The sequence below is a fragment of the Amblyomma mixtum genome, chromosome 2, assembly GCF_055824585.1.
Source record: "Amblyomma mixtum isolate Tamu chromosome 2, ASM5582458v1, whole genome shotgun sequence".
NCBI lineage: Eukaryota > Metazoa > Arthropoda > Arachnida > Ixodida > Ixodidae > Amblyomma > Amblyomma mixtum.
The window spans coordinates 207,769,534-207,890,523 of NC_143013.1; the positions used below are offsets into that span (position 1 = coordinate 207,769,534).

Genomic DNA, 120,990 nt, shown 5'->3' on the forward strand with positions numbered 1-120,990 from the left:
TATACATATTAGCGCTTTTTTAAATGCTCGACAACTTGGCGTGTGCAGCTATGTGCTGAGCGAGCGAGGCATGGCACCAAGTTATCAAACCGAGCGGACAATTTTGGACGATCACTGCCGACAGGACGCATGCGAACGCGGTTTCTGCGTACTATTCGCCTCTGTCACGCCGAGCCGCCTCTGTTTTGACGGCACTGCTGTTCACTGTGATCGTTCTAAAGTGAAAAATCATGCGGCGCCGTGAGGTATTCCGGGTTTTTATCTTACGACGCATGCCAATGCGTCCCGAACTACAAACCTTGCACTTGGCGCAGTGAAACGGTTCTGTGTGACCATTCCACGAATTCCGCGTGTTCTCTCTATTGCTTGCACGGATATGACATGGAGAGTTTGAATCTGCGAAGAATATGTGCACGCCACATAAGGAAAGGTATTAAAGATGCAATATAACTTCATGCAAGCGATGGGGAGTACAATGCGGAAAGCCTACGCATCTAAATATTTTCACATAACAAGGACTTCTAATTTCAGTAGTCCCGTATTGATGGTTCACAAGGAAACGTTGATGCACATTCGCGATGTCCATGTAGCAAGTGAGAACTCGCCCACTTGCACTCCTTGGGGTCGACGTTTCGCCTTCTTTCGCGATTACGAGCCGCGGCTGCTAGGTAAGTGCTCTTAGATGCCTGGTGAACAACTACAAGAGTGCACTTGTCTAAAACGTTCGAATGGCGCTCTCTGTTGAGCACTGAGGACAATTTCTGCTGCCTGCCAGGCCCAATGCAGCTAGATGAGGAGTTAAACTCCTCATCCCTGAGAATGGTCATACGCGATGACGTCAAGTTTATAGCCCTAGGACACTCATAAAGCGAACAAGTGCATCCTCCGGTGCGCCGTCCAAGAGCTTTAGACAGGTGTGTGGACGACTGCAAAAAACCTAGAGAGAAAAATGTACGGAAGTGGACACTTCATATTTGGCATTGGCTTGTGCTCTGCGACAAGCGTTTCTTTATTCGCAGCAATTTGCTAAAGCGAGGCTCAAAGAAATGATATTGTAATTTTAGCGCGAGCCTGATAAAAAACCTTCACTTACTGTGAATTTATTTCAGAAGTGAGAAATAATTACTTCCGGCTACACGGTGGCACGACGCGGTTCATACAGCGAGAAGCTCTCGAAGGGATCTAAGCTATGGCTGTTGTTGGGTTATTGCGTTATACGAGCATCGTGTATGCAGATAGTAAAAGCCCGGTCATTCCAGTAAGCAAGAGCCACTTTTCCTTTCTTCTTTTTTGGACAAATAATGACGTCTAACAGAACGAATAGTAAATGCAAGTGGCTTCTTTCTCTTTTTCCCTCTTTTTTATTCCTATTCTCCACCTCACGAAGCGACCTTGTACGCTGACGGTTATCCCGCGTGGTCTCACTTATAAAGCTTCTCGGTGTAAACGTATCTATTAAAGCGATCTAACCTGCACAGAGTGAGCACCTCCATGTGCTAATCTACCTCCGGGTCTAATCCATGTATTTTGCGCAGCATCAGTCAAGCCAAATGCGAAGTGTCCCCAGGCCGACATTTCCGCTATGGATGAAGCGCTCTTTGCAAACATCGTATAGAATATAGTGCTTCTTTGCTCTCAAGGTAATTTTGAAAACTCTGAGGCGTAGATAGCGTAGATATGGCAGCAAATCAGTAATTACGCAGCTTTAGCTGTGTTCATTATGGCTTGAAATGATCTGAAAACAAAGCTAACCACTTGATTGAACAGGTTCAGTCTTAAAGTTCATAAATGGTTTTTCGATCAGATGCCATTCCACAGCCAAGGATTCCATGGTCGTTTCGTTTTGTAGCATACGACTGTAGAGTGAGCAATGTTCCTCGTAAGTACTGTAAGTCGAATAGCAACTGTGGCTCCAGGGTGTCGCTTCATGCGGCAATACCCAACACGTTTTATTTATTTGTTTATTTATTTATTTATGCAAATACCTCACAGGTTCCACACTTGGAACATTGTGTGAGGGGAGGGGTTACAATATTTAGCAGAAAAAAGATGGTACAAAGTGCAAAAAACAAAAGTAAACAATATTAAATACATTGGATTGCAAACAATTATTACACCGTACTTGAAGAAAACCGTAATATATTGACACAGAGAAAAAAAACAGCAAACAAACAACGGCACTGCATGGATTTGACTACACATACGAACACAATTTATGTTACAATATCATGGATGCATGAAGGTGGTCAATTCGTTTTTGAACATTAATGGGTCACGTATGGTAGCAATGCAATCCGGAAGGCCATTCCAACACTTGATAGCACGTGGCAAAGCAGAAGAATTAAACGCGAGTGTTCGGCCGAATAGACGTTGGAAGCTAAGATTATTATGTAGGCGACGTGAAGTGCGCATTGGGCGTGTCAGTGGCAGTGTGGACGCGTGAGGACTGTATATCAGTTTCTGTAGTAAGCAAAGAAATGCGATATCCCTACGTGTCTGTAAACTTGTTAGCGATAAAGATAACTTGACGCTTGTTACGCTGGAATGACGGTTGTAGTCGTGAGAAATAAAACGCGCTGCACGGTTCTGAATTGCTTCGAGGGAATGAATTAAATAAGCCTGATGTGGTGACCAGATAGCTGATGCATATTCTAGTTGGGGACGGACAAATGTTAAGTATGCTAGCTTGCGGGTAGAAACAGGTGCGCTATGAAGATTTCTTTTCAGGTAGCCAAGCGTGCGCGATGCTTTGGCAATTATGTATTGAATATGTTCCGCTCAAGAAAGATTAGAAGTCAGATAAACGCCAAGGTATTTATAGGAAGACGTGCGGGATAGCGTGACACTGTTAAGGGAATAAGTGAATAGCGAGTTTGACTGCTTCCGGCTAACTGTCATGATTTTACATTTGTCAGTATTAAGTGTCATTTGCCAAGATGTGCACCAGTTAGTTACGCATTCAAAGTCCTGCTGAAGAATTGCATGGTCAGTGGTTGAGCGGATTTGGCGATAAATTATGCAGTCATCGGCGAACAGTAGGACTGATGATGTAAGATGCGATGGCAGGTCATTTATGAAAATTGAAAATAATAAGGGACCGAGAACACTTCCCTGAGGGACCCCAGAAGTGACGTCACTAAGGGGTGATGAAAAGTTGTTTGTTACCGTGAACTGCTTTCGAAAAGATATGAAGTTCCGGATCCAGGAGACAGTTAGCGAGTCTAAATTAAGCGACGATATTTTAGCTATAAGGCGACAATGGGCAACACGGTCAAACGCACTGGAAAAGTCAATGAATATGCAGTCAGTCTGGTAGTTTTCATCCATGTTCTTGAATAAATCACTAGTAAGTTCAATTAGTTGTGTATCACAGGAAAACCCTTTTCTGAATCCGTGCTGGCGTGGGAAAAAGAAATCGTTGTTCTCGAGATGGCTCGCGATGTTAGATGCAACGATGTGTTCAAGTAACTTACATGGAATACTCGTTAGTGATATGGGGCTGTGTCCATGAGCGTGTCCATGTGTCCGCAGGTCCATGAGCGCCTAAAGCAACACAAAAATTTAGAGGCAAAGAAGGATGCTGCAGTGAACATGCTCCTAGAATTGAACCCCGACATGCTGCCACGCAGAAAGGACATCACTACGGTCCTGAGCACCTTCCTCGAGCTACGCAAGGCAGCGATGAATTATCGCCCCAAAACTAAGTTCGACGGCGACATAACGCTCATCAAAGCATCCATGCCGCTTTTCTCCGCCACTCATCTGCCTCCTGACTACGGTGCTTCAGATGTAAGCGTTTAATTTTTCTGCTCAAGCATTATTACTTAACTGCGCAGAGACAAGCTGTTAAGAGAGAGCGCGTTGGCTAAAGTATACTCATACAGAAATTCGTTAGAAAGGTGTCGTTATTTTTTCGACCCAGTTGAACGTCCAGAAGAACGCCTTCATGTTTCCATGCGACGTCTGTTTTGTAATGGAAGTGTCACTCGATGCTTTAATTTTTCGAAAAAGAATAGCTCAAATGTCACCAATTGAGAACCTTTACTGTTCCGCAACGCCCAGTCGCAGAGCAAGATTTGCACTCTGAAAAAAAAAACTTGCCCTTAAACCGAGTTGAATAAACTACTATACCTTCACATCAAGAGGGTTGTATGTTTTTGCCGAGGGCAGCACGCTTAGCACAGGTGTTACATGAGATGTGTACCGCGATTCTTCCCCTCTGAAAGTTATATTCCTACCGAAATAAACGGTAAAAGTTATAACGTAAAGGGTCATAGACTTTTGGATTCAGGAGCTGCGATGGGCGCATTTCCAGTCTGCACATGCGAGCTGCACCCAGTATGCCGTCACCATTTTCGAGTAGAACCATAGAGCTCGAGTGCCCGGTGACGGCAACTTTGAAGATTGTGGGAATCCTGGCTTTCGCCGTCGCCTTTGCGCGGCTAGCCGGCCTCCCGCGTTGTTTCTCCTCTTTCCCTTGCTCCCGCCTCAGGCGGTGGAGAGGCGGCTGGGTGACTAATCACTGTCATTTAGCCACAGCTCCGCCCCGGCTCCCCAAGGGCCTTTGCCATTGGCGCCTTTTGGCGGGAATTCGGGACCCCGCTTTGGGCGGCCGCGCGCCGCGCGACCGTCCGAGCGGGGCCCAGAGAGAGAGATCCCTCCGAGACAGCGTAAGGTGCGTACGTTACTGTTTGTCCGTGCCGGCCCTTGGCCGCTCGGACCAGTGCTTACTCGAGCTCGCCCGCACGTGTCCTCTGACCTGCAGCGGCTCGAGCCTGTCCAGCGGGGTCCAGCGACCTCCGACAGGCGTACCTTGTGTTGATTGCCCACTCTCTCTCGCAACCGGCCCAACGGTCGACACGAGAGAGAGATCACAGCACTGCCGCGGGGACATTCTCCTGCAGCGGCGTGTTAGCGGCGCGCATTGCTCTAGTCGCTTCGTGCGCGCAGCGGAGCCTTGCTCCTCGCGCGCCCCCGGGACGGGTGACTATTGAGTGTTTGTGTACCTGCTGAAGGACGACGTGAATAAACGTCTCCTTTGTGAACTTGGAGGCCTATTTCTTTGCGGCGAATCGCTCTCCTCCCAGCGGAGGTTGAGTGCGCTGCATCGGTGTCCCAGTGGTGTGTGGTGACGGCTGATCGGGGCCCTTGGCTCGCGCGAAGCTCGAACCCGCGGTGGGTGGTGGCCTGTGTCCACTTAGGAACCCACAACTGGCGCCCAACGTGCTAAGTCATTGGCGCTTACGCCTTTGATGGCACATTAACCGAGCAGGTCGCCTTGACGATCACGCTTGCGCACCGTGTCTAACACCCCCAGCGGGGCACTCGGCAGCTACATGTCGGCTCCCTACGGAGTTGTAGCGTCGTTTTATCCGCTGGCTGCTGTTCCTTCGAATAGCTAGACACCGTGGTTGGCCGCGGCCCCCAGTGGGGTTCACGGCGAGACAACCCAAAATGTCGACCACACGGCTCCCATTGGAGCTGTATCGGAAGCACCCTGCGGTGCATCCGCTGGTCGCATGCCTCAGCTGTGCAAGCTTTCCGCCCAGTGCGAAAGCAGTTCGTGTCACGCTGCCGCAACCGGCAGTTTCGAACAGCAGCAGCCGTGCCCCGCGAGCAGTCAATTCTGCTCTGGGAACGGCGAGGCGCTGGCCCGGTTCCCTGTGGAAACCACGCCGCTCATCGAACTAGGAGCCTTGCCTCCCTCGTTCGTGCAGCCCACCCAAGCCTCCACTGAGGCAGGGGTGCAGTGCGCTTAGTTGGCTGATGCGGCTCCGCGAGCCTGCGGGTCGGCTGGCGCGCTGGGCTCTCCTGATACAGCATTACGACTTTTCCGTGCAGTGTCGAAAGGGGAGCACAAACGTGGTAGCTGACGCGCTATCCCGTGCCCCACTCGCCAGCGGCGCCTTGACGCCTGTAGGCGGAGGGGGCGAAACAGCGGACGAGCCGCCGGGCGGCAAGGAGGGGGAACCCGCAAACGGGTTAACCCATTCCGCTAACCAGGCGAGCAGCGCTTCGCAAAGCGGACGAGAGGCAAAGCTCTTCGTGAGCGCCTCGGAGGTGCCGACGCGAACGGAAATTTTGGCTGCAAACCTGAGTGGGGACGAGACCATGCTCCCCTCTGGGATGACTGGAATCGTTTTCAGCCGTAAGAGCTACTGAAAGCCCAGCAAAATGACCCCTTTTGTCGCGAGGTGAGCGACGGTCTCAGGGAGACGGAGCGCCGTGACGCTACTTGTATTGTAGCGGGCGCAGGGGGGCAGAAGCCAGCGTGTGTCGCGGCGAACCCCGGGGAGTCATATTTGCTGGACCATGACGGGCTCGTGCTGAAATAATAGCCACCGATGACGAGTCCATCGACCCGTTGAAGGTGGTTATCCCCAAAAGTCTAAGAGGCGCACTTTTGCGATTCTCTCATGACGAACCACTGGCCGGTCATCTGAGTGGCTGCAAAGTTTTTGCAAAACTGAGTCAATCGGTGACGTGGCCCGGCATGAAGCGTGACATTTTCCGCTATTGCCGTTCCTGCCATGTCTGTCAAGCGGTGAAGTCACGGGGCGGCAAGCCGCCTGGAATGATCAAACCGATTGACAGTGCGTCCGTGGCAGATGACCACCTGCGATTTGATGGGGCCTTTCCCCAGGAGCAAGCAGGGGTTCATAGACCTGAAGGCCTACGCGTCACGGTCTGACGAGCTTGCGCCGGTACCCATTGGTATCATAGGCAAGCGCAAAGGCACAACTGGTGCTGCGGAACGCAAGCGTACGGAGCACCGGTACAATCTGAGGCGACGGTCACCGGTGTGATTTATGCCGGACGGCGGACTTTTCCGCAACCGAAGGCACGCAGCCTCAGCTAGCTGGCGAGCTTTCTCGTCAGGCCCTACCCAGGTGAAGCACGGTGTGTTATTTTTTGTTGTTTTGGCAGCATGCTCAGTTCCAGCCTTGTGTGTTTATCTATTTATTTATTTGTTTTGTTTTAGTCAGTTTCTAGCCACTTTCGTTTCCCCGCTTGTTCGTCTGTTTTCGTTCTAACGTAACAGACTTGTACATCGGCAAACTTCAGCCAGCTCGTGCTTGCTCTTATCTTCAAGAAGAAAACGATGGGTGTCGTTTGTACAGCGCGCCTTTTCTCATTTCCGGCCCGACTGTGGGTGGTTGGCTCGTTAAGGAGCCGTGTGTCGCGGTGCGAGTTTTGTGCGGCCCGTATGGACGGGAAGTTGGCGGGGCGTTTGGGGCGATGGGTTGCGATGGGGGGCGGAAAGTGCACCCTTTGACCCTCGCCGCGGCGCCTCTGGACGCTTCTGATGAGGGGATCGTTGTCGCCGACCAGCGTCCGCGCACGTGCCGGTGTATGCGTGTTTGTGGCTGTGGCTGTGTGCGCGCGTAACCATGAGCCAAGGCGACGCCTGTGAGTTGTGCCGTTGTGTCCTTCTGCGTGAGCGCGAGGATGAGAAGGACCCCTCGCTGTGGACAAGGTTACACATCTGGACGCCGCCGAACGTCCTCGCCCGTTTCAGCCGGCGTGAAAGGGGTGCACTAACTTTCTTGTGCCCGAACGTGATGTCGTGTCCAAGGGCGCGAGGTCAGTGCTCTACCGCGGCCCCGTCGTCATCAACGCACCATACATCAACGGAAAGAAGACCGCCATCAGTCGTCGGCCCTCCCAACCCGTTCAACTTGAAGTCTGCGAGCGGTGAGTCGCCGACCGGCCCACAGGGCCGCGCCATCGAACTTTGAGGCTGGCATCCACCTGTAACATAGCTGTACAGTTGTATTCACATCTTCTTGTGTACCGTGTATATAATCTGCAAGCTGTTTTGATTTACTGAAGCGTATGTCAGTGTTTGCCTTGTTTTTTTCCCTTCGTTTTCTTACGTTGTTGTGGCTGGAACTGAAGTGTATCTAGTTTTTTTTGTGTATTGATTTCTTTATTTTGGAACTGAAGTGTATCTAGTTTTTTTTGTGTATTGATTTCTTTATTTTGGAACTGAAGTGTAGCTTATTTTTTTTTGTGTATTGATTTCTTTATTTTGGCCGCGTGCTTTGCCGATGGGTAGGAGGGCATTTAAGGAGAGGGGGATGTGGGAATCCTGGCTTTCGCCGTCGCCTTTGCGCGGCTAGCCGGCCTCCCGCGTTGTTTCTCCTCTTTCCCTTGCTCCCGCCTCAGGCGGTGGAGAGGCGGCTGGGTGACTAATCACTGTCATTTAGCCACAGCTCCGCCCCGGCTCCCCAAGGGCCTTTGCCATTGGCGCCTTTTGGCGGGAATTCGGGACCCCGCTTTGGGCGGCCGCGCGCCGCGCGACCGTCCGAGCGGGGCCCAGAGAGAGAGATCCCTCCGAGACAGCGTAAGGTGCGTACGTTACTGTTTGTCCGTGCCGGCCCTTGGCCGCTCGGACCAGTGCTTACTCGAGCTCGCCCGCACGTGTCCTCTGACCTGCAGCGGCTCGAGCCTGTCCAGCGGGGTCCAGCGACCTCCGACAGGCGTACCTTGTGTTGATTGCCCACTCTCTCTCGCAACCGGCCCAACGGTCGACACGAGAGAGAGATCACAGCACTGCCGCGGGGACATTCTCCTGCAGCGGCGTGTTAGCGGCGCGCATTGCTCTAGTCGCTTCGTGCGCGCAGCGGAGCCTTGCTCCTCGCGCGCCCCCGGGACGGGTGACTATTGAGTGTTTGTGTACCTGCTGAAGGACGACGTGAATAAACGTCTCCTTTGTGAACTTGGAGGCCTATTTCTTTGCGGCGAATCGCTCTCCTCCCAGCGGAGGTTGAGTGCGCTGCATCGGTGTCCCAGTGGTGTGTGGTGACGGCTGATCGGGGCCCTTGGCTCGCGCGAAGCTCGAACCCGCGGTGGGTGGTGGCCTTTGTCCACGTAGAAACCCACAAGATAGAATAAGTGCATCCGTTTATGTTTTCGCTCTGATGTAATGTTAGATCGAGTTTAGGCTTAATAATTTCGCTGATTTAGCCTGCAATTTAGAAAGTCTCCTGCAAGTACGCCACACGTGTTTGTAACGACCAAAAATATAGAACTCAAATTTAACCGTGAAGCGGCCCCATGTCCGGTTCGCGCATTGTAATGTTAACCTATAGATATACTTGAAGCATTTTCGTGCGTCTTGTCAGCTCGACTTACCAGACAACAGTGCACCGTGAAAGAGTTCAGAGGAGGCTTTTAAATGCACATCATTCTGCATGCGGATTTCAAAGCTTTGGCCCCATGTCTCTCTTTGCACGATTGACCTCTCAATTAGCCTTCTGCAGACCAAATGTGCTGACACTGCATTTTTCCGCAACCACCTTTCTTCTCTTTACATCACTACGTGCGCATCTGAACCGAAGCAATTACACTTGAGTTCGCGCTTTCATCTCATGGCATTTAAAAGATTACCCGTATTTTTTTTTCAGAAACTGACAAGCAGCTTGAGAGGGGAATAGAGTCAGTAAATTAGTATAGTGTTGTAGTTTGTAACTAAGCGTTTCCATTATATTGTTATGCGCCTTCCTTATTAGGCAAGAGTTCGTCCGTTGTGAAAGGAGGCAACATGTCTTGCTTTTTAGCTTTGAGCCCCGGCAAAGCTTGCTGTTGTGGCCAATGATGGTCGTTGAAGCGAGTCCAGTTGAAAGGATACGATGGTAACATACGCGTCTGGGCTAACGCTGCACCCGTGAATGTTGCCCATGCAGCTTGTTTATTCTTCAGGGAGACCAGCTCGGTAAATGAGTTTATTGGTGCGATACACAAAAGAAATTCCCGCTTCGCACTGCACATTATTTGTTATGCTGCAAAGGCGCACTCGGGTGAATGACTTTGATGAATGGTTCACCATTTTTATTGCGGCTTCACTGTGTGCCTTTCGTGTTGGCGCTTTGTATTAGTGTGTTATGTGCATAGCTCTTCGGTGTGCGTTTTCTGTTTCACTACTTTCAGCACTGCGAAGGGAAAGTTGACATCAAGGTCGTGGATGGGTCTCATGAAAGCTTTATCGTTGGACAAAGTTCGCAGGAATGCGCCTCTATCATCAGTAACCTGGTTCAGCGGTGGAATTAGTTGTGCCTGTGTGGGGTATTGTTAAGTTTAAATCTAGACTTCGGAAATAAAGAGTTCTCACTCCTTTCCAAGTCTTTTCTTTGCCTTTGCTTGCTCGTAGGAAACTCCTCTCTGACTGAGCTTCACATTCTCCCGTTTTACCATTGATTCTTGTCCATTTCCTAGCGACCGTTCCTTCGTGCATAGAGCGGTCCTGCCTGACACCAGAACAATATCACTTCTTAAGTTAGGACCATTGCCAGAATACGGGACAGTGCCCAGGCATTGGCACTTAGCTTAATGGCCTTTGACGTTCTGTACTGTTCTGCAGCCACTCGGTTACTCTTTTTATTACGCCACGGATGATGTCAACGGGATATTTGTTAATGTTGAAAGCACGCGCCACGTGATGTTAGCCACGGGAACTAGAAGTGGTTGTCAAGAATCTGGTAGTGATTACCGTAAGTCTTTTTTATAGCTTCATAAGATCACGTTAAAAATTATTTCTTTTTTCATACACGGATAAAAGTGAGGAACTTGAACTCTGGAAAACAAATGAATGCATTCACTAGTGAAAACAACCTGTTAGACACCGGGTGTATGTATGTAAGCGGTGTATGTAGTGGTATGTAATAATAATATTAAGAGAAAGGAGAATACATTATTTATTTATGTTATGTTATGTTATGTTAGGTTTAATGGCACATAGGCAGCTAAGGCCATCATGCGCCAAACACAAGGTATAATAATTTCTGTGCGATTTAATAAAAATGTGAAAAGGTGATCAGTGGTGTAAAGGGCCTAAAAATTTACCTATCTACTAATAACAGAGAAAAAGAGATTTAAGGATTGCTAAAGGTAAAAGCTTTAAAAAGGTCAGGTAGCCTCAGCAGCCATCCTTGGCTGGGCGAGGATGTCGAGGAACCCGACCAATCAAATAAAAGCCTCAGCCCTTTCTTCACGAGTGAGGAAATGGCTGAGGGACATCATGTGAAGCTGTGGGTCATGATTTATATTTTGTTGAGAAAACCTGCTTCAGTTAAAAACTTAAAAACACAAGATATGTCCACAATTGCATTATCGCCTATGAGTAGCGCTGGGTGGAAAGGAATGGTTTGCGTGTAAAACAGAGAAAAGCACTTTTTCCTTAGTTTTTCGAGTTTATAACATGAAAATAAAATGTGGTTAACTGTAAGTTCACCTCCACATGCACAAACTGGTTTATCTTGTTTCGTGAGCAGAAAGTTGTGTGTAAGGTGCGTGTGACCTATGGGATGAAAATGGGATATATGGGACCGCTGAAGCCAACAGAGGGTTTGTAGAGCAGTGCCTATATATTCTATAGTCTTGCTCTTGTTATCATGAGAAGCTTGCTATGCTTCAGATTGATCTTGCGAATGTGTTTAGTCGTGCGCACCATTTGTTGCTGCTTTCTATTCTAGATTACGCCAATGCTGGACCACCCGCACTAAGAAAAGCTGTTTGAACGCAGGAAAGGGTTTGGTGGATCGGGCTTAAAGGGCGGGAGGAACAAGATGACGGCGGTGGTTGTTTTTAAGGGTGACTTAATCTTTTATGACGCACATATATCACCTTCCATAAATAGCTTTCCTTCCGTCGTCCTGGAAATTACCGTTGGCCGGTTTCCTCGTAACAACGAAGAAAGCCCTTGCAAGGACTGCTGTTGAAAGTACGCTATGAAAAAGTCTGTGCTATTTGACGTAAGATTGAGCAAGAACTGCCCGAATTTCCGGTACTGCTAACAGGACCCTAATTCGGCGTGTAGAGCACTGACCGGGCCGGGGAAAACCGCAGACAGAAGTGACACGGCGAGTGAACCAAGGAGTTTTTAAAGCAAAATCTTTACTGGCCTAGTCAAGCCAAGGTCATGGGCGCCGCAATTCGACCTTCAAGTGGAGGAGCAGCGGAGGTGTGGCAGTCACGTGACACACCAGGTTACTGACCGCAGCTGCAACCGCGCGCTACCGCCGTGCCGACTGCTGCCCTGGCAGTTGTGGTCACGTGACTATAACCGCATGACTCAGTTTCCTAGAAAAAGGAGCCGCATTAGCTTTGCAGTTATAGCTATAGACGCAGCGAGTCGGCCAAAGCCGTCTACGTCGTCAGGACGATTTTACTAAACCACGCTTAGCTGAGCTAAACTGCAACCATTTTTTGTGACTTGTTTCTTAATGCGAACTTCTACAAGCGGTCACTGGCAGTGGTCGCTACAGACGCGGTAAGGCTCTCAAGCTCGACCGGTAGTTGTCGGTCTCATATGGCGACTTATTTCTTGATTTTTCTAGATTTCACTGTTTGTAGAGGCTACGCGCCACGCTGAACGCCGCTGCCACCACTGCTGCGGCGATTCCAATCTTCGTTGCTGCCGGAGCGACAACTTCGTGCACGATTTCCTCTGCGCTGGGTAAGCACGGAGGCATCTTTATGCCCAGCTTGGTGAGCAGCATGGCCACCCACTTTTGGCAGTTGTTCTTTGTGACGTGGTAAGGACCGAGGCCGCGGAGGTCGCGTATGGCGGCCGCCACTCTGTTTTCAGGAACACGGTGCTTCCCAAGTGGTATCTGGATTACCGTAAGGATAAAAGAAAACGGTAAGATAGAAAGATCATGCATGTATTCCACAGCGGCAAAGTTAGAGCTTGCCTGTTACGTACAACGCATATCATGGGTCCTCGGTATACTGACCATCGAGGGTTCTTTGGGGGCAGCCTAACAACCGACCTCTGCTTTCCCCCACTAGAGCTTTTATTGCGAAAGCAATAGTACTCGCACTTTCAAGCCTTCCCGGCCTTCAAGCCTTTCAAGCGTGACCCGGCCGCAGTTACATTTGACCTTTAGTGGGGCGAATATGGGCGACCAACTCGTTCCTTCAGATAGCCCAGCTGCAGTTACGCCGCGCCGCGCACCTGTGGCGCTACTGCCGCTGTGACGTCATACGAGCTGTAGATTATGGGCGACCAACTCGCTCCTTCAGAGAGCCCGGCTGCAGTTACGGTGTGTGTTTGCCGCGCTGCACACCTGGGGCGCTACTGCCGCTGTGACGTCATACCAGCTGTAGATTATGTTTTCTTTCAGTCGCAACAACATCAAAAACAAAATATAAAAAAATTACCGAAGACGCTTTCAGTCGTCGCGCAGCGGCGGCCGGTAGCCACGCGTGGCCTGTAGACGCGCCGCACTGCGTTCCTTCAGTTGGAGGCGCTGCGCTTTTGCTTTCGCAACCTACCAGGCTTAACCAAAGCTAAGCCCCGCCAATTTTTTGGGGTATAGCCTGAAACTTTTCACATGGCTCGCGCTTATAGAATCGTGCAAATATTTAGTCCACGTGTTACAAAAAAGTGTCAAAATACGTACACTTGCCAAAAATATTCCGTACATTTCATATATTCTACGCGTACGGTTTCCGTGAGAGGTCAATGATAAGATAGAGCCCGTATGTATTTAGACCTTACCAGGATGTGTTACGCGCACAGTGTATTGCACATCATACGAACTGCATATAATGCAAAGCATGCGGAATTAGGGAAACCGCTATGACCAACGTTTCTCCAAAGTTGTCAGTCGCAGTCACATCGAATAGGTCAAGGCACAGTGCTCCACACAAGGCATACTTCTGGAAATAAAGCAATAACTACGCCGATCCTCCTAATACTTCCAACATAGCCTTTAACGTCTTTCGGTTCCGAAGAGATATAGTGGACTGCAATGGGCAACCGCGAGATCACAGCGCCCCGTTGTTTGCAATGCCGGCCTCGTAATTGGGGCAGTAGGACGGTGGTTGCGCTCCTAAGGAAGAAGCGTATGGGTGACGGGAACAAAGACGACAGGGCTGAACAATCTGTATCTTGTCCAGGTCAAAAGTAATTGCCGTGGACCGTAGCCTCTCTACGATAACCCTGAAGTGGCACAGGTGAGTACACTGCACGATGTATAGTGTATAGTATAGTAAGATGCACTATACTGCTACTATGCGATGTGTAAATACGATGTATTGTATGTATGGGAACGCATGCTGCCATTCCTCATCTCCCAGAAAACGGTTCATTAGGCGCTGTCCGCTTCCCATAATCATCATTACCATCAGCCTGACTGCGCCCACGGCAGAGCAACGGCTTCTCTATATCTCTCCACTCAACTCTGTCCTTTGCCAGCTGCGGCCAACGTATCCCCGCATATTTCTTAATTTAAACCGCCTCTAACTTTCTGCCACCCCTGCTACGCTTGCCTTCTCTTGGAATCTACTCCGTTACTCTTAAGGACCAACGGTCATCTTGTCTTCGCATTGCATTTCTCGCACTGAGCCATATATTCCTTCTAATTTCCACTGGCATGTCATTAACCCGCGTTTGTTCCCTCACCCACTCTGTCCGCTTCCGGGTCCTTAACGTTACACCTATAATATTTTATTGCATAGCTCGCTGCGCTGTCCTTAACTCAAGCTGAACCCTTTTTGTTAGCCTCCACGTCTCTGCCCGATAGGTGGGTATCCGTAAGATACAGCAGTTGTATACCTTCCTCTTTAGGAGCATCGGTAAACTGCCATTCATGATCTCAGATAGCCCGCCATATACGCTCCACACTATTCTTATTCATGTGCGCTTCTCCCACTTCACTTCTCCCAAACGTACACCCCTAAAGGAAGCCGAGCGCCAGGCCGGGGGACGCTTGTACCCTTTTGACCGGTGGGTGCCCGGCGGTGGGTTGGTTTCGTTGCCCCTTTGGCTTGCCCTTAAGTTTCTGCAGCAATGCCTCGGTTACGGCAGCCAAGACGTGGTCAGGGATCCCTGCTTTACGCAGTCTGTTCACCTCGCCCTGGAAGCTCTCCCGCGTCATGTGAGAGCACGACTTGAGGAGTGCTGATTCCATAGAAAGGGTGGCGACAGCCCTCTTAACAGTTTTGGATTCAGCCGAATCATACGGTAAAAAATCTTTCTTGGCCCTGGGCAGGTAGCACCAGCAAACACTTCCGTCCCCAAGCTTAATATTAAGGTTCAAAAACTGGAGGCGGTCCAGTTCAGGAAGCTCAAATGTGAAAGAGAGCCCCTTCCCATGTTGTGCGAACACGGTGTGCCACGGGAGTGGTCTACGAGATCCCCCTTACATGTGACAAGGTGTACGTCGGTCAGACTGGACGCTGCGTCACCGAGCGTGCCGGGGAACATAGAAGGCCTTTAGGGAACGCATCAGATTCGTTCGAAAACCTTCCCGCCCATTGCCGCTCTTGCATTGATGAAAATAAAAAAGCACTGTGCACCACGACTTGAACAGATTAAAATTCTAACCAGAAGTAAGGATAGATTAGCTCGCGAACTGGCAGAAGCCTTTTTTATCTAAAAGAGGGGTGGCATGTGCGTCAGCACCACTTCTATCTCCCTACGAGGAAGTGAGCACATATTGTTCAAAAATACGCGATTATGAGAAGTAATCGTCCGTGTGTGTGTGTGTTTTTTTCATGTGGGAAATGCGCATGCGTTCACCTTCTTCGGGCTTTATATATGCTACATGTGGCTTTCAATAAACTTAGTTGGAGTCAGCGCCCGTCCTGTTCGTCTTTCTGTGTGGTGTGTGTAAAATTTAGCGCTGTTTTTTTCTTTTCTGAACACAATGTCACACCAACTAGCCCAGCAAAAGGTACTGTTAAACAAAATACATAGCATCCATCAAAACTTCTTTTCGGGCTACTTGGCACATTTTGAATCTAAGAAGAATATCAGCGCTAAAGCATGCAACCATAGAATAAGAAGAAACAGTACACAAGCGCTGCTTCCTCTTGTGTCCTGTTCAGTCTTCATCTGTGGTTGCATGCTTCAGCACTGCTATTTTTCTTAGATACATTGTATTGAACATAAAAAACCCTCTGTGACAAGTAAAATCAAATTTCTGCTCGTCATGCTCGTCCATCTCAACCTGAAAATATCAGCGACTAGCATAGAGCATCGTAGACTACTTCGCTCCACCTAGATTACGCACTAAACAAGCAACGGTTGATAGAAAGTACGTAACCTCATTCAAACTGCGCTTGTCCACGCAAATCCTACACGTATCGTCTTTCTTTGGAACTAAGACTACACGGAAGACTCAGAGGCTGTTCGACCTCACAACAAAGCTCGTGTCGATAAGTTCGCCTAAGGCGCTTTCTTGTGTTTTTGTCGTAGCCAAGCAGACTGATCTAAAAATGCGTCAGCTGTGTCTGTCCTGTGCTTAACTTGAGTATTGAAGCCACGATGGTGCGTGAATGAAGCGTTGTATTCGTACAAGAACGATGCCAATCTTGCCTTTCCCCTCTCAGACACGCTGTTCATTTGCCACAATGGATTAGTTGCCCTTCCCTGCTCCGCAGAGCAGTTTTCTACCACTTCCCGGTGTCTGGCATCTCTCTCAGCCGCAATCATCAGATTGCATTCTACTTTCGGGTGGCGCGGGTGGCAGTTCACGCCATCCACCCGCTCGCGCCGTGTACGGAACCTGTATAGGCTACGATACCGCGGGCGCTTTCGCGAAAAGCTGCAACGTGTCTGTCGTACGCTCTCGATAGCCTCCAATGGTCATGTCCATCGCAATAGCTGTCCTAGCTAGAAAGTCTCATGCACGAACTACACCAAAGGATATATTGACGATGCATTGTCGCCTCACACGTCTTTCTCAGAGAACCACCATCCTAACTACACACACCACCTAACTGTGATGTGCCACTCGCGAGGCAAAAACTGGTATCGCACTCTCTGAAGCGAATTTTGTTTTCGCGACGCTGGCTTAACGCCTCGTCAAGAGGCAAAGAGGCGCTTCCTCCGGTAGCGAAACGATATAATATCTTTCTAGCTATTGTTAGTTCAATGAAATGCGCTATAATGTCAACGGAACTTCTAACGTGACATGCCAAAGGCGCAAGCAAAACTGGATGCTCTTGATACGTCGCACAGAATCGAAGGTCTATCACCGGTGGCTTCTGGGTTTCTCGACCATGTATGCTCCCGGTACGGAGTGCGGCCGCAGGCGCGGGCGAACTGCCCCGGTTGGTTGCACCGGTAGCAAAGGTTGCCCGGTCCAAGACGAGCGGGTCGCTGAGTTCTGCGTTCCGGTAGGAGATCTGGACCTCGCGGTGAGGACGGCGCAGATCGCATATGCTGCCTGGCGACGGCCTCGCTATCTGGCCGTGGTGTGCTTCGTTTTGCGTCAGCGTGTGTCGTTCACAACCTGTAGCTGAATTGGTCCAAAGCTGATAAGTTACCTCAGGAAAGGTTAAAACTGCTCAAAATACAAGAGCATTGGCAACGAGGAACTCTAAAAACACCCCGGGCTGCGTCCGGGGTGTGTCTTGTTGTGTTCCTTGTTCTTCGTTGCCCATGTCCTCGTCTTTTGCGCAGTTTTAACCTATCCAGAACTATGAACCAACCAGGCCGCAAGAACGTCTTAGAGTTAACTCCCAACCCTTTCAGACCTCCTGGTCATCAAACTGTGCCAACGCTTCAGCTCTAAACGGTCTTAGCCTGGAATTACATCTGTCATTCTACACATGCGTAAGTGAGCCTTGCGTGAAAGTGAAAGCGCATGCGTAAGTGTGCCGCCACTAGCTTTGGTCACGAAAGCGCAAGTTCATGGCTGGCAAAGCGCTTTTCCTTTTATTCATTTCTTCTTTCTTTTTCTTTCTTTCTATTTTCTTTTATTCCAAAGTGGGCTCGCCCTCCCTCACCCCTTCTTTGTAGTTTGGGTCTTCCTGAGCCTGATGAAAAATACAAGCCTTTCCGTGTCCTCACTCCAACTTCCAGCCCCTTAACGTTGCGATAACCTGTTCACATTGCTGACATTCGTGGGCGATAAACGAGTAATGCAATCCTGAGCGCTTCGCTTCGCCGAGACAATTTTGTATCTATCCTGTGAAGAATTCATAGTTTGATAATAGCGATGCGTATAGAAGTATAGGTGATCCTGACCCTATAGCCAGGTTCATACAAACATGTCTGTGCCTTGGGAAACTCTCGTGTCTACATAGATAAGGAGCCTAACTTTCGTGCGAAATGGCTCGTTTTATCTAGTGTTACCATTACCAGCTTGGGATGCCTTAACTGGAAGTTTCGTCAGGTCTTATCTGGCCTGGTGACGTCTCATACGGACTAGTGACGCCTTTCATACAGCCAATGGGCGCATTTCATGACCAACCACACATTTTGTCCCCATGGGGCTTCTAATGCTGTTGTATTAAAAAATCTCTTGTGTTGCGCGATATCAGTGCACCACGATGAACCCCAGGTTGTTAATCGGGACCCTTCAGAACGGCGTCTTTCACAGCCCACGCGCAGATGCGGCACGTTGAACCCCATAGTTCCCATACCGTAGCTCAGCTCCATACCACTTTTGCTCACCTTGTTCACGTGTATGGTTTCGAGCTTTTTGGCAGTCACCCAAGACGACCCGCCCACCAGTTCGCCTGAACTGGAGTCCCGGTTTGCGTCGCAGTAGAGCGCGTTCCCATCGTCGTAGATGAACGCCACTGCCCAGTGGCGGTACCAGGCAGAGTTCGACCGCGAGGAGACAGAGCCGGGCATTCGTGTGAGGAGCGAGTCCGCCACCGCCACACCGCTGTTCTCGATCGTTGGACAGATGAGGACCACGTCGCAGTCATCCGTGCAACTTCCCCGCCAGCTCTGGCACCGTCGGAAGACATTGAGAAACCTAAGCTGCGCAAAAGCACTGTCACACTCGTGTACGGCAGTAAACCAATAAAATATGGCCCCTCCCGCACCTATACAGTGTGTTTAGAGAATCTTGAGCACACTAAACGACTTCGTGAAGAGAATTGGAGAGTTTGGTATGCTGCGCAAGAATCGATCATAAATCATTGCTAATCGTTTACACAGCGTTTTGTCCCGACTCAGGCTGGTAATTTCTTTTTTTGTTTTTTGAAACGCAAGACTGATGCGGTCTCAGCGCTCCCATTATATTTTGAGCATGCCAAAAAAAAATCTTTCCCAGTGAAAAGCATTCCGCAAATCTCGGCATCGCTGAGTGCTACTTAAGTGAAATATAGTGCAGGGAAAATTTGCGCTAGATTACCAGCAAAGGCTAATAAAGGATAATTAAATACGCTTGAGCCATGCTGTGTAAGTAACAAAATTCAGAGTACGCTAGAGCAAACGTTGCCTTTCTTCTGAAATCTCTGCCTCTTTAATCCCTTCCTTAATACCTTCCTTAAAAGCACGGTCAGATTTTCACCGACGTTACGGGCATGCCGTGATCGCTCCCTTCCTTGTAGAATAGTTTACAGAACTATCAGATGCATGTTGCGACACTTCCACAGAAGTAGTTATGGTGCTCGGCTGCTGACCCAAAAGACGCTGGTTCGATCCCGGCCGCGGCGGCTAGAATTTCTTTGGAGGAGAAATTCTAGAGGCCCGTGTGGTGTGCGATCTCAGTGCACGTTAAAGAACCCCAGGTGGTCGAAATTTCCGGAGCCCTTCACTACGGCGTCTCTCATAGCCTAAGTCTCTTTGGGACGTTAAACCCCATAAACCAAACCCAACCAAACCAAACCAAATGTGTTAATGGCAACCTTTGTTGCATCATAGCGATAAGAAACGAAGACAAAGAAGACGAGGACAAGACAGACGCTATCTTTCAACTGAAGGTTTATTCACGCGGAAAAAAGAGATATGCACAAGCAGGAATACAGGAAAAAAGAAACGAAAGCAAGCTCACACAAGACTCTAATATTGGAATTCCGCTCTCATGTTGTGCGATAGAGGGAGTGCCAATCCACATGCCTCCGGCCTTATGAATGCAAAATGCCTCTGCTATCTCCCTGACTGTTCTGTTTATATGACGGAAGATGGGTTCACTTTTTTTCTAATATTGGATGACATTTGTGGTTTCTTGCAGTGCAAGCTGAGGTCGCTGGGTGGCTCCACCTGCTTTAGATCTCGCTTGTGTTCTAAGAGGCGCTTATTTAAACAACGGCCCGTTTGGCCGATATAGCTGCTACCACAGGAGATGGAAATCTTATAAACTGGGCTCATTGGGCATGGCACGATGAGCGACTAATGATTAATCGTGCAGTTCTTGTCATTTTTCGATTCTCCTCCCTGCTTGATGCGACGAACAGACTGGCGAATGGTGCCGAGCTTTCTTTAAGCCGAAATGACGACGTTGACGCCGTACTGGGTACCTGCTTTCTTGAGGCGATGCGAAATACAGTAAACATAAGGAATGGCTGCAAGATTTTTTCCTTTCCAACGCACCTGTCTGCTGATCAGGGCTATTTACACCTTTCTTGAGCTTCCCTCTCAACCTTTCGGATAGGCGTCCAATCGTGATATCGGGGTCCTATGCGAAACCACGCAAAGGACGCCTAAGTGAAAGGTTTTGTGTATGATGTTATGATGAGTATAATGAGGTTGTATGATGCTCACGTGCATGTCAGTAGCTTTTACCTCAGCGAATATCTTTTGTATTGCTTTATTTGCTATGACTTCAGACTGCTCTGAAGTCAAAATGGCGCAGAATAGTACTTCTCATCTACTACATGCCTTAGTTCTTTTTTTGTGCAATAGGGGTCCGCAGTGTGATAACTAAAAGGGGTCTTCATGTTCCTTTCTCACCCTAATTCTGCCATTCGAAGTGCTTCTCTTTCTCTCTCTTCGCCATACCTTCTCCCGTGTCCCTGTATTTGACCACGTCATACAGAACGTTGTCATATGGCTTTTACCGACTGTGTTTCGATCAAGCGCTCTCCGCAATGGCTCACTGCAGGCGGTGACAACTTTTTGGTGACGACGGGAAAGCTGTGCGAGCGGGGCGTCTCTAACTAGTGCTACTCCACCGAATAGTCCGACCTCCATGGCGTCAAGCGTAGGTTTGACTTCGATTTCCGTTTTTTACCACGATCAGGGGTATATACTTGGCACAGCACGTTTCGTTGAAAGAGCGGTTTCCAGTAATGCTGATATGAGCTTCATGCCACCTGCGCTGATGAGTTATAAAAAATTTCGAATGGGTTGTTAGCCGCGCACCCATCCCATTTAAACTCAGTGGTACTTGGTCCCGCTGCGACCCAGTATAATTAAAGAACTATAGGCACCTAATTCATGGATGGAATTGTTTTGTAATCGTTCGTAAGGCAATAGAATAAATCCAGCCTTCCTCAATACCTGGAATGATAACAAATGAGGAACAGCGATTATATTGCAGTTTTTGCATATCATGTGATCTAAACACCACTTTGACCTCACACAGGTGTCTAAACCGAAACCTAAATTGCATGAGAGCAAAATTACATTACAAATTATTTAGAGGTCGTAGGCGAATAGAGATTGGTGATCCACAAAGTGTCGTTCCGAGTTCGGCTCCAGAGAGACATTGCGTTCCTGTTCTAACCGGTTCGGAGCTCACCTTACCGGTTCTAACGGGTTCAGACAAAACAATTACGAAAGTACATCAGTTTTAGTCATCCTTATTATGCTGTTCACTTTTCTGTGTGGCATTGATATGTTAAATAAAAAATGCACTATAAGCTTACTGTTAGCTTAAGGTTAGGCGTGTTGAGTATCCCGGGCCGCGTCGGGTCCGCGTGACGCTGAGTAACGGCAGGATGAATGCGCAGCTGACAAAGGAAATAAATAAATGCCAGCTGACCCTGACTCAAAGCTCCTATTTAGGCGACCGAGTAGTGAGACATATTAGTAAGCCGGCCCGCTGCGAGCACCGCCTTGAAGCAAAAGTGATCTCAACGCGATACGCTCCATCTGCCGGCCGCAAAGGCAAAGACAATCGCAGACAGGCACCCGATCTTCCAGGTCGAAACGACTACTGACTCTCAATAGTTGAAGTCTAAGGCTACATTTACTTACAAAGCGCACCGACAATCGCTCGATCACTCAGTCGCACGTCCTCGATGCCACTCTTTTTACTGTTACAAGTTTAGGCCAGCCGTGCAGCTTGAGTTACTGATTTGCTTAAGCCAGCTCGAATGTGTGAAACTGTCATGCATATAGCATACGCGACCCAAGGCGGGCCTACTGCACGGTTTTGTCGTTTACAAACAAACGTGGGTGCCGATGGTGACCCTAGCCCCAAAGCGCTTCCGGTATTAACGACGCAGCGTTTGAAAAGTTTGGCGCCGGTGCTAACGAAGCGTGTCGAGCTGGATTTGCTAAGTCAGCGCGACATGCTAAGGATTCCGTGCAGTGTTTGATAAGGCGCCGGTGCAGGTGACGCGCCAGCTTTCTATGCTGCTCTTTTTCACTGCGGTAACTGCTTGCTTGAAAATCACGCCCTCTCCAAACAGGAAGTGTACTGGGGCTAAATAGCAATGTTGCTAGAGCAAAAAAACGTATGCATAGCATGCGTGGCCCAGCGAGAGCTGAGGTAGCCTCCAGCTGACTGAAACACATCTATGAAGCAGCTCAGCCCTTGCCCACTCTTCCGTGCCATACACCCTCTCGCAAATAACCAATGCCGGAGATACCTCCCTTTCCTCACGTTTCTGTTTTTGCGGCGACTTAGTAAAATTGAGAGTATCGGCATTCTTTGGCACGTTTTGCAACGTTTCTCTTTTTCTGGTTTTCGAATGTCTAATAGTTTATGGTTTTTCGGGGTTTAACGTCCCAAAGCGACTCAGGTTATGAGGGACGCCGTAGTGAAGGGCTCCGGAGATTTCGACCACCCGGGGGTTCTTTAACGTGCACTGGCATCGCACAGTACACGGGCCTCTAGAATTTTGTCTCCATCGAAATTCGACTGCCGCAGCCGGTATCTAAAACAACGTCTTCCGGGCCAGCAGACGAGCGTCATAAGCACTGAGCCACCGCGACGGCCATTGTCTAATGAAGCAACGCTTCATTAAAGGAAATGAAATGATATCTTTAAGGATCTTCTTGATATTTGATCATGTACATGTACGGCAAGAGTAAAATGAGCATGCTATTGCCTTTGAACATTTCTCACATGTTGCACAATTCGCATTGTTAAATGTGGTGGTATATTCTGGTAATGGACGTAAGTGCGCTTTCTCAAGGACAAACAATGTCTCTTCACTTCCTGTAAGTCAAGTGTCGAATTTTCCATTTCCAGTTTCGAATGAGAGAACCTGTACGCATTTTGACGCTTGTGCGTGTCTACAATCACTCACGGTGTACAACTTGCTACTTGCGCTAGCGCCAGGACCAGGTCTGTCGTTGAGCTCAGCTGGCCGAGCTGAGCTGAGCACATACAAAATTTAGGAATCAGTGGACGAGGGCCATGCCTTATACGTAGCCCTCTGCGTGTTATGCACTGATTGGTTTGGTTTGTTTTATGGGGTTTAACGTCCCAAAGCGACTAAGGCTATGAGAGACGCCGTAGTGGAGGGCTCCGGAAATTTCGACCACCTGGGGTTCTCTAACGTGCACTGACATTGCACAGTACACGGGCCTCTAGAATTTCTCCTCCAAAGAAATTCAGCCGCCGCGGCCGGAATCGAACCCGCGTCTTTCGGGTTGTCAAGCGCTTAGATGTGGCTCTTGTTTATTATATTTTGCTGTAAAGAGCAAAAGGTACTTTTCCTTTGAGCACAACATCACAATAGAGCAGTTAATACACTGATCTCGTGTTGCGACATCTGAAATCGAGATCAGTGTTGCGTCTTTTAACAAATACAGCTATAAGTGCCAAAGCAGCGCCTCACTTTTTCGCAACATTCCTCATTCAATATTCAGACAAGTAGCGATTGTTAGCAAAAATATTTTATTCGTAAGCGATTCGGTTCTAGCTAATCTATTCGCATTCGATTCGGATTGGATGAAGTACTGTTCGCAAACCCCTAGAATTTTGTAGCATAACTCACACAATATAACGAACAATCCTTAGGCCTTTCTTTATGCAAATAAAGCCTGGCTGAGAATTTGGCGGTAATGTGCGCGTTTCGAAACTAAATCAACTGTTCTAATTTTACTGCAAAGATATATTTTCTGTGAAGCCAGGGCAAGGCATTTTACATATTTCTCACTGGAGCAACAATGATGCTGGATGAACTTGGTGCCACCAGAGCTTCATCATCAGCGTGATAAAAAAAGTATAAATTTATATTATCCGAACCTGATCATTTAAATAATATTTAGATGTAAAGAGCTTGAAATTGATTCCCGAGTAGTCCAAAACAAGTTGCACTCGAAAGATATTCACAGCGTTTATTTTATCCAACTTCTGTTTTTGGCAAGAAAAATCGGAGAAGAATAAATGGTACGTTCCAAGAAATACCATAACTAAGAATTCCCTAATTTTTAACTACTGTTTTCAGCGGTGCGGGAATTTTTAGATTTAGCGAAAGACTGACGATATTGTGTGAGCGTCTATTTTGTTATTTACGATGTCAGTTACATTTTCTAGTAGGGCAAGAGGAAAGCCATGCTGCGCGTCAAGCAGGAGACCGTACTTCTCACGAAAAGCAATCGTATGTTTGCACAGCATTTCATCAAGTGCACATTTGATCCTCGTCATCATTATCATCACCATCAGCTTGCCCTGAGCAAAAACTAATACGTTTGGAATATACGGTGGGCAATTTAAATTGTATTTTAAACATATTTTGTATTCACGAATGCACTAGAAATATTTAGGAAATACGTTCCTGAAATTTCACGCTTGATATTCGAGATATATTCTTAAAACATGCCAAAATTACCTTACTTGAAGCATACTTCGAGCACTTTTCAAATATGGGGGAAAATATGTATGCAGTTTTGGCATCTTGTCAATGTATAAAAAGTGTACTTTCGTAAATATGAAATTAATCCATCCGAAGTACACTTCAATTCTAACAAACGGGCAGTCCTTTTAAACATATTTGTAGTACACTTCTAGCTGCTGTTGAACAGTCGAGGGCTCGAAATCGCGTTTCGGGTAATGGCATTTGCATGCTGTCAATGTATTTGAAGTGTACTTCCGTAAATGCGCAATTAATTCGTCCAAAGAGTACCTAAATTATAGCAAATTGGCAGTCCGCATTAGCATATTTCCAGCACACTTCAAGCTGCCGTTGAATAATCTAATGCTCAAAATCTAGTTTCGGGAAATCGCATTTTGGTGTTGGCAATGCATTTCTAGTGTACTTTCGTAAATACGTAATTAATCCGTCCAAAGTATATACTTAAATTCTAACAAATTGGCAGTCCGCGCAAACATATTTGCATTACACTTCAAGCTACCGTGGATTAATCTAGGGCTGGAAATGAAGTTTCGGGGAACAGTGAAAACTCTCCCTTTCCTGTCGTCCTGTCGTTCATGGTAACATCTAGCAGGAAGGTAATCACCACTTATTTACACTACGTGCGGAGAACGTGATAACATTATACCGGCAAAGGCGTCTTGGGTACTTCCTGTCCCGAATATGCCAGCGAAAAGGAGCACGACCGGCAAGGCCGACCCGCTCCCTTATACGCCCGTGTATCTGTTGGTTGACAGTTCGACTCCTGACCTACACCTGACGCAAGTTTCAACTAGCAATTCGATTCTAGATCGCTCCCAGATTCTAACGCGACCAGTGGGGCACTTGTGCGATAATTTGGGGGCCCACAGTGTTTGCGCAAAAAACGCCTCACCGGGCAAGGTAGTGCGTCGCTCTCGGTGGGTATATATAAGGCAAGCCAAGTATGGCAACCGGACAACTTCTTGCTTGCTGCGTGACTTTCGTCATGGTTTGGAGTGTGTAGGTATCTTTGCCGTTCCCATTCCGTCACGTGACCTTATAATCTGATACACCTCGTGATTGATGATAACTATGCGTGTACAGTTTTTAAGCCCAAGTAATTATATTTTCAATGTCGATTTTTCGCCTATTTCTAATGTATTTATTGTATATTTTTAGTATATATTTAATGCATTATAATTATGCTAAGCGCTCAAAAACGTACTTTTCACGTATTTTTACGAACGTTCAAAATATTATTCCTAGTATACTTAATAAGCATTCGTAGTGCAGCTTAAGCATAGGGACAAAAAATGCGGAATAAATATGAAGTTAATACAAAATGTTTGAAATGCATTTTTAGCAAATTCTCTTTTTCGCTAAGGGTGACTATGCCCACTGCAGGACAAAGGCCTCTGTCATATACCTTCAATTAACCCTCTCCAGTGCTAGCTGCGGCCAACTTATCGCCGCAAAACTCTCAATCTCATCCCCCCACCTTCCTCTGCTACGCTTGTCTTCTCTTGGAATCCACTCCGTTACTCTTAAGGACCATCGATTATCTTGCCTTCGCGTTGCATGCCCGGCCCAAGCCCATTTCAACCTCTTGATATCGAGTTGGGTGTCATTAACCCGCGTTTTAGAACGAACGCAGCTCTTAGGCGCCCGTTTCCGCGTTTCGCGGCGCCGCGCTCGCCGTTGCCGTGGCCGTGGCCGTTGTCCGTTGTAACCAGCAGTGGACACCCTTTAAGCTGTGAAAGCAACGGAGCGGGAACTTGGAAAAGAGAAAGTAAAAGCGCGACCTGCTCCCCTCCTTAGCAACCGGTACGCCAGCGGGGGCGCAGCTGTGCATAGCAACCGTGACTTCACACAGTAGCGGTAGAACGAGCGCGCGCGCGTCGGCGGTGGCAGCTACACCACCGCTCCTTCGCCAGACGTCTCGTTGTAGTCGACTGAGTGAGACGCATGGCTCCGAAGCCCACTGACTCCACGCCAAACGGTTCGGGGAATCGGAAATGGGTTGACAACAAGGGTTTCGCCCACTAGGATTTCCAGTTTCTTCGGTATTTTTTAAGGAAAGGAAATGCGCAGTATCTGTCTCACACATCTCGGTGGACACCTGAACCAGAGGGAAGGCGCATAACTGCCATCATGGTTCAGTGGACATCCCAATCGTGCTTTAATCTACTTGGCGGTAGTGACAGATGTGCGCTGCATGCTTTGACACTGACAAAGCTGTGCCAGAAGCCAGAAACGCTGCCACCTGCCAGGGTGGCAGGGTGGGTGGGGAATTTAATGCAGATATAAAGACAAGCGGGGATTTCTTACCACTTATGCGGGATAACATCCCGTTCCTCTCGCTCGTAACGGCTCCCGCAGCTGTGACAACCTCGCGAAATAGTTGCGCAGACCTCGTCTTTGAGAACCAGGCATTGGTGCAGCAAGTCGAGCATATATACATCTATTTCTCCGTCCACAAAGCTTCCTTCATGACAATCAAGAACTGTTAGTGAAGTGTTTCTTGAAGAAGGAATATGTGTGAAAAATAACGAGTTGTCTGTAATTGTACATACATGTCTTGCTCGAATTCTTTGCCTCAAACGATCGAAAAGCTGGAACAGCTGATGAGCTGCGCTGAAATTTCGCATTAGGAAGTAACGTAATCGTCCGCATTTTTTTTCTTCACCCACTCCGCCCGCTTCCAATCTCTTAATGTTACACCTATCATTTTTTTTCCATAGCTCGCTTCGTTGTCCTTAACTTAAGCTAAGCCCTCTTTGTTAGCCTCCAGGTTTCTGCCCCATAGGTGAGCCCTACCGGTAAGATACAGCTATTGTATACCTTTCTCTTGAGGGATATCTAGGGATATAGGGTAAACTGCCGTTCATGATCTGAGAGAACCTGCCATATGCGCTCCACCCCATTCTTAGTCTTCTAGTTATTTCCTTCTCGTTGTGCGGATCTGCCCTCGAGTCCCTGTTCTAAGTAGACATATTCCCTTACCACTTCCAGCGTCTCGCTACCAATCATAAACTGCTGCTACCTTATGAGACTGCTGAAAATTAGTTTTCTGCATTATAATATTTAGACGTACCGTTCAGCAAGTACATTTAAGACATGATAAATTAGTACTAAGTTTGCGAATGTTGTCGCGCTTTTTATTTCAATCTTTGTTTTTTCGTCTCTGAGACTCACTTTGCACGAGTTATGTCAGGAATAATAATATTCTTGTTATATCCGAAAGGAAAACTTTATCATAATAAAGTTAAAGGTTCATTTTTGGTTACAATTCATAAGATTTCTCACTGTAATATTCACTTAAGTAGGCGCGCCTCACACAAGAAAGCATGAAAGGACGTTCAATAGGTCTTCCTTTACGTCTGTAATGTATGCTGAATACACATTAGGAATGACTTTAGAGGCACGATCAGCCACGTGAAAACTATCATATCTTCCTTAACAGAAACAAAATATTCGTTAAACTCCTTAGTTTTCAAGCACAAGTTTTGTCGATCATCAAACGCAAGTTTTTTCGTCGTTTTTCACATTTCCCACATTCGTTCTTTCAAATCGAAATTCTATTGTTACCTTTTTTATCCCTGGTTTCTGGACGTTACTTATTTAATGATAACTTTCGGAAATTCTTGAAACGATATGTGAAATTAATACAGGTTGTTCATACACCTTCAGGTAGTTCTTTTTTTTTATTCGGGCAGTGTGCTATGAGGCATAAGTCAAGAAAGGGGGAATGAGATGCATAAGGTGGGTTAAGGAACTCCGGCTGTATTTACTGACCAAACTGTCTACGTTCTTATGATCAACAATAAAGTCAGTACCACAACAACTCGAAACATCGCTTCCAGTACAAGAAAAAGAGTTCAGGTAGAAAATAATGATCGGCACTTTTCACTCGGCGATACCGGCGATCTTCTTTCGACATCAAGTGCAGATCAGTAAATGATGAGTACAAGAACCTTTAAGTTTATTACTAAGATGCTCCTATCCGGTAATACCTCATATTTTATTTAGAATGCAAATGCGGAATTGGCACTCAGATAATCTAGTAGGCAGTCTCTATCCTGGAAGAAGAAATTATGATTAAGATCTCTTAATAATATAAGGTTTTATGTTCACCAAGTTGCACTGAAAAGTCCTCCAACATATCTTAAAAATGTGCATCTGTATGACTGGGGGAAATACACAGAAAAGATGGCAAAGCACATAGGACTTTCAATTGTAAGCAGGAGGTCTTCCACTCCAACCAGCAAGACCGATTTTCTGTTCCATAACCAAGGTGATGATGATGGATTTCAAAGGCGCAAGCGCAACTTGGCCGAATAGCGCTATGTCACAAGGTGTTTCAGTCTACTCAAGGTATGGTCTAAGAATTATTTTCAAGGCATTTCACTCCAGTAAAGCCGAGGACAAAGCTTGTTTTCTTTAGAAATCGGTGGGTACCTGATCGAACCTAGACCCTCCCGCGTACGAGACGAATGCTCAACCCACTACGCTATTGACGCGTCGACATAATCGGAATTACAATTCTAAATAGCGTTCATTGTTGCTTTCCTGCTAACGCGTCATAACTTAGGTTATTGCTCTCGCTGCATGTCAAAGTATGAGAGAAAAGTGTTACGCACCCTTTTTTGAAGAGCCCAGTGTCCCCGAACATTGCACTCAGTCAAGAGAACGGGCAACACACCTCGGACGGCAGGCGCCGAACGCAGTCTCTGCCGCGCCTGTGCATTCATGCGAGAATGCGGTTTTATGTTTCGCTGTGCCACGCTAACTGCCCCAGACTGCCAGCGTAAGCGCGCACACCTGAGCAGCGCTCTCTACTGCACTCCACTTACTGTGATTTTGCACACAGTCGCTCATTCCCGGGTAATGTAACACCGCGTACCATCGCTAAGCATGGGCTCGCCTTGGCCCATGCATGCAGCCTAGCAGCACCCTTTCTCCTCGGCCATATACTGAGAGATCAGATCATTTATTTATTTATTTATTTATTTATTTATTTATTTATTTATTTATTTATTTATTTATTTATTTATTTATTTATTTATTTATTTATTTGTGATACCCGCAGGGTGCAAAGTACATTTCAGAGGGGAAGGGCATTTGATAACAAGAAAAATAAACAAAGCACAATTCATAAAAAAAGTATAGAACAATATAGAACAACTGAGGCAAGATAAAAAGAAGTGAGCAAAATTAACTCGGAACAGATTAATAAAATAGTTTAAGAACAATACTAGTAGGTGGAGAACACAACACTGCAATAAAATACAAAAGCGATCATTATGTAATCAGAGTTGTAAGTATTCTTCTAAATCGAGTTGAATCAGTGATGCTAGTTAATGATGCAGGTAGGGAATTCCATTCTTTAGAGGTTAGCGGAAAATATGATTGCGCACATGTCCCTGTTTTACAATGAGGCTTCTTCTCACACATGTTAGGTGCAACTCGTTGCTGACTACGCACTTCTCTCGAACTGTGTAACTACCGCATAATCTGTCAAAAAAAATGCTTAAAATCCCGCATTCGGTGCCCAACTACGATTCAGTGCCCCATATTTTCTATATCGCGGTTTTGAGCACCTGTTTCCGGAATCATCGGGGAATTTTCAGGGCTGCGCTAATTTGTGGCTTTGGAGGTCAGTGCTTTACCTGTAGCGTGGACAGCAATACACGGCGGAGGCCGGAGATGCCGCAGCCGTAGGAGAGGGAAGTCACCGCTTCGCTAGCAGTGGCGAGAGAAGAAGGAAAATGGAGCTCCAATAGCAAAACAGATATCGGATACCACGGGTGAGGAGACGAGGAGGGACCGCCAGGACGTCCGCCTCATGAAACTGGACGCAGCTTTTGCGCTTCTTTGCGCAGCGAGTTATATGCTTCCCGCCGGTTGAATTTGACCGCACTTGCATGCACTTGTTTACCTGCTGCGCAGGACATTGAACCGCACTTCTCACACTTGTTTACCTGTAACACTGAAGATAGGCCGAACTCCGGCATGCAAGTTCTGCTGCGCAGTAGTCTGCTTGCTTTGGCGCCGCGGGATTAGAAAGCATACATTTCGTTGTCATTTCCTTCATCAAAACGTACCTTGGTAAACACAGCAACAGCTCTGCCATAAAAATCGAATTATTTCCTTCCTGAAACAAGCGCGCATCATCTGCGTGCCTTTGGGGGGACTAAAAACTGTAAGCCTACAGGATTTCTGCCACAGCTATGCTACCGCTCCCACAGAAGCGTGCAAGAAGGCATTTGCACGTGTCGAGTGATAGAGAAGTTACGTAATATAGTCGTTTCGCTCCTTGGCCTGCCTTCGCATCTTATTGTTTTTAAAGGGAAAGCTTTACTACTTGCGCTTTCAAGCCTTTGCCGTGACGCGGCGGTGCCACCATTGACCTTTCGCATGACCTCTGTGTGACGTCACGCCGAAAAGCTGGGCGACCATCTCGCGCCGTCTGGGAGTAGTGGCGGTGCCACCACCGGCGGCCTTAGATTAGATTGGATTAGATTAGATTAGATTAGATTAGATTACATTACATTACATTGGATTGGATTGGATTGGATTGGATTGGATTGTACCCGCGGTACTTTAGTGGAGCGGGCGAGGTTACTTTTAACCTCAATCTACTTTCTGTATAACCGATGTATCACCACAAGCACCACCACCAGCTACACTACCAGCTGAACCATGGCGTAGGTACGGATATTGCTTTCGCAATTACCGGCTTAACTAAGCTAAGCCACAGCGAATTTTTTGTGCTGGCATTCTATGCGCAGATAATGAACGGTCACAGCCGTGCAGCAGCCAAGCAAAGACTCTTCGCACTGTGCTATCAGCACAGTAATCTACTGCTGACGGCGAGAATTTGCTAGCAGCGACCCGAAGGAGAGACACGGTTGCAACAACAGCTTTTTGTTTTTTATTTTACTTTATTTGTAACATACTGCTGGCCTCTTTCGAGGCTGTTGCAGTAATAGGGACAGGTTGGTTTTCTTTTTTAGGTACGTCACAAAAAAAAAATCGCAAAGAAGGTTCCCCCAACTGAAATAACATGGTAAAAGGGATAATGACGCATTATTAAACAACACAAAATAAAGCGCAGTGTGCAAAAAGATTTCTTCAAAACAGCACGTGCAATGCTTGACTAAAAATTTTAGTTCAAGCAAACAATTATAACAGGTTACAAGGAAAACTGCTCAGAGATTCAGAGTTAACATTTCCAGGTAACAAATTCCATGCCCTAATCTCGCTTGCGGAAAAAATGAATAACGGAAGGTGCCAGTATTAAATTTATACTCTCTTAAATGTTGTGAGTGTTTCGTTCTGGTATTGCGTTTTGGTGAAGAAACTAAGTAGAGTTCAGAATTCGCCTTGTTTAAGAGTTCAGTTGGGAAGTAATTACGTTGACATTTCTTAAAAATAAACCTCACTGCTTTCCGCTGAACTCTCTCTAACTTATTTATGCATTTCTGTGTGTGCGGAAACCAACACAGGATGTTGTACTCGGGCACAGGAAGGATGAGAGAACAGTATACCAGTAGCTTGGTGTCTGGAGAGGCAGACGGTACTGATTGCTTAAGAGAAAAGAGTGCGGAGAGTGCTTTTGACGATATGTATGCTACATGTTTATCCCATTTAAGCTTAGAGGAGATGACAACACCGAGGTATTTGTATTTGTGCACTGATTTTAAAGGTTTATTTTCGACTTCATACGAGAACAAGAGCGGGTTCTTTTTTCTTGATACACTCATGCACTCTAATTCCTCGAGATTCAGGATCATCTGCCACTCTCAACACCATTTTCCTATTCGACCAACTGTATTCTTTAATATGATTTGATCGTCGGGCAAATTAATTTCTTTTTAAGTAATGCAATCGTCTGCGAACATTCGGACTGTTGCGGTAAGATTGAATGTTAGATCGTTGGTGTAAAGTGGACATAATATGGGTGCTAACGCCGTTCCTTCAGGTATACCAGACATTACTTTGACATGGTGCGATGCGTGGCCGTCATATTGCATGTACTGGCAGAGGTCTGAAAGATAATATTTTGTCCAGTTTGTAATTTTATTACAGCCAAGGATGAGTTGAAGGTAAAAAATTAATTTTGGGTGTTATACACGATCGAATGCTTTCGACAAATCAAGAAATAAGACATCAACCTGGCTGCGTTTGTCCAGTGCGGATGCGAGATCGTGGATTGTTTCCAGCAGTTGCGTTGTAGTCGATAGCCCTTTCCTAAAGCCGTGTTGACTAGAACACAGTAGATTATTTTCTTCAAGGAATCTTACTATGTGCTTAAGAATGATATGTTCAAATACCTTGGATGCAACACACGTGAGTGAAACAGGGCGGTAGTTACTTTTGTAGTGTCTCCAGATTTATGAACAGGAACAACCTTACCGATTTTCCAGTCTTTCGGCACTTCTGCGTTTTCTAGGCACGTCTAATAAACAACACGCAAATATTTCGATACCCACTCTGCGTATCTGTTGAGGAACGTATTCGGAATATTATCTGGGCCACTAGGTTTCTTCTAGTCAAGGTTGAAGGGAGGGTGAAATGGTTTTTTGACAATTCGAGGTTATTCGAGAATTCGAATTTATGAAGCTTCTTGGTAATGCGTGCTAAGTAGTTTTGCGCTAGCATTCAAAATGGCGACGCAATCACCGATTAAAACTATGACGATTTTCAGGCTTCTCCTCAATGCGTTGGAGAAGTGCGAGAAAACTCATGGTGACGGCATAACTGTCTACATTTCAGATGTCCACTGCCTTGGTCTACATCCTGCCACGCGTCTTCTGATGCCGCCAAACAATGCTTCATGAGCTTCACCTTTGACGGCATTCTTTTTCATCCTTAAAACAACCGCTTCTTCGCTGGAAACTTAGCGCCGCCGTACGTGACGTCATCACTGCGGCCTCTGCCTGTCGCTGTGCACTGCAGAGAAGCCTGAACACTGATATCCCTTTAGTCGGCGATTGCATCACCATTTCAGATCGTAGCTCAAAAAGATTTCGCATGCTTTACCTGCAAATTTCAAGAATTCGGCTCGGCTGAAATCACCGAATTCTAAAAACTCTAAAAGAGCAAAAATTCCTGATTCATTTATTGTTGGTTCGGGCAGGCCTATGCTAGTCACCTATTTGGGAATCTAGGCGAGGCACAGAATTGTCGTCAAGCATAAAAACCGATTGAAAATACTGATTGAAGTCATTATCTTTAAAGCCTCATGCGGAGGTACATGACTTTGTGTTTTCGATAGTTCAGATATCTCCAAAATTTTGGGGAGCGGTTTCGATAAGGTTGTGAGGGTAACATTTCTATATTTCTGTTTTGAAGTCCTAATTGTTTGCTTTAGATCATTTGAGAATTTGCGAATGTGTTCAGTGTAAGTTGTCGATGATTTACGTCGTTTAAGGTTCCTCAGTCGTGACAGGTTGCGCCTCATATGTATTATGTCCCGGGTTATCCAAGGATTAAACTTGCTTACAGTTTTTACACGTGTGGGAACATGAAGTGAGATGCAATGTTCCACTTTACGCTTAAACGTCAACCATAGGTCGTCACATGATACCGACGGATCGGCGTACATTGAGCAAAATCTGAATAAAAGTGATTAAAGACATCAGGAACGCCAACATCATCAGCATTTTTCCAGTCATATACTTGTGTTATTTTTTTCGCGCGTGCTGGGGCAATTAAGTACAACAAACAAATGGTGGCCCGGTGGTCAGACATACCATCAGGTATCTCATATGAATAGGCACCCTTAGTGAAACAGTTGTTTATAAAAGTTAAATCAAGAACACAGTGGCTTGTGTCTGTGACACGGGTAGGTTCCTGCAGAATTTGTTTGAGGCCGAAAGCATATGCGGCGTCAAGAAGCGCTGCGGCACTGGTTGATAATGGATCCTCTATCCAGAGTTTCCCATGCTATGTCTCGAAGATTAAACTCCCCTGTAAGAATAATATTTCTGAATTGGTTAAGGTGGCGCTGCGTGTATTCTGATAAAGACTGTATGGTATCTGCACTGCTATTTGGTGGACGATACATTCTCCTAATATAAATCGCTGCTTAATTTACAAGGATCTTACACCAAAGTGCCTCTGCGCTATCGACGTCCGATAAGGGCGTAGCGTATATGGCCTCCCTAATCAAAATCATGACGACACCGCCACGAGAATGCCTGTCTTTGCGCAAAATAAGATAGCCCGGTGGGAAGATATTGTGACGAAGACGACGAAGCTGGCAGTGGCGCGGTCCCTAGTGCCTAGAATACTGGCTAGTGTCTCGAGCGGAGGGGTCTCCGCATGGGAGGAGGTGGCAGCGCCAGCGCTGCCTTCCAATTTTCGCCGCCAGAGGGCGCTTCCTGTCGTAAAGGTGCTAGATTGCTGCAGTTGCCCAGCCAAGCCTTGTGTTGTGCACTGTGCTTAGCTTGCGTCTGCGCGTTTCTTTGGTTTTGTTTGCGCAGTGATTTGAGCAAATGAACTGAAAGTTGCAGCGACTAATTGTGCTTAAGTTGCTTCAGTTCAGTTGCCTTGCCAAAACTTGGTTGCCCCGAACACGAGGCAGCAACCAGGCTGTGGATTGTTGTTTTATGTTTTGCTAAGAATTACGTTTTATGTTAAAGGGCTAAACCAAGACAGAGAGGCACAAAGACAACGAAAAAAATTGTTGAAGTTCAGACACTGCAACTAGTTTGCTAATATCAATACAGTGTTTTCCTTTCTGTATATGTAAAGTACCTTGCTTAAATGGTATGGCTGTGTATTGTTTCTAGGCGCTTCTCTTTATAACTGTTGATGAACGGTCTCTCCAGCGACCAACTTCAGATATTTTGTTCAGTTAATAAATAATTCAGTGCCTTGCTTACTTTGTACAAACTTTTAGCAGTGACCAGTTACTTTTACCTGTTTATTAAGGCTGCGCTTTACAGTTCGCAGTATATTGTAGCCCTCTGTAGAAGAGAATCACTGATAGGATCACTTTTTTTGTTTTCGTTCTTGCCTTTTTTTCCCTTAAAAGATGGAACGAAAATTCGCAGACACCTGCATAAGAACTACTTCTGTATAAAGCGAGTTCTAACTTCCAAATGAAATGCAACGAGTCCTCTTCAGGCTGCATGTGTTCATTACATACGATCATCGCAAACAGATGCAATGTTGGGAAAGAGCCCCTGCGATTTTTTTTGCACATACACGACGGTATTAAATATTGTCTGACTGATATATCAAAATTCCAGTACGCGCGGTTGAACTGCAAAAAACATCGGCATAACATGTCCAGAAGTGTAGCACTGGACTGTAGAACTGAAATCCCTTGCAAAAGCTATGGATGCTATTTCCTAATACCAGTGTCACACGGACGCTTCCGATCGCTATCGATCCGTTTGGGGTGAAAATTTTTTTATCGCGATTTAAGAATGGTCGCCGCTGCGAGGTCCAGCCACCTGAATACTGCTGGTTGAGCATGACAGTGCGCGCAACAGCCTACGGTCGCGGTTGAGATGCGCGGATCGCAGTCGACTGAATTCGAATCGAGTAAAATCGTGATCGAAAGTTCCTATGTATCAGCAACGAATCCGGATCGGAGAGTTTTCGGGGATACTGTGGCCGCAGCTGTCAGCCTTCGGTGTTTGTTTCAAGTTGGTAAGCTGGGCCTCTCGCTGGATATTCGGCATTTAATTTACCTTTCTTTTTCACTTCAGGGGTTCTGTACAGTGACGCTGTACAGTGTACGGTGGAAAGAATAAAAATTTTACGGATTGGATCTGGTAGTAAATCGGTACAACCATAGTACGAGGGTAATCCCAAAAGTAAGGTCTCCAAAGGGCTGCGGCCGCAGGGAAACTATTTGCGTGGCTGCTCGCCATGCTGCTGTGTTCATTGTTCCCCGTCTTCCAAACCAGCCATGACTCAGCGCGAAAGGGATTGTCAGTCTTGGCACGGCAGCTATTTAAAATGGAGCTCCCGCTGGTCGCTACCACCAGGTGCGAAGTTCGCGCAGTGATTCGATTTCTGAACGCAAAAGGCATTACAGCAATCGAAATTTTTCGCCACCTGACGGAAGTGTATGGACAGTCGTGCGTGCGTGTTAAAAACGTCCGCAAGTGGTGTAGGGAGTTCGCAGCCGGTCGTACTGAAATTCACGAGGGAGAAAGAAGCGAGAGACCGTCAATTTCTGAAGAGACAGTCGCGGAGATCGAAGAAATGATGCGACAAGATCGCAGGATCACACTCGACGAACTCTGCATTTTAGTTCTTGGCGTTTCTAGAAGCACTATTCATAGGATTTTGAAAGCAAAGTTGAAATATCGGAAGGCGTGCGCAAGATGGGCTCCGCGAATGCCCACAGACGACCATCAACGGCAACGCGTTGGCTCCTCCCGCGAATTTCTTTGGTCTTATGGAGATGAAAAGGAGACCTTTTTGGATTTAGTTTTCACGGGAGACGAAATCTGGGCGTTGCACTCCACACCTGAGACCAAACAAGAATCACGTGAGTAGCGGCACTCCTCTTCGCCCAAGGCAAAGTCAGTCTGCCGGTCAGACGCTTCCTCAACGGCATGGCGGCGAGCTGGTATGACACAGGCACACAAAAACTGCCCCAGCATCTGCAAAAATGCATAGACCGCAACGAAGATTATGTAGAAAAGTAGAAGAATGGTCTGCCTTTTAAGTTATTTGTAAATTGCTTAAAACAAACATTTCTTTCGATTTATAAAAGAAGTGGAGACCTTAATTTTGGGACGACCCTCGTACTTGTACAACGCATCGTCGGTCTCGCGGCGCTATCTCGGTTGATGATTTTCTACGGACAGTGTTAGGCCATTGAGTTTATCTTCCGTCGAGAAAGGTTTTGAACAAAAGTGCTCTCAAAGCACGGAGAAAGATGGGCCGCGTAGCGAAAAGCGCCTGCCGTGGACGTCGGCCGTGAGTGCCTGGTCCGCACGCCCGGCCATGCCCCAGCCCGCCCGACCTGAACCGACCTCGCCGCACACCCCAGCCCCGTCCCCCGCCCGGACCACAAGACGCGACGACCCAAGACCCGACCGACCCGAGACCCGACCGACCCAAGACCCACACGTGAAGACACCGCCCCCCCCCCCCCCATCCCCCCTTCCCCTGCCGTCCGGTGCGTCCACGGACCTCGGCCGTCAGCTCCTGGCACCCTCCGGCCTGGATGCTTCGTGGACCGGGACTCATCCTTCGATCATCTCATCCACTGTGGCGGCCAGCACTTCACCACTTTCTCCTTTCCGTCCCAACATCCTCTGAAGCTCATCACCATTTTGAGCCTCTGTCACCGATCGGGACGATCGCTCGGTGGCCCCGGGAAATGTGACGAAGACGACGAAGCTGGCAGTGGCGCGGGACGGAGCCCTCGCGCTAGGCCAGCAGCCATTAAATCATCTCTTATCCATGGTTCATCACGCCTCATCCTTCGGCTGGCCACCACGTTACAATATTATTAAATATGTACGAGGACAGCCACGTATCAGTGATGGTTACTACATCTGGACGGCATTCAAGAAGAAATGTTTCTAGCTCTACTAATTTATTTACGGCATTCCTAGCGTTTAAGTTTGCTATGACTAGTCGTCAGAATCGATCCTTCCTCGGATGCTGCTGTGATCGAGAGTGTTTTTTGCTACGACTACTTTTTCTTCTTTCGTCGCATCCCACAACAGGTGACCATTAATTTTAGTTTTGCCGCACACGAGAAAAACTTTATCGTGCTTGTCTCGATTAGTGCTGCAGCTATCCCACAGCTTTTTTCTTATGTTGTGTACTCGCTGGGAAAAGCTTTCGCTGACCAAAACAAGAACCCTTTAGCTGTTACTCAATATCTTTGCTTTATCTCTGGAGGCGGGTAGTTTGAAGATGACAGGACGCGTTTTATTTTTCCTTCTTGCTCCCAAGCGATGTATTCTTTCAATCCCAGAGGTTGTCACGCCAACTTTGCCTTGAAGGATGCTATCAGTTATTTTTCTTCTTCTTCTTCTTCTTCACCTCTTTATAATGGCACATACCCACGTGGGGGGATTGGCCAAGGCTTTCGGTTGTCTCATCTTCATCTTCAGTTAAGCCATAAATGATTAAGTTCGACCGGCCGCTTCTGTTTTCAGAATCATCTACTTTACATTCCAGACTAATCAAGCTGTTTTGAAGGTGTGTCATTTTTTCCTCAGCATCCCTATCCCTCACCTCGAGATGCGCAAGTGTATCCAGTTTGTCATAGATGGCCTCCAAAAATTCATCCTTCTCTTTCGCTCTTGATATCTTTTATGTCAACAGCCATGCTTCGAATGTCAGTAAGGACCTCCTGCATGTTAGGGCCAGGGTTTCTTTTTACTTCTCCAGCAAGTAACAAAAGACGTTTCAAAGAAACCGCGTAGATCTCAAGAGTTAAACACTCCCGCAATGGGCACAGCAGCAACAGCAGAAACAAGTCGTTACTTCGGAAGCATTTGCCAAATCGTTTGCTCGCCTGGAGCAGAAAGACGAAAGGGTTGGTGACGCCCATGTTTGCTTCAGTGCCGCAAAGCCCCAATCAATCGAATTCCCCATACCACCTCTCACAGCAAGAAAGCACCTAAGAGCAGTAAAAGAAGTTCCCTGAGTTTCCGCCAAATCCCAGAGAAATCACTGACACCAATTTGTTGAACGCTGTTGCAAACATCAATTTATTTATTTATTTATTTGTTTGTTTGTTTGTTTGTTTGTTTGTTTGTTTGTTTGTTTGTTTGTTTGTTTGTTTGTTTGTTCAGAAAATACAGCAGGCTCTCGCAATGAGGTCGAGCAGGAGGCGGCTGAAAGAACAATGTTCAAAAAAAGCAGTGCATGAAAAAGCGAAACAAAATATCATGCACAACTTTATAGAACCGTCTCAAGTTACAGGCCCATCAAAATGCTAGGTAATTCTAAATTTACAGAATAAGAGAAAACAATCAAGAAAAATACAAAGTACAAGAATACAAACAGACGTCGATGAAAACAAAAGCGGCCATGATAGAATTATCTCAAAACAACAAATGCTGCTCAGTAGAGGGTCACAACTTTCTGAACTGATCTAAAGTCCGGGCAAAATTAGTATTTAAATGCGTTAATTATAGCTTATGAAAAAGAAGACGCCAAGCACTTCAAGAATTACAGACCGATCAGCCTACTGTCCGTTGCCTACAAGGTATTTACTAAGGTAATCGCTAACACAGTAATGACATCGATAGACTTCAATAAACCCAATTATCAGGCAGGCTATCGTAAAGGATACCCGACAATAAACCATATTCACACTATCAGCCAGGTGATGCAGAAATGCGCAGAACCTAACCAACCCCTATATATAACCTTCGTTAGATACGATAAAGCATTTGACTCAGTGGAAACCTCCGTAGTCATGCTGACGTTGCGGAAACAGGGTGCAGAACAGACTTATGTGAGAATACAGGAAGATATCTATAACAACTGCACAGCTACAATAGTCCTGAATAAAGCCAGCAATAAAACTCCAATAAGGAATGATGACAGGCAGGGGACCCGATCTCGCCAATGCTATTCATCTCCTGTTTGCAGGAGGTACCCCGAGGCCTGGATTGGAAACATTTGGTGATAAGAGTTAATGGAGACTACCTAAGGAATTTACGATTCGCTGATGCCATTGCCTTGCCAAGACAATCAGGTCATGAGCTGCAAAGCATGATCAGCGAGTTAGACAGGCAGAGCAGAGTGGTGGAGCTAAAGAATAACATGCAGAAAACCAAAGTAATGTTTAACAGTCTCGCAAGCAGGGTGTCGAACCGGAACCGAACCTGAACCCGAAACCGGAACCGAACCCGAATTTTTGCCCGGAACTGGAACCGAACCGAACCCAAATTTTTTTCGCCATCTTGGAACTGAACCCGAACCGGAACGATTCAAAGGAACCGTTCCGAACCGGTTCGGGACTCGGTTCAGCCGCACATTTTGTGCAACAGGGCATACTTTTTCTTTTTTTTTTAGACCAAATGGCATATGCCAGCGCGTAGATTTACCCAGCGAAAGCTGTCGGAGCTATGGAGGGCGAATATGGCATCCAGTCGAAATGGCATTCAGGTCAACAACAAAACTGAAAGATGTCTTTTGTGTAGGAAGAAAGCTAATTGGCGTTTCCGCAATGCGCTTTTGGTAATTCTGAAGTGTTTTACGCCAGATTAACGTGACATGTTGGATTTTATAGTATCCCCCTTTCACACGCTTACGTACAGCTTTAATCGAATTGTTAGCACTGCTTTAATTCGTAAAGCACTGAGTGAGAATGGTTTCCTTTTCTTTGTGTCGAGTACCATAAATACATGAAGCATAGGCGCAATGACCCAATCACGTTGTGAAACATTTGCTTTTTGAGGCATTCCTTGTCTCAGATAGGAGATAATGAATAAGACCCCTCACTATGGCTCAGTGGCTGTGCTGCTTGGCTGCTAATGCCAAGGTCGCGGGTTTGATACCGGTGGCGAGGTCGAATTTTGATAGCGACGAAATGCAAAAATGCGTATGTGTTGTGCGATGTGAGTGCACTCTGAGTAACCCCAGCTGGTCTACGCTAATCTGGAGTCCTCCACTACAGCGTTCCTGATAGACTCTGCGCCGCTTTGACGCGTTAGAACAGACATAATGCTATTATTACAAAACAAAGAAATATACATATGTGTTTTCTTTTTAAAGAATCCGAGCATTCTTTGTTGCACGCGACGGAAATAAGCAATGAAAGGCGGGAATGTAGCAGCGGTACGATACTTAGAAAAAAAAATAGTGATTCCACAAAGAGGCAATGCGGAAATACATGCGCCCGCTGAGATGTGAAAAACACATAGAAAGGTGCTACTGAAATAAAATGTTACTGCGATGAAGCGATTTTCTATTATGTCGATGCATTGAAATTGTTCTGCTTATATATAAAAAAAATGCCAATCGCTAGCGGGCGGCTTCGTCACGCTGTTCTCAGATTGCTGTATGTTGAATTCTCTGACGGGCGGCTTATATCTGCTTCTCTGCCGCACATGAGGGAAGCCAACAATAACCGAAACCAAGGAGCATAGGGGATGTACTTTTTTAAAAGCAATTTGTGTTGTTCATCAATAAGAGTTTAAAGAGTAATTATTTTTAACGATAATTGATTAAACTGAAAAAAAAAACATGCCGCCAATAGGATCCGAACCCTCGACCTCCGAATTTTGTTTTCAGTGCTCTACCAACTGAGCTACGGCGACGATTTTTTTCTTTATTGCATGGAAATAGTGCCGAAAAGGAAAATCGGAGTAAGTCCATACCTCAAAACACCATGCTGTGTAATAAGAGCCCACCATACCCCTGAAAATCCTCACCTCCCTAAACATCAGAAGTCTGAGAGGCACACCCATGCGTCTAGATACGGGAGCCAGCAAGGCGGCCCTTTCAGGGCAACATATTCTCCCCTCACGAAAGTGCACTGCTCACGGAACAAAGATTTCGATGACCGCGGTTATTCGGCGGCGGTCCATCATACGGCTTTTGAGACTAAACAGTCACAGCAACATATATATATATATATATATATATATATATATATATATATATATATATATATATAAATAGGTCACACGACATAACACAGTTTTTCTCCACTGGCAAAAAACGGGTACTAATCCGTGTGATTTCAATGTCCTTCTCAAGTGCACGTTCGCCGTAATTATGTCCCAGAAGAGCGTAGCATCATTGCACAGAATAAAACAATGGTCAGTGGTCCTTGGCGCATTGCGCAGGCGTCAATTTACCGTCCATGACACAAACACCTCCTCAGCATGAAGTAATGCCTTAAAAGGCAGCGTCGGTGTATGAAGTTCAGAGAAGAACGTTTTTGCAGCAGAAGAAATAAACGTACATTCGCTTAACAAGTTTTAAAGCACTGGTGTTAAGGAACTCCAGAAAAAGTTGCCGATACAACAGTACAGGAAACAAATACCCTGTAAGCATCTGAGTCGTCTGCCTTCTGGAGAGGCTATACAGGTAGTCTAAAGAAAAGCGCACAGTGAGGAAATTTAAGGTGTCCGCTATTTCCGCGCTGCGGCGACGACTGTCTAATCTTTTTGGCTTTCAGGGGTCCATTTATGTGTATTGCAACCAAACCATAAGAGTGTTCCCCAGCTCCACCCTCGTCAATAGTAGTGAACGTAATGTGTCTTCTTTTACCGAGAGTGCCAGGCGGAAGCTGTGCAAGAACCCTCGCTTCGGGTTGTTTGTGTCTGAGACGAGAGGCTTAAGGTTGGTTCACATGCAAGCGAATGGGCTACTGAGTGGCGCGTCCCAGCGAAAATTTCCAATTTTTCTAACCTCGCAGCTCACCACCGCGACAACTCAAAAACAAGTCTTTGCATCGCGGCGTCATGATTCGCTAGCGTTTTCGCGTTCTTTTGTCGAACGCTTTGCGACAGCACACGAGCAGCATTCACAGCATTCCACCTCAGGTAGATCGGCTGCAGATAGATGGGGCATTTTAGACCGCAGCTATTATGCGTCGTAGTCGGGGTAGCCGGCGTAACCGGTTGTCCAAGTAGCAGAGCGAATTAACGCCACCTGGAAGGTGGCTGCCACGGGAAGACCCCAAGAGTGGCTAGCTGCATAATACGCCACATGCCAGGTAGCGTGTGAAGAGTTGCGCTTAAACTTCTCATTACCGACAATTCCAACCGTCTGTCAATTTTTTGCAAGTGAGTGTGCCTGGATGTGCGCCGACCGAATTGTGCACGCGTGTGCATACACATGCTTAAGCGCACGCATGCATCGGCGCGCGCGCGCACGCATGCACGCACGCACACACCACGTAATTTTTTGAATTTTTGAGAAAGGAGACTAAACTGCTAACGCAGTAAAGAAACCAACTACAATACTCTAACCCTGAGTGGGAATCGAGCCAGTGGCGGCGGGCGCAACAGAGAAGCTTCGTTTACTGATGCCTTAGGCTACTGGGCCATCTTCGAGGATTCTTTTGATTGTTGCCGCATGGAATATCAGGAACCTCCCTGACCTCGTCTTGCCTTACTTGATTGGGTCGAATTCCGCGACCTCGGCATACGGCCTCATGCCACTTATGGGGGTTATTCTTGCAATAACGCTCAAAGGGCTAGAAGCAGTTGTCGCTCTCTAGCACCAGCGTGCCAGCCCTAGCAGTCAGAGCTGTGACCCCCAACCCGCGGTGCGGTAAGTCGCAACCACGGCGGGTTCGGGCCAGAGGGGACAAACACGAGTATGCTACTCGGAGGAGCGTTTATTGCTCCCGAGCAATACAATGCAGCAGCAACAATACAACCGCCGTAACGAGGGCGAGTGTTCCACTCGCGTACGGGGGTGAAAAACACAAAGGGCAGAACGCACGCAAAAATGTGGGGGAAGAAGGTTCCGCTCACCTCGCGTGGTTCCTCGCTCACGGCCCGCGGCGGTCAAGTCACACACGGTGGCCGGGCGATAAGGGCAGCGGTCTCCGTGGCAGATCTCTGATCCGTGCGTGTGCACGGCTCCCGCCAGAAGACGAGCGAGCCTCGGGAGAATCGCGTCTCCTCCCGGGCTGTGGAGAGGAGGTCTCTCCGTTGTAAGAGGGGAAAGAGGGAAAGTCTCCGCGGCGGGGAGCGAAAGGAAGCGGTGTTGTGAAGGTAAAGGATGCGCAATCAAAGGACGAACCACGAAGAAAGACACAGGGACACACACAAGCGCGGTTCGTCCTTTGATTGCGCATCCTTTACCTTCACAACATCATGTACCAACTAGGCCCTACCCAAGTTTTGTTGAAAGGAAGCGGGGGTGGCGAGAGTGCCCTCCCTCGCAAAACCTCCCGAACGGCGCGCGCATAGCATCGCGTGATAATTACGCGCGGCCGTTACAATGGGGCAGGGGATTCATGTGTATGCCCACATCCCCCTTCTCCTTAAAACTGCCCTACGGCCAAGAAGAGACCGCGTTCACCGAAGGGGTGTACCGAGTGGGGCCGGCGAAACGCCGTTTAACTTTAAAGACCAATAAAGAAAAGATTGAGCTCACAGCCAGCAGTGCCGTCGTCGAAAGCCGTGGACACCAGGGCAGGAAGGCAGTGTAGAAGACCGCCATGGACGACCGTGGAGCCCAGGGTTGAAGGGGGTCGATGACCGCAGGTCCCGTGAGTCGGCCAGGGCAGCTTTGCCGGGACGCGCGGGCGGCAGGCAGGCTCAGGGCAATTACGCACCGTGTCGTAGCGTACGGCAAGCTGGATGAACCGCTTGCTCTTGGCTCGCCCTCTTTTCCTCTCGTTGGGGGGTGACAAAGGCGCGCCGACCCATTTTCCCTCTGCCGCAGAGGACTTGCGAGGCGGGCCCAGCGGGGCACCAAGCTTTTCTTGCGGGCGAAGCCGCTGCCGCGGGGACAGGGGGACTCCAAGGCGGCCTTTCTGCTGCAGTTTTCGCCATGGTAGACACAGGCCCCAGTTTCTCCGAATTCTCGTTCGCTCGTCCCGCGGCCGACCGGAAGCTGTTCTTCTTCTGCGCAACTTGGTGGCGACAGCGGGCTCTTAACTCCGGAATGCGGCCGCCTTCCAAACGGCCTGGCCCTCGGTGTTCGAAGCAGCAACGGTCGTTGCGGCGTCCGCTGGCTCTCCTCCGGGCACGCTGTGAAGGCTGGCCTGCGGCTGCAAGGCTATCTTTTCTTTTTAGTTACATTACCAATTTACACATTTTTTTTGAGCTAGTCTAACCCCGCTCGGTCTTTTCCGACGAGAAAGCGTGTGCTTGCTCCGGAAGCCGTGCTGCGAAATATGGAAGGGGTGTTCCGTCCATATTAAGCAGGAGAAATTACTCCCTGCGCGTTGGTCAGAGTTGTTTCTGCCGTGGGCGCAAGTTGTAACGAGGCGCCGGGCTCTGTTGTCGAGCCTTGCGTCTCGGTGCGGCTGCCTGCTGGCGGGGGAGGGTGTTCTCCACAGGCCACTCGCTCCCTCTGTCAAAGTAGGGTTTGAGATCACAGACATGCACTGGCCCGCCGGTCGGTCTTAGCGTCAAGTCCGCCAGCCTGTAGACGAGAGAGGAAAGTTTCTCCCGAACTACATATGGTCCCGTCCATTTCGGCGCCAGAGAAGCAGAAAACCGCTTACTGGCATCGCTCAGAACGTGACTGCGCCTCAACACCAGGTCACCCGGTTTGTAGTGAACTTCCCGGTGAGAGCGGTCATACTGCGCTTTCTGCTGGGCCCGAGCAGTGCTCAGATTCCGGCGTGCTTTGTCCAAAGCCTCCGTCATCCTCGCGCGCAGCCCGGTCGCATAGTCAGCGCGTGCCGACCAAGCAATCGGGGTGTTGCTGCGAACCTGTAGAGTAAGTTCTAACGGGTTCGGCAGCTCCCTGCCAAGGTTGAGAGCGGCAGGTGTATGCCCAGTCGAGCGGTTCACGGTCGACCTGAGAGCAAACCCAATCTCGGGGAGACAGGTGTCCCAGTCGATGTGCGTCTCCGCAAATGCAACGAGCATGTGCTTGATGTTGCGGTTCACGCGTTCCGTGGGATTCGCCTGGGCGTGGTACGTGGTTGTTCTCCTGTGCTTAATGCCAAGGGCCGCACAGGAGTCCACGAAAAGTTTGGCAGTGAAGTACGATGCATTGTCCGTTATCAACTGCCCGGGGTAGCCGAATCGTGTGAACACCTCGATCAGCTTCCCCATGATTACGCGTGCCGTCAGCTTTCGAAGTGGGAACAGTTCCACCCATTTGCTGAAATGGTCTGTGACAACGAGCAGATATTGGTTTCCACTCGGAGTCCTGGGGTAAGGTCCCATGACGTCACAAGCCGCAATTTGCCAAGGACCCTGGCTATTGATCGGCTGCATGAGCCCAGGTGGGCGTCCACCACGTGGCTTGACCCTTTGGCACACGTCGCACGAGCGGGCGTAGCGTATCGCATCCCGCTTCATGCCAGGCCAGGTAGCGAAGCGGCACAACTTGAGGTAAGTCTTAGGGCCACTCGCATGCCCAGCGATGCACGTGTCATGAAAGTAGCGTAAAAGTGCTCCTCTCAACGTGCGTGGAATCACCACCTTGAAGGACTCGTGTGTATCCTTCTCGGAGGGGATATATCTCAGCAGGATGCCATCGGAGTCGAGCAGATAGGAATCCATCGCGCTCACAGCATTACCAGCTGCGTTCGAGCGCCCCGCACGGACAACAATACCAGTTGCCTCCATGTGCGCCGCGGCCGCGCCGCCCGGCTCCCTGAGCCCGTCGAACACTTTTCGACAAAATGGATCCTCCCGCTGTGCCTCCAACAGCTCCCTTCTGCTGAAAACGCTCACCACTGAACTGAGGCCTTCAAAGTGGTTTACGCTTTGGCCCTGGGAAGGCGGGGTGTCCCTTCCCTCGGGGCGTTGTGTGAGCTGCGCGGCAGTCGCGCTGCTCTGGCTGTCGGGCGCGGCGGAATGGGCAGTGTTGTTACTTCCCAAGCCGTCAACGGGCGCGCGCGAAAGTGCGTCCGCCACCACGTTGTTCTTGCCCCTCCTGTAGCGCACGGTAAAGTCGTAACGCTGGAGGAGTAGCGCCCATCGCGCTAGGTGTCCGGACGGCTCGCCTAGGCGTCTCAGCCAAGTGAGTGCCATGTGATCAGTCTCAATCACGAAAGCGACTCCATCGACATAGTAGTCGAACTTCCGCAGAGCGAAGATAATCGCGAGACATTCTTTTTCTGTCACGGAATAGTTTCTCTCTGCGGGAGTTAATGAGCGGCTGGCGAACGCCACCGGTCTCAGGCTACCTCCGTGCTCTTGAAGCAGGACTGCTCCTAAGCCCAGGTCACAAGCGTCCGTGTGGATCACAAATTCCCTGTTCAGGTCAGGCAGCCTTAGCTCTGTGGTTTCCGCGAGCGCGCAAGTGAGATGGCGTAGTGCCGCCTCTTGCTCGGGTCCCCAATGCCACTTCACACCTTTCCTTAACAGCGCTGTTAAGGGGGCTTGCAGAGCTGCGCAATCTGGGATAAACTGTCGATAAAAGTTCGCCAGCCCCAGAAAGCGTCTCAGTCCGCCTATATCTGCCGGCGACGGGAACTGCAAAATAGCCCGCAGCTTGTCTTCGCACGGCAGAAGGCGTCCTTTGTCTAGCGTAAACCCCAACAGTGTTATTCGGGTCGCCGCTATCTGGGTCTTGTTCGGGTTCAGAGTGATTCCCGCAGACCTCAGCCTTTCCAGTACATCCCTGAGATGGCGTTAGTGCTCATCAAAGGTTTCCGAATACACGACAATGTCATCCAGGTAAGCAAGAGCGTGGTGCCACCTTGCATCGCCTAGGACACGGTCCATCAGACGCTGGTACGTCGCGGGCGCGCCGACCAGGCCGAACGGCATTCGGGTAAACTGGAAAAGTCCCCTGTGACAAGTGAAGGCAGTTTTCTCTCGATCACTGGGGGTCATCTCCACCTGAAAGTATCCTCTGCTAGCATCGAGCGTAGTGAAGTACTTCGCTCCACCAACATTGGACACTATCGAGGGAATGCTCGGAAGTGGGTATGCGTCCTTCCGTGTCACCTCGTTCAGGCGTCGATAGTCCACACAAAGGCGGGTTGTTCCATCCTTTTTGGGCACCAGCACCACTGGAAACCCCCAGGGGCTGTTTGATCGTTCCACAACGCCTGTATCGAGAAGCTCGTCCAGTGCGTTATCGAGCGCTTTCCTCTTAGCCAAGCTGACTGGCCGAGGATTGCACTTCCATGGAACAGCGTCGCCTGTCTCAATTTTGTGCCTAACCAGCGTAGTGCAGCCAGGCCGCTCCGTGAATACGGCGTCGTACTCGTTTAGGAGCAGAGACAAACGCGCTGTTTCCTCCCCCGACAAGCTGTCTGAGTTGTCCAGCAGCGGGTGGGGAGGCCTGCATGCCGCCGCGGCACAGAGTGCAACCGCAGGGGGGACAGGGGGTCGCGCGGGAGGGGAGGGGTTCCCTTCCGCGCTTTTCCTCTCGACGCGGTCGACAGGCTGGTAGTTCAGCCGGGCCGAAGGCGTTTCGAGGCTCTTTTTCGGGCGATCGTTGCGTACGTCTGCGCGCGAAGCATCGGAAAGCGAATGTGCTTTCGACGCTTTTTGGGGTTGAACGAAAGGTTTCAGGGTGCCACATGCTCGCTCCCTATATCCTCCGTTGCAGACGTCAATAACAATGCCCGTCTTGGCGAGGAAGTCTCTACCAAGAATAATTGGAACCGATAGGCCGGGGAGGTGAGCGAAGCGCTGGCGCCTCACTCTTTTCTCCCACCGCACCACAAGCCGCGCGGCACCGCTCGCGTGTGCAATGCCGCTGGCTAATCGGAACGTGAGGTTGCTCGCTCGCAGTCGGAGTCCGTTCCGACGGAGATGCTCACATACCTCGTCGCCAAACAGGGATGCGCTCGCTCCTGTGTCTAGCAATGCCATGAACTTACGTTGTGCCACTGTAAGCTCAATAAGCGGTACTGGCGTGTCGCTGGGTGGTTCCAAACGACAAGCCAGCGGGGCTAGGAGTTCGTGTGACTCACTGAGCACCGCTGTTGACGCCGCCGGCTGCGAAGCGTTGCTTACCGGCGGCTGCGTTCGTTTCCCGAAAGCGCGTGCTCTCGGTTCACGGGGCGTCTGCACTCCCAGGCGTAGTGCCCTCGTTGGTTGCACCGGTAGCAGAGGGTATTCGGCCATTGCCGGGCGGGGCAGTTGTCGCCTCGCGCCGGCTGACCGTTCCTCCCTGCCGGGCGAACCGTCGCAGATGCCCTTTGGTCTAGCGTCCTCGGGTCGGCATGTCGGTCCCGATTCTGCATACCTTGGCCACGCGCAGCGTGTGCTGACCGCATAGCATACGTGTACGGGTCGAGAGCTCGGTCTGACAGTTCCCAACCGTTTCTCAATTGCCCGTCACTGAATGCAACCATTTCGGCTCCCCGGGAACGGTTTCGAAAAGTGTCTCCGTTCCAGGCGCATCGCGGCTCAAGTGCCTGCGACGCTGGCGGGGGTGGCCGATACGCGCGGGAGGCGAGTATGTCCGCCTGTATGCGCTTGGCTGCCGAGGCGAGTTCGTCCAAGTCCCTGAACGGTACGCCTCGTAGGTAGGCTGCGAAGGTAGGGTGCGCTTGTCGCGTAACACGCTCTACCTTCTCGCCGTTTGAAGCTGAGGGGTCTGCGAAACGATAGAGTTCGTCCATCGCCCTCACGTACTCAAGCAACGATTCGTCCGGATGCTGAGTACGCAGCTCCAACTCGCGCCGCAGACGACGGTCATAATCTGCGGGCAAGAACTCCTCGCGAAACCTCGCTCGGAACTCCTCCATTGTGCGAGACCGATAGCCAGTAAGGCGGAACCAACGGGCAGCCTGATCAGTCAGTGAGATTGGCACGACACGCGCCAGAATCTCGCCATCGGAAAGCCCTGTCGCCTGCTGGTAGGTCAGCATGCGCTCAAGGTACTCGTTGGCACTGACAAGATCGTGATAGCCGCCGTAGCTGGGAAGGTCCACCCTTAGCCTCGGACTCGCCGCTGGAGCGGGTGTTTGCAGGTTGTTCTGCACGATACCCGTGAGGCTCTCTATGAGGCGCAAGGCGTTGCGCAACACAGCCTCTTGGGCCTGGCCAGGTAGTTCTGGCTGAGGGCCCAGGTGGGATGAGCAAGATTGCACGTGTCGCGCCATGCTCTCCCTACCTGGCGGCATAGCGCTTGGCGAGAAGTGCCTAGCGTCGCCGCTCGGCTCAAACGATATAAGATCACAGGGGCTAGCGTCAGCCTCTGGGAACACACCTGCAGTAGTTGTTACTGCCGTGCCAAGATGTTGCTGCTGTGAAGCCGTATTGGACAACCACAGCAGGGACTGGATGTCAATCCCGCTCGCCGCCATGGCTAGTCTGTGTGTCGGCAGTCGCTCACACAGACACTCGGTTTGTCACACCTCTGGCCCCACGTTGGGCGCCAAGAATATGGGGGTTATTCTTGCAATAACGCTCAAAGGGCTAGAAGCAGTTGTCGCTCTCTAGCACCAGCGTGCCAGCCCTAGCAGTCAGAGCTGTGACCCCCAACCCGCGGTGCGGTAAGTCGCAACCACGGCGGGTTCGGGCCAGAGGGTACAAACACAAGTATGCTACTCGGAGGAGCGTTTATTGCTCCCGAGCAATACAATGCAGCAGCAACAATACAACCGCCGTAACGAGGGCGAGTGTTCCACTCGCGTACGGGGGTGAAAAACACAAAGGGCAGAACGCACGCAAAAATGTGGGGGAAGAAGGTTCCGCTCACCTCGCGTGGTTCCTCGCTCACGGCCCGCGGCGGTCAAGTCACACACGGTGGCCGGGCGATAAGGGCAGCGGTCTCCGTGGCAGATCTCTGATCCGTGCGTGTGCACGGCTCCCGCCAGAAGACGAGCGAGCCTCGGGAGAATCGCGTCTCCTCCCGGGCTGTGGAGAGGAGGTCTCTCCGTTGTAAGAGGGGAAAGAGGGAAAGTCTCCGCGGCGGGGAGCGAAAGGAAGCGGGGGTGGCGAGAGTGCCCTCCCTCGCAAAACCTCCCGAACGGCGCGCGCATAGCATCGCGTGATAATTACGCGCGGCCGTTACAATGGGGCAGGGGATTCATGTGTATCCCCACACACTATCACTCCCTTGCTCTGCCCGCACACAAAAATTCCTGAGGGCGCACACGTCAAGAAAGGGCGATCAGTCAGGAGGTTGAACTTTCGCAGCATATACGTTCTGAGCTAAAATGAACTGTTCTCTGAACAGTGACCTCACCGAAAGTGGCGATTGTTCGTGTTTATCAAGCATACAACTTCTTCACACGCTAAGCAGTCTTATTAACAGGAAAAGTTCACACGGAATTCCGGTGTCCTTCATTACTGGCATAAATCTTATAGCGTAAGGCATGACCTCAATGTCCTTTTTAAGAGACTGCTGAAGTGAGCTATGTCTCAAGCGAACGTAGCGTCACAAATAATTTCGTTGTTCAATAGTTCCTCCTTGCTTGCAGATGTAGCAATTCACTGATCATGGCGCAAACGTCCGTTTGGCTCGATGGCATGTCCTAACACGTAAGGTCGACGTTTGAAGTCTAAGAAAGGTTTTTGGGGCCTATTGAATGTACATCCTCTGAACTCGCCTTAATATAAGGTCGTCAAGAAAGGTTAGGTAAGGCTGCACGTAGAGGAAGTAATGACCGATCAGAACCTTTGTCAGCTGCCTTCTGGAGAAGCCGTACAGGTATTCTAAGGAAATGCGAATATTTAGGAAATCGAGTGCGTCACCACAAAATTCCTTCACGACTATGTACATAAAAGACAGATGAGCATTTAGTGACCTATTAAGCACAGCTGCCAGGAAGCGGTGGTTTTCGGTTTCAAAAAATAAAATTCATGAAACAGGTTACTGTGCAAAAACAGCACGAAAAATTAACCATACTGTATCAAGGTAGCATGAAATTCTGTCCACGCATGGGCTCCCTTTAAAAGCGCCCCAGAAAATTCACAAAAATTCTATGTAACGAATTTACGATCGTCCTGTTGCAATGCACCAATTTCAAAATTTTCACAGCTCAACGTCGCATCGAAGACGTCTGAAGTCTGTGTCCGTACAGACACGAAGTGCCCCCAACCAATGCAAGCCTGATTTTTTATGTCATTAGAGCAAGAGACGGAGACGACATCAGCATAGGCAAAAATCTTAATTTTACACTGTACTAGCGAGAAGCCATGATTAGCTGTGTTTTTGAAGAAACTGAGCTATAGGTGGTCGAGATATATAATGCGAGCTACAAAGGCGATGTAGAGCAGATGATGAAAATAAAATATTTTTGGTAAACTCTCTAGATGTATGCTGCAGGTGTGCCAGAGGAGGGGGGGGGGGGGGTGACTGGCAAGCCGCTTTTGGGGTGACAGAAAAATGTCTTGGCTGTATATACCTGCAAATACAAGGCAACTTCCGCTCAATGTGGGCGCATGCAGCGGTCCTGACGGCGCCCGCTTAAGCATTTTGCGCCGGAGGAATTCCTGATTGACACGAGCTTCAAGAGAGACCTATTACTAGCCTGACGGGGGCTCCGAAACTGCTGAAGCTAAAAGGTTTTGTAGATGAAAAATCCATGAGCTTTTCTTTTTATGTATCTCATCAGATACATAGCCTGTATACACTAATTCTGAGTTCATTTGATTTCGCGGCTCTTGCGTAAGTTTAAATCTTTATGCCGTGAACAGTGAAACATCTCGCATTGAGCAAATTTTGCAGTGCTGTTTTATATGCTGATATCACAAGAAGGAAAAGTAAACAGCAAAACAAGGTTGAATAAAAACTTACGTTCAGAATTTTTTACAGTCTGAACCCGTTTGAACCCGTTTGAACCGGTTCGACGCTATCCGGAGCGGTTCGAACCGGAACGGAATGTCGCTCTGGAGCCGAACCCAGAACTGAACCCGAAAGGCATGAACCCGAACCTGAACCGAACCCGAAAAAATTCCGGTTCGACACCCTGCTCGCAAGGGAACAGCAGTTCCCATTTGGTAGTGTGGTGCAGGAAGTGGCAAGGAAGTACGTCTACTTAGAGCAGGTAGTTGCCGCTGACCCGGAGCATGACAGGGAAATAACTAGAAGAATAAAAATGGGGTGGAGCGCATATGGCAGGTTCTCTGAGATCATGAATGGCAGTTTACCAATATCCCTCAAGAGAAACGCATATGACAGGTGTATCTTATCAGTACTCGCCTATTGAGTAGAAACGTGGAGGCTAACGGAAAGGGTTCAGCTAAATTTAAGGAAAAACTAAGCGAGCTATTGAAAGAAAAATTATAGGCGTAATGTTAAGAGACCGGAAGAGGGCAGTGGATTCTAAGAGAATAAGTCAAGCGTAGCAGGTGGTGGTAGAAAATAAAGGGGGCGGATAAGATAAAAAAGTTTGCGGGATACGGTGGCCGCAGCTGACAAAGGATAGGGTTAATTGGATAGGGGTGGGAGGGGCTTCCCAGTAGTGGGCGTAGTCAGGCTGATGATGATGATGGTGTTGGTGATAATAGAATTAAGCATTGAGAAGGATGATTTATTATTTGAAATGACGTAAGGGGCTTAAGGAAGGGATTTGAACTTATGGACAGCTAACGGTATTTTAGCAAGAAAAGCTGTTCTAATCCTTAAATATTTTTGCGAAGCCACTTTCTCTGAATCCCACCTACTTTCATGAGCTTAGTTGACACGTGAGTTAAACGAAACCTTACCTTGAAAAAATAATGCGTTCGTCTTTGCATTGTATCATCTTAGTGCTTCAATACCGAGTTTTAGAAAAGGCATGCGTTCGGAGTTAGGGGGTAAGGGAACAACGGGCCACCAGTGTGCCGGCGCAAAACAGTAACGCCCCTCTGGTTATTGTTCTGCGCATGCGCACGAGTATCCCCTATTGTCTTATCCCCCAAACCGCTATGATTCCCCTATTCTAAAGCTCTGTAACGGTTTGTTCACATTTACGATTCCATACAGTGCATGCGTACAATCTGGTGTTGGTTTTGCATAAAAATTCACCTAATGCTTTCGGTTCTGCATTCCAGTTTAAGTCCAAGGAAGCGTAGTTTGCGAAACGCTGGCGAAATTATGTTTGATATGTGTCTTCTCCCATTTCCCTCTCCGCCAGTACAGCCAGTGCTTGGACCTCAGGATGGAACTGAGGTCGCATGTTTTTGTGGATCCGCACTCTCGGTCCCAAGTTTCACTTCGTCGCCTCCAGAATAATATCCTGAATGCGGATAATGTAACAGAATAATATGATCTTGTGCTAGGAGGAAAACGCAGAACATTTAGCTTATGGTATGCTATGAAAGCGCGATTTGCATCGGACTAAATGTCTTGAGTAAATCCCTGTGATTACCAAACCGAGACCAAGCAGTTCTCTTCATCCAGGAGGTGAACCAGCTCAGCTCTGCTACATGAGTTATGGCGTGAACGCATTTCGGTGGGCTAAACACTGCTGCCAGTTGTAGCGCAGCAAGTGGCGTAGAATTCTTTCTGCAGCGTGGTCGTATTCATGTGACCGATAAGGTGGGGATGAGCCGCAATGCTTGGCCTCACTATCAGTGCTCTCAATGCACTAGCTCACTTCCCGTTCCAGGCCGCTACTGGCTGAGTGCGCGGGACACACTTTGGACGCCGACCGCGTGTTCCGGTCACGCTTCACTGTATTTTGCATCGCCTCAAGGAGTCTAACATTTTTAGACTTCCTGTCATGTGACGCTGCAACTACCTGCAATGGACTATTGGTCATCCTGAAATGTGCAACGGGTTCGCTTCAATGCGCTTGCTCACGCCTATCCTCGACGATGAAAAAGACTGAGAATTTTTCTTAATTATGATGATGGTCATTAAATCATTTTTACCTTAACTTAAAATTGACTGTCAGTCTCCCTATTCCGGAAGTGATATTGCAGCCACTGTTTCCCTTTCGGTCAGTTCCCGACAGGTGACGCTGATTGCTTGGACATAGGCCACCGCATGGGCAGCGGAGGAAAAAGAGAAAGATCGCAGTCCCGCTGCGGACCCCAAAGCGCGAGCGCAACAATACCGGCATTCGGTTTCTCGGACCCGCTCTGCTCAGACGTACTCTTCAGCCGCTCAGGCAGCTCCTTCCGCCTCGGGACCTTCCTTTAGAGGATCGACTTCTCCTTCAGGCCTTGGTGAGAGCCCGCTTTTCATTCACAACGTTTTCACGCAGGTTTAGCCTCGATAACGCTAGGGGATCGCGTTAGGGTTACGCTAACAGTTCTTGAAACGCAGCCTGGCGTACTTTAGCGCGAACGTGGAAAGAATTCATCGCATCATGTCGCTCCTTTGATGCATTTAGCGAGCTCTCCTCTTCGTAAAAGCTAGCGACTATCGCCGATATTTCAGTCTGGTTTAATCGACCCGACTTGCGTCATGTGGCATTGAGATGTGAGAGCCCAGGAGGCTTACGCAGGTCGGCTTTCGAAACAGTTCTTCCATTCAGCGGGAAATAATGTCGCACAGAGACCAACGATTCTGGATCTTACCGCAGCGAGTAAATTCTACGAATGACTACCTCAATCAGTTCACGCAACGACGTTAAGTCGGATATCAGTAGCCGTTTGTAGCTCCTGTGAAAGCCTCGGCCGTAGCTTAAAGCTGCGCAACAGCAAAGGATACTTTAACAGATAAAAGTGAGAGATGTTTTCAGTGGTGAAAATTGCCGCAACGTTTCCAATATTTATTTCTTCAGTCATATGCATTCACCTTTGAGCTATGATTACAGCAGTGTCATTCATAACACATGCGGACTACAGCGTTGATTTGAAAAACCTTGGCCCGTTTGTTAAGAATGTGTGAGCACTACTGTTAGCGTTTTGAAGCCCCTGGAATACTGGTACGTAGAGTGAGTGCAACGGAAGTAAAAAAGATACATGCGCCACTATTCACATCATATTGGCGTTGACGTCGTCATAACACGAGTCTGGCAGCAGTCCTGCCATGAAATGGAAGCTGGCAGTTAACATATTTCATGGCTGCTGCATGTCACCATATTTGAGCCAGTATAGACTACACAGGAATCGGTTGTTCTAAAATACCATGTTGCGGAAACCATCTTAATGGCCTTTCTCGCGAATATTACCAATAGTTGTACCTGTCAGCGCTCCCCAAACCCTTCACCCCCTGCCTCCTTTACGGGTCAAACTCCAAGGCCCATGGGGACGTCTTTTTGATAGCGCCTCCCTACTGTCCATCATGCCAACATTCTCGCTGATAGATACTGAACGCGTAAGAATGCGGCGTATTTCAACCTCAGCGCTAACACTTTTATACAAGGGAAGCCCCTTGAGCAGGTGTGAAGCCATACCTTAGGCGGTGAAAAGGAAACGTTCCAGAGCACTGAAGCGACACGCACTAAATAAATGTAAAAGCATGTGCTGCTGCAAAGATTAAGCGCCTCTTTTGTGCGCCTAGTGCTTCTTTGTCAGTCTTCCGTCACCTTGCCACTTGACTTTGGGATGAAGTCATCACTTTCACTTCTCACGTGACTTCAAAATTTTTTGCGCCATCCTGTAATATGCCTTTGGTATGATGTCATGACTGGTCGTCATCACCACATCCACCATCGCTGTCATCCTAAATCTCATTTGCCTTAATTCATTCTTCTTACTTCACATTAATTATCATGATTAGCATTCCTAATTAACGACATGACGTAATCAAACTTCATCACGGCACATTACATCACTAATTTATTACTCAATTATATTGCACTCACACAGAAGCGACTCAGGCTACGGCGTCCCTCATAGCCTGAGTCGCTTTGGGTGTTAAACCCCTATGCACCAAACCAACTACACATCCAAGTTTGACGTCATAGCGCAGACGCATTTTGTCCACTCACTGTGCCGGCACGTTTTGTCAACATGGCCTTGAGATTGGGCAATCTAATGTTTTCGCGTTAATAAAAGTACCCCGTCTGCACCGCCAACGAGGTGCTAAGTTAGGAGTAACTTACAATGGCATAGTCACCTCTCAGAAGTGCCGAACGGGAGAACTGTAATCGTACGATCATACGTCTGGTGCTAGTTATGCGGGCGTAAACACGGTACACTCCTTCTCATGAATACTCACGGCTCGTTTTGCGTTTTCGCAGACTCAAATCTCTAACAGCAAATACCATGGTTCCGACTCAAGGGTAAGTATACAGTTCCAACTGTCTGTTTTCTGACGCTGCACAAAAGTGAGGTCATTAGTTTGGTCGTTCTAAGGATGAAATAGCAATTTTTTAAAGAAAAGGACGGGGCAGCTGCTTCTGCCACATGGCAGATTTTATTGCGACAGCAGTAGAAGCTTCGTCGGCAAAAATGCGGTGATTGTCTTCGGTCACTTTATTCTTAATTCCTTAGATGGTTGTGACGACACGCACCACGTGAACAGCGGAGGCCCGCTGATCACGTGGTGCGTAAGTTCGTAAGGAATTACGTAAGTTCGGCAATTTTGTTGGTGGATATTTTCGACACCAGAGGGCGATTGTCTTCCATGAAAAGTGTTTTGCGCCCTTTAACCAAAAATTGCCATAACATTGCCGATTTTGTAGGTTTTTGGGAAATTAAGTTGGTGGTTAAAGGATTATAAACGGGTCTGGTCGGTGCAGCCTTAATGGTTCGCTGTCGCGGCAATCACATCCTTGATTCAGCTTATAAGGAACATTGCGTGTTTTGCTTTCCAGTCCGGCGCCACCTGGGCCAGGCTTCAAAGAGGAGTACGTATATCTAAATTGCATTTCTAAACTTTTCAAAACCTTCCGTCACCCTGGTATAGCGGTTAGTGGCTGTGACCCTCCACATCGCTCGGAAGCCACAGGTTCGGGACGACATGCGTACTGAGGGAAGAGAGAAGGATATGGCGTTTGCGCCGTCAAGATTGCGTCTGCCTACTCCCCAGCTTAGGTCTAGACAGCCAGCATACGCGACACGCCTGGAAAAGAAGAGCGCTCAGCGCCGCTTCAAGTTTCGTGATGTATATTCGCCGTTGTCCCTGTTCCAATCATCGCTGCAGCGCGACTATCGTGTGAGCAGAGCTGCCGCTGCAATCGTCGAAGCAAGCGAAGGTTGAGAGTTTATGGGGGTTTAACGTCCCAAAGGGACTGAGGCCATGAGGGACGCCGCAGAGGAGGCTCCCGGGCAATTTCAACCGCCTGGGGTTCTTTACGCGCATTGACATCGCACAGTACACCACCCTCTAGCATTTCGCCTCCACTGAAATGTCACCGAAGCGGCCGGCATCGAACCTGCATCTTTCGGGTCAGCAGCCGAGCACCAAAACCACTTACCCACAGCACAGGCTTCATTTGGGAAAGTGTTGAATCCATTTCATGGATGTTACGGGACACACAGCCAGCGACAAAAGTTTTCCCGAGCTTATTTCTCTCTCTCAAGTTTTCCCGCTTTCATCTGAGCTTCCCAGCCGAAGACATGGTGCCGCTGTTAAGCACGAGCTGACTGTTACACAATGAAGCTCATCTACTGCCCGAAAGATGACATAGGACACCGGAGCGATGCGATGGACGCGCATAGTTTTAAGCATGAAATGCTTTTAGCTCCCGTTGTCGGCAGTGTGGTGACGTCACGCCGAGACCGAGAGCCATCATCCGGGCACTGAATTCCAGTCATCCGGGCACTGAAATCCACTCATCCGGGCACTGAATTCCAGTGATCCGGGCACTGAATTCCAGTCATCCGGGCTCTGAAACGAGAACATCCGGGCACCGTACGAGACTTAACGAGATTTAACGAGACTCTCTAAGCCCTCCTACGCGACCGGCATGCAAGCGCCGGTTGGTCTCCAAATGAGACAAAAAATAACTGCTGCCAGTGCCTTCTCAATGTTTATCAAGATATCAATGGAGCTGTGGGTTTGATAATGCACGGAATTATAATTTCCGATTTCTAATAACGCGTGCAAAAAGCACATAAATGCCACGTTACACTTCGTTGTCATACGTGATCCGGGGGAGAAGCGCTGCGTTCAAAGGGCAAGGCATCGCGCCGAACGGGTGGTGGCGTTCCTCCCTTCCTTTACGGTGCGGTTCGGGTGTCCACCGAGATGGCAGAGAATTACTGCGCCATTTCCTTTCCTCAAAAAACCTTGCGTTCAAATGACAAGGCATCGCGCTGAACGGGTGGTGGCGTTCCTAGCCTATCGAATATACCAAAATTGCATACGGGATACGGACCCCGCACACCGTCACCTCATATGGGCCCCTGCTCATCAGGGGTTGGCAGGAAACGAGGCAGCAGACGCAGCCGCCCGCGCGCTCTCTCACCGGGCTGTTTTCTCCTCCCCACCTGATCAGGAACCCGATTTTAATCCGGTTTATACGTTCAAAAATATCGCAACCTACTTTCAAGATAGCCATCGCCTTTACCCTAGCCCATGTAAAGGCCTCAAGAAGGCGGATGAGCGGCTTCTTCTCCGCCTCTTCACCAATACATTGCTGTGCCCGGCAGCACTAAAACATTTTGACCCCTCCTTTAGCGGCAGCTGCCCGCACTGTGGTGCGGTGTCTTCGGACACCTATCACATGGTGTGGGCCTGCCCCTCCAACCCGGCCATTCCCCCTATCCCCAACCCAACCCGGGAGGACTGGGAGGCGACCCTGCTCGGCTGCCACGACTTACAGGCCCAACAAGCCTTGGTCGGGCGCGCCCGGGCGGCGGCTACCGCCACTGGGGTCCCAAACTAGGGACCTCCACCTAGTGTTTGTGAGGATCGGTCCCTTACGGGCCGATCCAAACACCTCCTGTTCTGAATAAATGTTTTCACCACCACCACCTCCCTTCCTGTACGGTGCGGTTCGGGTGTCCACCGAGATGACATTAGGCCCGTAAACATTTCATGCTTACTCTACTCTCGGTTACGGGAGGCGCAGAGATTTTTGGTTATAGTTAAGGTGTACAGCTGGCGTGGGCAGCACTTGCTTTCAAGTTCCTGTCGCGTCCCCTTTTTGAACTCCATGGTGGGTGGCTTGCACCATGACCGAAAAACTAAATTTTTTTTGAAACACTGGTTTAGTTTATCATGTACGGGTGTTTATATAGCGTCCCAAAGGAACTCAGGCTATGAGGGATGCCGTAGTGAAGGTCTCCGGAAATTTCGACCACCTAGGGTTCTTTAACGTGCACTGACATCGCACAGTACACGGGCCTCTAGTATTTCGTCTCCATCAAAATCCGACCACCGAATCGAGCGAAGGATTGTGTGCTACTTTACGAGCCAACTGTCTTCGGGAGGGAGCTGTCCTAAATTGAGATATTCTTTTCCTGCCATGCCTTTCACGCCTGCGCCCACTCTCAACTACGTGACAGCTTACAATTTTTCCCGTTCAGACTCATCAAAACCTAGGTGGCAGCGGGACCGGCCGCAAAACCTGGTGCTCGGTACAATAATAGCATTGCCGCCCACCCTCAACGGTGGTATTGCCGCAGCGCAATCTTTGCCACAATATTTTCCTTAAAAACCAAAGCAGACGAAAATCGGGCCTGTGTACCTGTCCACCCTCGCAACGGTCCAGCCGCCGAGGGTGTCGAAGTCCACGCAACTTAGTGTTTGTCAGTAGCCTGCGAATGACCTGAAGTACGCCACCAACACAGAGCCAAAATCTAATTCCAATGTGGCCCTGCCAGTGCCGTGCCCGTCGATCCTGCAGTTGCACGGCGCACAGTGGTGCTGAACCAGCAGCGGTTGCCCAGCGGCTTTGGGGGTCGGCTGCTCTTAAAGTCGTAGGTTCGATCCCGGCCGCAAGAACATATTTCGATGGCGAAGTACAAAAACGGCCATGTGCTGCGTGATGTCAGCGCTCGTTCAAGAGCCCCAGGTGATCTGAATTGATCTCGAGCCCTTCACTACGTCGTCCCTCGCATAGCCCATGTGTCGTTTCTCAATGGTAAACCTGCAGCCAACAATTTACAGTTTTTACACCGGTGCCGATAAAAATTGACAACTTTCCGTACAGCAACCGCACTGTCGTGAGAAAGATGGCCACTAATAAAAAAATTGGCAGCGGCTTAGCTGTGGTTAAGCCTGGATATCCAAGCGAAAAGATTCAGTTACGCTTGGTTTGACGTCATGGCAGTCGCAGTTCGCGCACAATGCACTGGGAGTACCACGATAACGGTGGAGGCGTTCGGCCGTCCACACACTGCCTGTACGGAGGAGGAGGAGACGTGCGTGTACTGAATACGGTGCTGTCTTAGAAGGTTGCTTTGGAGACATGTACTGTGGTGTCCGTTCCTTTCGGGTGTACACCAAGATATGAGAGACAGGCATTTCCTTTCCTTATAACCAATTTTCATTTCATTTCATTTTCCTTAAGGCTCTTACGGTGCGGTTCGAGTATCCACCGAGATATGAGAGAGACAGGCGTCGTTTCCGTTCCTTAAAACCAATTTTCTTTTCATTGTCCTTCCCTTACGGCGCGGTTCGGGTGTCCACCGAGATATGAGAGTTTCCGGGCGCACTGTATGTCTTTAATTTATTTTTTTATATCTCATATTTTATTTCTTTCATTTCTTTTTTATTCTCGTTTCTGTGCTTCTTTTTATTATTTTTTATTACGGAGACGGCGTCCACCTGCGCTGCGCGTGACGTCGCTCGGTTTCGCGCATGCGCAGAAGTGGCAAATGTGGCCTCCGGCTCACGCGAAGCGCGGTGTAGACTAGCCTAGTGAAGGTTTTCGCTTCAAAACCCTTGAGCAGTACTGACACAATGTAGGCTGCAGTCATTGCCCAGTGGTTTAGGCAACGTTTGGTTACTGCATTTGGAAGGTCAGTGGTTGTACAAACCAGAATACACAACTAAACAATGGTGGCTCAATGGTTTTGGTGTCCGGCTGCTGACTCGAAAGACGCGGGTTCGATGCCGGCCGTGGTTGTCCCATTTCGATGGATACACGGGCCTCCAGCATTTCACCTCCATGGAAATGCTAGAGGCCCATGCCCTATGCGATCTCAGTGCGCGTTAAAGAACTCCAGGTGGTCGAAATTGTCCCAAGACCGTCACTACGGCGTCTCTCATATCTTGAGTGGCTTTGGGTCGTCAAACCTCATAAGACAACAAAGAACCACCGACAATACCAATACCCGTACACGTGCGCACAACCTTATATCGCTTAGATGACCCTCCTGTTAGTCTTAGTAAACAATAAATCTACGTCAATGCACGTTAAAGAACCCCAGGAGGTCGAAATTTCCGGAGCCCTTCATTATGGCGTCTCTCATAGCCTCAGTCGCTTTGGGACGTTAAACCCCACAAACCATAAACCATAAACCAATAAATCTACGGTCATTAAGAACCGTCTTCTAAATGGAGTGACTGCTCTAGAAAAACAAACACAGAAGTGCACGGGACGTGCGCAGTTACCCCATTTTCAATACGAACATCCAACAACTAGCCCAGTTTGCCGCTGTAATACCTCAAGATCCAACAATATTCAGCTGAAAATTTCCTGAACCTGATTCAGCTTAAAGCGTCTGTCTCTCTTCTCTTCCTCTTTCGTATGCGCTGCACCGATATTGATAATTTTGCTCTCCCACGCGGCGAATGGCTGACAGCTGGGCCGGCGTTAAAGCGGTGCGCCAAAGAGACGAAATCCGGAGCTCTCTATTAATTAGGACGGCGAACTAGGCTAGTTGATACAGATGCATACTCAAGTTAAACCAGACCAAGTATTTTTCGCCCTGATTTAACTTTAGCATGACGTTTGTACTTGCCGCTTCTAGTGTCCTGCGGTCTCAGTTGTCAGTGCTATCTGTTGCATAACAAGGTTTAAAAAAAATTGCGCCGCATTAAATGCTGTAAACTTAAACAGTAAACAGTGTAAACAGTCTGAATTGAGTTCACACTCTTCAAACTACACGCCCCGACAAAGCGGATAATTCCACTGCATATCGCAATTTGTCCGCCGCAATCATATCTTACTTTCATTCGCGATGCATTGGGGGACAAAATTTATCTGCCGATAAGTCATTTGGAAGGTTGCGTGCCTGCCGCTCCTCGAACAAGTTATATTCCAATTCTAGTCGTTCCGACTTGTGAGGCAAACTCCGGCAATCGTTTCCCCGCAAAACATCTAGCCAACTTCTGCGGCCAACTGCCAGCCGGCAGGGTCCGCTACCAAGAACATGTTGGCCACTGCCGTTTTTGCAGCCGCAACATATGCCTATCGACTCGTGGCCAATCCGTTGCGAGCTGTCAGCCGTGGCTGCTTGCAAAGCTCAGTTTTTTAAGGCGTAAGCCTTTCTTGGTTCATGGGTGGTGTCGACGGAAGCTGTAGACGCAAGTTTATGTACGGAAGTTTGTTACGGAAGTTTGTGGACGGAAGTTGCCCGCGAATAGATGTCAATCATAAGTTGTATGGTACATAAAATGTTAAAGTTGATTAAACAACAGTTGATAAGCAACATATATGTAACGAGAAACAATAAGCAAAAACTAAAAAAATCAAGACCACCAAAAAAAATTAAAAAATAATGAACACTAGAAAAAGAAAAACTAAGAAAAATGGAGGTAGACAGAGTTGATAGGAAAGGCTTTCGCACTCCCGCTCTCAAGCAGACTTCAGCGCAATTCTGTAATGTTTTGTTGTCCTTTGTCGCAAGGACTCACATAGATGCACTGCTCTATATTTGCATGCACAGAAATGTACCTATTGTTAGTCTACTGCACGCTCTGGTTTCGAAACATTTCTTTTCGTGGCATCTGTGTTTCGGAAGAATCTGCAGCCGTAATGGTGGTGCGGCCGGGAGCTCTCCTTATGAGTGTGTTGTGGCGTAGCGTAAATTGGGCACTCAGTACGGCAGAGGTGTGGACGGCCTCTTGTAATTTGTTGAACACCGGCTCTTGCAGCAAGGGAAGACCAGGAGCCGTTGCACCGGCAGGGGGACACCTGTAAGTTCCATCTTCATCACCGTATCTTCATAAATAATTATCGAAAATTAACTTATATTCTCGTTTGAGAGCATACAATTATATTCCGAAATTGAAGGCCTTCAACATTGAAGGCAAGCCCACTTTTTTAAGTTTTATGAATCAGCACTGCGGTTAGAAATACTGAAATATATTTAGAAACAAAAGATACGCTTTTGTAAACGTGTTGAGTTGGCTAACGTACTCTTGGAAAATTACGACGCTGTGCCTGGTTTGTTCGCGAAAGTCACATCAACTGCTTCTAAACCTGAAAGTACACAATACTGCGTGCGTATTTGGTGCATCAAAAATGGAAGCGGCACCATTTTGTTAATGTACACTGCAGGAAACCGATCCCAGCGAGCTTACACAAGCATATTTTTGATACTCGATATTTCGTCCCACAATATCGATTAAAAAAATTAGGAACATGGTCTCGCTTTCTATGTAGAAATCCTTCAGTTTTAAAAGTAATTTTGTCCTAAAACCAAATAATAAAAAGTTGTTTTTTTTTTTGTTTAGCATTCGTCTTCTAGTCGAGGTATATAAAGTACATAATGTCCGCCTTGCTCTAAAATCCAACTGTACAGAGTACACCGATGGATATTTCAGTGTTTTTCGAACACAGATCCGTAAACGTTAACAAAAGATCATCCGGTATACTTGAACACCGGCGAAATTGCGACCTCTAGAAAAAAGTTCCCGAACCATTATACACATGACGTCTCTACAGAGGTTTTAACAGCTTACAGTTTGCTTGAGCGCATCAGGACAACCTTACACTTCAATCAACCAAATGATCAGGCAGACTTTCGTAAAGGATACTCGACAATACACCATATTCACACCACCAATCAGGTGATAAAGATATGCGCAGAATATAACCAGCCCCTATATATAGCGTTCATTGATTACGAGAAAGCATTCTACTCAGTAGAAACCTCAGCACTAATGCAGGCATTGCAGAATCAGGGTGCAGAATAGTGCTATGTGAAAATATTGGAAGATATTCATAACGATTGCACAGCTACCATAGTTCTCCATGAAGTCAGCAATAAAACTGCAATAAGATAAGGTATGAGGCAGGGAGACACGATCTCGCCTATGCTGTTCATCACCGGTTTACAGGACGTATTCCGGGGCCTGAAATGGGAAAAGTTGGGGATAAGAGTTAATGGAAAATACCTAAGTAATGTGAGATTCGCTAATGACATTGCCTTGCTAAGTCAGTCAGGACATGAACTGCAAAGCATGATGAGTGGGTTAGACAGGCAGAGCAGAACGGTGAGGCTAAATATTAATATGCAGAAAACCAAAGTAATATTCAACAGTTTAGCAAGAGAGCAGCAGTTCGCAATTGGTGGCATGGTGCCAGATGTAGTAAGAGAATGTGTCTATGTAGGGCAGGTAGTGACAGCTGATACGGATTACGAGAGGGAAATATCTAGAAAAATCAGAATGGGGTAAAGCGCATATGGCAGGTTCTCTCAGGTCATGAATGGCAGTTTACCAATATCCCTCAAGAGCAAAGTATGCAACAGATGTATCTTATCGGTACTTACCTGTGGAACAGAAATCTGGAGGCTAACGAAAACGGTTCAGATTAAGTTAAGGAAACGCAGCGAGCCATGGAATGAAAAAAATGACGGGTGTAACGTTAAGAGATCGGAAGCGGGCGGAGTGGTTGAGGGAACAAACGCGGGTTATTGATAACCTAGACGAAATCAAGAGGAAGAAATGGGCTTGGGCAGGGCATGTAATGCGAAGGCAATGTAAACGCTGGTCCTTAAGGGTAACGGAGTGGATTCTAAGAGAAAGCGGAGCAGGGGGCGGCAAAAAGTTAGGCGGGCGGATGAGGTTAAGAAGTTTGCGGGGATACGGTGGCCACAACTGGCGAATGACAGGGTTAATTGGAGAGCTTTGCCCTGCAGTCGGCGTAGTCAGACTGATGGTTATGATGATGTGCCGGGTATGCTCACCAGTAAGCTGCCTCTGTAAAACGAGCCATTCAAAACGCCGCTCAGGCCATACAACGCAGTGTCAGTATGACTGCGCCGAGTTGGCTCGATTTCAAAAGTTTTATTTAACACAGTAATTGGAATATTGACGATAAAAAGTAGACACTGTGTACTGATTTGTGTAGTGCATGTCTTCGTCCACTCTGCTCTTTTATTTTCTCGCTCGTGTTGTAAGAAGAATAGGTAAGCATTTGTTGGATGAAAAAACTGACAAACGATAGTCGGAAGCTCAAAATTTGAGCGCAGCTCTTCATATGCCACCTTTCACCGTTGGCAGGTTCTCCGGTTGTCCATTCCTCCATTGTCGCCTTGGCAGGTGGCGTTTCGCTCTGCGACTGTCGGGACACCTGTCACGCGCAGTAAAACGCCACCTGTTAGGTGGCGTGTTACGTCGACTACGACGCCGAACGCAGGAACGGGAGCCTAAGAGCTGCGCTCTGAAATTTGCTTACTGTCCCTGGATCTTCGGGTTTGTTCTGAACCTTGAAGTTCTTATTTAACACAACTCAGAGTATCTCGAGGCTATGGACCCAAAGGTCACTCTGGAAGCCGAACGGAAAGATCATTTTTATTGATTGCTCAAAACATTGCGACACTAACAAATTCTTGATATTTTTTTAAGTTTGGGTAATTAGCTAGCGTAATAGGGCAGAAATGATTATGTTGCTTTCACTCCTCCAAGATGTAGGCAGTAAAGGATTAACAATAATGAGAGTAATCAGAACTCGGCGGAATCGACGTCCAGCGACGCACAAATTATGAATGCTGGGCACTGTAGTCGTGTCTGCAATCAGCTAGGCTATTCTGTAGTATACAGCCAACTCGAATAAAAGCTGAGCAGCGTCTACATCGGATTTCATGCTTTATCGAAATGTTACCTACGGATGTAGAAACACTGATTAGTTACCCCAGTGCCCCTATATTTCCAAGGGGACAGCAGTCTACGCTTCACTCTGTCTATGACCACACACGTATTCAGGTTCACTGTACCGAGTTCCCCGTTTGCCTTACCCCCTCCCCCCTGACTCTTGTGCACCACCACAGCGAGCCGGTGGCCCAACCGGACAGCTTTCTCAACACATGCGTCACCATCGTGGCAGTCCTGATCGTCATCACCCTTATCGTCATGGTCGTCATCCTGCTCAAGTGCTTCTCCGGCCGCGAGGGTGAGCGGTACATCGCGTCCTTTCTTATCAACGTTTTTATATAGGGGCACCTGGAAAACAGCCGCGGTGCTCCACAGAGCGCCAAGGATCCACGCGATCGCCGCCTAGGCGATGGCGTTACGATCGCTTTAAGATGGGCGCGTCGTCTGCTACTCCCTGCTTGTGGAGCGCAGCGGACGGTGGCTCGCTTGCTTAAAAAAATGTATTTAATAAATACAAATGCCGTATTCGCATTTTTGTCTTTAATATTATGGAAACAAGACGGTTTAGTAGCATTTTTAGCCATAACAGCTACTATAGTTCTCCATAAAGTCAGCAATAAAATTCCAATACGGAAAGGTGTCAGGCAGGGAGACACGATCTCGCCAATGCTCTTCACTGCCTGCTTACAGGAGGTATTCCGGGGACTTAAAGGGGAACAGTTGGGGATAAGAGTTAATGGAGAATACCTGAGTAATTTGCTATTCGCCGATGACATTGCCTTGCTAAGCCACTCAGGACAAGAACTGCAAAGCATGATCAATCAGTTAGACATTGAATAGGTTGGGGCAACCGAAAAGGAAATAAAAATAATAGGCCCCTGCCTGCACCGCTTACACACAACAGGCTTAACCCAATTGTAAAATAAAAGAGGCGGCCCGTAGGCAAGTTGTATTTTGACCACCCGAGGGTGGAAAAATAAAATATTAGGGAAAATGCTACATTAGCGACCCACAGCCGAGAGAGCGGGCCCGGGGAGGCTCCCCTGACCTCCCCTGGGAAGTAGCGGAAAGGGAAATGGGACGTGGGAAGGGAATGGGGAAAGCGAGGTTTTTTGCTCTGATCCTTCAATTATCTCGACTCCATTACTGGCCCGCCTGGCCAGGGCAGGGAGAGCATCGAGATTGCCCAATGGTGCGGCCCCACTCACGGGATGCCCGACCACCCACCATACGCAACGGGCTCCGACCGTCGGAGACAGGAAAACCTAACACGGGGTCAGTAGCTACCTGGGGCTCCTCTTGCTCACTAGAGGGCTTTTTCCACCTGCCGGCTACTAGCCGTCGAAGGTTTTTCGCGGTTTTTCGGACTCCGGAAGTATGTGTGATAGTCCCGGCCAGTGGAGGTCCAGAACGTCAACGGCCTCGCGGCCTCAGAACTGGTCAGACTCCGGGGGGTCCATCTGTGCTTCCTCCAACCATCCATGCACTTATTTCCTCTCCTAGCTTACTCTTCTCCTACTGAGGAGAGAGTGTTCAAGGCTGGGCGACCGGGCCACTAACCAAGAACGTGGCTTAGGATGAGATGACCCGGGCCTACTCCACCGGTACTCCACACGTCTTCGGTTTTCGCCAGACTCTTACGAGGCTGTACTAAGCCCTCATCCCCCGGCATCCCGCAGGCGGTTAAGCCTGCGGCCGGCCGTAAGGCCGCTTCCCCGAGGCGGCGGTCCTCAGAGCCTGGCCACTATGAACCCCCGCGCGGACCTGGTTTCTCCGCAACCAGAAACCGACGCGTCGGTAGCCAGACTTGCACGCCCCCGCGCGCAGAGGAAGGTAGCATGTATTTGAAAACCTTTTGGCGTTTTGACATGCCTTCCGGGCCGGATTTCGTGGGTCCAACCTGAGTATAAACCCAGGCCTGCCTCCGCTCAGGCATCGGACCTCACGTGCACGACTGGCCCTCACAGTCGTCTGGGAGTCGCTGCCACTCCCATTGGGGGTTTGCATCCCCAGAGGATGGGTCCCGGCCATCCCATCCCCACTGCTGGCATTGCACCGAAACAAAGCCTAGTAGCCGAAACTACACCGGCCCGTATTCGGTGGCGGGGGGGGGGGGGGGGGGGGGGGCACGAGCAGGCTGCACAGTCAGATTAGACAGGCAGAGCAGAACAGGTGGGGCTAAGAATTAGCATGCAGAAAACCAAAGTAATGTTCAACAGCCTAGCAAGGGAACAGCAGTTCGCAATTGGTAGCGAGGTGCTGGAAGTAGTAATAGAATATGTCTACTTAGGGCAGGTAGTGACCGCAGATCCGGATCATGAGAGGGAAATAACTAGAAGAATAAGAATGGGGTGGAGCGCATATGGCAGGTTCTCTCAGATCATGAATGGTAGCTTACCAATATCCCTGAAGAGAAAAGTATACAACAGCTGTATCCTACCGGTACTCACCTATGGGGCAGAAACGTGGAGGCTAACAGAGGGTTCAGCTTAAGTTAAGAACAACGCAGCGAGCTATGGAAAGGGAAATGATAGGTGTAACGTTAAGAGATCGGAAGAGGGCGGAGTGGGTGAGGGAACAAACGCGGGTTAATGACATGTTAGTTGAAATCAAGAGGAAGAAATGGGCTTGGGCAGGGCATGTGACGCGAAGGCAAGATAACCGCTGGTCCTTAAAGGTAACGGAGTGGATCCCAAGAGAAAGCAAACGTAGCAGGGGACGGCAGAAAGTTAGCTGGGCGGATGAGATTAAGAAGTTTGCGGGGATACAGTGGCGGTAACTGACAAAGGACAGGGTTAATTGGAGAGTCATGGGAGAGGCCTTTGCCCTGCAGTGGGTGTAGTCAGGCTGGTGATGATGATGATGATGATGATGATGATGATGATGAACAGTCTAGACACAATGGTTGCGACTCTGCCGTTTTATGAAAAGAAGGGTGGTGCATTTCATGCGTGCGCACCCTATCAGTCTTGTCTCGAATACTCGGAGATGATCTTCACAAAAAAGTAACTCTTGGCTGCAGGGGCTGATTTCTGAAGCAGTGACGTTGATGAAACTTAGTTTCACGAGCAGTCCTCCCCATTCGGATGTGCCAACACCGTATCGTCGAACCCCAATTGATATTGGGTTCGGAAGCTCATTATGTACAGCGCAGCAACGACTATTTTCCTTCTTTTTTCACCCCTTCCCCCAGGCGAAATTCTTGAGGCCCGTGTCCTGTGCGTTGTCAGTGCACGTTAAAGAATCCCAGGTGGTCGAAATTTCCGGAGACCTTCACTATACGGCGTCCCTCATAGCCTGAGTCGTTTTGGGACGTTAAACCCCCATAAACCTAAACCTAAGCCTTTGTATAAATCACGCGGATATTATCAACACAGACGGCCTACCGGTATACATTACTAAAGAGAACGAAGCAAGTCTTTCACATTACCCCTGAACCATACGCTCGCTTTTTACTGTAATAGTGAGGTCTGTCACACAAATTTTAACGCGAGAGCATTAAGCCTCCCGTTCCGCGGAAAATGCGGCGCCGTCGTCGGCGTTGGAAGCGAGAAATCCCCGGACAAGCAACCTAGGCGGGACACCTAGGTCACGTAATCTTGTGACGTCATCACAACCGGCCCGCCGGATTGTGAGAAAACTGAGCACCGTGGGAAGTGACAGTCAAATTAATGATTGATCGCTTGGGAAAAGCCACACGGGACGCACAAGCCCGACCTGTGCCAGCACCTACCATCGCAGGGCAGTAGCGCATCGCTTAACAGCGGCAGCACTGTGCCACGAGGGGTCTGAGACCAATTCCGCACACATGTGCATTGACCCATTTAGGCTATCGCGTCACACCTTTAAGGCGGAGCTTGAGTGTCTCCTCCAGTATCTGTTTTCAAGCTGGATGAATATGCCACTGTCAGCGGGGGTGCTTGACCTCCTTCACATTGTAGCCACTGTATTTCTGGAGGAAAGCATTTTTGAGCGGGAAACTGCTGTTGAGCGCAATTTTTTCATATAATTTAAGATATCACTATAACGATCAACATATCCACAGACCACCCGACGGCAATCTTGCTACTTTTTTTTCTGTAAAGTTTTTGCTATTGCCTCTTTCCAACTTTCTTCTTTCATTCCCACCTCCCTCCTTTCCCTTATGGCGCGGTTCAGATGTCCGCCGAGATATGATAGACAGATAGTGCGCCATTTTCTTTCCTCAGAAACCAAGTTACAATTTACAAAAGCGTTCCCCATTGGTTTTCTATGGCAGTCTCAACTGTTCGATTAGGCCGATGGAAACAGGAAACACTTTTCAAGCAGGATATTGCTACATATAAGAAGAATGGACCGTTACCTGCAATATTTCCATTATAGCATCTTACAGTTTTGCAATTTTCAAATTTTTTGTCCGAGAATCTTGGACATCTGCGTACCACTTGCGCCTTGTAATGCTGGCCTTGGTTAATTTCCGCACTATAGGATCCTAACTATAGGATCCTGACATTAACAACATCTCCTCTTGGTGCAAAGCATGGCAAAGGACGCTAAACGTTAACAAGTGTAAATTCCTGCGCGTATCAAGGTCATCTAGCAACTCACCTACGTATCACCTTAACAATGTAGCTCTCGAATCAGTAGCGTCATACAAGTACCTAGGCATTCATATCGCTTCTAACCTTAGCTGGAACAGTCATGTCGAATTCATTGTCAACAAAGCTAACCGCATGCTAGGCTACTTAAAACGGAACTTTCGCTCGGCCCCTTCTAGTACCAAGCTTCTCTTTTACAAAACGTTAGTTCGTTCGCAACTTGAATACGCATCTTCAGTTTGGGACCCGGGCACTACTGATCTCATTAACCATCTAGAAATGATTCAAAATAATGCAGCTCGTTCCATCTTCTCTAATTATCATCGCACCGCTAGTGTATCCTCAATGAAATCTAATCTCAATCTGCTACCCCTCACATTTCGTCGAATGCATGCACGGTTATCCCTCTTTCATAAGATATTTTACCATGATGACTTACACGATAAATTGCTCATTCCGCCTTCATATGTATCATCACGCGTTGACCACGCTTACAAGGTTGGCATAAATTCATGAAACACTAAATGTTTCTCCGATTAATTCATACCCCGCACATCTGAAGACTGGAACCGCCTTCCCTCTTCCGTTGCAACAATCGATAAATTTTGGTTATTTCAGTCTGCCGTGTGCAATATAGACCATGCGAGTTTTTCTTAACATTGTATAAAACCTACCTCTCTTCTTGTGTGTTCATATATTATTTAATTTCACCACTGTGTACACTCAAACGTTATCGCGAATTTCATTGTGTTATATTAATTAAGTGTTATGGGACTTTGTTTAGATCATTTCTTAACCAAACTTAACTGCCACTTACAGTATTACTTGTATGTTCTTGTTGTTGTGCACATTTTTTGTTTGTTTATTGATTAAAACCCACTCCCCTCTGTAATGTTTTTACCCTGAGGGTAATAATAAATAAAATAAATAAAAAACGAGTTGCGAGTTCTCTACGTGTATTAACTCTGTTCCACTGACGCCCTCCTGCTCGCAGAGTGCCCGCGTGCTGAGGGACCCTACAACCCGTACAGCAACGTGTCGCTCACGTGCGAGTCCGAAGACTGTAGGGACTACGGTAAGGGCATCCGCGACACCCTAACTCCACTTTACCTCACGTAAAGAAGATAACAAATCTCTGCTAACGTTGAACATCATTTTTTTTTTTGATGCTACAAGGAGGAGGAAACCAGTTTGAAAACAGCAAAAAGAGTGCTTGTCACGCATACTTACAAAGCAATCCTCGAATGAAGGCTCAAACATTGTTGTCTTTCATGCCATTACGTATTCTCTGAACTGTGACTAAAGTTTGATACGGCAAGCTGTATCTGCTCGGCAAGCGTGGGGCTGCATATGCAGGCTGAAATACGAGGTCGCACACATTATGACTTGAAGCGTGCGAGCCATTGCCGAGGCTCACTTGATGGGGCGGTACCGCGGCTGTGGCTACCAGTGTTGCAGAAGCCAAAACCCAAAAAGGATAGTGCGCTCTTTAAGTGTTCCCAAAAACGAGATGCTGGTTGTTACAGGCAATTACACTGCACTTAAACGCAATGGCCAAGCAGCTGGTGCGCTGGAGGTCTCATTCGATGCGTGTGAACATTTGCGCACCGGTGTCTTGAATAGTTCCTGGCCTCAGCCGCACGCTGTAAGCAATAGCAGACCTGTATTCAGACAATGTCTTATGTGATGCCGAATGACGCCGTAATTCAGAGCGTGCTTCCAACGAATCCAACGCTCCTATTTTTTTCCTCGCTCGCTTCTCTCATGCGGTAAATAATTGAGCAGCATTTTCTTAGAGACTAGTTGGTTCATGTTTTCAAGGCGGAATTCTTTTTAGCGCTACACGTAAAGCGGACAAGACGGGCGCTGATACAACTGTTTATTCAGAAAGTACGCGCGCACGTATAAACACCCACGACTGCATTCGTCCTATCAAATTCGCCAAGAAATAGTTGTTTCATTTCAAGCAGATTGAAGTGTCACTGATACACGTAACCTTTTTTTTTCTGGTAAAAAAACGGCTGGGGTTCAACATGGCTTGAACCTAGTTATAGGAGCGGAAGCTCTGTTAAGCGTGGTGTCTCCACTGTCTCAAATCAAATTCCAAGGTCAAGGGTCAGAGTCAAGGCCTGGTATCCAGTGGTCATATAGTCATGATCACGAGGTGCCACTACCATAGCTTGGGCCATACCATCACGCAGTTAAGTTCGGTTTGACCCTGTGAGGCATTGAAGGTCACTGCCTCATCCACATCGAAATCGGAAGTTGCACTCCGAGGAGTAAAGCTCTGGCTCTAAAGCGCTTCATCATCATCATTTATTGAACCCTTAAAAATCCCGTCTGGGACATTACATAAAGCGGGGGGGGGGGGGGGGGGGGGGGGAGACAGTGGTGTGAAACGGTCATACAAAGGCATGAAAACATAAAGCATAACAAAAACAACAAGAATAACAAGTTTGACGTGAAATTAGCGTCAGGTAATTCAAATAGTACAGAATATATAAGGCAAAGCAGTAGTATATAAAATTAAACATTAAAATGTACGGAAATTAAATAAGTGGGAAAACGCTTCCAGTAGTTCGCATGCCACAGTGTCACAACTTCTACGTATAATCTATATGCTGGCAAAGTTTGCCTTTTATCCTTGATGTGTTACGTTAAAAACAATTCTGCCTTGAAAAGTAAAATAATTCAAAATTCAACGTTTTTGTTAACCACGTCCTCTCAGTATTGCGCAGTCTTGCGATGTTGAGGCTTCAAAAGTCTGAAGTGGTGCGTTGACCAAGTCTCGGCGCGCAGGCTCCATGATGCGCTCCAGCCTGATCTCGTTCATGGAGCCATGCGAGGACTTCTACGAGTTCACCTGCGGCGGCTGGATGAAGGCGGCGCGGGTGCCCCACGAGGAGGTGGTGCACAGCACCCTCTCCGAGGTGCACCGACGCGTCGAGAACGAGATCAGTGGTGAGCGCGTGCGCCTGCATTTCTAGCTCGGTTATATTCTGGACAAGCGCACTTCCTCCATGCGTCCACGTCATTTCTCAGGATAGAGCACCAAGTAGTCGCTTAGCGTGTTCGTGACAGTCAGCACATTTTCGTGCAGGAAAGCAGAAGTTTGGGCTACTCGGTGAATATTCATGATGAAAAAAGAGAGCAAACTAGACGCGTTCAGCAATAGCTGAACGCGTCTTCCCGTAACTTTCAGAACAATGTTAAAATGTACCTTCTGTCCTGTCTCCCCGATGTCCAGTTTCAAGTTTTTTTCTGTTTTTTTTTACTCGCTTGGTGTATGTACAGGTTAGCTATTTTTGGTTTTGTTGTTCTAAAGACGTAGGAGGTATGCGATGCGGATTTCATTGTTTTTGGTTTGCGTGCTATTTCTCCCCTTGCCTGTATGTTAATTCTGTGTATCTCATTGTTTGCTATTTCAATTTTTTTGTTTTGTCCTATAGACATTTTAGCTATGCGCTGTTGTTTGCTTCATTTTCCATTGCATCTGTGTTAATTATGTGTTACTCATTGATCGTTACATATAATTCATGTAGTACGTGTGCGATGTTATTACTTTTCTTGTTTTGCTTTGTGTACTTTGCTCTGTAATTTGCCACCCCCTGAGCAATGTAACGGGTGACGGGGCCACTTCAGGCAAAAAATGAATTGCCTTTTGTCCCGTGACCTCTGACAAATCGATGTCAAAAATAAACTTCGCTTCACTTCACTAGCACCTAATCAGTTGCTTGAGCCTGACGGTGTCGAAATAAAAAAGCAGGTATTTAAAATTTACGACATCTCCGCGATATAACGTCAGCGCAAAGTTGAAGGGTGAGCTACTTCGTGCGTATTACAGTTGTCACAGCGAATTCCATGGTGATAGGTGGTCGTGCTGTAAGGAGCTTTATTGTCTGTTGCAGACATTCTGAACAACACGGTGATATCGTACCGGGACCAGACTGCGACCCAGAAGGCATCGGCCCTCTACCAGGGCTGCATCAACATCGGTGAGGTCTTCCCCACCCTGCACGCCACTCTACTCGAGCTCGTTCTCAGTCAGTTCTAGTTTCGGCCTAATATCCCTCGGAGGCGCATTCGGCGTTCCACTGTTTTATCTCTTGCTCAATACTTCGAGTGGCATAGACATAGAAAAAAAATAATCAGTCGTAAAAAAAATCACATGCATATGAATCAACAAACATCTTTCAGTGAAACATTATTACAGGAGCAGCTTATTAAACTATACAAGTAATTTTTTGAACGAAACATCGAGCACCTCATACATCTACTCAAATTCCTTAACCACCGGGCTCCGCATTTCTGCCCTTGTTTTATACTCCAGCTAAGTGCTCCAGCCAATTTCTCAGCAGTATTCCGTACGGCAAATTAAAACATTCAGCGAGCTCCCAATTCGAATGTCATCTCGTTCACCCGGCGCAGACCTCCGCAACAGCAAGGGAACCAAGCCCGTGGAAGACCTGCTCCAGTTTTTCGAGCTCGCGCAGTGGCCCATGCTCAACCGTACGGCGCAGTTCCGCACCTTCCTCATCCTGGGCAACATCATCCGGGAGCTAGGCCTGGACGCCATCATCTCCGTCCGTGTTGGAGTGGACTACCACAACAGCGACAGATACCTGATCTATGTGGGTACACTGACACCTCTTGCTTTGCGTGCATTTGTCCGTATAACATGTACGCGGGTGAACAGGTGCAGGTGCAGCTCAGTGCAAGTGCACAAAGCGACGGCACTGTGCACTCTCAAACAATAGGACGGTCAACTCGGTTAAGTGGTAGCGGCCCATGGAAGTGGTAGCACCAAAGTAACGACGAACGAAAAGCAAAGACGGGAGAAGTGACGACGGCCAAATGTCTTTTATTGCGAAAGCAATACTACTCCCAAGAACGGCGTTTCCCAAGAACGGCCTTTCGCCACGTTTGACCTTTAGAATAACCCCTGACGTCCTACCATGGCTAGTGACGTCACAGCGTGACGTCATACCAGGAGTGAGAGACGGGCTACCAACTCGGCTCGTCGAGTAACGGCGGCCGCTTGGCACGGCGCGCTGCGCTCTTCCCACTAGAAGCGCTGCATATGCAGTATAAAATACCTGCTTTCGCAACCTACCAGGCTTAACCAAATCTAAGCCCCCGCCAATTTTTTTTTACTGAAAACAACACTTACATTTTACCCTTCGTAAGTTGCGCTCATGACCGCTGCTCAAGTAACAAGCCCCTAAATGCTTTGATCAATTCAATCCTTGTGGTTACCGTGCATGTTATGGCATTGTTATGTGAAAGATAAGGCGTCAATGCACACTTGGAAGTGATGGCGTGCTGTGACCGCCTTTCGATGGAGTAGAAACTTCTCCCATATTTCACTCCTTTTTCCGGAATCGCCGCAGCCACAGCCAGTGTGGGAGTAGTTCTACTCGTTTTGGTACGTAACTTGTGGAGAAAAAAAAAACCATCCGCCGAGCGGAACTTTCAGTTGGGAGAAGAGTGCTAGCGTTCAGCCGCCGCTGAAGCCATCGTTACCGCATTTAAATAAGTATACGCGGTTCGCTCTGAAACGCTGCTGCTGTTCTGCATATTTTTTTCCGAGCTTCAGGGAAAAACACAGCCAGTAATTCGAATATCGCTGCCCTGTTACAGTTCCCACAGCTCAGTAAACGTTGAAACAAGCCAAGCCATAGCTGCACACCGCAGGATTCTTAATGCAAAAGCAATTTTATGACGTAAGGTATGTTAGCGGTCGGCTCTTCGTTTACGAAGGGAACTGATTGATTTGATTTGATATGATTTCATTTATTGGGGTTTAACGTCCCAAAGCGACTCAGGCTATGAGGGATGCCGTAGTGAAGGGCTCCGGAAATTTCGACCACCTGGGGTTCCTTAACGTGCACTGGCATCGCACAGTACACGGGCCTCTAGAATTTCGCCTCCATCGAAATTCAGCCGCCGCGGCCGGGACCGAACCAGCGTCTTTCGGGCCAGGAGCCGAGTGCCGTAACCAGAAGATAACTGGCGTGCTCTTAGATATTTTATTCAAATAAAAAGCGGGTGTAGCTTAAATTTCACGTTGATCATTCAAACCATACTATAACTGCAACATGACTTACTCACGGTGTCGTTTCGCAGCGAATTGGAGAGATTCGAGGCAATTTAGGGGTAATGTTTTCCTTCATCTGTATCATCGGACGTTTCTGCGAAGTGTTTTTTCTCAGGGGAACGCTATTGTGGAACGAAGGTATGAATATTAATGCCACACCCGAAAGAGCATATACTTTTTTTTCTCTTGACGTTAGAGCTGTATTCTTTTCTCAGAAACTTGTACAGTTACGAGGCAGGCCGCGCTCACATACGTAATCCGGCTCATGCCATCGATGAATCCGACTTATTGCAAAACAGTGCTCAACCATGACTGCTTTTTCCAGCAGCTAAAACGAGATCACCTTTTTCATTCAGTGTATTCGGCGGTGGTAGTGTTTTCCAGGAGATTCAGATCACAAAGGCAAAAATAATGTGCCTATTTTACAACTTCTTTTGCCAGCAGATGGAGCGAGAAGGGAGTTCTTCTCTCCTACTCTGTGGTAAAGGAAGCATTCCACTCCTTGGGCAATTAGGGCAGAGTAAGCAGCTGCCAAAGAGAGCAGAGTAGCAAGTTCACTCTTTTTGATAGTGCGGCAGTTCTTAGGGTGTAAGCAGGAGTTATTATAGTGGTCAGCGATTTCCCTGTTATGTTGTTTGCAGAAGAAAACGCCTACGTAGGCGGCGTCAACTTCTGTCAAATTCGCGCCCGTGCACGTTAAGTGTCTTGAAGCTTACCTCCGCAGTGAGTTAGATTACGAAAAATCTTGTTATGGTGCGTTAGCAGGCAGCGTAATGAGGCTATCTAATACGAAAGCCTACAAGACGAGCAGCCGCTGAAACACGCAACTGTGTCCGGTGCCAGTGGCTTGATTCCAGGCTGTGCGCATTGATGGAGCGCTTGCTGTTTGGTTTCGACACCATCCAGGCAAAATAATATGTTGCCCTTTGTCAACCGTCATGTTCATGCCGTGGGATTTGTTGCCTAAAACACTGGCAAGCGAATCAAGAAGTAGAACCGTTAAGGACTAGAACTGTAGCTGCAGTATAGAAACCTGTTGCGGAGCCAAATGAAACTGAGCGGTACTTGACATCGCAGAATTACCAACTGAAAGCACTAAACCTGTGAAACGTTCGGTAAAAGGTCGTCTGGTGCCGCATAGATATAGAATACCAATGACTGCCGTGTTCAACAAAGTTTGGGTGCAGTAAATCACATACCATTGCAAATATTGGTGCGCATTAATCGTGCAAAAATGATATTCATAGCGCTCTCGAACACTCTTGGAATAATCGGAATCCCAGAATCTCACAGATTACTTCTTCCAAAGGGCCCCTTCACGGTTGAGAAGCCTGAGATTTTACTGCGTCGTGTTGTCAATAACTACCACTTCCAATCCGTCCACATAATAGCTGTCTTTTTGTCAAAACAGACGCATGCCTCGGTATTTCCAACATTGCATGCTATTTAAGCGCCTCTTTTCAACATGACTGCACGCGCGACCCACACCCTTGTGCATCTAGGCCTAGCTGCTAACAAGCTTCATTTTCTTTCCTCCTTGCGCCTCGATGCAGATCGGACAGCCGTCGTTCGGCGTGGAGCCGATGGTGCTGAGGGGCCGTTTCCGGTCTCCGTTCTTCCGCATCCTGCACCGATATAAGATCTACATCTACCGATGCGCACTGCTCATGGGCGCCAACGTGCAGGCGGCCGATGTCGTCAACGAGATCGTCGCCTTCGAGGCCAAGCTGGCCGCTGTGAGGAGGCATTTATTGCAGCCGATGACCTTTCACTTCTCCGAGCTATAGTTGCTGTTCGTGCGTGAACAACGCCTTTCGTTGTTCCCATGCCAGTCTTCATGCATACTGAGGTTTTTTAATGCGACAGTATTCGAGCTGTCACACCAAGAACTCAAAAGATGTTCGCTGTCAAGAAATTCGCCGATGGGTCGAGAGAGATTGCGTGACGCTGTGACGTCCTCACAACCTGGTGTCCAGGTTGCAACCTGGACACCAAGTTTTTAGCAACCTGCCCACCGTGGCAGCTGTCAATTAAATTAAAAGTTGATCTAGAGTGGCCACCTCACATCCTGACGTCATCACAACCCGCCTGACGAGTTGCCTGGAACCTAGACATAAAATCAATATCAAAAATCGGACAAAATGCGATATTACGATGTATGCAAATGTTGGCACCATCACAGCAAAGGAGATACCTGGTAAAGCAGAAAGCGAAATCAATATGGCGGCTGATGAACAAAGAACCCGACGCAAACGCACGCAGAAGTTCTCTGTCCCTGTCCCTGTGGTGCCACACCAGTATGAAGTTTCAACAGAAGCTGTAACAAATCTTAAATCTATTCCTATCGCACTCCACTCTTAGGGTGGCTTAAGCGTCTCCGTAGTTTTTCTACTGCACTAACAGTCATGATCAACAACACTGCGCGAGAATGAAACCCACAATGCTGCGTGCTCAGTGTCTGTGAAACGGAGGTGATGGGGGACGGATAAATTATTTTGCGCCCGCCTGTGGTTCCCTTTGCCAGGTGACTGCTATTCGTTGTCCGTCTGCAGCAGCAGAAGGTGGGACTGCGAACCGCATGAAAGTTTGCATCGAACTCCTACTTAACAATGAGGACCGTATGCTCCCGCGAGCCCTATTCCGGCTGCAGAGGCAGAAACTGGGTCCTGGTTGGGCATGTAAGGATCCGGCTCGCAATGCGGCGAATATGAAAATGTTCTTAAATACACGCTGTGCAGTCTCCCTCCTGGCGCAAGGGGAGTGCCTCCTAGCTGCCGAGCGTCGCTTTCTATTCCGGGGACTTCGGTGAACCGCGTAGGTGCTGACAGATGGCTTTTTAGCCTGACACCTCGTGGAAATGGTCTCAGATCAGCCGCGTGGTCTAAGCGCCGGTCATGGTACTTCAAGGAAGGGTAGATGCTGAAAGCTTAAAATGTCCCGATATTGTTTAGTACTGCCTAATAAGCCCGGGCCATCTCATCAATGCCCACTTCTCACATGAGCCCCTATAGCTCAGACCAGAACACTTCCACCTAGCAGATGCATAGAGATCGGGGGGGACTTGACATGGGTAATCCACCGCCGGTCCGTCCTGAGTAAGGACACCGCCAAAGAGACTTCCGGTGGCAGGAACTTCGGAAAGGAATATCTGGATGGTACGAGTATCAGCAGTAACCGCCGAAAACTGCTTGTGGAGTCAGGGGTACCGACTGGTCTCTGTCTGGTACAGGCCAACGAACCGGGGACTCGGGAGAGGCCGCCTGCACCATATACGGATTCCCGGACACGTCCGTGGTGAATGAGCGTCCTCAAATTTGCAACCTTCTCTGTTAATCTATTAACAGCATCCCATTTCCCCTTTTCTACAACGTATTATATTCTGTTCTCGCGGTTTCACCTTGTACAGTCAGTATTCTATAAAAATGGGCTTCTAGAGTTAGAAGCGTGCTTTCTTCTGCGTAGCCCTGTCAGTAGGGTGTGGATCAGCATACAGCTGGAACGTGGGAGCAGGCAGGCAGATTAACTTCACCTTCTTTGCCGTTAAGACGTGGTCATACGTCCAAAAAGCCAACATAAAATTACCTTCAGTGCCCCGCTGTGTCATACAAATATGGTTTGCGCCACGTCATTCAGTCATTGATGAACAGAAGCTAGCCTAGACATCCAAACCACTCTACGAAAATCGATTTTTAAGCTCTCTGGCATCCTCCACCAGAAGGACAATGAGTGTAAATGGTATCAACCCCACAGCACTGGCTGTTTCTTTCCAGCTTCCGAACTCCACGCGAACCACTTCAATATGTGCCTGTAACATGTTCTCAGAGTGAGAGGCGATGGCGATTGTAGATAAGGTGCTGTTTTGTCTACGGGCAGTAACTTGGCCTCAGCAATAGAACGCTCTAGCACTGTCATACGGAATATGTGGAAAAGGATAACCACATCTCCAAACGGAAGTAAACGGAAATTGTTACTGCCCGTGACGAATTCGCATGCATCCGCTTGCGAACCATAAAAATGGCGGGCCTGGCTATAATATTAAAATAGTTGCTTGTTCAGTTTTCAGATTTATAATGTTCTGGCATCCAGGTTGAGGAGCATTTGGTAAACACGAATAACTCCAACCATGTGTGCACTTTCCGTAATCGGTGATAATTGCTGTGGGCGTTTTTCGAATGCCACAATCAGCAATGTTGAATGACGCTTCTTGCCAGTGTTGATAACGCGACATCAACTCGATTCCACGCCCTATATATTGGGCGTAATTTTTCTGGTTAGATCCCAACGAATTTCTCTGGCAATTCTGTTGAGGGCGTTCGACGGTTTTCTCCCTGGGCCAGATTCAAGATAAGACGTGATCAAAGACACTTTCAGTTATTCTTCTGCACAAATGCTATTATTACCTGTATTTGTGTGGTGTGTAAACAAAACAGTCATGTTTTCTATATGTAGCCTTAACATTGGCAGTCCAATGTTCACATTCAGGAAAAGAACCGCCATTTTTATTACAGATAATAGAGCCACCGGACGCCATCCAAAACCCGAAACGTGTCTACAACCTGATGAGCCTGAGGACGCTCGAGGGAGCCATACCAGAGGTACTGCAGCAGGGCTAAGTGCTCGGAGTCCACGATCTAGGAAGATCAACAACCTTTCGCTGATTTTACCAGTGACGGGCATTCTAGTTGAACCATAGTTGTAATGTTTAACGTAAAGCGCCAAAATTTTGTCCAATATGCCAGGATGATTGGCTGTTTCATGCGTGCAAGAATCACATGAAATTCACACACATCACTCCGCATGTTGGTGTCATAATCACATTCGTAGGTAAGAGCGAAGATACATGTGCAGCAAGACATGTAAAACACATTGAAAGCGCGCTTGGACATATTCCCCTATGCGGAAAAGCCAAACGTTCAAAACAGACGGTCCAGTGGGTGCTTGACCATGAAGAGTGTTTCTTGAGTGTGTGGTCAATTGGCATCCCTCATTAACTGTTCACCAGGCGTTCAGCTTTTAATGTAGATCTGCATATGAATGACGGCACTACAAAAGTTTGTAAGCGGTTCATTGCAATCATTGTCGAATTAAACACCGCAGCTGCAGGTAACTCCGCCAAAGTTCATACCGCTGTCATTTGCGCCTGAATACCAAAATATGCGCGGCTGCCTAGAGAAAATTCATCATTGTTCTCTGGACGTTCCGCCGCAGATCCCGTGGTCTTACTTTATCAATGTCATCGTGCGTGACGTGGGCGTCTCCATGGACCTCACCGATCACGTGGTGGTGCTCAACCCGCTCTACCTCAAGAGGCTCTCGCGGCTTCTTAAGGAGGTCCCCAGGTGAGACGTCTCCCGTCGCAAGCAGCACGTCCGAGGCAGTGTTAGCGGCTGCCTTGGAAGGAAGCATTCAAGTTCAGAGGTTCACTGTTTTTTTTAATGTGTAGGACAACCATTAGAATGTTATCGACTTTAAGTGAGGTTGAAATCACGGCCCTTAGGCTCGGGCTCGTGTGACTTCAGACTTGGTTTCACTACAAAGCTGAGTAGGAGGAGGTTGGGCTTTTCACTGCATAGGTTTCATGTGTCCTGCTTGTCGCCTTAATCTCAGTCTCTGGATCAAACTTCCCGGATGTAGGTCCATCTCATTTTAAATACGGTACGCACTGTAGTGCAGTGTGGCTGAATATGGCAGATGGGCCATCTGTCAAGAGTGTTCTTACTCGCCACGTGCTGCTCCGTTTGGTCTTTAGGTGGCGGCATGTTCGATTTATTTATTACTTGAAATTCAGTGCCCCTGGCCCTGAAAAAGGGTTACAGGGCGTTATATTTAACAGTGTGAGAAATCAAAACCAAGTGAAATGAAATAAAAATGTTAAGAAAGCGTAACAAGCATCTCTTAAGGCGAAAGTCGGAGCCCTATCAAGAACAATAATACGCTAAAACGTTAAAGAAATAGACGCTGACGGCTATTCTAAATCATAACGTTCCTCCTGGAGTGTGATGGATGGAGGAAGGCGGTTCCGTTCTTCATTACTCTTAGGCGAAAAGTAACTCAAAATGACACTGCTTGGACAGCATACAATGAAAGCTTAATGGCGGTCATCTATACGGGATGATAATAATGAGGGTTGAGCCTTATGTTCGCGTTTCAAGGACGCATTATGGAAACATCTGAAAAACTATTGTTGTGCGCTACGCATGTTTAAAGCAGTTTGTAAAAAACGCATGTTCCTGCATCCTAGCATGCCAACAAATACAACTGCATTTAGTAACCACTACAACCAGAAGACATGTAGTTCGTCGACCGCCAAAGAACGCGGCCAAACATATGTTCACAATGACCCGGCCGCGGTGGCGCAGTGGTTACGGCGCTCGGCTACTGACCCGAAAGACGCGGGTTCGATCCCGGCCACGGCGGCCGAATTTCGATGGAGTCGAAATGCTAGAGCCCCGTGTACTGTGCATTGTCAGTGCACGTTAAAGAACCCCAGCTGGTCGAAATTTCCGGAGCCCTTCACTACGGCGTCTCTCATAGCCTGAGTCGCCGTGCGACGTTGAACCCCTATAAACCAAACCAATATGTTCACAATGTTTTTCAGAAAAAATATTCCTGATGCAAAGAGAGGCGTTTAAAGGTGTTATCGTTATTACCTAGTGCAGAGAACACGCTTTATATAAATTTAACGCTAAATGGCACAAAGCTGTTCGGGCCCTTCAGTAATTGAGCGGGCTGTGTGCGCAGTTCCGCGGTGGCCAACTACCTGGGCTGGCGCATGGTGCAAGTGATGGGCGAGTACGCCACCGAGCGGTTCCGGCGGGCGCGGTTCCGCTTCGACCGCTACCGCTACCTGCTCCAGGACGCCGGCGAGGTGCCGCGCGAGTGTGTCCGCCTCACGTCGCGGCTGCTCCACTTCGCCGTGGCCAGGCTCTACTTCGACCGGCACATCTCGCGACCCGCCGAACGCTACAGGAAGGTCAGGACACGCACTCTTCAGGTGGCATTCTTCATACGCTAGTTGCTCGGCGTGCTTCCAGAATGCGTGATAACTAGGACAGTTTAAAAAATTCGCAGTGGCTTAGCTGTGGTTAAGCCTCGATATACAAGCGAAAAGGTTCAGTTGTGCATGGTTTGACGTCATGGCTGTCGCAGTTCGCGCACAATGCACTGGGAGCACCACGATAACGGTGGAGGCGTTCGGCCGTCCACACACTGCCTGTACGAAGGCGGAGGAGGAGACGCGCGTGTAGTGCATGCGGTGCTGTCTTAGAAGGTTGCTTTAGAGACATGTCCTGTGGTGTCCATTCCTCTCGGGTGTACACCAAGATATGAGAGAGAAGCATTTGCTTTCCTTAAACCAATTTTCATTTCATTTTCCTTAAGGCCCTTACGGCGCGGTTCGGGCATCCACAGAGATATGAGAGAGACAGGCGTCGTTTACTCTCCTTAAAAGCGATTTTCTTTTCATTTTCCTTCCCATACGGCGCGGTTCGGGTGTCCACCGAGATATGAGTGTTTCCTGGCGAACTGTCTCTCTTTTATTTTTTTATTTCCTATATTTATTTCTTTCATTTTTTTATTCTAGTTTATGTGCTTATTTTTATTATTTTTTTTTATTACGGAGTCGGCAACCACCTGCGCTGCGCGTGACATCGCTCATCTTCGCGCATGCGCAGAAGTGGCAAATCTGGCCTCCGGCTCACGCGAAGCGCGGTGTTGACGAGCCTATAGTGAAGCTTTTCGCTGCAAAAGTTCGAGCCGATTAAGCCAGAGCGAAGACGGCGTGCTGCCCTGTGTACCTGATGAAGAGAAAAGGTTTAAGAAGTTTATCAAAATCCTCACAGCCAGATAAGCTCACACACATAGCAAGCTTAGAGCGTAAATGGAAGCAACGAAGACAGCAGAACGCTTTTGCATACAGAAAAGCTGTGTTTAGATTTCGCTTTGCTTCTCGTCACACCCCTTCAGCACTGCAGACAAGCCTTCTCACGACCAGCATTAAAGCAATAAACGACTGAAATTTCGCATTTTCTTTCTGTCCGGTTCAGCGCGAACTGGTTGGCTTAAGTTTATCCAAAATGAACATAAAGAGTTTTAGCGGTTCGGTTGTTCTATCCATTATTATCTGCTACTTTGCGATGGCCATTCGAATTGCGATTCAGAAAAATTCTTATGCTGCGGGGATAACTCTTGAAGTACTTCCAGTTCTTTCCGGGTCCCTTCACACGAAGCAGAGAAAACGTTTCGGACATTTTCGCAAAGGGCTATGCGAATTCAGCACTTCATTACGTGTTGACGGGAGAAAGGTTCAAGCTTTAGCAATTTTACGGCGCCGAACGATACAAGCCACCCGAGATGCCGCAAAATGCTACAGGGCCTGTTGTGATCCACAAAGAATCACCGCAGTATTCAAACTTAATCGGTTTTCGTTGTAAACTTGAAATTTTTCTTATACTTATTTGTATTTAGAGCATCAGCACGCGCGCCTACCGGCACCTTCTACACAGACTACAACTATAGCAAGAACTCTCTTTATTCTCTAATTGCAGCGCCTTTTTCTAGGTCTTTACAGTAGCTGTTCAGGACTCACAGGAACAACAGTGCGACAGAGTGAATGATACGCGGATTGGCAGAGATCAAAAAATAGGATACACACATGCCAAATGTACGACGTGGAGAAAAGAAGTGCCAAAAATTTACGCCACATTTGCTTCAGTCAAACCCAGGGCAGACATAGTCACCACTTGGCGCTGCTGCGTTGCAATGGACTTGTTATGCGGAACACCAACATTCTCTACGGGGGCTTTTTTAGCTGGGCTTGAATGCACTGTTCAAGCGGGTCTGTCTCTCACGCAGCTCTACGACATGGCCGAGGAGCTGCGGGATGCCTTCGCCGTCCTGATCGATCTGAACACCTGGATGGACGCTGACACCAAGGAGAGGGCGAGGCAGAAGGTAAGCGAACACGCAGGCATGTTGTCTGTTCGATATTTAGGGGCTCCATGCTCACCGTTGTCACAGTGACCGCGTCATTTCAAAAATAAATGATCGATTTACAATGATCAAAATAAGGGACCATTTCGAAAATGGGCGTCCACGATCGACTAGGTCATACGCGGGTAAACGATTCGTATCGCGAGAACTAAGAGCCGACGACCCGTATAGAGAAGCGAACCAGAAGTTCGATAAGGTTCGATATCGAGACTTATCAGCAAACAACGAATGCATACATCTTGGCTAGACCAAAGCACCTGCATTTTACAGTTTATCACAACATCTGAAATCTCTGGAGCTCTCCACTGCGGCGACTTTCACTCTTTCCCATTTTTACCCCTTACTTAATTCCTGGCCTCAAGATGCTGTTCAGGTGTTCACCTTGAGTGAGACTTTGTGACAAACAAGCGCGAAAGAGCCAAAAAGCAGAGGCAGACGAAGACGGCGCTCACTCAACACCTGAAATCTGTTGGGTCAGGGCCGCTTTCATCTTCCTCCGTTTTGTTAATTGCCTGCGCTTTTTTCAGACACGGGATTAAACTCATACAAGTATCCGAGCTTTCGATGCGTCCTCATAACTACTTCGCATACTTTGTTATACGTTCTTTCACGATTGTCCAGGCAAGCTTTTTTCTTTCTGCGACGTCGGCAGCCGCGGTTCCAGCCTGGACTCTGCAGTTCCGCGGATGTGCACCACCTGCTCTCAGAGTCGTCAAGCTCTTTGTGAAACGATGTGTAGCTGTAGCCTCAATGGGAAGGGAGGCTTATAGGTGGGAATTATCGGCCGTGCTCAGAATCACTGATCAAGCTAAAGCCATGCTTTTGCTTTCGTTGCAGCTTCACCACCTTCAGATGAACATCGGCTCCCCGCCCTGGATCAAGAGCGACCGGGACCTGGACGAGTACTACAAGGACGTGAGTGTGGACGCAGCACGCCCTTTACTGCTAAGTCTCTCGCTGAATGTCCCCAATCCACGCTGTTTAATTGCCTTCATTCGCGTATTAATGGCGGTCGCCACCTGTCTGCATCACAGGACATATGACGACGTTTGGTCACAGTGCCTGTTTCTGCTAACCGAAGCTGAAGCTAGAACACAGGCACTGACAGCAGACAATGCTCGGTATGTGTCGAGCTGAATTTGGGACGTGGGCTCAATGTCATTTATATGCTTTCATTCACGGCAAGCGATGATACCTGCGACCTTTGGTGTAGGAGCAATAATGGCAGCCCTCTTTAACACCCTCCGACTTCGACCGCTCTTTTAAATGCACAATTTTTTGCCGCCCCTGGACGAATGAAAACCCCTGGCAGCAGCAGGTACGCCACGAAGCCACTGCTTTTCGAGAACGGGACAGACTTATCTGCACACTCGCAAGGCAACATGATTATTATGCATCATTTAGCTTTGTCGGAGGAGCCAATTGCCTATAAAGGATATTGTCGTAAAAAAAAAAATACGAGGGCACAAGAAACACTTTCCGTAGCCAGAAAAAAGCTACAGCGAAGATATTCAAGTGTATTGATTTCAGCGCACACAAGCTTGCGTTTGTAGGTGTTTCAAGCATCGGCCTGCTCCTTAGGCCGATGCAGGCCGCATCAGCTCTTAACAAAAAAAGCAGTATGGCTGTCGAAGTTTACACTGGGTAAAAGTTTTCTATATCTTCAACCGTACTGCACGCACGAAACCTAACTCACCTCTCACGAGCCTAGCAATTTGCCTGCCTAAAAGGGAAGCCATTTGCATGACCGCTCCTGCCAAGTGCTACGGTTCCGTAGATGTGTTTGAGAGAAGTTGGGGACTACGGCAGCCTCTCTCCGCCTTCATACATACCCTCTTGACCCGGACTAGGTAACACGGCCGCTCCTCGGCTTCCTTCACCTTCCCATGCCTACAGGTGCCGGACCTGCGCAAGGAGGAGTTCTTCGTGAGTCTCCTGCGCACGCTCAAGGTCCACAACCGCATCATGTTCGCCCACCTGCGACGCTTCAAGAAGGCAGAGGACTTCGGGTGCGCTACGGCGGCTTCGGCCCTGCGTGCGCGCGCTGCGGTGTAGGGCGTAGGGAACAAAATCGAACTTTAGTGCGGGCCCCTGCCAATACCGGTAATTGTCTCGCCGTGTCGCAGCCGGCCCATCGAATTAATCACCTGTGCGTCGTCTCGCGGCTCCCTGGCTCCTTGCTGAGGTCCCTATAAATATACATATGTAGATAGTCTAATGCAGGCCCATTAGTATCTCAGGAAACGGAAGGCGCTGGTAGCCACTGACGAGAAGAAAATGTATTTTCAGGTGCACTGTGAAAAAGTTCAAGTTCGCATATATCACCAGATTACCGAGTTTTGATCATAAAGAGGCTACTTTTTTAGGCTCCTTTCGCGGTATAGAAACTTGCAAAACATGAACAGTGCTGCCACCTCCAGTGCCGTTTTCCCAACTACAAATTTCTCATTGAGAACAAGCCTTTCGCTGCCTAATGTCAACATAAGCACAACAATCCATACATTAGAATCCTACTGAGACCAAAAACCGCCTGCAGTTTAATGCAACGAAGGAAGAGAGGAAAACCGCAATGGAGAAATATAAGGCGCAACGAAGACCTCTATGTCCTTTTAGCAGAGACCGAAAGCGGATTTCGTGTATCTCTAGCTGGCAACGATATCGTGGAAAATAATCACTGTTCCACTGAACAATTTGTATTTGTAGATGGCTGCGTTATCTATAGGGAAATAGATTTATTTTGTGCAGCAGTGTCGTCCATACCGACCTTGGCAAAGTAACAAGCTCTTATGAACACTGCGACATGAGTGTACGTATCAATAAATATTGCCGTAATGTCCCCGTTTCAAACTAAGCATTAGTCTAGCACCTTATGTACCGATAAGCGGGCCCTTTTCAGAGGTAATTCTGATTGTAAATACTGTGGTGTTGCAAAATACCTAAATTGCACACGTAGATTGAGCCCACAGTATTTAGTGCTCAATTTGCTCGACATGATCAATTTCCGTCGCAGCTACTTCAAATAAGCGACGAAAGGTAGAAAAAAAATTCAGACCCATTCATATTACGGGCGCATTCGTTTCTACCGTATGATAACTGGGATATTGAAAATTCTCCAAAGTTAGCCTTCGCGGTTTGTTCCTGAAAATGATAATCGATTTGCAGACGTCTTTTTGGTGAAAGCCATGCTGCAATAGCAAACATTATGCGTCAAAAAACACAAGCCTATTTCTTTTATTTTTTTATTCAAAGAGCCATTCAGTGGCGTGCTATCGGTTGGCGCTTACTTATTTTCAACAAGCTAATAACTCCTAAAATGACCAGCTCTGCCAACTAGCTATTAACTCCTAATAGCTAATGTTTAAAAAAAATTTTGGCCACTATTTTATTTTCAAAACTGTCAGTACTGAATGTACCACCTGAAAGCTCAGTTTATTGAAAGCGAATTTATTTATTTATTTATTCATTTGTTTATTTATTTTTAAAACATCCACAATGGGGCGCTATTTGACAGGAAATATGATGAGCAGAATCTTATTATAAACTACATTAGGAAATGTACAAAGCTCTGTAGGAACACGTGCGGGGTAGAACCATGAGAAGGACGCATAAGGAACCACAATAAGGAACCACGAAGGCGAAGAAAAAGGCACATTAATAAATACTGTTCATTTGAGAACAGCAAACACAGCCAACATTTTTAGCAGGATGTTGGGTTCCTTTCATGGCCATGTTTATTTTCACTCTGATTCAGCAGTGTTGTAAGCATGGTTGGTATTTTTGTTTGTCTTTTTTGTGTTAGTGTGTGTGCGCATATTACTGTCCTTTTAAATTACTTTCTGGGATTATGCCCTTTAGATGACGTAAGCACTTCGTATATAAGTGACACAAATAACAAAACAAATTCGCATCATCGTACGCCTATATGGCTGACTTCTGCTGGCGCTAATAACGCATCGTGGTACGCATATATGGCTTTCTTCTGCTGGAACATATAATTAACTTCAAAGTTCAAAACTTTAGACTGTTCATGTCTAAAAGTTAATCCACTTTTGTCTTCTTAAGCGGTTGTTAAATCTGGTAACTGCCGCTCTCTATACCCCGTAACTAGCCGCTCGTGAGCTTTGCATGTACGCAGTTTACGTTGGTCAAGGAAGGCTCTGGCTTAGGCACGTGTGGCTCAATCATGAAATTCTGTCCTTTTTTTCGCCAGGTGGATTCCACAATTCCCGGCGACCGTGATGCACTACAGTCTACTGGGAAACTATATGCGTACGTTTCACCTCTTCACTTCAAAAGTGAACTCGCTTTCCGAGCCAAGAATTAGGCGCTTTCTGTTCTGCATACCAAACGTACGGATCTTCCTGCTCATGTTCTTTTCCTGTGCTCTTCAGTTCTCCCAGTCGACTACATCCAGTTCCCGTTTTTCATACTGGACATGCCACCGTAAGTTCCACCGTGCAATATTCTCGATATCCTTATGCACACTCATCTGTAGAATCGGAAGAAATTTGTTTTTCAAAACCCTACAATAAAACTGCTCTTACATCTGTATTTTGCTCACAATTTAAGTCAGGTAAAGCTCAGGCATAACATAGAGGCGCCCTGAATTCCTCTGAGCAGAGATATTGAGCGGATTGACTGCGCATTCTTGAAGTGCATCCAGAGCCAAGTTACATAGTCCTAAGCGGCCCTTAGCGCACGAAAACGTACTGCCAAAGTAAAGTATAACGTATCTCAACTTTCTCACTACTGCTCTATCACGTAATACTGCACGTGATGTTACGCAGACATTACGTCAGCGCCCCGCGTTAACCTCCACAAACACTCTACGTAGTCACGGTGCCCGATCGCTATCGCAAAGGCCTTGGCTGTGGTCTAAGTGGGCTGGGTGATGCCTACGGAGCCGCAAGTGGAAGGAAATGGGAGCTCGCATCAGTGTTGAAGGGGACAAGAAGGAAAGGCTACAAATGTATTATCGGGGACAAAAGTGGTATACTCCACGCGACCGGAGCCGGAGCAACGGAAAACTGCGTTGAAACGCCATCTGAAGGCGGCATCTCGGACCCAGACAGCCAATCTGTGACCTTTATTATCAGCAGGCATGTCGCTTGACTCGTTACAACGTTTCGTGCTTTTGGTCGCCAAAATGCCGAGCGGCGCAGCAGCAGTAGCAATCTAGTGGCCCTCTTTTCATTCTGTATCTTCTTTTTTTCAACACGCGTTCGAGATACGGCTTGAGCGCCGGCGCACGCACCGTCATGATGCGATCAAATGCCCGCGCGCGCGTGGCTAACTTGTCGTGGAAGCAGCGCATTTTTGAATCATTAAAACGAGCCAAGCGACATGCCTAATGATAATAAAGGTCACAGATTGGCTATCTGGGTCCGAGATGGCGCCTGTAGATGGCGTTTCAACGCAGTTTTCCGTTGCTCCGGTTCCCACCGCGTGGAGTATACCACTTTTGTCCCCGATAGTACATTAAGACTTAACCTTGCTTCTCCTCGATGAGAGAACTTTTTCGAGAATACATGGTTTTTAACCATCTTTACATTCCCCAAAGCCCCTCTTTTATCGTCAAGAGGGGCTGAGGGGCCCCTAAAACCACTTCAAGGGCTTCTTGTAGACAGTATTAACTTTTGCGTTAGAATTAGCAGTATTAACTTTTGTGTTGAAGGGTACATCCTTTGCAACAAAAACTGGGCTGTCGCTGATCAAATAAATAGCAGCGCAAGGAGACGAGGACTAGACGAGACAACAAGGACGGCGCTGATCTCGTCTCTCGGCGCTGTCTCGTCTAGTCCTCGTCTCCTTGCGCTGCTATTTATTTGTTCAAGACATGTACCAACACGCCCAATTTTCCACGTTTGTCGCTGATAGTTCCTTGCGTGCCGGAGCAATTAGAGTGGTGACCGAGGGAAACAGTCCGCGCCTTGATTCTCGTTCACAATGTTCCTCCCTCAACAGACCCATCAATTTCGGCGCCTTGGGAACCATAATGGGCCAGCAGCTGACGTACGGCTTCGGAGAGCAAGGTGAGGCCACTGCATTGCAAAGGACAAGAGGACGCTCATAAGCTGAATCTTGTTTTGTTTGAGCCAGGATCTTTTCTTTGATTTTGGTTTCTTCCGGTCATGCGTTCCATCTTTGGTCTCATATTTTGATCACTGATGCACATGAAAATGAAGGAAAAATTTTAACTCAGGAACATAATGGTTTGATGAAACAGCGCAAGGGACGTAGACAGGAGAGGACATAAACAACGCTGTGTCCGTCCTCTTCTGTCTACGTCCTCGTCCCTTGCGTCAACCAACTAGCCCGGACATCACATCTAATATTGCAGTATTTTCCCACTTGCACATCATCATCATCATCATCAGCCTGACTACACCCACTGCAGGGCAAAGGCCTCTCCCATGTCTCTCCAATTAACCCTGTCCTTTGTCAGTTGCCGCCACTGTATCCCCGCAAACTTCTTAATCTCATCCGCCCACCTAACTTTCTGCCGTCCCCTGCTACGTTTGCTTTCTCTTGGAATCCACTCCGTTACCCTTAATAAGGACCAGCGGTTATCTTGCCTTCGCATTACATGCCCTGCCCAAGCCCATTTCTTCCTCTTGATTTCAACTAAGATGTCATTAACCCGCGTTTGTTCCCTCACCCACTCCGCCCGCTTTCGATCTCTTAACGTTACACCTATCATTTTCCTTTCCATAGCTCACTGCGTTGTTCTTAACTTAAGCTGAACCCTCTTTGTTAGCCTCCACGTTTCTGCCCCATAGGTGAGTACCGGTAGGATACAGCTGTTGTATACTTTTCTCTTCAGGGATATTGGTAAGCTACCATTCATGATCTGAGAGAACCTGCCATATGCGCTCCACCCCATTCTTATTCTTCTAGTTATTTCCCTCTCATGATCCGGATCAGCGGTCACTACCTGCCCTAAGTAGGCATATTATCTTACTACTTCCAGTACCTCGCTACCAATGGCGAACTGCTGTTCCCTTGCTAGGCTGTTGAACATCACTTTGGTTTACTGCATGTTAATTCTTAGCCCCACCGTTCTGCTCTGCCTGTCTAACTGATTGATCATGCTTTGCAGTTCTTGTCCTGAGTGGCTTAGCAAGGCAATGTCATCAGCGAATCGCAAATTACTCAGGTATTCTCCATTAACTCTTATCCCCAACTGTTCCCATTCCAGTCCCCGGAATACCTCCTGTAAGCAGGCAGTGAAGAGCATTGGCGAGATCGTCTCTCCCTGCCTGACACCTTTCCGTATTGGAATTTTATTGCTGACTTTATGGAGAACTATAGTAGCTGTGCAATCGTTATAAATATCTTCCAATATTTTCACATAGCACTCTTCTACACCCACTTGCACAACCACTGATGAAAGAAATTATCATGTGGCAGAGATTTACGCCGTATCGATGGGGTTAGAAAAATTTTCTTGTATAGGCTGGCTTCGATTGGCCCCGAAAACCGATGGGAGACTCCTTGTCTTTCAGTGGACTTACAAAAGGCAGGTGTTGGTAACGCCTAGGTTTATTGCGTTTTCACCTTAAAAACCTGTCCTGCTCAGATCCGGGGTCTAAACTTCACTCATGAATTGTGTCGCTCAAAGCGCGGTTAACCCGCCAAGAATGCGACTACCATTGCAACTTCATTACTCGCCGCAGTCGCGGAGCTGCTGTATTGTTACTGAGAATCGGATTACAGGCTCGACGCCTTTACAAAGCGCTTCATTCCCATCCGATGGAAATGCATAAACGCTTCACTGATCAAATTATGGTGCTGGCGACGGCAGTCCTAACCCGGTTATACAAAAAAATTCGGGGGCACTTTGCTCTTACTAAAGTGCGATGAGGCGAAAGCCACTTCCGCCTCTGTTGCTGCCCCTGTTACCGTGGTTAATACGTCATAGGCGACGTCACCCGCATGCGCCGGAAGCTGCCAGGGTGGAGTCGGAACGGCGGTCGGCGCTCCAATATAGACTGCGGTGAAGACGTCATAGGCGAGGTCACGTGCATGCGTATTACATTTCCGGTTACTACATAATAGACCATATGATGACGTCATCAGTTTCTTGGTTAAATATTTCTATTAATTTTATGAAATGTTTCATCAAATATTGTCAGTTAATTAATTTCGCGTTAAGACACTACACAATGTCGATGACGTCATCAGTTTTTATTAATTATTTTTATTGTTTATTCTGAATAATTTTTTATTCATTAATTTGAATTACATAATTTCCTGTTACCACATGATACGCCTTGTTAATTACGCCATCAGTTTTAATTGACAGCTAAAGTGTGACAGTGATTTTGTGTTACAACATACTACGCCATGTTGATACATCATTAGTTTGGTTGACAGCCAGGGTGGAACAACTTCTGCGCACACATACGGCGGCGAGTCATCAGACTATATACAGGCTATCGCCTTAGAATCTGGACGTCCCTCTCACCACTATTGCTCAACGCCAGTGGCACGGTTGCCTTGGGGCGTAAAATTTTGTCTAATGAAACATTCTCAATGCCTTGTGAAAAGTAGAAACGGTGACTGCACATATCTAGACTAATCAAACGCTTGCTTGCTTGCTTTGCTTGCTTTGCTTGCTTTGCTTGCTTTGCTTGCTTTGCTTGCTTTCTTTGCTTGCTTGCTTGCTTGCTTGCTTGCTTGCTTGCTTGCTTGCTTGCTTTGCTTGCTTTGCTTGCTTTGCTTGCTTTGCTTGCTTTGCTTGCTTTGCTTGCTTGCTTTCTTGCTTTTCACTCGCTGGCCTGAAAAGCTCGAGTCGGCAGTACTTAAATCTTTACCAGCTACATCATCAGTTGCGGCCACGGTGGAACTCACTTCCTGTTTGTTGGGTAAAAAAAATGCTCAACATAAGCACGCTCACCAGCGAGAAAGACAGGACAACGCACCGTTGTCTGCGGCCGAGAACCGAAGCCCGAAAGCCAAAATAACATTTACGCGGACCTCGGCTCCGGCTGAAAGATATCCGAGCCTGGCACTGTATGCTTTCTGAAGTAACTCCCCTTATCAAAATGGTCTATAGACTGTTCATAGGCTTCTATAGAGTCTATTGCCTTCCTTAAGATATTTACTTTCGTCTATTCGTATTCTATACGCTTTCAAATGACAAAATTCCACTCTGTGTACCCATAAATCTAAATATTTTCTATAGACTGTCTATAGAATTCGTATTGCCTATCGACTAGCCTATGAGATTGTCTATAAAAAATCTATGAACTTATTGACAAAAGTTCATAGACCGCCTATAGGCTGCCAAAATAATTTTTGTTAGGGCCAACTGGCGCAAGTCGTACGTTAACTGAATTTGAGCCGGACATGAATAGCCAATGTTTTGACAAACCACACGTTATTGTTATGAATTTTTGTAACCTAAATATGAGATCAACTACCATGCGAGAATTTAAAGAACTGCACTTCAGCGCCTGCAGTTCTTTCATGAAAGCGGCTAGTGCATGCGAGAACCTCTTCATCACGTAATACGAGATTCAGAAATGACGCTTTAAAATACGGCAACTCGGTGAATTCTACTGCACTAACCGGCACGAAAAAAAAAACAAGGCAATTTGCCTATACCGAAAATCCACCAAGAAAGACTAACAGGGATGTGTGATCAATATGTTTCCAGATTCTACAGAGAAATTAAGTCATAAACGAAACTCTCCTACGCTTAAGGCTCCTGGATCAGTAGTCGAACGCCCCATTTCTCTACATGGTATTCTCTGGAGTAAGAACCTGGCGCACCTTTTTCACAGGCGCACTCTACGACGAGCGTGGCAAACTGGTGGAGTGGTGGTCGCGTGAGACCCACCGCAAGTTCGTCACTGGCGCCCGCTGCCTCTCCGAGCAGTACGACCAGTTCAACAACCCCATCACAGGCACCAAGGCAAGCAGAGAGCATGAGATGATTTCTGTGCAGGAATCGCCCAAATGCGCACCCAGTACCACACCGACATGCATACTAAGGGAAATCATTAAGCCGCTGCTCGCTCAGGCTCGTCTCAAAGGCTTGGCTTCCTGAACAGTTCTAACGTCTCGACCACGTGGTCTCGACAGAAGCGCTTTCTTTCCATACCAAACAATTCCGGACACAAGCATCTTAGAGCGGTAAACAGTTTATGAACGCACTTTTTTCATATGATGTAAGATATCACTGTAACAATCATTATATCCGCAGATTACCCGACGGCACTCTTGTATTTTTCTTCTATTAGCGTTTTTTCTATCGTGGAAAATTCACCATTGGTTTTCTATGGCAGTCTTAACTGTTCGATGCGATCGATGAAACACTTCAACTGAAAAAGTTTGCTACAGATCAGAAGAATGGATCCTTACCTTTCAAAGGAAAATTTTGCTACAGATCAGAAGCATGGATCATTACCTTCAATATTTCTACAACAGTGCCGCAGAATTTTCAATTTTCAAAATTTTTGTCCAAGAGTGCTGAACATCGCTACGTCAGAAACGTCCCTCTCCTCTTAGCGAAACAATCTCTCGCGGCTGTAGAAATGTTGTCTGTAGTGACGTAAGAAATGTCGCTCTTGTTCTGCGCCGGCAGAAGCGTCAGAAGTGCTGCCTTCGAAATATACATGTAATGCGGCACTAGCGAGCGAGCTTATCCCCGTGACGCATGCGCACGGGATGATCACGAATGCTCTGGTGCCACGGTAAAGCTACCATTTTCACTACGCTCATTAGCGTGCACGTCGCCGCAGTAGCAGACCGCGTTGGTTCTATTGATTCCTGCCACTCAAGTAACTGTGGTTGAGATCGGTCTAGTTACAGTCGGCAGCAATGTTCTCATTCATAACTTTGCAGGAAATTAGTGGCTGAGCATAATGCGGTAAAAAAAACTGATGTTTTGAGAAAGTGTCATTTTAAATTTCTGTTGTATAAATGCAAAATACCTAATCACTTGGGCAGTGGAGTCCAAAGAGATATCAAATGATACTTCATAGGCATTACTAGAGATGAAGTTACGAAGCGATGGCTTTCATCAGCCATGTTAATCTCAGCAGGACAATGAATGCAATACAGTACAAATTTATTCTACGAGAGGTCCAGGTATTAACTCAGCCTACGGAAGCGTAGAATGCTTGTGGGGTGGGTTTCTTGTTTTGCGGTGCAGTTGTTGGCACTAATAGGAAGGGGTGACGAATTGCAGGTGACAGTGGTGTGTTCTCCAAAACGCAATACTGGTTGTTGGGCGAGTTGATGTTCACGGTGATCCATAACAGCGCGACAGACTGGTCTTGTCTCTTCTTCTCTCTCCTGTCTGTCGCGCTGTTGTTATGGATCATCATAAACGCAGATGTAGAATCGAAGAAAATGTTCTTAAAGACACAACTGACAACAATGAAGTCGTAGGGATGCATAATAGCTCACCAGAAAAAGAATACGTGTCAGCTTGGGAAGCACCTAATCTAATTTCGGGGGAGAAAGTAAAAGGTAACAACTGAAGTGCCGGAATGGGAGCACAGGAACACTGAATTGAGTGCGATAGGTTCTTATTTCATTTGGGAAGGACTAGGACACACCATCATTTCTAAGCAACTAGAGTCTCAGCTAGTGTAATGAACAGCACAGTACGCAGTACAAAGGTCAAGGCAAGTACGAAAAGGTGACAAAGCTGCAGTAAATAGAATTTAGTGACAGAGGACACAGTAAAGGTCTATACTCCGCATCTATATTTGTTTGATGTCTGATACTATTTGTTTGATGTCCTATTCCGCCGCCGTCAATGCTGCACTGTAAGAGGAAGCCAGGACCTCTCAAGCTGTCTATACAGCTTTTTCCCTGGCTGTCCTCGCAACACCTAGTTGCGGAAATAAACCTTCAAACCTTCTATATGGGTTATGGGCTCAAGCCTTTCATTTTCTTCGCTGAAAGCCGGCCAAGACAATGTGATCGGATCACTCAGCCCTGTCAGCGGGTACCTCGTAACCATAATGGTGCAAAGTGGAACGAGAACTATTAACAGTTTTAAGAAAATTACCTCAAGGGCATGAAAGTATCAACCGATTACCAAGTTCTCAGTTGAATCCGTAGCATGTGTTAAGATAACCACTGATATCATTTGGACAACGTCAGCTTTCGGTCAGCCAAGAGAAGAGGGTTTTGAAAGTATGAAAGTATGGCAGCACTGATAAGTTTGTTACCTAGCCTAAGTATGCAAAAGTGTCATCTGATTCCTGGAAGGCCACTACTACTCCCGCGTATTACATGTCCTGGCAGCTAAATATATTTAGAGACCCACGTGGGAGCGCCCTTTCATTTCTTTGAAAGCAATTTTCATCGGTTACGGTCTGCTCCGTAGAGCGGCGAAAGCAGACTAGACAGATGCTGTCAAGATGACTTTGTTGAACGGCGGCAGATGCTCAGGTATCACGTTTTAGGGATCAACAGATTGGAGTAACCGCTGCGCCCGGAGAGAGAGAGAGAAACAACTTTATTGCCGTTGAGTCTCGGGATTATTTAGGGCAGGTGGGCTTGGCGTGGCCCTCAGGTGGGGGCGACTTCCTGGGCCCACGAAATGAGTGTCAGTTGGATGGTCTTGTCTAGCCTTCTAAAGAGTTGGTCTTCGGTCCTTCCGTTTGATCTTCGGTTCTTCGGTTCTTCGGTTCGATCACGTTCTCGACACACTACACGAACTCCAGAGGTTTTTGGTTTTATGGGAGTTTAACGTCTCAAAGCGACTAAGGCTCCAGCAGTGATGGTTAAAACATTTATAGGGTTATCAAGGGACAGGCGGTATGCTTGGATCAGCCCATAAGGGTTTTCGGGTGGAGTCGAAGCCGGACAGGCCAGGACAATACGAGTCACGTTTGCCGTCTGTGTATTGCGACGAACCGGATCAAACCGAAGTTGACGTCGGCTAGGCCATTCAGATACTGGAGTGGAAGCTGTTGTCAAATGCGCCTTTTAAATTGAGTGCTGAAATGGCCCTGGCTTGAGGTTTTGGAGGTTTCTCGGGAAGGGCTTTATATACGAGGGGGTACCCAAAAGAAACCGGACTTATTTTTGTTTGAACTTATTTGTTCCCATTTTAAGCACAGACCTTCAATCTCCTTCAAAGTATTCCCTACTTGCAATGATACGCTTGTCGAATCTTTCATTCCATTTTTCAAAACATTGTTTAAATTCATCTTTTGTGATGCTTGACAGTGCCTCCGTCGTTTTTTTCTTCACCTGAGCAACATCAGCGAAACGCTTTCCATACACCTATTTTTTCTTTCTAGGAAACAAAGAACGTAGCATGGGGCAAGGTCGGGAGAGTATGAGGGTTGAGGAATAGGGGTCATGCCATTTTTGGTCCAAAATTGTCGTAGAAACAGGGCAGTGTGAGCAGGGGCATTGCTATGATGGAAAAACCAGTCACCCGACCGCCACAAATCTGGCCGCTTCCACCGCACACTGTTGCCCAATCTTTTCAAAACATCCAAGTAGAAAGCCTGGCTAACTGTCTGACCCTGCGGAACAAATTCTCAATGGACGACTCCTCTAGTAGGTCTGGTGGTGATGACCCTCCCGAAGAGTTTGCCCGAGCATGAGGTTAGCGAAATTGGGCGCAGGTTTTCTAACAGCCAGGGTTAGTTCGGTATTGGTATGAATCGCATGTAAGCCGGCTTCCAGCACGATGGCACTTTTTTCGTATCCCATTGCTTCTCGTTAAAATAATTGACTGATGAAGTAATCTGGTCGTCGGGGAGGTTCTATAGGAGCCGGATGGTCACCTTGTCTGGACCGGGTGCGGTGTTTTTTTCTCATGGAAGCGATTTACACCCTGTCTTCCTCCACCGTGAACGGGGCATCAGGGCCTCGTTGGGCAGACCATCGTACTCGAGATGGGGTATCTGTGGGCTTACGCATAAGTACCTGTCGTGCAAATGCTTTAGTATTTCCTCGTTGGTTCCCGGGGTGGAGTAAACGATCTTGTTCCTCCGATCACAGGTTTGGGATTTGCTCTGGCTGGGGTCGATGAGGGATCTTAATAAGTGCCCATTTTAGACACTCCGAGAGTGCCTTGGAGACTGTCGCATAGCGAATGCCAAATCTGTCGGGGAGGGGCACATGCGTACTTTTTAGCTTGGGTGTTGCGCTGAATGCGAAGTCGTAACTTGTGATTATGTCGCGGCTTTCTCCATCTCTTAGTGAGAGAGCGCCGCGCCTTCCACAAATGTAGGAGATGTGGGTCGATCGCGCGACAATCATCGGTCGTCTGGGCCTCTTTTATGAATACATTTAGGCTGTTCGTGATGTCTCGAGACAGGAAAGCTAGAGTAAAATAATAAAAATAGAGCTGCCCCAGTGGAGGGCTCCGAAATAATCTCGACCACCTGGTGATCTTTAACGTGCACTGACATCGCACAGCATACGGGCGCCTTTTGCGTTTCGCCTGCAACGAAACGCGGCCGCGGCTGTCAGGGTCGAACCCGAGTACTCCGGCTCAGTAGACGAGTGCTTTAACCACTGAGCCACCGCGGCGGGTAACAGGTAAAAATGAAAATTGGTTTTTTGAGGAAAGGAAATGGCGCAGTAATTGTCGCAAATCTCGGTGAGCATCCGATCCATGCCGCAAGGAAAAGGAGGAAGGTAGGAGCGAAAGAAGAAAGAAAGAGGTGCCGTGGTGGAAGGCTTCGGAAATCGACAACCTGTGGATTTAAGGTCCATTGACATTACACAGCACACGAGCACCTTTTATGTTTCCTTACGACTTAAATGCGTTGGTTAGTTGGCAATAACTTTATTAGGCCAACTTCAGTTGATCAGGTGAGGGTGGGTGAAGGGGAGGGGTTTATGGCTCAGGGAATTTAACGTCCCAATGAGACTCAGGATATGAGGGACGCCGTAGTGAAGGGCTCCGGAAATTTCTACCACCTGGGGTTCTTAAGCGTGCATTGACATCGCACAGTACACGGGCCTCTAGAATTTCGCCTCCATCGAAATTCGACCGCCTTGGCCGGGATCGAACCGCGTCTTTCGGGTCAAGTGGTGGTGATGGAAACATTTATTGCTAAGCAATGCAAAGGGGCAAACCCTGCCCCCGCCCCTTACGTGGCACTAGGCAACCCTTAGGGGCTGCCCTTGGAGTGCTATCCGCTTCAAGGCGTCGGTAATTACCCGGCGCTGGTCAGCAGCAGTAGAGCTGGCCAGGAGAGTCTCCCAGTATGACTCCGCCGCGGTTGGGGATGGAGGGTGTGGGAAGGTAGGGCATAGGAGGAGGACGTGAATAAAGTATCCCGGTTCCCCACAGAGCGCACCGGAGGAGAGGAACTGATCGGGGTAGCGGGCATGAAGAAGAATAGGGTTGAGAATAGGGGTCTGGAGTCGGCGCCAGTGGGAGGCCTGGGTTAGGATTAGCGAGGGAGCCGGCGGTGAGTAAATGCGCCGGGTGTCTCGGTAGTGGGTAAGGATATCTCTTAAGGTAAGCAGACGCTCTTGGGATGGGGGAGGGGCCCAACTCCAGCCCGGAAAGCGAGACCTAGGGCGAGGGAGTGGACCTCCTTGTTACGCGGGAGGCCTGCGTGTGCGAGGGTCCAGATAACGGTCAGGAGCTGAGCGCTATAACCCCTGAGCCACAGCGGCGAAGGGGAAGGGTGTTGAGCAGGACGGCGACGGACCCTCGGGCCGCTCTACATGACCGGGCGCTGTTGGAGTGATGTTCAACAGCCTTGGAAGGGAGCGGCAGTTTACGACTGGTAACGAGGCGCCCGAAGTGGTAATGAAATACGTGTACTTAAGGCAGGTAGTGTCCGCAGATCCGGATGCAGCAAGGAATGAAAAGGAAAATTATACGTTTGACGTTAAGAGTCAGGAAAAGGGCCCAGAGCGTCAAGAAACAAACGGATATTGATGACATCGTAGCCGAAGTCAAGAAGAAATGAGCTTGGGCAGGGTATGTATTGTGAAGGCAAGACATCGATGGTCGTTAAGGATAACAGACTGGATACCAAGAGAAGGCGAGCGTAACAAACGGCAGCAGAACGTTATGTGAACGGATGAAATTAGGAAGTTTGCGGTGATAAGGTGGCCACCGCTGGCACAGGACAGGGTTACTTGAAGAATATGAGAGAGGTCGCTGTCCTGCATTGAGCGTAGTCAGGCTAATGCTGCTAATGATGATTACGTGTGCGATGGGAAGTGTGAAAGCGAGGCATTCGGACTCGCTCACGCTATATCAACTGGATCAAGGCGGCATTAAATCTTAAGCGGTGACTGTCTTTTAACATTGCGGAGGTTGTGTGGGTCAATTGGATTATTTGAGGCACCATGTAGAGGATATCTGGCATTCGCAGTGCTTTTTAGAGCGATATGTGACCATACAGCGGTCAGAATACCTGCCGCAATTGCACATAACATTACACAAAACGTATATTGTGGATGAGAGAAGCCAACAGCCACATAAACCAAGCGGCACAGGGGATTTTTTTAATTAATTTATTTATTCTGTGGTGTTAATCAATTTATAATATTACTGAATATGTTATCGCTTAAAGCTGATTAATTAGAAAAGCAGAAGAAAAGCAACCACATGCCGCCGGTGGGATCCGAACCCACGACCTCCGAATTACGCGTCCGGTGCTCTACCGCTGAGCTACGGCGACGGCTGTCAAATCTTCTGCTTTCGCGGGTATTTATGTTTACAAATAACCTAACCTTGGGAGTGTTCACCAGCGCACAGAACCGAGGCCCTCGCTAAGCAATTAAGCAAACAAGGGAAGGGGAATGAGGGGCTCGTTATAAATGAGAGAAGCCAACAGCCACATAAACCAAGGGGCACAGGGGATTTTTTTAATTAATTTATTTATTCTGTGGTGTTGATCAATTTATAATATTACTGAATATGTTATCGCTTAAAGCTGATTAATTAGAAAAGCCGAAGAAAAAACAACCACATGCCGCCGGTGGGATCCGAACCCACGACCTCCGAATTACGCGTCCGGTGCTCTACCGCTGAGCTACGGCGACGGCTGTCAAATCTTCTGCTTTCGCGGGTATTTATGTTTACAAATAACCTAACCTTGGGAGTGTTCACCAGCGCCACCCACGTTCTTAAGCGGCGGACGTAGCACGTCCTTAGTTACCGCTGATGTGACGTACAACGTCATCGAACGGCGAGGGTGGAAGCTGTGTGAGAACCCTCTTATGCTTCCTATGGCGTCAAGGCTGTCAGAACCATATATGGCGTCAAGGCTGCCAGCGATAACATATTCAGTAATATTATAAATTGATCAACACCACAGAACAAATAAATTAATTTAAAAAAATACCCTGTGCCCCTTGGTTTATGTGGCTGTTGGCTTCTCTCATATTTATAACAAGCCCCTCTACCCCTTCCCTTGTTTGCTCAACTGCTTTGCGAGGGCCTCGGTTCTGGCAGCCTTGACGCCATAGGAAGCATAAGAGGGTTCTCACACAGCCTCCACCCTCGCCGTTCGATGACGTTCTACGTCACATCAGCGGTAACTCAGGACGTGCTACGTACGCCGCTTAAGAACGTGGTGGCGCTGGTGAACACTCCCAGGGTTAGGTATTTATGTAAACATAAATACCCGCGAAAGCAGATTTGACAGCCGTCGCCGTAGCTCAGCGGTAGAGCACCGGACGCGTAATTCGGAGGTCGTGGGTTCGGATCCCACCGGCGGCATGCGGTTGTTTTTTCTTCTGCTTTTCTAATTAATAGCATTAAGCGATAACATATTGTCACAGAAGCAGGTAGGCAGGTTTGTATTTGCCACAACGTCCAAGCGCCAGCGGAAACGGCCCGGCCGGCTAACCGACTAGCGAGCGAGCTCACGGGCGAAGAAGAGCGCGCGCCAGCCTCCTGAGCGCGACTACTAGGCGGCGCCAGTAATGCGTTGCGGCATTGCCCCTCCCGGTGGAAAAAGCATCGTCCCGATGCTGCGTGGCGAGGTCAAGCAGAACCGTAGGCTTGACCTAGCGGGCGTGGAAGGGCTTCATCCTGGCAACGTGTACGACTTCCGATTGTGTTTGTCGTCGGGACGTACGAACAGTTCCTTGCGGAATCACTTTGTAGGTGACGTCGCTGAGTTTGCGCAGCACTTCGTACGGGCCGAAGTAGCGGCGCAGAAGCTTCTCGGTGCGACCCCGCTGGCGAACAGGAACCCACACCCAGACTTTATCGCCAGAGTTGTAAATTACCTCCCTGTGACGAAGGTTATAGCGTTGAGCGTCTTTAACCTGCTGCGTCCGGAGTCTCGTTCGAGCAAGCGGACGGGCGGCCTCAGCGTGCTGGACGAATTGGTCAGCGCCGGCAACTGATGGAAGGGCGACATCGGGCAGTAACATTCTCATCCAGCATGGTAACGGCATCGCGACCGTACACCAAACGAAACGGGGTGAAGCGGGTCGTTTCCTGGACTGCGGTATTATACGCAAATGTTGCATACGGTAGTACCTGGTCCCAGTTCTTATGGTCTTCGTCGACGTACATTGAAAGCATATCGGCGATGGTCTTATTCAGTCGCTCAGTAAGGCCATTCGTCTGAGGATGGTAAGCTGTTGTTCTGCGATGACAAGTGCCACTGAGCCGCATAACTTCCTGGGTGAGAGCTGAAGTAAATGCAGTGCCTCTGTCAGTTAAAACGACCGCAGGGGCACCATGACGGAGGACTAGGTTAAAGATGAAAAAGTTCGCAATATCAGTAGAGGTGCCGCTGGGAAGAGCTTTGGTTTCACAATAACGGGTGAGGTAATCAGTGGCGACTATAATGTAGCGGTTGCCCAAAGATGACGTAGGAAACGGCCCGAGCAAGTCCATACCGACTTGTTGAAAGGGTACTCGAGGAGGACCAATAGGCTGCAGCAGACCGGCCGGCTTGACAGGCGGCGTCTTCCGACGTTGGCAATCACGGCACGTCTTAACATAGCGCTGGACAATAGCAGCAAGCTTGGGCCAGTAGTATTTTTGTCGTACGCGAGCCAAGGTCCGTGAGAAACCGAGATGGCCGGCAGAAAGCTCGTCGTGGCATGCCTGCAAAACGTCGGGACGCAGCGGCGTTGGGGCCACCAGCAGGTACTGAGTGTCTGTGGAAGCGTAGTTTTTCTTGTAAAGGACGCCGTCCCGCAAGCAGAACGACGACAGGCCACGCGTAAAAAGGCGAGGTGGCGATGAGGCGGCTCCCTCGAGGTAATCGATGAGGGGCCGCAGTTCGGTGTCATCTCGCTGTTGTTGAGCGAGATCAGGCGTCGTGAGAGCGCCGAGAAAAACGGAGTCATCTGTTTCAGGTGAAGAACACGGGATAGGGGCTCGGGATAGACAGTCAGCGTCACTGTGTTTCTTGCCGGACTTGTACACAATAGTGACGTCGAACTCCTGCAAGCGGAGACTCCAGCGGGCTAAGCGGCCAGAAGGATCTTTAAGGTTGGCTAGCCAGCAGAGAGAGTGGTGATCACTGACCACTCTAAACAGCGGACCATACAAATACGGCCGAAATTTTGTCACCGCCCAGACAATTGCAAGGCACTCCTTTTCGGTAGTAGCATAATTCGCTTCGGCACGAGAGAGGGTGCGACTGGCGTAAGCAATGACCCGCTCAGCGCCATCTTGCCACTGAACGAGAACTGCTCCGAGGCCAACGTTACTGGCGTCGGTATGCAATGCTGTATCCGCTTCCTCGTCGAAGTGGCCAAGTATGGGCGTTGTTTGGAGGCGTGTGCGAAGCTCCTCGAAAGCCCTTTGCTGCTCGTCGGCCCAGATGAAAGGTTGGTCGTCCTTTGTTAGACGAGTCAGTGGTTCGGCTATCCGGGAGACGTCATGGACAAAGCGTCTGTAATAGGCACAGAGGCCCAAAAACCGTCGAACAGAACTTTTATCAGTAGGAGTCGGGAAAGCAGCTACGGCAGCCGTCTTCTCAGTATCAGGGCTAATACCCTCAGCGCTGACGACATGGCCCAGAAACTTCAGCTGTTGGAATGCAAAGTGGCATTTTTCCGGTTTTAGTGAGAGGCCGGCCGCGCGGATGGCATTTAGGACGGCCGTCAAGCGCTTGAGATGCTCGTCGTAAGTCGCAGAGAAAATGACGACGTCGTCAAGGTAGACGGGGCACGTCTGCCATTTGAGGCCGGCTAGGACAGTGTCCATCATTCTTTGGAAGGTCGCGGGGGCGGAGCACAAACCAAAGGGAAGCACCTTAAATTCGTAGAGGCCGTCAGGAGTAATGAACGCCGTCTTTTCACGATCACGTTCATCGACTTCGATCTGCCAATAGCCACTGCGTAGGTCGAGCGATGAAAAGTATCGGGCATGGCGGAGTCGGTCGAACGAGTCGTCGATTCGAGGCAGTGGATAGAGGTATTTTTTTGTAATTTTGTTGAGCCTCCTGTAGTCGACGCAGAATCTGAGTGTTCCATCCTTTTTAGCGACCAGCACAACAGGTGAGGCCCATGGGCTTGTGGACGGTTGGATCACATCATCGCGAAGCATTTCATCAACTTGCGCCCGAATAGCCTCGCGTTCCTTAGTCGACACTCGGTAGGGGTGTTGGCGAATAGGGCGTTCGGTGGGGTCAACTATAATGCGATGCTTTGCTACTGACGTCTGTCCCACCTTGGACGTGATAGCAAAGCAGTCATGGTAAGAGTCAAGAATTGCTTGAAGGCGGCGTTTCCGGTCAAAAGGCAAAGCAGGATTCACGTCAGTTCGAACTGTATGGGCAGTGCTCTCGGGAGGGTTCTTGTTGAGCAACGATAGGGCGCAGTGGGCTGATGGCTCGCCGACTTCATCAAAGTAGGCGATGGCTGCCTCTTGCGGTAAATGGCGGTATTCGGCGCTAAAGTTCGTTAAAAGCAGTTAAGTTCGGTTATTACTCAAGGAAAAGACCCCACGAGCGACGCAGACTTGTAGGCTCAACAATAAATTCACATTAATTTCCGCGAGGCCTTGAAGGGCGGGAGGGTTGTCGCAGTGCACTGTAACAAACATGCTGGTGCGTGGAGGTAGTGTGACATGGTCATCGCATACCCGGAAAACTGGTCTTTCTGCTGTGTAGTCGTCTGAAACTGCGCGCTGGGTCGAAAAAGTCACCATGAGGTCACGGAGGTCAATGATTGCGCCGTTTTTGCGAAGAAAATCAAGACCGAGGATCAGGTCCTTGGAGCACTCCGCCAGCACAGCAAAGCAACAAGAGAAAGTTACGTGGCGAATCTCGACTCGGGCAGAGCACACTCCTAGCGGCGTCAGCACATGCCCTCCGGCTGTCCTTATCGGCGCGCCGTGCCAAGGAGTCAAGACTTTGCGTAGGATTGTAGCAAGGCCACGACTCATAACGCAAAAATCAGCGCCCGTATCTACAAGGGCAGTCGTATGGTGGTTGTCAACGGCGATCGGTATCTCAGCGGAAAGAAGCTCACCGTCGACGAAGTGCGCCGTATCACGGATCGTCGGACTGACGGGTCGTTCAGTGCGTCGAAGTGCGGCGTCGAAGGTAAGCTTCTGTGATCGTCGGGAGGTCGTCGGACTCGTTGGTCGTTCGGTGCGTCGATTGGGGGCGTCGGAGGTCGGAATGTTTGATCGAATCGGCGAATGGAGCATCTTGGTCGTAGTGCTCATCGACGGCGGCTCTACCTCCGAGAGTCGCCGTCCTCAGTTTTCCCAGCGCGGACTTGGGGACTGCCTGAAGGAAGTACGCCGGTTGGGGGAAAACTGTCGCGGCGATGGCGACCTGGACTGGCGTCGCGGTGGGGACGCAGGTGGGACGTTGGCGCTGAGGTACTGGTCGATGTCCCGAGGTCGTTCACCATAGCGCGGCCGAGGGGCATCCGGTGAGAATCCGCGCAAGCCCATCTGACGGTATGGACAGTGGCGCAGTACGTGTCCGGCTTCGCCGCAGTGGAAGCACAGCGGTAGATTGTTCGCCGTACGCCACACGTGTGCTTTGCGAACGGGCGGTCGAGTGTCGGGCGCATCAGCCGGAGCTGGATGTCGGGGTGCAGGACGGACGAGAGGAGCGGGCCTGTAGGGTGCCGGCGGTGCTGGCGCTGGGTACATCCCATGTCCGAAGAGCTTTTGGGTGCCTTCGAAGCCCAGCTACACACCGTGGACACACCTGTGCACAAGGCCAGCCGCCGCTTGAGAGGCTTAGCTCCCGAGTGTGGTCCCCTTCTTTCCTTACCGCGAACCATGACGACTACAGATGCAAGCCAGCCCGTTCACCTTCCAGTAAGTGCCCAGCCGCTGTTCTTCCATGCTCCGCGTATGCCCACGCCGTTCCATGGCGACAAATTTGAGGATGTTGAGGACTGGTTGACCAACTACGACCGGGTCGCTGCGTTTAATGCGTGGGACGAGGAGCGAAAGTTGCGGAACATTTATTTTTTCACTTGAAGACGCCGCCAAGATGTGGTTCGAAAACCACGAGGCTACCATCACCACCTGGCAAGATTGCCGGCAAAAGCTGCTCAGCACATTTGGCAACGACGCAAGAAAAGAGATGGCTGAACTGGCTCTACAGTCCCGAGCGCAGCGGCCCAATGAGAGCGTCGCCATGTTTGTAGAAGAAATGACTCGGCTTTTCAACCACGCGGATCCGTCCATGTCGGAGGCAAAGAAGGTGCGCCATCTTATGCGTGGCGTTAAAGAACAGATCTTTGTCGGCCTTGTACGTGACCCTCCATGTACTGTGGCTGATTTTAAGAAGGAGGCGACAAGTATGGAGCGTGCCCTACAACAGCGATTTGTGCAATTTGATCGTTCTGCGAACATCACTGCTGTGGACTTCCGCTTGCCGATGAACGGCAACGAGAGTGGCGCCCTTCGCGAGCTTGTCCGAAGCATCGTACGTGAAGAACTGCAAAAGATGCCCTTTCTCGAGCAACACCCGCGTGTTGGCGGCATCTCGGATGTTATACGTGAAGAGCTCCGGCAAGCAGTGCCATCAATGCCATCCCCCCAGCCGCCTGCGCCGCACGTCATGTCCTACAGCGACGCGTTGCGTACCCCAGCACCTCCACCAAAATGTCACAGAAGCAGGTAGGCAGGTTTGTATTTGCCACAACGTCCAAGCGCCAGCGGAAACGGCCCGGCCGGCTAACCGACTAGCGAGCGAGCTCACGGGCGAAGAAGAGCGCGCGCCAGCCTCCTGAGCGCGACTACTAGGCGGCGCCAGTAATGCGTTGCGGCAATATTCAGTAATATTATAAATTGATCAACACCACAGAATAAATAAATTAATTTTAAAAAAATCCCCTCTGCCCCTTGGTTTATGTGGCTGTTTGCTTCTCTGATATTTATAACGAACCCCTCATTCTCCTTCCCTTGTTTGTATGTTGTGGATGTTACTCTTGTCGCGTGAAGTTTCAACTAGCGAGATGCTTTTGCGCACGATGATCCAAATTATCTTTCTTGTTATCATACTTTATGTGCTGTTAGATGATGATATTTTGCATTTTGGTTTAAGCTCTCTATTCCCTTCCGCACCCGCAGCTGAGTGTCAACAGTACCCTGGATATGAGCATCGCCGACAACGCGGGCCTCCGCCTCGCCTTTAAGGTAACCACGGCGTCACTCGCCTCAACCTGTCGGGGTGCTTCGGTGCCCAATGCCTCTATTTTGAACGAGGGACACGCCACCACTTCGATTTTAAAACCGTTGTGTTGGCGACGCCAGAAGCAAAAGGTTTTCTAGAAAGCTTCTTGGCTGCATGATACCTTATTCTATCGGGTAACCGATTAACGCAATATAAAAAACTTCAAGAGAGATACGCACAGGACAGCACACAGCGCCTTCTCCTTCCTTGTTACTTCTTGGTCCGCAGCACAGGTCCCTCCCAAAAACATTTCCGAATCGAACCGGCGTTTCCCAGTTCATTACTTTCCTTGACCTCTAAATAGATTCCTCGAGGAATCGAGCTCCATCATCATCATCGAGGCATTTTAAAGGTGCACTAAAGAGGAATCTGAACTCGTCTTTTTACCGCGGGAACTCGATCTACATGTTGGAAACATTCTTAGAAACTTCGAATTATTGTCCTGTGTGGCCGATTTCCATAATTTAAATCTGATTAAACGTCCCGGCTCCAACCTTTTCTAGAACTCACTGCAGACGGTAGGACGAGTCAACCAACCCTTCATCCAGTCCCGTGGCGGCTTGCCGCTCTGCCATCGGTGGAGTGATACGTAGCGATCAGCGAAAACAAACAGTCCACGCGTATTTCTATCTCCGTGGGCCTAATTTGCGGCTATGTAGCCTCTTACTGGATGTATTTATTGACATAAACCTAAAAAAAAATAAAAGCGGAAGCGGAAGCGAAGCCGCCACGCGACTGCCTGGAAAGCACTCCACACGTTCATTGACTACTCCTACCGTCTGCAGCAAGTTTTTTTAAAAAAAGCGGCAGCCGGAAGTCGGCCACATAGGACAATAATTCGAAGTTTCTAAGAATGCTCGGCACGTTTAGATCCAGTTCCCGCGGTAAAAAGACGAGGTCAGATTCCTCTTCAGTGTACCTTTAAGTGCACTTTTCCTCAACACATTATGCTGCGAAAGCGCGTCCACACTACCTGTGCGAGTCTCCACATTACACCACTAATTTAGATATACCTGTGTTGTGCGCCGTTGCGAACTCACACAGGCCTTCCGGGTGTACATGACTAAGTACGAGGAGCGCTACGGCATGTACTCCATACCCGGCATGGAGCCCTGGACCATGGAGCAGGTCTTCTTCATCGCCTACGCCCTGGTGAGGAAATCATGCGTGATGCTTTCCTAGCACGCTTTCTATGCCTTTTGTGCCTTCTTCCTTCGTCGTGTCGTTGTTTCCTTAAAAGAGACAGGAAAGGGGATTTCGATTAGAACTCCATGCCCAAGAAGAGCTGAATAAGGCATTATAGGTGTGTTGCTGGGCGAGTTGGTTGGGGTACATCTTGAGAAAAAACAGCGCTTGCAGACAAAGGACCAGAACAAGGACACTTGTGGACAGTTGTGTGTCCTTCTTGTTCTGGTCCTTTGTCTGCAAGCGCTGTTTTTTCTCAAAAAGGCATTATAGGCCTTTTCGTCTATGCTGCTCAGCTTTCTTTCTATGTGTACAAAAGGCTTGAATTATGGTCACCCGCTTGTTGTTATATCGGCGCTCTAGGTGCATTCCGGGCGCAAAATACTAACAAATGGCTTCATACAACGCTATGTAGTCCCGGGTATGCTGCCTTAAGAGTTGAAGAGTCTAGTGGCACCAACATAGCCAAGACAGCCAACCAACGTGATCCACAAGTAACTATCCACTAAGACCTTGTAAACGTACCTCCACGCCGATGGAACGCGTGAAGCGCGAAGTTCCAAGTGTTTTTCATGGGTTATCCACGATACTACCTCACTTATAGAATATTGCTACATATTATCAAACATGTATGTACATGCATTTTGCTCAAAACACTGGATATTTTTTGAGAAGAAATACTGTAAAATCCAAGCAATCATGGCGCTTCGCTGAGCACTTTAGCACCACGTATTAAAAGGGTTTTGCGATCAGCACGTGGAATGGCCCAGCCTGATGGCTCTGTCATTCAGCAAGGACTGTGCGATTTCAGCGCATGCTATAAAACCAGAGATAGGTGTAATTAATCGGGAACCCTCCACTAGCGCACCTTTTTCAGCCTCCTATCATTCCCTTCATACATTCCTTCGCGGATCAGTAAGAGTGTCCACAATGAGGTGGGACAAACGCGGCCCCCTTCCGTTCCTCACGGTGCGTCGGCATCTTTCATATGTAATAGTGTACGCTAGCCATACTCTGTTTACTTCACGCCGGTTTTCTTACATTTCTTCTCATTACCAGTCGCGATGCGAGGTCTCGAGGAAGCGCTCCATGTACTTCTACCTGCGCCCCCGAGACCAGATACCAAACCGCTTCAGGTAAGTCCCCATTCGTGGCGGATGTATTTTCTTCACTGGGCACTGCATAATGCTAATCCTGTCGCTCACCCCATTGGTATTCACTGATCAGCGCAGCCGCCAAATGGCGTCACAGCGGGTTTGTGCACCTTCAGGCCCGTCACCCCGCTCTTGTGTGCACGCTACAATGTTGATAAAGATACGTCTATGCCGAGGTCGGCAGCCTAATCTTGCAGTTTCTAGAAGGTTGAGGATGGATCCGCTCTCTTCACAGGTAAAAAACGGAAATCATGAAACTTGGAAAATTAATGTCCCGTTTGTAGTGTTTTCTCTGTCTCAACGTACCTCATTCACAATGGATGTCTAATCATGAATATTGCAAGACCTACAACAAATCACATAACAGAGATGATGGCTCCTGCTTTCGTCCAGTTGGAAAAGACTCACTACAAACCGCTTGTTGCTAAGGGATATGTTTATGCTCGTTGTATGAACACGTCAGCTGTAAAGCTGTCGCATCAGACTCAGTGCACTTTTAGTTGAAGCAGGATACTTAGTAATAACAATGCACTCGTCGATTCATTCGGATACAATACTCTCTGCCACACGAGCAAATTCTGAGTCGCATTCAACGAGCGACATTCCCCTTAGTGTCATTCGCGCTGTGTCGCACAATGCACTTCGCGACACCTGTTGCACTATACGCAGATGGCTCGAAGCGAATACAACGAACCCCTCACCTTGAACACACTGCACATTGTTCATGCGCGCACTGAGCCTGCCTAAGGGCCAAATCCCTGCACAATGTCTGTGCGGCCTCCCCCCTTCCTGGGAAAATGGCTGGCAGAGGTGGCGGCGCTTAGAAGCATAAGCGCGTGCTACATGCGGCCGCATCAGCCACGCAGTGCCCTGTCAGTGCTGCACTTAATCCGCTTAATCCTCGACTCACGACCGCTCGTAAATCATAACGCGTCTCCTGTCTTGGGGCAGGTGAGTGCGAGGTGCGCAGCTTGAAGGACTTGGAACATTATAGAACTGCACCTAATATATCGTCAAGCAGGAGTCGCGTCGTTGGTCGAGGAAACGCCGGTCATGAGCAAGCAGTTGCAGTGGCTCCGCCTTACGTAAATGGCAGACGAGGAGGGCGGATGAAGGTTCATTCCGAATAACACTCTTGCTCCCGATATAAGCAGCGTGCCATGCGAAGTGCACACGCCGTGACACTAAGTTTGCCCGTCTCAGAAGATTATAAGTATCTGCTGAACCTTGTTTCTAGCTCAGCAGCTTTCGCTTTATGCAACCAAACGTCCTTATAAACTCATGCTGTATTCCATCTAACCGCCTTCACACAGCACGATGGCTGATCCTACAACCCTGCCGAACTCTTTTGTAATGAGAGTCGTGAACCTCTCCCTTAACAACGTTTTCATACGCGGCCCCCTTAATTGGTAGTGTGAAATTCAAATATTGTCTCCCTATGCCATCACACTTCTTGCGATCCTCATAAATCGGATTCAGAAGAAAAGGAAGACCTGCAAGGTGCCAGTAAGACTTGCAAGGTGCCAGTAAGGGTACAGTGCCGAGCTTACAGGAGGCAGCTACTCACCTCCGAAAACTGGTACCGTGAATCTTTCGATTTAAGAGACCGGAGTTTCGTATAACTGGGACAACTGAAGAGCTCAGCGCCTCGCGGTCGCCAGCACACCACACTGCGCTCTGGTGGCAGTTGGTTAGTGTGCTAGTATTAGCTTTGTTTGTTCTGGAAAAGCATATAATAATGTAATCAGTATGCATGACTGTCAACTTCTATATTAAATATCTCATGTCTGCAATGTTACTAATGCAAAATCAAACCAACCCTGCGTTAATTACGCACCCCCTTCTCCAGGGCCACCTTCGAAGTCAACCGCTTAGCCACCAGATGTGCCACGCCGGAGACAATAGTGGAAATTTCATATCACTTTATCTTTCAAAAGGTCCCTTTAGAGGTATCAAAACTTCAGGCCCTTAGAATGTTCTCAGGTCCTCTCGTCATCCGTGCCCGAAAACGTGTCCCCTTTCTGCGGAGCGCTGTCATCAAAGGGCACCGTGCTTGCAGAAGATTTCCGCCCACCCCGTCTGGTTTCGGTCAAGCGAAGTCAAGGCTAGAATTGCTCTTTTTACGAGTAGTCGTCCGTACTGCAAGAAGAACACTTCTTGCCTGCAGTTAGGGTGTATTTCCTCCTAGCTGCGCACAATAACGTTTTTGTGTATTTTCCCCCTCCACATTTTTTTCGCAGGACCATCATCCCGCTGATGAACTTTGAGCGGTTCGCAGCCATCTTCGGCTGCAAGACGGGCAGCATCATGAACCCGGACCAGAAGTGCATCGTCTGGTAGCCGCCGCCAGCCGTCCATCCTCTCCGCGCATCAGCCGAGAAACGAGTGTAGAGAGGAACAAAGCGAGGCTGTTCCGACGGCCTTAAGCACTGCCCATTTAAAAGTGCGCCATAAAGTTCTGATGTCGCGTTTGTCGTTCGGCATTTGTGGCCTGCATATGCACCGCAAAGTCTAACCACTTTCTGATCGTCTGAATTTCTACCTCAGCAGGCATTGGTTTATTTATACATTTACTAATACCAGTTTACACGTTGCAAGAGGGGCATTAGGCAAGGGGGCTACGGATGGTACTAGAACACAATAGATTACATAGGTGACAGATGGGAAAAACCTATGAGCAGCCGCAGACTAGTCTACAAATAATGCTGAAGACAACAGCACTGCGAAGTAAATTTCAAAACCCAAGAGGCAACAGAAACATCGAAATACATAGCGACGATTATACTTCTCACTAATTCAGTTTTTGAGCGCAGCTGCTGCAGTACCTAAACCGTACGAGACTGCATACGGAACACTCGGTGCCTCACGGAGGCGGCTCAGGGTTTCGTGCACAGCCATCCGCCGCCGCTGAGGCTCGCTTCGGGCGAATGGACTGCGGCGCGCGGTACTCCATCTCTGATAACCGCCGCGCAACCATTCTGGCTGTCGCCGTCTCATCCTCCGCTGTGCTCCCCGTCAGTTAGGTTACGCCGAGGGACGACGGCAACGCCGCTCAACGCAGGAACGGCCACTTGAGAGTTGCGCACTAAAATCTCACCAAATAAGAGTATTGTTTCGCCAACGCAGCGTAAAATGCGACGGAATAAAATAACGAACACGCATGGTTGGGAGTGCTGTTTCCATGCCACGTTCGCGCTAGCTCTTATAGCACTTTCCCTTCTTCACCTTCGGCCACACGTGACTTGAGCGGAACTGTGAAATAGTAGTGTGATCAACTTGCTCCCACCAGTGTGTGCCACCGATGTCCCGAAGCCGAAATACTCTGAAATCCGGGTATTGAAAGATACGCCAGTGGCGACATTGCTTTAAGTTTATTTTTTTGTGTGCTCTGATCTGTCTACTTTTTTCAGTCAATGAAATAACAGGAGCCTGCAAAATTCGGCTTTTACTACGTCTTTCTTCGAGAGCAACCCTATCGTGTGCAACTTGGGTTATCCGTGGCTAGTGCCACGACCGAGGCAGCACGCAGCCGCAGGAGGAGGCAGCGAGTTTGTCTTGGTGGGGTATGGTGCAAAGTGTTTGCACCACACAGACTGTAAGCGCAGCTCGAAGTAATGTACAGGCGCCACTACATGTGGTCACAGCCTTGCTGTCGCGCGTAGGTAGAATGTGCCGCGGCTTTAACCTACACGCGCTAGAAAATAGCCCCCACCCTCACCCAAGGCCAGGAACCTCCTCGCGAAAGACTGGCACGAAAAGTGCCCCGAGTGAAGGAGTAGACCTCCCTCTTTAAAAGATACCGAAGCCGCTAGCTGGAAGACTAACATTCAAAAGCACAGCTGCCGTAGTCCACCGGGGAGTAAATGTCGATGGGCTATCATTTCGGGCCTCAAATTCAACACGAGCGGAGGAAGTTGCGATAGCTCTCACTGCCGCTGATCCAAAATCAACAACGGTATCAGACTCTCGCCGGGCATGTGAACACTATCCTTCAGGGGAAATATCATCTCTTGCCTCCCTAATTCAAAGACGGGCTCCCGCCGTTCCAACTCGCACAAACTTAATCTGGGGCTCCTGCCCACCAGGTTATATGAGGTAATGAGGCTGCCGATGCGGCCGCCCGAGCGCTCACCCACCGGGCTCCTCATCCTAGCTCTCGTGGCTCAGAAGCTCAAACCGCTTCTGCGGTTCCGCGAAATCTTAATTCATTACTGCCACAGCCACCGCCTATACCCGGCACCAGGCAAGAGCCTAAGGTGGAGGAAGGAACTCTGTGGCGCCTGCAGACAAGAACTCTTCTCTGTCATCCCATTGCCAAACACTTCGATGCGAACATAAATGGGTGCTGCCCGCACTGTGAAGAGATCTGCGATATCTCACTTTATAATACACCCATTTCCGCGCAAGGCTACACAGCATGGTCCCAACAGCTGCTGGCACACCTTTCCTCGCATGAAACACACATCCAGCTCTCAGAGGCGGTCACGGACGTGGATAACCACCTTCTACACCTCTGGGAAGCCCGTCGCAGCCTCGTCCGCCGTTGGCGACGCCAGAAACACAATAGAAAGCTTAAAGCTCGAATTGCCGAGCTTACCCAGAAAGCGGCAGAGTACGCGGCCCAACTCGCCGACTCCAACTGGGTAGATAGATGCAACACGGCCGCGCGACAAATGTCCAGCCGAAACACGTGGCGTCTCTTTCGAGCCCTAATCGACCCAACCCAAACACGAACCGAAACACAAAAACATTTGCAGCGAGCCCTGGACGCTTTTCCTGGCAACACGACTCAACTGGCACAGAAACTTCGGGACCAGTATTTGTGTACAGCCCAAGACCCCCGTGGATCTGCGTACTCTTATGCAGGCAGAGAGAACACGGAGCTGGATCAACCTTTCCAGCTCCATGATCTGCGGGCGGCTCTCGCCAAAATGAAACGGGGCACTGCGCCAGGACGGGATAAGGTCACCGTCAAGCTTTTGACGTACCTGGCCGACTTGGCATACCAGTCCCTCCTGGAATAAGTCAATGCGATTTGGTGCGGGGACACCACCCTGCCAATTGAATGGAAAACGGCTTTGGTCACTTTTATTCCTAAAGCTGGCAAACCAATTGACACAGATAACCTCCGCCCCATCTCTCTCACCTAATGTGTGGGCAAACTAATGGAGACGATGGTGCGGGATCGGTTATCTACATATCTTGAACACAAACAACTCTTTGCGAGCACCATGTTCGGATTCCGCCCACACAGATCCGCACAGGATGTCCTCCTGCAACTCAATCGGGAAGTCCTAGACCCCCTCTAATGCCCCCATAATGACCGGGTAGTACTCGCCTTGGATCTTAAAGGGGCATTTGACAATGTAACACATGACATCATACTCACTAACCTAAGTCACACCGACTGTGGCCTCAACACATTCCAATACATAAGCCAATTTTTAATGGATCGTCAATCCTACATTCGAATTCAAGATAGAGACCATGGTCCTTACCTACTCGGCACGCGGGGAACCCCTCAAGGCGCGGTACTTTCCCCGCTGCTCTTCAATCTGGCCATGATGCACCTGCCGGCCCAGCTTAGTGGGGTCGCCGGCGTGCAGCACGCCCTGTACGCCGATGACATCACTCTGTGGGCCACGCAGGGCAGCACAGGAGACATTGAAACCAGCCTGCAAACAGCGGCGACGATAGTAGACCGCTACGCCCGCCGCTGCGGTCTTCAATGTTCCCCTCAAAAATCGGAATTTGTGCACCTCCGCCCCTCACAGAAGTGCACAACTAAAATATCTCTCTCTCTTGAGAGTGGTCCCATACGCGAAAGTGATGAGATACGGGTACTCGGACTCTACATCCACAAACACAGGCGGCCAGACACTACATTGGCCAAACTCCGTAAGGTGGGGGACCAGGTGGGCCGCATGGTCCGCCGGGTTTCCAACAAACGCGGAGGGTTACGAAGTAAGGATGCCTTGCGGCTGGCAAACGCCTTCGTAACTAGTCGAATTCTCTATTCGACTCCTTATCTCCACCTACGGAAACAAGAGGAGGACGCCCTTGAGGTCATCCTTCGCAAAATTATTAAACGTGCCCTTGACCTCCCTATCACTACTTCAAACAGCCGGCTTATGGCTCTTGGGGTGGTGAATACTTTCCGGGAGCTCCGGGAGGCGCACCTTACAAACCAGTACACGCGCTTGTCGCTAACGGAGTCGGGTCGCCGCCTTCTTGCTCGACTCCATATTCAACACACCCCTCCAATGGAAGACAGGTTTCGCATCCCGGAACTGTGGAGACGTGCCCTCCACGTGCGGCCTCTTCCAGCAAACATGTCACATGAAGACCATAATGGTCGGCGCCTGGCACGAGCGGAAGCGCTAGCCCGATATTATGGCAACAAAACAGGTGTATACTACGTGGACGCCTCCGGCCCTCACCACGGGGGATGGAACACGGCCGCGGTAGTTCACAACAGCAACACAGTTAACGGCCTAACTTTCAGAGCCCGCAGTGCAACACAAGCAGAAGAGGTCGCGATTGCTCTCGCGGCCTCACATTCCAATTCAAAATACATAATTACCGACTCGCGAGGGGCCTGTCGGAACGTCGAACAAGGCTGCACTCCCTTCCTAGCCTATCGAATATACCAAAATTGCATACGGGATACGGACCCCGCACACCGTTATCTCATATGGGTCCCTGCTCATCAGGGGTTGGCAGGAAACGAGGCAGCAGACGCAGCCGCCCGCGCGCAATCTCACCGGGCTGTTTTCTCCTCCCCATCCGATCAGGAACCCGATTTTAATCCGGTCTATACATTCAAAGATATTACAACATATTATCAAAATTGTCACCGCCTTTACCCTAGCCCATGTAAAGGTCTGAAGAAGGCGGATGAGCGGCTCCTTCTCCGCCTTCTCACCAATACTTTGCTGTGCCCGGCAGCGCTAAAACATTTTGACCCCTCCTTTAGCAGCAGCTGCCCACACTGTAGTGCAGTGTCTTCTGACACCTATCACATGGTGTGGGCCTGCCCTTCCAACCCCGCTATCCCCCCCCATCCCCAACCCAACCCGGGAGGACTGGGAGGCAACCCTGCTCGGCTGCCACGACTTACAGGCCCAACAAGCTTTAGTCGGGCGCGCCCGGGCGGCGGCAACCGCCACTGGGGTCCCATACTAGGGACCTCCACCTAGTGTTTGTAAGGATCGGTCCCTTACGGGCTGATCCAAACATACCTCCAGTTCATTCGTAATAAATGTTTTCACCACCACCACCTGCGATATCTTTCACATGGCATGGGCGTGTACTGAGAATCATCACCTTCCCCCACCCCCACCCGAGGGGCATGGGAGACTGCCCTCCTCAACTGCTCCACACTGGAGTCCGAAAGGGTTCTAGTAAAGCGGGCGCGAGACTGGGCCTCGTCGTGCGGTCTCCCGCACTAAGGATACCGACCATGTAGCGGGGTCTGCTGACCCCTAAACACTCCCTGAGCATTAAAAAAAAATTCAGGGGCACTTTGACTGTCTAAGTGCGTACAGGCGAAAGCGTTTTCCGCATCACTTTGCCTCTGTGGCACTGGTGGCGCCACCACTGGATGACGTCAAACAAAATTAAGTACTAATTACTAAGTAATGACAGATTACTAATGAATGGCTAATTACTGATTAATGACTAAATACTAACTAACTGCTAATTAAATGGCGCTTAAGCTTCGCCTTTAGGAGTGGAACGCGACAGCGTGTTGTAGCGCTGCCAGGCAGTGCACGGAACGCCACCAACCGTTCGGCGCGATGCGTTCCCCTTTGAACGCAACGCTTTTTGAGGAAAGGAAATGACGCAGTAATTCTCTGTCATCTCGGTGGACACCCGAACAGCACCGTATTGGAAGGGAAGAGGTGGGAGGGAAAGAAGAAAGAAGGGCCGTAATGAAGAAACTGAAAATTGTATTTGAGGAAAGGAAGTTACGCAGTAACTGTCTCGCATATCTCGGTGGACACCCGTCAAAACGCGGACACATCTGCCGACACATCTGCCGACGCGGCTGTGGTGGTGTTGAAAACATTAAAAAGGGACAGGAGGTATGTTTGGATTAAGGGACTTATCCTTACAAACACTAGGTGGAGGTCCCTAGTATGGGACCCCAGTGGCGGTGGCCGCTGCCCGGGCGCGCCCGACTAAGGCTTGTTGGGCCTGTAAGTCGTGGCAGCCGAGCAGGGTTGCCTCCCAGTCCTCCCGGGATGGGTTGGGAATGGGGGGAATAGCCGGGTTGGAGGGGCAGGCCCACACCATGTGATAGGTGTCAGAAGACACGGCACTACAGTGCGGGCAGCTGCCGTTAAAGGAGGGGTCAAAATGTTTTAGTGCTG

At 48.5% G+C, this 120,990-nt stretch overlaps 2 protein-coding genes and 1 pseudogene across 2 annotated transcripts; 1 reads left to right on the forward strand and 2 right to left on the reverse strand.

Moving 5' to 3' along the window:
* Positions 1–12,341: 12,341 nt before the first annotated feature.
* Positions 12,342–18,714, reverse strand: LOC149362386 (uncharacterized; annotated as a pseudogene).
* Positions 18,715–40,401: 21,687 nt separating this feature from the next.
* Positions 40,402–50,415, reverse strand: LOC149362387 (uncharacterized). Its single transcript, XM_089568288.1, has 2 exons — positions 49,322–50,415; positions 40,402–40,413 (listed from the first exon to the last, which is right to left on the reverse strand). The coding sequence occupies exons 1-2, from the start codon at positions 50,390–50,392 to the stop codon at positions 40,402–40,404; spliced, it is 1,083 nt and encodes a 360-aa protein (XP_089424414.1). The 5' UTR covers positions 50,393–50,415.
* A 6,924-nt stretch (positions 50,416–57,339) lies between these two features.
* LOC149362388 (neprilysin-1-like) lies at positions 57,340–115,037 on the forward strand. Its single transcript, XM_089569711.1, has 23 exons — positions 57,340–57,376; positions 57,911–57,943; positions 64,087–64,128; positions 67,209–67,330; positions 72,604–72,684; positions 74,409–74,570; positions 75,518–75,604; positions 76,038–76,240; positions 79,260–79,442; positions 82,215–82,301; positions 82,915–83,045; positions 84,448–84,679; positions 86,560–86,658; positions 87,535–87,612; positions 88,594–88,706; positions 90,908–90,966; positions 91,089–91,140; positions 92,662–92,729; positions 96,486–96,616; positions 110,174–110,239; positions 111,321–111,428; positions 112,521–112,597; positions 114,856–115,037. Exons 1-23 carry the CDS (start codon positions 57,360–57,362, stop codon positions 114,953–114,955), a joined length of 2,331 nt encoding a protein of 776 aa, XP_089425837.1. The 5' UTR covers positions 57,340–57,359; the 3' UTR covers positions 114,956–115,037.
* Positions 115,038–120,990: the final 5,953 nt, after the last annotated feature.

What these genes read in the sequence shown, in the direction of transcription:
- LOC149362387 (XM_089568288.1), bottom strand. Translation starts at nt 50,392, where the DNA reads ATGCCGCCAGGTAGGGAGAGCATGGCGCGACACGTGCAATCTTGCTCA.
- LOC149362388 (XM_089569711.1), top strand. An exon ending in TGGACGAGTACTACAAGGAC is followed by an intron (nt 87,613 to 88,593) that starts GTGAGTGTGGAC and finishes CCATGCCTACAG; the next exon opens with GTGCCGGACCTGCGCAAGGA. An exon ending in TTCATACTGGACATGCCACC is followed by an intron (nt 91,141 to 92,661) that starts GTAAGTTCCACC and finishes CTCCCTCAACAG; the next exon opens with ACCCATCAATTTCGGCGCCT.